Raw genomic sequence first — 144179 nt, 5'->3', positions numbered from 1 at the left:
CGTTCCAGCACTCTGGAGGCAGAGGCAGGCTGATCTCTAGGTTAAAGGCCAGCCTGGTCCATAGAGTGAGTTCCAGAACAGCCAGGACTACACAGAGAAACCCTGTCTTGAGAAACAAAGCCAAAAGTGGGTATAACTCTCGTAGGTAGAACCATTCAATTTCCCAGCACCCACATTAGGCACTTCACAACTGCTTGTAACTCCAGTTCCGGGGACCTAATGCTTCTGGCCTCGGTGAGTATGTGAACTCATGTGCACATATCCAACACACATATGTAAAATTTAAGATCTAGGAATCTAAAGCTGGTAAAATGACCAACATCTTAAGCTCTTAGCCAGTTGGCATGTACTTTAAAATTCAGTGTTATAAATTAGGTTCTCGGGGCTGGAGAGGTGGCTCAGCGAGTAAAGAGCACTGACTGCTCTTCCAGAGGTTCTGAGTTCAATACCCAGCAACCACATGGTGGCTCACAACCATCTGTAATGGGATCCGATGCCCTATTCTGGTGTGTCGGAAACAGCTACAGTGTACTCCTATAAATAAAATAAATAAATCTTGTTTTAAAAGTTATAATAAAAATGAGGTTCTCTTATGACCTAGAGCTTGCTAAAGTCTAAGTCTTTGGGCTTTCCACTTATATGAAAATAATAATGGTTTGTCTATCTGTTTAGAGAAAAATGTCTCAAAAGGCATCTTGTTAAAGAAAAGATTCCATGGTGAAACTAGATCGGGAAATGCCGAGTCAGTTAACCTGCTTCTTGGCTTCCCAAAACCTTTACCTAACCACCGTGTCCTGGGAATCTTTAGACAATTGCAGCATGCGGCGTTTCCCCTGTGTCATGTAATGAAAATCCAAAGATCCATGACACTGATGTTTGACAAGTGGTTTTGGCCTTGCTGCGTAAGTCCCTTCTCGTGCCCAGGTCAAATGACTGTTATGTGGGTCAGTAACAAGATGGAACTCTAAAGGGTCAGTGGGGCCAAGAGTTTTAATTATCAGTGGGAGAAGGAAGAGGATTTAAAACTCTGTTCCTTTTTACTGCTGCTGCTGCTGCTGCTGCTGCTGCTGCTGCTGCTGCTGCTGCTGCTGCCTATCTTTAGGTGAGAAAACTAAAGCTTTCCTTCACTTAGGAAACCAAATGCATTGAGGGTGTGGCTCGGGAGGAGAAGCACTACAGACGCTGCTGGGGCCAGCTCTAATTCTAGAAAGGACACTAACAGTTTCCATGTTTTAAGAAAGTGAAAGCAACCCAAAGGAACTTTGAGGCTGCTCTAAGGGGACTCTTGGGGGCTCTTGAAGCAGTGGTGTGAAAGCTACGGGGTTTACAGGCAAAGAGGTAAAGGGAATTCACTGGAATCAAAAGAAAAGAAAATACAAAATTAGAAACAAATGTTGCTATTCGCTAGGCATGGTAGCACCATCTGCAATTCCAACACTGTATAAAATTTCCTTTATTTATTTGTTTGTTGTTAAGGCAAATATCTTATCCCAGAGTCTAAACTGACCTCAAATTTGCAGCAACACTCCTCTTGACAGCCAGAAGTATGTGCACGAACTACCAGGCACAGCTAAGAGTTCACGTTTTAAAGAACATTTTACTTAATGAAAAAGATAATCCAGATTTTCTTTGGTGGATTTGTTTTATTATGGACAATAATCTTAAAGAATCTTCTAAGTCTTTTTATTTTAGTGCCTTTAGGTTGCTGTAACAAAATTCCTGAGGCTAGATAATGAATAAAGATTATAGACTTGTTTAGCACAGTTCTCATATCCTGGGGCGGAGCACAGACAGCATCTGCCCGGCTTCTGGTACCAGCCTCATTGCAGATGGCGGGAGTGCTTTTGAGAGTAGAGAGTGTTTGTGGAAGAGGCTGAGGCGTCAGAGGTCCCCTTGGTTTAAAATAGCCTGCTCCTGAGGAAACTGCTCCAGTCCCAAGAAGGCCACCTCACTCCCAGGCCTCCTAGTCTGGTGCTTGGCCCCCTAGTGCGGCGGATCCAAACACTCTTCCACCCACGAGGGTGCAGCCCCTTGACCTAATTCTCTCTTAACATCCTTACGTTGAGAATCCAATCTCCACGTGAGTTTCCGTGTGGATAAATCATGCACGAATCATGGCAACATCATAAGTTAATGGAAATGTCATGTAAAATTTTCCCGATTAATGTCAGACGCTGGAAACCCGTATCAGGTTTCTTTCCTTTGTCAGGTTTCAGAGCATTTTGAACACTCTTGTCAGTGACTAATGGAATCCTCGATGAGTGGATGAATGAAGACACTCCCTTAACAGTAGCTATCACTGTGCTCTTGCTGCAGCTCTGGAAGGAGTTTACCCAGAGCCCTCTACCTTCCTTCCCCGGGGCCAGATGAGTTACCACAGTGGGCAGCAGGGGTTTTCCTGAAAAAGATCCCTGCGCTTCCACGGCTGGCACTAACTCAAGTGTGCGCAGAAGTGACTGGGAGTCTCCTAAATATATCCCACCGAATTCAAACTGAATTCAGTATCCTCAGTTTAACTTCCCCATAATCCGAGTTCCCAAGTAGCCTTGCTGTTCCAATAGTGGCAGAGAAGCTTATGTGAAAAAGTGGAGCATTACTGACAGCAGCAAGAGTGTCTTCATTGTGTAAATCTGACAGGAACATATGACCGGTGAATATATTACCAGAATCTTTTCCTCACTAAGTGGAAGCTTTTTTTGGGAGGGGGGGGGGATGTCTTATGATGTAGACCTGGCAAACCTGGAGCTCTTGCTCCCTCTCCTTCCTCTCCCTCTCCACTCCCTCTCCCTCTCCCCCTTCTCCTCCCTCTCCCCCTCCTCCTTCTCCTCCCTCTCCCCCTCCTCTCTCTCCCCCTCCTCTCTCTCCCCCTCCCCTCCCCCTCTCCATGCACACATACTTGTAGCGACCCCCCGCCTCTGCCTCTCAAGTGCTGGAAGGCTGTTGTACAGTTGTACACACTGCATCTGACTTAATGGGGGCTTCCGATATATGTCTCTTTCCGGTTCGTGACTGGAACATACTTTTTTTCCCCCTCTATGTTGTTTTCTTCCTGTTTGGAATCCCTGTGCCATCCTAAAGATGAGACACCCATCTTGTGACCACAAAATGACAGTGTGAGAGTAAAAGTCACATGCTAAGACACAGCCGCAGGAAACCGGGGGTCTATGTCACTGTTTACCTTCTGACTTCTTGGGATGTGAGAAAAAAATTAAAAAAGGGGGGCACATCTGTCATTTGCTGATGAGTGCCCCTCAAATTGAACCATTTCTCATGATAGAGATTTTGGACTAAGGATCCAGGGACAGAATGTCTTTAACAACCATCCACGGAACTTCTAACATTTTTTTTTTTGGTTCTTTTTTTTTTTTCCGGAGCTGGGGACCGAACCCAGGGCCTTGCGCTTCCTAGGTAAGCGCTCTACCACTGAGCTAAATCCCCAGCCCACTTCTAACATTTAAATAAATGAGTTGGTCTATGTAATAAATAAGCATCGTCCCCATATGCCAACCTATCCCTCATTGACATTTTGCAGTTAAGAAATGTTTGAAGCCTTAAAATTGTACATCTACTAGTTGAGTTAATTTTAAATTTAATTTAAATTTCATTGCAAGTATCTGGTGGCATAGGATTGGGAGTGCCGCTCAGAGCATTTGTCCAGGGCACACAAAGCCCTTGCTTCAATTCCGAATACTAAAGGCTTTCAAGTCTGGTTATGTGGAAATTTCACTTAGGATGCAATACTGATTGACTTAAGGCCATTTTCACAGTAGTTTTTTATTTCATGTATCTTCATTTTCCTCCGTGTAAACCAGAATAAATCATTAAACACCAATGATGTAGATGAACCTGTTGCAAACTTCTTCACATGACATGAATAGCGTCTCACATTTCGTTGCAGTAAGGTATGTGGGTGGGCCTTCATGTGCATATTAGAACTTTATAAAATGAGATTTTTAAGTCTGTCCAGTCACTGCTTAAGCCACAGTGTTTTGGGACTCTCAGACGGACGCTTCAGAACTTACCTTCTGTGTCAACCTCATGGATCGGATACGTGAGTTTCGTCTGGCTTTTCCTTACTCTCTGGTACTCTCAAACTTCAATGATTTTTTTAACTTGTGTGTACTTTGTGTGTGTGTGTGTGTGTGTGTGTGTGTGTGTGTGTGTGTGATTATGAGTATGTGCATGCACCACAACACATATGCGGAAGTCAAGGCCACCTGTTCTCTCCATGTATCACATGAAATCTTTGGTCTGAGCTTGGGCTGTCGAACCATCTCTCGGGCCTTCAGTTATTTTTATTTTCTGTTTCATGGTATGCTTTTGGCTCCCTGTTCCTTGGCCCTGTCATGACTTTAATGATTCAGTCTAATGTTCATGGTGACATCCAGTCTTCCTTCCTTAACATGTAGAAACATCCTTTGATTGTAGAAAATACTATTTCATCCTAAATAATTCAATCTCACACTAGACATGGTGGCACATGCCTGTGAATCCCGCATCTGAGGAGTACAGACAGGAGGATCATTACAAATTGGAGACCAGGGGCTGGAGAGATGGCTCAGTGGTTAAGAGCACCGACTGCTCTTCCCGAGGTCCTGAGTTCAAATCCCGGCAACCACATGGTGGCTCACAAATTGGAGACCAGGCTGGTCCGCATACCAAGTTCCAGCCAGTCTGGGCTGCACAGTGAGTCCCTATCTAAACAAACAAACAGCAAAACCCTACAGAAAACCAAACCCTGAGGAGATTGCTCAGTGGTGAGAACACTTGCTGCTCTAGCAAAAGACCCATGTTTGTGTCCAAGGACTCACACGGTGGCTCATGACCATCTGTAACTCCAGTTCCAGGGGATCGCTTTGGACCTCTGAGGACACCAGGCATGCACACGCAATGTGCACACATACATTTTGGCAAATACCCAAATAAACAAAGTAAAAAAATGCCTACCTACAGTAAATACTCATTCATACACTCATTTACTCATTCATTTTTTTAACATGCACCTCTACATAGCAGGCACAGTTCTTAGTACTTAAGATAAAAAGTTTAAATAGAGCAACAGGTCTCTTGTTCTCACAGAGGTGCCATTACAGCAGAAGCCGAAACAATAAAAGATGCTATTTTGTTTTAAACCAGGAAGGGATCTAGAGACTAGCAGAGAGCTGACCTAAAATTCGTGATTCAATTAGTTCAAAAGCCAACAACTCAAAAAAAAAAGCCCCCACTTGAATGAAGTGGTCTTGGGGGCTGGAGAGACGGTTCAGGGGTTAAGAGCACCGACTGCTCTTCCAGAGGTCCTGAGTTCAATTCCAGCAACCACATGGTGGCTCACAACCATCTGTAAAGAGATCCGATGCTCTCTTCTGGTGTGTCTGAAGACAGCTATAGTGTACTTATATATAATAAATAAGTAAATCTTTTGAATGAAGTGGTCTTGGGCACTCTTCCCTAAAATATTTTTGTGCTTCAATTCATGATATTGAGATATTTGTTTGCTCTGCCCTGCCCCCACCCCACCCCAAACCTTGAAACAGTGTTAGTTTGTAGACTATGCAGTCCTTGTTCAACCGGAACTCACTATGAGGACAAGGTATAGAAATACCTCTGCCTCTGCCACCGGAGTGCTGGGATTAATATCACACACCCTACCCTTAGCCTAAGACAGTGCTTCAAAAAGATATAGCTGTGCCAGATGTAGTGTCATATGCCCTTAATCCCAGCACTCAAGGCAAGCAGAGCTCTGTGAGTTCAAGGCCAGCCTAGCATACACAGTGAGTTCCAGGACAGCTACATAGTGAGACATTGTCTCAAGAAAAATAAAAATTAAATTAAATTAAAAAACCGAAAAGCTGTAATTGCTCATAAAGGGCTTTGAGTCCTGAATATGTTTAAGACCACATGCTTTTAATGGCACAGGTTCAGGGTACTAAATGTGGAAGAAAGAAAATTTAGAAATCTTACCTAGAAGCCACCTGGATTACTGGGTCTAACATTTAAGACCTCAGCTTCCAAAAGAGTGGCCCTTTAGATGCCTAGGCAAGGACATCGGTCTCTAAGATGGACAGATGGAGGCAGGTGAGGGCTGCGGACATGAGAGTACAAAGAAAATACCCAGCAATGGGTGGGCTGAAAGAGGAGGGTGCACACAATGGCTTGTCGGCGATTTCCATTGGAATTAACCTTTCCCGCACCAACTCAACAAAGAAATATCTGGATTTAATAACTCCATTCTTTCATTATTCATAGTTCATCAATTGTTTAAGAGAGTGGCGTGGCCGTTGCGACGAAAAACGATTTCAGAGTAATTGATCCTTTAAGCCCCATGACTTACAATGACAAAGTATTCCTGCCCACACTCCCTTGCAGTTGCTTCAAAGTGACTTTTCTTTCAGTCCTGGGCTTCTCTTAGCCCAGGGGAAATCAAAGAGAAAGTAAGCCTGATTTCTAAGGAGGTCACTGTATGCATTTGGTCAGGATATTCTTGTGCTGTACTGGGTTAATCCTATACACACTAGGAGATACAGCATCTCTGGCCCCTACACAAGATCAGGATGATTCTCCCACATTGTTATGATAGTCGGAAATTTCCTGAAACACCCCTACCAGAAAAGGGGACAGAATCATTCTCTTGATAATAATCACAGGTAACGGGAGAGACAAACATCCTCCACATCCTTTCTACATGTGACATTCTGTGACAGGAGCTGTGTTTGTTGCCAGTGCTCTGGGAACACAGAGGGGTCCCTCCCTGAATCTGATGGTTCTCGAAGGTATTTGAGTGGGGTTTTCCAATAAAAATATTCCAACAGTGTCATTCCTGCTGAGAACATCTGAGCACGTTCTCCTCTGGGTTTACTTGTAAAACCTGAGTCATGCTCCTTTGAATTTGTTCAACAGAGGGAACATTCTTCCTTTGGGACAATCCTGGAGTCACTTATAGCCAAGCCTTGTGCATAAGATGAGTGGACAGGGGGGGGGGGGATGATACTATTTTTAGCTGAAAGCACTTTTACAGAACACAAACTTAGGAACTGACGCCTAGCAGTTTTGAGATTATGGGAAAACACTTGGTTCAGGTTTTAATAAGGACTATTGGTTAATTTTTCCTCATATTCTCAGTTTCACGAAGTTGTGTTTTTGCGAGGCACTGTGGATACAAAAATAAATTACGGTTCCTGGCTTTAAGGAGTCTATTATCTGGTGAGAGGTCTGGACAAGGAAACAAATTGTTGTAACAAAGACATTTAAGTGCAAGCGAAAGAATAATATCTTTTGGTTGTAGGTCCATGAGGAAGTTAGTCCACCATCCCGGACTAACAGGGGGTGGGTGGAAGCTTGCCAATGGAAGTTGAAATGTTAATCTAAGTCTTGGATGTACAGTTTGAATTGACTTTGGGAGGAGTGGATGATATTCTAGGCAGAAGCAGAGACACAGCCAGAGACGGAAAGGACTGAAAGCATGATACGCTTCATGAGTTTTTGGTTGTTTGCTGTCTGGAGCATATAGTATCTGTTGGGGAAGTGAACAGGCAGGGTCATTTGTCACAGCACTTCCTTGTGCCATATCCGGGAATTCGGAGATGAAGGATGGATGGCTACAGTGAGTTTAAGGAGTAGAAATGATACTTGCTTTTTAAGTGATTCTAGAAACAGAATGCAAAGTGGTCTGTGGGAAGATGACCAGCGTTAAGAAGCTGGGAGGGATGGGGGAGGTGGGGAGGTTCTGAGTGGAGAGTGGAAGGCTTTAACAAATGGTTAACAATTAACTATGAATCAGGAAAACAAATCCATTCTCCTCAGGATCAGCACAGAGCATTTGAAAAGCCAGCATGAGCTCACAAACTTTACACGTTGCTTGTAAGATCATATTCTAATTTAGTAGAAAATGAATGGAATGTTTAATGGAAGGCGCCATTTGGAAGTGTATGTTTGCCTTCTAACTAACAATGCTAACGACTTTGCAGTTTGGGCTATTTAAGTGTATTTATAGTTCTATAGGTCAGAAAAAGACCTGAATCTATCCAAGGAGTTAGCATCTCATTCCTTATTGGATTCTCCAGGTAAGCATCCATTTTCTCGACTTTTCTAGTTTCTGAAAGCTTTCTTCATCCCTTGGGTCCTGGCCCTTCTTCCAGCTCCAGCGCTGAGAGCATCACATTGTGCCCCATTCTTCTGTTACCACGTTTCTGTGACCAGAGTCACAGAAGGAGCTCTGCTTCTTTGGACTCCTAGTTAGATTGTCCCTCCCCAGGTAATTCTGAAAATCTCCTCATCCTAAACTCTGTGACTTTAACCATATCTGGAAAATCCCTCATGTCAAGTAAAGTACAAATTCCTAGACCTGGGGTTTGAAGCATTGATATCTTAGTAGAATATTAATTTCCCCACAAATAGATTAAAACAAGCAAGCAAGCAAGCAAGCAAACAAACAAACCAGTTTAGGGCCCTTCCTAAAGAATAAATCGATAACGAATCAAGTTTCTTTGCGTAGACACTAACTAAACTACCAAGACAAAAAAAAACAAAAAAACAAAAAAAAAAACTGAAAAACACTTTATCTAACAGGCGGTGATAATACCCATAATAGCTAAAATATCCTTAGATATAAAAAGCATCCATAAATCAATAAGACAAAAAAAACCCAGTTAGAAAAATGGGCAAAAGATGAAACAGATGATTTAGAGAAGAAATAAAAGCAACCAATAAACAGAGGGGGGAAATTAAATTTCAGCTATCATGGAATAAAATTAAGAATTCACACAGATACAGTAGATCTTTAAATAAAAACAAGAGGCTCATGAAATATATTCAGAATAATAGTTTCTTTGGCGATGAGGTAGAGAGAAACTTTAATTGGAAACATTAATATTATTGATAGATATCTTTGTTGCTTGTGGAGTGATAAACTCAGAGATGCCCATTTTCATTTTAAGTGGCATTAACGTATGACGTGGTTACTTTGTCAACCTGACACAATCTACAATCACCAGGAAAGAAGGTCTCAATGAAGAATGTCCACATCAGGTTGGACGGTAGGCAGGTCTGTGTGTGGTAGCTTATTCTGATTATGTTAATTGTGTCGGGAAGTCCTGCCCACTGTGGCAACACGATTCCGAGGGCGGAGGCTCCTGGACTGCATGGCAACAGGAGACGTAAATTCAGCTCCAGCATGCATGAACTCATTCTCTGTGCTTGACCGTGGATGTAGGGTAACTAGCTGCTTCCAGGCCCCGCCCCTTTGCTTCCCCCCCCCCCGCCCCCCGCCACGATGCGATAGCTGGTGAGCCTATTATAACTTCCTACCACCTAGGCTTCCTATATTGAACTGTTCCTTCTTCCCTTAAGCTGCTTTTGTCGGCGGATTTTATCACAGTGACAGGAAAAGGAACTAAGACAATATAAATGTTCCACTTATTTTTCTTTCTGTATTCGAAATTTCATGTTTCTGAATGGGAAAGTGGGTTTTTAAACTTCCTTTGAAACTACTCAATAGAAACAATTTAAGCATACAGAAAAGTTGCAGAAGGATGAAAAGAAATCCCATATACCGTTGGTCCAGAAATTTAACCGTATAGCGATTTTTTTGGGGGGGGGGATCCATTGCTGGTTAGTGTGTTGTAACTAGGTGGTATATTTTTCTAACCTCTTTTAAATTTCAAGCACTAGCTTTGAGTTTGTTAAGACTAAAGGGAGTTTTCTCTAGGCGCTCAGCTTACGTGAGAAGCCAGGAGCTAGCTTCATTGGACCAGAGAGCAAGCTTTCAAAGCTGTAAGGAGATGAACTGACTTGACAGGAAGGGGAGGGAGGAAACGTGGATCAGTGTGTATAAAGAAGGGAGGAAAGCCAGCAGATGCACACAGGGAAGTAGAGAGGGGGACCCAGACCGGTGATGATTCCTCCATGCTTGAGGATCAGCAGTGTGCTTGAAGATCCAGGACATCACCTCACTGTGATAAGAGTACAAGGCCTGGCTCAGTTTTCTTCATTTTAGGTTTCACAGATGCCACCAAACGCTCAGGGACTTAACATTTTCACTGCATTGCTTAATTCCGCGCTCAAGGGGATTCACGCCAATCAAAGTCACCACACACAGAACGACGCTACTTTCCCTTTCGATTCTGATCATTTCAGAATCTCGGTGGCGAAGCTTTTACATCACAGACTTTGAAGTCTTGTTTCAAGATTACGAAAGCTGTCGCCTGTCTTGCTGCCGACATTAATCCTTCCAGTTTCTGCGAAAACAGCAGAGGCAGTGGCAGGTCTTTCTTGTTTCAGTTCTAGTCCAAACAGAAAGGTCCTTGTGCCTGAGATTCCACACAGACTGAGTTGGCCCTTCCTTTAAGTCCTCACTCTCGTTATCAGAGCTAATCATGTTTGCATGGCCTGAACTCTGAACTTGCAGGTGTTTTCATTAGGCTTACAGCGTGGTACCTCAGGAATTTGTCTTCTCCAACTTTGAACTTCATGTTAAAGCCAAAATTGCTTCCTCCTACCAATGTTTCCATGCCTACACACTCCCTCTAGCATGACAAGTGACTCATTTGTAGAATTTTACATCACTAAAATTCAGTTTCAAATCTTTGTCCACATAATGGCCCCTTCTTTCTTTTCTTTTTCTCTGTCTGTAGGTTCATGTGTGTGTGTGCGTGTGCAAGTGTGTGTGAGTGTGTCTGTGTGTGAGTGTGTGAGTATGTGGGTGAGTGTGTATGTGTGAGTGTATGTGAGTGTGCGTGTCTATGTGTGAGTGTGTGTGAGTGTGTGTGAGTGTGTGTGCCTGTGTGTGTGTGAGTGTGTGTGTCTGTGTGTGTATGTGTCTGTGTGTGAGTCTGTGTATGTGTGAATGTGTGTGTGAGTGTGTGTGTGAGTGTGTGTGTGAGTGTGTGTGTCTGTGTGTGTGAGTGTGTGTGTGAGTGTGTGTGTGTATGTGTCTGTGTGTGTGTCTGTTTATGTGTGAATGTGTGTGTGTGAGTGTGTGTGAGTGTGTGTGTGAGTGTGTGTGTGAGTGTGTGTGTCTGTGTGTGTATGTGTCTGTGTGTTCTGTGTATGTGTGAATGTGTGTGTAAGTGTGTGTGAGTGTGTGTGTCTGTGTGTGTGAGTGTGTGTGAGTGTGTGTGAGTGTGTGTGTGAGTGTGTGTGTCTGTGTGTGTATGTGTCTGTGTGTGTGTCTGTGTATGTGTGAATGTGTGTGTGAGTGTGTGTGTCTGTGTGTGTGAGTGTGTGTGTGAGTGTGTGTGAGTGTGTGTGTGAGTGTGTACACATGTCCACAGGTATATAGAGGTCAGAGGACAACCTCAGGTTGATTCTCAGGAATCACCCAGCTTATCGTTTGGTTGCTTTGGTTTGTTTCTGACACTAGGTCTCTCACTGGCCTAGGGCTCTCCCACTCAGCGGGGTTGGTTAGTCACAGACAATCCCCCCACCTTACAATCTGTCAGCCCTCCCCAGCACTGGGGTTATAAGCACTTACCACATGATTTTTTATATACCTCATATCCAACAAGAAGAATTGCATGGACAAAATAACTGTGACGATCATCTCAGCATCTGAGTTTCTATGGCAAGAGCTACCTCTTCTGACACTGGCACCCAAAAGGCAGACATGTTCTCCTCCTGGGTAGAAGTTCCTCTAAGTAGTCCTGACGCGTGAGTAACAAAATTGGTGTCTAGAGCAAGTCGTGTCAGCTTGTTTGTCTAATTCTCTTTCTTGGCCTCCTTTCTTTAACAAATGAAATGAAAGTGTTAGATGCTTGCTTCTCAACCTTCCTAATGCTACCATCCTTTAATGCAGTTCCTCGTGCTATAGAGACCCCCAATCATAAAATGATTTTTTTTGCTACGTCATAACTGTAATTTTGCTACTGTTATGAATCATAATGTAAATAGCTGATATGTATCTCCAAAGGGGCCACAACTCAATGTAGGATTAGATTTTTCTCTAAACCTACTATATTTAGGGTTCTTGAATGCTTCAACCTCTAGCCCACCAACCAGAAGTAGAGGAAAAGATGGTTTCTAGGAAGAGGTGGGGTTGTGGACCTGTTGGGAAGTAGGTTTTTTTTTTTGGAGGGGGTGACTCCACTCTTTATTGTCAGGATACCAGCACGTCAGTCCAATAGCAATCACCAAACACAAATCAGCAGCGGCTCCAGCCAGCAGAAACCTGGAGGCTCCATCAATTTAGTATACAATTGATGCAAGCAGCAAGAATCAGCCATGATACCACATAAGTTCTTTGGCGAGTTTTTAATCTACAAAGTGAAGACCAGCGAAGACCAGTGAAGACCAGTGAAGACCAGTGAAGACCAGTGAAGCACCGCAGAGCAACAGTACAAGAGCAACCTCTCACTGTTTATGGGGTTCCATTTGTGCTCATTCTAAACACCAGGCACCGTCTCAAGCATCTGCTCCAACACAACATGACATGTCTTCTCATGTGTCTGCTTCACCAAAACATCCTCTCCCACAAACATCCCATGACATAACCCAGTCTCCAAAAAAAAGCCAGAAATTCCCACTTTAAGCCAGAGGTTGAGAAACACAGCAATAGAGTCTATTTGTTTTAAAGGCTTAGACAGATTGGGGGGGGGGGGAAGGGGTGTTCTCGAGGGTAGGGTGAATTTGTAGCTTCTCCATCCTTTTTTGCCTCCTCACCAAGATTCCAACTCATGCCTGTCTGATTCTCTCAACTACTAGATTATGAAAAACCAGATCTTTGAAATAACTAAAAATCTTCTTTGTTTGGGGCTAAAACAGGGGCCCATAATTTGTAATCAGAGAAAGGGATGCTTTGAGGTGGCAAAGGAAGTTATCAAAGGACAAGCTGGTTACACCCTTCACTCTGACTGTGCTTGTAATCACAGCCATGATGCCCGTTTTCCAGTCCAGTTGACAACTTCTGTCCATCCATATCTTTTTATATTGACCCTTTCATGTGTAGCAATAAATATTAGAATGGTTTTCAAATCTGCTGATGACAGGTCTGTAAAAAGCAATAACTAGGGTAGGTGCAGATGCTCCCAAAGCCCTGAAAAGATCCATTCAAAGTTACTCTACTGACAACGCACTGACTTATCCAACGTAATAAAGAAGTCTATATAAAATTTAATAGTCATCAGCATAAAAGGCCATAAGACTTGAAAAGTAAGACTGTGTTGATAATGCTAAATTAAATTGATAACCCAAGCCAGGAAAGTGGCCCAAAGCCTAAGCTCACACTTACGATTCTTCCGTTTAATAAGTCTGTAAATGTTTAACACAACGAGTAAAAGCAATAAACAGCGCAGCGGCCTTGCTTGGCTGCATTTCGGCAAACAAGAGCCCAGGTCCCTCGCCGTCTCACTACTCCACCTCTGGTTTTGTTTCCTCTTGAGCCTCTATTGCTACTGATGCCGCGGGTGGATCTTCAGCCAAGGCTTTCACTCATGCTGAAGCGGCGAAGAGGAAAGAGAGCCAGGAAGAACGTGAGAAGATAGACACGTGGTCGGCTCCTGCGGCGACAAAACTGACACCGAAAGACATATCTGTGAAAGTGGAAAGGAAAAGGCGGATGCAGAGCCTCTGAGAGCACGCACTTTGACCTTTAGAGGATTTGGATTTCACTTCTGGTGGACTTTGGATGAGCTCCCTAATCCTGCTTAGCGTAGGCTCTCTGGATTGTAAATGGAGATAACAAAGGTTACCACCCTCTAGAGTTATTACGTCACACTAGAGGATATATGCAAACACCACCGACAGCATTCGAAAAGCTAGTTGATAATAAATCATGGGTGCTATCAATATAAAAATGTGTTTGTTTAAAAAACTCAAAGTCGCTTTAGTAATGAATGCTTCCCCGTTCATTATTCAGTAACAACCTTGACCCTAAAAAAAGAGCTATATTGGCAGCAGCTCTTTTTTTTTTTTTTTTTTTTTTTTTTCCTTTTTCTTTTTTTTCGGAGCTGGGGACCGAACCCAGGGCCTTGCGCTTGCTAGGCAAGCGCTCTACCACTGAGCTAAATCCCCAACCCGGCAGCAGCTCTTGTAAGCTAAGAAGAGTCATGGTTTAGACAAAATGGTAATGTCTGTCTTTGATGACCAGAGCTGATTCAAATTTGGTCCCTCTCTGTCTCTTTGTCTCTGTCTCTCTCTCTCTCTCCACCTCTCTCTATTCCCCCCTTCTCTCTTATTTTATTTCTTTCTTCATCTCTCTCTTGCTCTCCCCTCTCTTTTCTCTTATTTATTTTTATGCGTGTATGTAATGGGGGAAACTCATTTGACACAACACACATGTAGAGGTCAGAGGACAGCTTGGCTGTCAGTGTTCATCTTCCACCTTGTTTAAGGCACTGTCTCTTGTTCACTGTTGTGTGTGCCACACCAGCTGGCCCACGAACTCCGGGAGATACTTCTCACTTTGTCTCCCATTTCACAATAAGTAAGCTGGGACAATAGGCACATGCTCCCACACTCAGTTTTACATGCGTTCTGGGGATCTGAAGCATCCTTATATGCTCCCTTTATCCACTGAGTCTCTTACAGACACTCGGGAAGCATCTTCCACTGAGCTACACATCCTAGCAGAAACATAGTTTGCGTTAGATTTAGTTTTGTGGCAGGGTCTCACTACTTTGCTGATGGTTCTCTCAAACTAGTAGGATAAAGAGATCCTCTTGCCTCAGGCTCCAAAGTAGCTGTGACTAGAAGGCACTTTCCATTACAGAAAACAGAAGATTCGCTTTCTCCATAATTCAGAAGTTTAAGATAAGAGGGTTGCCCTGGGACTAGCCTGGGCTACCTAGCAAGTTCAAGCCAGCAAGGAACATAGATAGATAGATAGATAGATAGATAGATAGATAGATAGATAGATAGATAGATAGATAGATAGAGATAGAGATAGAGATAGAGATAGAGATCCAGTCCAGACACTGTTTCAAAAGTCAAAAGACGTAACTTTATAGTTATGGAAAGCAATGGGTGTTAAGAATCAAAGACAGTTCTGGGCTGGAGAGATGGCTCAGTGGTTAAGAGCACCAACTGCTCTTCCAGAGGTCCTGAGTTCAACTCCCAGCAACCACATGGTGGCTCACAACCATCTGTAATGGGATCTGATGCCCTTGCTAGTATGTCTGAAGACACAGTGTACTCACATACATTAAATAAATACATCTTTTAAAAAAAAAAAGAATCAAAGACAGTTTCTAAGATCCTAATATAAACAGGTACTAAATGATGGGCCCACATACAAGATATGGGGAAATGCAAGTGCTGAGTTTCAGATATAGCATTCATTAGAGGAACCAAAAGAAGCCAATGAGAAGCAGGTTCTAGATATTTGTAGGATCCTACAAAGAGTTCTGGACTAGGGACAGACATCCTGAACTAATTTCTGCAGAGGTATATTCAAACCTCATTGTAATTCTCAGTTTTGTCCTCTGTGTGTGTGTGTGTGTGTGTGTGTGTGTGTGTGTGATGCTAAAGACTGAACTCAGCATAGTGCAAACCAGGTCAGTGCTCTCCACTGAACTGTATCCACAGCCCTCCTTTTACTTTTGACTTTGACACAAGGTCTGGCTAAGTTGCCAGTCTGCCTCTGAATTCATTTTGCAGCTCAGGTAGGCCTTGAACTTGTGACCCCTGAAGGAGTGGGGTTTCCAAGCCTGGAGTCACTATACCCAGCTTTGGTAGTAGTTCACTTTCAAAGCTTCTCAGGAAATTCTAATGTGCAGCCGAGGGTGAGAAACACGATAGAAGGGAAGGAAATAGTGTCGCTGTTTAAAATCCCAGAAGAGGAGGCGAGAGGACTGAGTTAGCATAGTTGATCAGGTATGAAGACCATAGAACACTAAGTTCCAGGGTCAAATACGGGCAGTGGTTTAAAAACCTGGGAGCAACCCCCACAACACTCCCTGGAGGACTTGTAAGTCAAGGACTGAGTTAACTTTTAACTAGGCTTGACAATGTATGTTAGAAAAAGCCCAAGAGAAAAGCTTCTCTGGTCTTTCCACTGTGCATCTGTGCACGCCACAAAAGAAGTTATTTTACAAGTCAAAAATCATCTAAAATAGTAAAGGTAATATAATACCACCAAAAAGGTGCATTTAAAACGCTCTTCTTTAAAAGAAGAAAAAGCAAAAAACAATACAAACACCCAACTGTCAAAGTTGGGTGTGGTAGTATGAACCTTTTTTTTTTCTTTTGAGACAAGGTTCCTCCATGTAGCCCTTAACTTTGTAGCTGTGGTAAGCAATGGATGTTGAGATTCAAAGACAGTTTCTAAGATCCTGGAACTCTGTAGACCAGGCTGTCCTCAAACTCAGAGGTTGTCTGCCTGCCTCTGCCTCCCAAGTACTGGGAATAAAACATGTGTCACAACAGCCAGGCTGGTACATGCTTTTAATCCCAGGATTTGGGAAGCAGAAGCCAGTCTACCATACATAAGGAGTTCTAGGTCATCACAACTACATAGTGAGACTCTGGCTTAAGGCGGGGAGCGGAGGGGAGAAGGGGAGAGAGAGAGAACAAAAATCTAAACAATAACCCATAAGCGCAAGATATCTGAGCAACTTAAAACAGGAAAAAGTTACCCACAATTCTATTGCACTAACACAACTGCCATTTTTCATTTTAATTTAGTGAATTTCCACGCTCTGTGCTGGATATGGAAATAAATTTAGCCAAAGACTCTTTCCTCAAGGGACTTGGGGCCAAATAGGCGAGGTGGATATATAAAAAAAACAATTACAAAATGAAGTAGTAAGTGATGTAGCAAGAGTTATAGGCAGCTGGAGCTGAGGAAACAGGGGATTTAATAACTCGTGCTAAATGATAATTATGAGAAGCACCTTTGCAAACAGGAAAATTGTTCATGCTTTAATGTGAGTGATAAAACAAGATGGAAAATTGGAGGATTATACTATGTAAGTTAAAATTTCAGCCAGGCATAGCCACACACACCTCTAATCCTAGCACTTGGGAGGCAGAGGCTAGCATATTTCTGTGAGTTTGGAGACAGCTTGGCCTGTACCAGGATAGCCAGGGCTACACAGTGAGACCCTATCTCATAAGCCAACCAACCAACAAAACAAACAAAAACAAACAAACAAGCAAACTTCCAAAAGATTCCCAAGGCAAAGAAGACTTGAAATCAATTTTCGATGATGGGTTAGCCAAGGAAGGGAAATGGAAGACAGACCGTGAGGGAACCAAAATCACATCTAACCTGTTTGGCAGCTGTGGTGATTCTGGTGTGGCGGGAGTGAAGGATTTCCAGGAGCCAAAGGTAAAACTGGAAAGACAGGTAAGGTAAGGATAAGATAAAGAAGATAAGGGGAAATCACAGAGTGCTAAAGTGTGAACTTTAGCCCTTCACATCTGAGAAGCCCCGGAAGAATTTTGAAGTGGAAAAGCATGCTCGCATCCGGTACCACGAGTGAAAGAGTTAAAGACAAAAGTTAAAAAGCTGTGGCAGTAATCTAGAAGGGAGACAGTAAAAGCTTGGACTAAGACAGTAGCAGGAGAATGGATGGCTGGGTGGGCGGGGTCAAATTCAAAAGGCTCTTCAGTAGTAGACCGGGTGAGGCACCTAGGCCGGAAAACGAGTAGTGAGAAAAACATCACTGGCTTCCGGGTCTCTGGGTTCCAATCTCCACTCCTACTTCTGGCCCTACTTCTGGCTAATCTTGGTTGTCAACCTAATGACATCTGGAATCATCTAAAATCTAAGCCTCCCTTTCTCTCTGTCTCTGGCTCTCTGGCTCCTTGTCTCTATCTCTTCCTCTCTCCCTCCCTCCACCTCTTCCTCCCTATCTCTGTCCCCGCCCTTCCTCTCGTCTTTCTTCATTTCTGGATGTGTATTTCTGGCTGGCTTGGAACTCTGCACTTCTCTTGTATTTTCTTAATCAGATCTTTGAAGCAGGAAGACACACCCTAAATCCAAGCCACACCTTCTGGCGGCCGTTCTTATTAAAGGACCAGGAAGAAGGAAGCTTTCTTTCTTGCCTGTTGGCCCTGAGTCTCCTGCTCCTGTGGCCAGTATTAAATCAGTTTCTTCAGGGTTCCAGTATAGGCTGAACCCCAAGAGCTCTCCAGGAATGCTCCCCGACTCCAGCACCAGATTGGGAGTGCAGAGAAACACCTAGCCTTGAGGACTGAACGACTGTCAGATTTTTCTATTTTTCTGTTTTCTGTTTTCAGATTTTTCTTTTCTGTATGGTATTCCTTTGTGTGACTGTTCTACAACGCGTCTGCTCTGGGGGTTGGGGGTTTAGAGTTAGTATGAGCTGTGCTGCTCATGAATGTTCTTGTATAGTCCTCTGAATAACACACGTATTTCTGTTCAGTGTCTACCTAGATAGGATTGATGGGTTACAAAAACGTTTATGTTTAGCTGTGGCCCTGACAGCCACCCATTAGGATACCGAACTCCACTCCCACCAGTGTATGAGAGCTGCCCATACTCCAAATATAACAGACAGTTCACCTTTTTCATTTTAAGCTTTCCAGTGAGTCATAATCACATTTGACCTTAATTTACATTTTTTCCTGTTAACTAAAACTGGTAACTTAATCTTAACACTTTTCCCCCCACTATTTGAGTATTCTCTTTAACAAGGAACCAAGTTTTTGTCAAGTTTTCTATTATATTACTTAATATTTCAGTTTTGATTTGTAGATTTGGTTTTTTTCCTATATTCTGAATAAAAGTCCTTTATCTAATTTATGTTTTGCAGATATCTTTTCCTACTCTTTGCTTTCACAGGTTTAGAGTGATGCTTATGGGTCTTCTGTAATTCAGTTAGGTTGTTCTCTCAGGTTTGTCAAGTCAGTACTCGGTTTAGGAAATCTTTGCCTAAATCAGGTATGGCTACTCAAGTTTGTTATCCCAGCCCTTGTGAGACCGAGACAGGAAGATTTCCTGGCCTAGGAATTCAAGGCCAGTCTGGTCTGCAAACTATGTTCTAGGCCTGACAGGACTATATAATTTGTTAGACTATCTAAAACAAAACAAAAAACACCTAAAGCTCAGTCATTTTCATGAAAAGATTTCTACTATATTTTCTTTTAAAAAAATTCATATTTATAATTATTATTAATTTTATTTACTTAATTTTTAGGCAGGGGATCTCTATGTAGCCCTGGCTGTCCTGGAACTTGCTATGTAGAGTAGGCTGGCCTTGAATTCGTAGTTTAACATTCAGAGCTGCCCACAATCCATGTGGAATATATTTTCTCATATGGCTGTCTCAAACGGCCTCCTTATTGAAATGATTATTCTCTCTCCCATCCATACGCTCTGCCACATATGAATATTTCAAGTTTTTCCAATTCATCAAACAGAACACAGAAGTTCATTGTTCATTTTCTTTTCTTGATTCTTTGGGCAGTAAGACTCAAGGTAGGATAGGCTCTATCACAGTGGCAAACGAGGGACAAAGTGTCAGGGGCTGACTGCAAAGTCAGTGCAAGTGTGCCACATTGTAGCAGGAAATGCTGTGTGTGCAGTGATGGAGAGATCCTGGCCACTTTCGTCCTTTGTGTTTAAACCTCACACGAGTATGTGAGCTCTCCTTCTAACAGAAGAAGATGATGATGGTCCTTGGCCTGAGGGACACAGCTTCATCCTCTCACATTCAGTTGTCTCTATCTGGTAGCAGGGTCCATCTCTCTCACTGAACGAACCCACACAACCACACCCTCACTCACAGCTAATTGTATTTTCCATTTTGTGAGTTGTATCAGTTGTCATTTGTTATGTGTGTGTGTGTGTGTTTATAAATGAAGATGACTTTTCAAGATTTCTTGCTTTAAATCCTCTTTTGATCTAATGGTGCTATCTTTAACTTGTTTCGAGCTTGCTTTCTTACTACATTTTTACCTAGTACCATTGCAGTCTTTCTGTGTTGTTTTATTTGGATGCAATTTTTATAAGCAGCAAAGTATTGGCTTTAATTTTTAACACAATCTGAGAGTCCTTTTCTATTAATAGGGAATCTAAATTTAATAACTAAATGTATCATGCTTGGTGTAGCTACTGCCGATTCTGTCTCTGTCTTTGCGTGTGCCTCCTGTCTCTTTTCCTGATTGCTGTTTGCTCTACGGACGTTGATTTTGTTTGTTCTTAGCTTCTACTGTGAGTTCAGAAGGTGGATTTCCTTCCTATTCAGCTCCCAAGTTCCTGAGAGCTTTCCATAGATACTTTCTTTCATTGTTTAATCATACTCAATATAAAAAACCCCAAATGATTTCTGCTTCATTGCAGAAGAGGAAACACCATGGTTTTGTTCATTTGTCCCCCCCCCCCCCCCACTAGCCTCTGTTAACCCTTCTTTTTGCTGTTCTTTATTAAGTAGTCTGGGGTTGCAAACCCAAACATTTTGGGGGGGAAACACCACTTTTTTTTCTCTTCACAAAGTAATTGCCATTCTGATTTGTAAAATGCTGAAAAAATACAAAAGCCAGCAGTAAAAAAAACCTACCATGATTGTGCCACACTGTATAAAGAACTCTGGTGAGTATGTTTCCTTTTCATCTTTTTATTATGTATATATGTTATAGATCAAAACTTGCTCCCATTGCAGAGGACCCAGGTTCCATTCCCAGAAGCCATGTGGTGGTTCACAACCACTGATAACTTCAGTTTCAGGGCATAGAGTGCTTTTTTCCTGATCTCCTTGGGTACCTGGCATGCATGTGGTACACACACACACATGCAGGTAAGCATTCATACATACAAAATAAATCTAAAAAAAAAAAAATAGAAACTACGATAGGTGATGAAAACCGCCTTCCCTACCAACACACACACACACACACACACACACACACACACACACACACACATACACACACACGAGTCTTATTTGCTATGTTGCCTAGGCCAGTCTTTAAACTCAAGCAGTTTTCAAAAAAGTTTTTTGTTTGTTTGGTTTTGGTTGTGTTGTTTGTTTATTTTTGGAGACAGAATCTCACTGTGTAGTCCTGGCTGATCTGGAACTCTCTATGTGGACTAAGCTGGTCTCCAACTCAGAGAGACTCACCTGCCTTTGCCTCCACAGTGTGAAGGCACACACCACTATGCCCAGCTTTTTTAAAGAATTCTTGTTCCACATTGCTAAATTGCTTCCAAAAAGAACCCCGCCGTTATCAATACAATCTAAGGGTCTGAAGGAACAGTGGCTCAGCCGTTCTTGTCTAGGGAACATGGGACCAAGTCTCAGCACCCACACAGTGACTTATAGCTACCTGTAACTCTCATTCAGGGGATCTGACATCCTCTTCTGGCCTCTGAGAGACCAGGCACACAAGTGGTGCACTGGCGTACGTGCAGGCAAAACAGCCATATACATAACGCATAAATAGAAAGTAAAATAAAAAAATAAATCATATACGATATAATAATAATATAATATTTAGTGTACTGTATATTGTGTAAATACTATGTTATACCCCTTCGCTATGACTGTATTATTAGCATTTTAGGCTTAACACCATCAAGTCAGTTCTCATTATTAGTGTCTTAGACACCTCCATCAACTCTCTCCAACTCCAACCTTCCAGATCACGAGTTCTTTTTCTGATTCAGTGAGTCATGCTGTTGTGACTCACCACATTATGTCAAACCCATGGGAGATTGTTCCTGATATGCTTTTTTTTAATCACTAATAAAACTAATGCTTTGTTTAACTTAATTAGAAGGTTTCTTTTCTCTATTTTGAGTAGCTCCTCGGCTTAGTTTCATGGAAAGAAACTATATCGCACCAATCCTGTTCTCGCGCTCCCCTATCTACCTCAGTTTTGGTGCATAGACAGAGGAAAGGACAGTAGGGGATTTTAAAGGTGCGTTTCTAGAGGAGATTTGAAAGTGTATTGAGGCCTCCATACAAGGTAAAAACTAAAATAAAAAAAATAAAAAAGCTAAAAGGTTGAAGGTTTCAAGACTATAGGTAACCAAAAAATGTAATAGAAAAAAAGAAAAAGGCCCTTCAGTCAGTGAATGGAATAGACCCAGCAGATCAGTAAGAAGTGTTGGATTTTGAAAGAGAAGTGATCTACATTGCACTGATATATTTTAAGGCACAGCTGAAATTGCTCCTCATTTAGGAAGCTTCAGGCGTGAACCTCTGAATTCTCTCATTTACCTATCTGCACCCCGAATCTCACATGGGCGGTTTTCTGCTTTCCCTGTCACCAACTTTAGATTCCACGTGAACCATCTCTGCATCCTCGTGGCACTAGACAAAATATTCTGCCTCTAGCAGGTGCCCGACACATGATTCCTACACTCATTTATTAGACCATAGCAGTTTGCAAAATTGCAGGCCACTGCATTCACAAAGTGCCCAAAGTGGATACAAGCTCAGTAGACACACATCAGCTCGAGGACTCTGCCATGGTGGCTCCTTTACAAAGTTCATTTTACGTCTAGTATTTTAAAGACATTGGTTTTTCCTTTCCTGTCCAGAAGAAAGCACCATTCATTTCCTCTCGTATTAACAAGATGGTTAGAACTATGGTGTCAGGTTATCTCTTCTCTTCTCTTCTCTCTCTCTCTCTCTCTCTCTCTCTCTCTCTCTCTCTCTCTCTCTCCTTTTAAATACGCCATTAGATGACTTTTCAAAACTGAACTTACACTTCTAACCTATATCAGATGCAAAAACAAAAGTATCACTTGGCAGCCCGGATACCTCTCTCTTATTCTGGCATTTGGACTGCTTTCCAGAGAGAAGGAGAATGATCAAGAAGAGGATGAGGTGGGGGGGGAGCAGGGGTAGGGGTGGGGGGAGGAGGAGGTTCTCAATATATTTGACATTTCTGCATTGTTTCAAAATTTCTAAATGTATTTATGGTTATACATATGTCTTAGTTTGGTTTCTGTTGCTGTGATGAACATCAAGACCAAAAGCATCGTGAGGAGGAAAGAATTTAGGTCCTCTTAGAGGTTAGCATTCCCTCATCAAGGGATAGCAGAGTGGAGCTCAAGTGGCCAGGACTGAAGCAGAGCCCATGGAGGAATGCTGCTTACTGGCTTGCTTTCTTAGATACTTTCCTTACACACCCCAAGACCTCCAGTCAGGGGATGGCACTGACAATAGTGAGCTGGACCCTCCCTCATCCATCAGTAGTTAAGAAAATGACCCCTCTAGACACGCCCACAGGTCAAATCTGATGGAGGCCATTATTCAATTGGGATTTTCTCTTCCCAAGTATGTCTAGGTCTATGTAAAGTTGACAGACACTGACTTTGACAGTATGTTGTTATTTTTTGCTATACATTAGGACAGATTTGTTGAAGAAGGCACTGTGGTATACAGCTGTAGTCTCAGCTAATTTAGGCTAAATCAGGAGGATTGAGTCCTGATTCAATCCTGCACAGTGCAGGTAGAATGTGCGTTCAAGGCCAGCTAGGGAAAGATAGCATTAAAAAACAAAAAGACCACTTTTTCTGGAGATTAAACTCAGGACCTTGAACAAGGATGATGAATTAGTGTAAGATCTGAGTGATTTTTGTTTTCCCCCAATGTGATACATTTGTATTTTGGTTTAATCAACAAAATTTAGGGGTGGGGGGCATGAGTAATTGTGATAACACTGGCACACAGTTGGTTTAATATATTCCTCCCTTTACTTTTCAAATTGTTAAACTGCGCCATGTCGATCTGTCGCACTTTGTATCTGCAAACATTGTATAATCCTCACGTCCTTGGAAGGCGGCTGGAGTGCACTTTATGGGAGGGGAACATACTGTTCTAAAGTTGGTTATGATCTTTTAATGTCAGACAAAATGAATCAAAAGATTTTGATCATCTTGTACTTCTAGTTCTTTGCCGTGTATGAATTTAGATTTTCTTTACCCCGGTGTTCTGACAACAGGAGAAAGCAGTTGTATTTGTATTTGTATAGCATTTGTTTTGCTAGAGAGGTCAGAGAATTGTGTGGCCCAGTACCAAATCAGGGCGTTGGGCATGCTAGGCTGCTCCCTTGCCACTGAGCCACATCTTTGCCACTAACCCAACCTATTATTCATAAACCCTGGGAGATTTTTGAAAATTTGTTTTTACTATTTCTAGGTTTGTTATTATTGTTGTTGTTGTTGTTGTTGTCACTCTCTATGTGTGGATATTTTGCCTGTATGTCTGCCTGTGTGCCATGTGTGTGCTTGGTACTTGTGGAGGCCAACAGAGGATGTCAAATCCCCTTCGATTGAAGTCATAGTTATGAGATGCCATGTGGATCTTGGGAGTCAAACTCAGGTCTTCTTGAAGAACAGCTTAAGTATGGAGCCATCTCTCCAGTCCCTTCTAGAACAATCTTTATAAAGGATGTGGACACCTGAGCCTTCGAGCAATGGCTTCGTGAAGTGCACAGTCCAGGTAGAACGAACTCCATTCATATTTGAAATGGGCGTCCTTCAGAATTCAATGCGATAGTCATTTGTCCCCTGGAGCTGGAGTTATGGGCAGCTGCAAAGTACCCAGCATGGGTTTGGGGAACTGAACTTGAATCATCTGGAACAGAGGCACATTCTCTTAACCACTGAGCCATCTCTCTAGCCCCTATTTTCCTTTCTTCAGCTGACTCCATGTTGCACGTTGCCCAGGCTGACTCCATAATACTGAACTCAAGAGACCCCTCTATGCCAGCCTTTTAAGTTGCTGTCACCTCTCCCTGGTCCTTTATAACCAGTGCTGTTTGTGAGCATTCTGACCTTCGGGTGGTGTCCTGCTGTGTTGATCCTTTCTCCTGCTGATGGACATTTGGGTGGTTTCAGTTTGGGGCCTCAGCAAACAATGCCGAACATGTTCTTATCTCCGAGTCCTCAGGAGCGAGGATTCCTGCAGTATCTCCTTGGAACAGAATTGCCAGGTCATCCTACCTTCAACTTTACTAGGTACTAACTTTTTATTTTTTTCCTTTTCTTTTTTTTTCAGAGCTGGGGACCGAACCCAGGGCCTTGCGCTTGCTAGGCAAGCGCTCTACCACTGAGCTAAATCCCTAACCCCACTAGGTACTAACTTATGAACTCAAAAGGGACGGCACTGCCAGATTTAGCCAATTAAAGCCCAGAATGCTGTTAAATTCAAACGTCAAATAATCATAATTCTCAATGTAAGGATATTTCACGCAAAATTTATATTTTATAAACACTGACTTTATTCTAGAATGGTTTCTTTTCTTTCTTTTGGTTTTTCTTTTTCTTTTCTTTTCTTTGTTTTTGTTTTTGTTTTGAGACGGGTTCTTTCTACAAAGCTCTGGCTATCCTGAAACTTACTATGTAGATCAGGGCTGGCTCCAACTCACAGAGGTTTGCCTGCCTCTGCCTTCCAAGTGCTTGGCAACCTTAAGGTCAGTGAGCTTTACCAAACCACAGACGTTAGTCAGTGAAGAGTGAGTGAGGGGGAGGGGCGTGAACGAGGTGGTTGGGGGGTGGCAAAACACTTCTCTTCCTTTCCCTGCTGGATGGTCAACCCAGATGATTTTGAGGTTAGCCCAGAGGGCTCGAGAGCATGCTGACTAGTTATGTATACAACACACTGGCTCAACAAGTATGTACCACTAAGTGCATGGCAGGCTGGTGCCAGGTTCTGGAAATATAATTGTGAACAGGACCGACCAGGGTACTTGTCCTCACTGAGCTTCCAGCACAGTGAAGGAATGGAAGTCAGGGACCCTGAAGAGTATGCTAAGGGACCAGTGGCCTGCTGGCTGATGGCTTGTGGTTTTTGCTCACTTGGCTGGTGGGAATCTCCTACTATGGCTGATTGAAGAGCTGCAGTTCTGACATCCCTAAACACTTAGAAGGGAACTGAAGGAAACAGCCAGTGCTCAGGGTGACAGGCCCTGGCTCCGGCAGCCCATTGCATGTAATACTTACAAAGGACATTGTTGTTCAATCTGGCTCAGTTGTGGGCTTGGTGAAAAGGATTCAGATGGCATAGGAATTGATCTTTTTTTTTTTTTAAATCGAATTGAGAAGAAATCAATTATTGGGAGGTATAAGATAAAGTATTATTATAATTATAATTATTGTTTTGGTTTGTCTGTGTAGCCTTGGCTGTCCTGGAACTCACTCTGTGGAACAGTGATCTCGAACTCACAGAGATCTGCCTGTCTCTGCCTCCTGGGATTAAATGCATGCATCATCACGGCCAGGCAAAATGCATTTTTTTTTTCTGGGCAAAGTGGCTTTATTAGTGTGGCAGGATCACAACAGGACTTAGGAATTAGCATTGGGGCCCTTCTTCTTTTGGGTTGGGCCCTTGACAAAGCGTCGGTTGTACTGCATTCGCCTCTTGGCTCGGACCGTCTTCTTCTTCTTTTCTTGTTTGGCCACCTTGGGAGTCCGACCTCTCACTTTTCCAGCACGAGCCAAGGAACCATGGACTTTACCTCCCAGCATGCAGCCAGCTACTTCTAGAGTGGTCAGGGCCTCTACACCACACCGGCCTAGGGTGGTCTCATCCTCCAGTGGCGAGCCTGCCAGAAGCAGGACTTGATCTTCGGGGCAATGACTTCCAGCGCGGCCACATGAGCTCTGATCTGGGCGACTGTCTCCTGGCTGGTCACCTCGAGGGTGTTTAGTTCCTGGGTGCGGACAAAGAGCTGCATGTTGGCTACTAACCTGTGGACTCCGCTGCTGCTCCCACAAAGAAGTAGTCAAGGAAGAGGAAGAAGTGGGGGGGCGCACGTCCTCACCGTCTGCTGCGTGTCACCGCAAAATGCATTTTTTACATCTATAATATTAGATTTTTTAAAAATAATTTTACTTCCAAAGACAAATGTAAAAGAGTCTAATAGCCGTAGCTGTAAATTCTAGTCCCTCTATAGATGAGGGCTCAGGTCTCTACCTGCTGTATTGACCTTGCCTCAAGAGACCTTCAGAGACTTCTGCTTTGTTCCCTCGCCTCTTTATTGAGCCTTATAAACCCATTCTTTTCACAAAATTGACAGGACACTTGGCCTGGGCCAGATACTCCTCTAGAGGCTTCAGAATGAAGAACGCGGGCACAGGACCCTTTTCTATCTCTTCCCTGCTCTTTCTAGAGGAGTTCCTGCCATCTCTTCCTTGCCACGCTGACTTCCGTGTTTAGCTTTCTTTCTAGGGATATTTCAGTCGGGAAGGTTGCCCAAAGACGCTCTCCCCGTATTGTGTCCTTGTTCTTGAGGTCCTCAGTGGCAGACTGAAGGTCCCTTTCAGTTGGAAGTTGGAGTCTTCTGATCATTTCCATATTTTTCCTACCATGCAATCTATTACTCTGTACTTATTTTAAGTGATTATACACACATAAATGCAGACACGTTTTTCCAAGACAGATTCTTTTTTTTTTTTTTTTTTTTTTTCAGAGCTGGGGACCGAACCCAGGGCCTTGCGTGTGCTAGGCAAGCGCTCTACCACTGAGCTAAATCCCCAACCCCCCAAGACAGATTCTTGATATATGTCTTAGGGTTTTACTGCTGTGAACAGACACGTGACCAAGGCAACTCTTATAAAGGACAACATTTAATTGGGGCTCGCTTACAGGTTCAGAGGTTCAGTCCATTATCATCAAGGCAGGAGCATGGCTGCATCCAGGCAGGCATGGTGCAGGAGGAGCTGAGAGTTCTACTCTTTCATTTGAAGGCTGCTAGAAGATTGGTTTTCAGGCAGCTAGGAAGAAGGTATTAAAGTCCACGCCTACAATGACACACCTATTCCCACGAGGCCACACCTCCTAATGGTGCCACGCCCTAGGCCAAGCATATTCAAACCACCACACTGTATGACCCAGTAGGCCTTGGACTCATGGTCTTCCTTCTTCAAGCTACCAAGCAGCTAGGGTATCATGTATACAGCTTATAAAATTATCTACTTACATAATTTTTGTCTAGAGACATTTTATGCTTAAATTATTTATGTTATTTAACGAACTTTTCCTGAATATAAAAAATATACATTTGCTGTGCACAATTTGGGGAAGGACAGAAGTAGAAACAATAACTGTCATCAAAACAACCTAGTCATTGTCTTTTTGTGGTACATCCTTCTAGTCATTTATTTTTGTACAATCTTACAAATGGCAATCATATCCTCGTTTTACTTACTATAGCATACTCTGAAAATTCTGTCACTACCCTTTGGCATTTTTTTTTTTTTGAAGGTGTGAGTGCAGACGATACGTGAAGTTCCATTTTTAAGCTAAGCCCGGTTTTCTGCTTAGCTCCTTATAACTGGAAGAGGCTTCTTTAGAGGGTGGTTAAGTTTTCTCTTCATCCTAAGCTACAAGAAGGCAAGATCAGAATATGTAATTGTCCTTCTCCACAGCAGCCACAAGCAAAATGTAACTGAAGCAACTCGCTTATGCATGTGCCATGCGCCTCTAGTCATCATTAAAAAGGGCAAAACAACAGGAAACTCAGACTGCAAAAAATGCTGTCAGGAAGGTGTCTGTAGTCCAGTCTAGCACTCGAAGCAATCCTCTTGCCTCAGCCAACCAAGTGATGGGATTAAAGGCTTGGGCCACCTTGCCTGTCTGCCTTGGGATTTATTTACAGTTTATGAGGAATTGAACTCTGAACTAAAGTCCTGGAAATGAGAGGAGTCTAACCTCTTTGCTATAGATGGGAAAGTTGAAATAAGGATTTTTTTTAAATAGTTGTTGACATTAATGTCAGTTCTCGTAACTTCCTTCCTGCCCTGTGCTCTTTATGATATGACTTGCAAACTGAGCTTACTCTTAAAAGAAAGAGGGGGGGGGTAGAGGGCTTGCCTAGCTCCTATGAAGCACTAGGCTTGATCTCCAGCATACAGAAGAGCAAGCAAACAGTATCCGTATATATCATATGAAGTCATACATAGGTACACAACCATGAGATGGACGATGTATATCCATCATCTAAAGGCTTGCACATGAGTGTTCATGGAACTAATATAGCAAAAGGGGGGGGAATGCAAATGTCTATCAATAGTTTAAGGGACAAGGTGTGATATATTCATACAAGAGAATGCAACCATATGGCTATTAAAATAATTATGTCCAGGGAAACCATTTTATATCCAGAATAAACACTGGACGCTTCATCTAAAATTCAGGAAAATCCAAATTACTCTGTAGCATGGAAAGCAGAAGTGTGGTTCTGAGGGGGATGGAGGTAGAGCAGGGAGGAACCTCAAAGGGGTAGGTGGACGGGAGCTGGGTGGGCAATAGATGTTTGCTACTGATTGTACAGGGGGCTTCAGAGCTGTGTACACCCTAGCGTGGGACCCAAAGCCACGCACTTTACAGTGAGCCCATTCATTGTCAATAACGTTCGTTGTTCAATGTGTGACAGTTCTTAGGTTTCAAAAGCAGAATGTGACTGAGAACAGAAGAATCTGAAGCACAGGGACACTCCAGTGACTTCTGGCATAGCTGACAACCAAGGCTCTAATGATAGTTTATCTGAAGAAAACATTACTATGAGAAATGCAAAGTCATAAAAATAAAAAATAGAAATGACATTTTTGTTCCCCTGGTAATCATGTCATTTCCTTATGCCGGCACAGTTGCTCTATAGCATAATCTTTTCAGTGTTCTATTCAATTTGGTTGTTTAAAGAGAGCAATAACCTTGCCGTATTTTTCCTGGACTACTAGACTGTTCTTTTATGAACAAGATGGCCAATCGCTGGTGTGTGTACGTGGGCGTGCAGAAAGCTACGCTCTATCTATAAATTTTAACAAATACTGTAATTTGTTTGGGGAATTCGACGTCAATACTCAACAGCGGCACCAGAAACTGGAAATTTCTAGAAACCATACCTTCAAGATGAACACTATAGTTTTTTTTGAAATGTGAATTCAGTAGTCAATATTTTCTATTTAGATTTTCCACTTCTGTGAAAACAAAGAACAGCTCTACTATACACATGGGCTACCCCACCGGTAGGATTTCTCAATTCCTTTGATAGATTGTTTTTAAGGAAAGTTTTATTTTCTTAGGGTTTTTTTTTTTTTCTTTTCTAAATTCCGTGACGACTCCTGTTCTGCAGACCTGTAAGTGCACACTGTTGTTGGTTTTTTTGTTTTTTGTTTTTTTTGGTTTTTTTTTTTTTTTTTTTTCCTTTTTCCTTCTGAGGGGCAAGAGGCAACTCTCAACTTTTCAGTTCCATTTTGAGACTCCGGAGCCGGGCGAGAGCAGAGGCGTCTCGGGCAGGCTGGGTGTGGGGCGCGCTTCGGAGCAGGCGCGCCGCGGCGAGGGGGAGGCAGGTGGCAGCGGGGGCGCGCCTCCCTCCGGCCGGCCCCGCGCACGCGACTCGTCTCCCCGCGCCTCCCTGCGCGCTCGCGCCCTCCCCGCCCTCGCCCCGCCCGGGCAGGGCCCTCCCCCTCCCCCCTGCCGGCCCCGCGGCCGCCGCCGCCGCCGCCGCCGCTACCGGAGGCGCAGGAGCCTCGCGATAGTGTTTGCATTGGCGGCGCGTGACGCCGCCGCCGCCGCCGCCCGTAACTGATGCAGAGGTTACCCCGCCGCCTCAGCCGCCACCCACCGCCCGCCGCCGCCCGGGCGACGCCGGGGCCCGACGCACTGCAGAGGTGCCGGCAGGTTCCGCCCGCGGAAGTGGCCTCGGTCGGCGCGGTCCGCGCTCCGCCCGCGCTCCGGCCCCGGCCCCGCGGCCCCGGCCACTTGCCTCCCCTCAGCGCTGCCCTCCCCGCCTGCCCTCCGCCCGGCGCGCTCCCTCGGCGGCGCGGCGCTCCCCTCCCAGCCCTCGCGCCCGCGCTCGCCCTCAGCGCGGCCCCCGCCATGACGGAGGCGGGTGCCGGTGCCGCCGCCGTCGCAGGGGGGGAGTCGGGCTCCCAGAAAGTAGCTTGATGAGTGTCCAAAGTAGCAGTGGAAGTTTGGAGGGGCCGCCATCTTGGTCCCGGCTCTCCACGTCTCCAACCCCAGGCTCGGCGGCAGCGGCCAGGTCCCTGCTGAATCACACGCCGCCATCCGGGAGGCCCAGGGAAGGTAAGCGCCACCGCGCCCTCCCGCGGGCTCCCTCGGCCCGCGCGGACCCCGGGCTGGGGTGGGGGATGGCGGTTCGCGGGCGGGAGGCCTGCCCTTGCTCCCTGAGCCTCCCGGCCTTGGGGCTCGGGTGGGATTGCCCTCGCGGTGCAGCCTTGGCGCGCGAGCCCCCTCCCCTAGTCCGCACTCCTCCCATAGAGGCGGTCCCCGCGCCGCAAGCCCGACCGCCGGGACCGGTAGGATGCCCCTCGCCCGCCGCCAGCGTGCTCCGGGCTGCCTCGGGTCCGATTCGGATCCCCAGCGCGGCCCCTAGAGCGATCCCAACGGCAGACCGACTCGTGGGCAAGGCAGCTCGTGCCACCCCTCCAGATGGTTGCAACTTTCCTTCCTTCGCCATCGACTCCTGCGTGTTTGTACGTTATGCTCGTGGGTGCAAGTAGGCTCGTGTTCCTCTCTGCCAGGGGTGGTGGGGTTTTATGGAAATTCTTGCTTGAAGGTTCCTGCAAAACACGCACCGAGATCGGTTACAATTGTTTTCTAAGTTTTCTGGCTCCTTGCATGCAAGTGTTCTGCCACCAGATGTAGCAGTCACACAGCCAGTAAGGCACCTAGTGCTTTTGACTAAAAAATGAACTTGCTGCATTTAACTTTAAGTATACTCCATAAAATGGAATGTGGGAGAATACTCGTTTACCAGGAAAGAATAAATTTGCATCGGATCTTTTCTAACTCGCTTTTGTCTGGAAAATGCGTAGCTTAATTCGTTAGCAATCGGTAAATGGGTTGTTCGCTCCCGGTTGTCTCGCACAAGGAGATTATCAGCACCTTTAAAAAGAGGAGAAGAAAACGTTTGGAAGTCCAGCAGTCTAGTAAATCTCGTAAAGAAATTTAGACCTTATATTTATGAGTCATTAGGATTATTGTAATTTGAAAATATGTCTATACTTATTATCCATAACCTTGATAATTGCTAATCAAATATTTCTTGCCCGGATCCAGTGGTTGAGACATAGCATTCTTTGTCATTTTGTTCCCGTGAGCATGTGTGAAAGTGACAATAGGCTCAAAGATTGACGTGAATATGCTCTAGAAAATTCATGGGAAGATTTGATTTATGGCATCCATTAAACATGCCGAATACATTGACAGACATTTTCCCCTTTCATCTCACCCTGACACTGATTTTTCATTAATGGAAGATAAGAGCTTATTTATTGAGTGACTTAAATTAATCCGAGTTTTCCTTCTGTGCTTGAAAATTTATGTTTGTGTACATGTATAAACTTGAAAATTTGTAAGGAAATTGTTTAAAGTGCGTTTTGTAAATAGGGCAGTTGGTGCTTGTAGCTGTTTCCACTTTGTAGTTTCATTAAGATGCCTAATGATAGTGTGAGTTTCGAAACACTATCTTGGTTTCTAGAGTCCTATACCTTTGAAAAAAATAATTCCTCATTGATTTCTCAAGTGTTTATTGAGCCATTACTATGAGCCAGGACCCGTATGTGATAATCTGCTGAGTGCATGTTGTTGGTTTAACAGTTGACTTCTGTTATCAGTCCTGAGAATTTGGCAGCCACCAAATTCAGATGGAGTTTCTAAGGAAGGTCAGCCCGTAGCTAATTTTACCATCCTAGGTGTGCTGTTCTGCACCCTCCCTGATGAGGAAAAATTCTGAGTGGTTTGAATAATTTAATTCAAACTTCCAAATAACCAGAAATCCTGCTCCCCTCCCTCAGCAGTTTTTTTTTTTTTTTAAATTGGGTTTTGTTTTTTGTTGTTAGCCTAAAATAGTGAGTCCTAGTTAGTACTTGAAACCATGGGATATGCTCTTGTGAAAGTTACACTTGACACCAAATTTTCCTTCCTTTTCTGCTTTCCTGTAGAACCTTAAAGTGGGCCAGCGTGCTGTACTACAAGGCTACACCCCAGCCCTCATAATTACAAGGTCATTTCTTTTTTACTAACCATGCAAATTAAAACTCTTAACCAACTCCCAACCCCCATTCATTTTGAGGCTTGGCACCATGTTCTTAAATTTTACCATTGTCTACAGGAATTATCTATTGGAAGTCCCCAAGGATCAAGATGAAGATGTTTATCATTGAGTGGAGTCCCAGCTTTTGTTACAGGAGTTTAGTATCTTTTGCAGCTATATGTGTTAATATGCTGCATAAACTTAAGTTTAGGAACTTTCTGACTTCAAGGGAGGACTAGTGAGGACTAAGAAATGCTGATGGAAATTGATTGGCAGCATTGAGTGACTGTGTCAAGAAGAGTCTAAGCTTTGTTTCTTGAAAACCTGAACCAAATTAACTTGCAATCACAGAAAAATGTTTAGTTCCAAAGATGTTTAGGTACATGTATGTTTATGAACTCTTTTGTCAGTTAGTTATCTTTAAAATTTAAATTTCATGTATATGAGTGTTTTGTCTGCATTTATGCATATAGCCCATATGCATGCCTCGTGCCCAGGAGCTCAGAAGAGGGTTTTGGATCCCCTGGAACAGGTCTTAGAGAGGGTTGTAAGTTGCGGTGTGAGTGCTCTGTAAGAGCAGCAAGGATGTGCACAGCCACGTCTTGAGCCCTCCGTGAACTTCTTTTAAGTGAATTAAACATTGAAAGAGGTTAAAGATACGCCATACATGTCTGTAAAAGTTATCTTGAAGATTAAAGGTGTGAGATAACCTTCAGTATTTTTAAGAGGCATGTAGATAGATTGTTTTCTTTGCTCTGAGTCCAGATTTTTTCTTGTTTTGTTTATTAATTTGGAGGATTGCTCATACGTGCTCAGCAGGGTTTCTGCTGGATCTTTTGAACCTGTAATCTCCAACCCATTTTGTCGCCTATAATACTGTTATTAAGAGGTGGAGAGTTAGGCAGTTTAAGATTTCAGTTGGGCCTTAATCCCAGCCTTAATCCCAGCACTCTGGCGGTGAGGCTGAGCTGTTAGTCTACATAGTGAGTTCCAGGACAGCCAGGGCTACACAGAGAGATCCTGTCTCAAAGGACTACAACAAAAGAAAAGTGGGTGGAGGGGCAATTTCAAGGAAAGATCTGTTAAAATCTAGTAACCTAGATGGCTAAATAAACAGACTTCAGTTTTATACTTTGTTTTTTGCATGTTAACATATGGTTACTTTTTGAATTCATTATTGCTAAAAATCAAATGATTGTTCAAAATATTCTTTTCTCCTCAGTCTTGCTAGTTATAACTACTTTTTTGTGAATAATGAAAGTATTAGTGATGGACAGTATCACAGAGCAGCTAAGTTGCTGGTTTCAGACAAATTTCTGTGTTTGAAGACTGTGGTCCTTAGAAAAATAAGTGTTATTCTTCTAGGGAGATGTTAATAAGATGTGGGCTTGCAATTCCTTGAAATCACTAGCTAGAGGAGGACAGGGTGTGTATCTTTTAGGGTCTAACTTAAGAATCAGTATACATTAGAGCAAGAGAAAAGAAAACCTAGCCTAGAGGTCTGGAAATCTGAGAGATGCTATGCTTTTATAAACTTTTTGGTCTTAGCATTCCTTTATTTAACATTACTAAGGATCTCCAAAAGATCATTTTTATGTGAGTTATTTATTAATGCTTGCCGTATTAAAACTGAGAATTTCAAAAGTTTTAATTAATTTTAAATATAATAAGCTAGTTACATGTTAAGTGAAATTTTGTAAAAAAAATTACATTCTAAAATTGAAAAATTGAAAAAAAATAGCATAGTTAGTGGTATTTTATAGTTTTACATATGATTTCTTTTTGGCTTACTGGAAGAACAGCTGGAATTTGCTCCTGCTTTGTATCTGTTGTGATACGTTGTGATTGAGATGTATGAAGTACTTAGCCTTTTCAGAATGACTGTTCCCTGATAAGACACCAAAAACTACAAGTGGCAGAATTTTTTAAAAGGTTACTGGCAATGTGGACTACTTTATACTCTAAAACTACTCCCTAGAAAGTCACTGGGCCATATATTCAGCCTAGTGAAAGCTGAAGAATGGAAGACACATGGGAGACATATATTTCAGAAACATTAATGGAAAGTAGATTCATTCTCCTAGTCTAGAAAGAGCAGAGCTAGTTCAGCAAGGTGAAAAAAGCTAGTGCAAATTTTGAACAAGAACGGAAGAACTATGTAGCTGCTAAACCGCCGAGCTTGTCCAACAGTGGGAAGAAGCATTTAACTCTGAAGAATGCAGTGCAGACTACAGAGACATTTTCGTGGGGGAATTTAGACTCTTAGATTGGGTGCTCTTGGATTTAACATGATATGGTTCCATCTACTTTAAAAATATAAACATTCTGGCATCTTTTCTTTAAGAATCCCTAATTATAGTTAAACTGTACTCATATACTCTGAATGTTTCAGATGGTCTCAAGTCAGTAATATGATACTACTGTTGGTTTTATTATTATTCTGCATTTTGTTGTGATTTTCCTCTGAGGATTTTCTGGAGTCAACAGGATCAGTCTTGTTGAAATGTTGCTAAGTTCCCTGTAAAGTATAATAAGCTTGAAGACATTTAGGGAACTGAGTACTGCTAATGGGACAACTTAGTAGAGTAGAATACAGTGAGCACTGGATTTTAGAATACTTTGGGGGGCCAGTTTTCAATTTTGAAAGAGAAATTATCAATATAGTCTAGTCTTTTGTTTGTAATAGCTTATATGGTTTTAGAAGTAATATGCTTAAGCTGTTTAATGTCAAAGATATAGTCAGAAATGAGGAAACATGGGGGAAAATGTTTAAATTGATCTCTCTTGAATTAAACAATGCATATTAAATAATGACTTGGATATAAAATAAAATCAAGAATTTTAATTTTGTATTCTGAGGGTTGTACTTGTAATACTACTTACAACGGTTCATTTTTTTAATTTTGTATGGAACATAATCTTCTGTATTTGGGGTTTTTAGGTGTTGGAAGTTAGACTTAAATTCTCTTTAACATTTTTAAAAGATTTATTTATATGTGTCATTGTCTTTGTGAATGCTTGCTCATTGGAGAGGTGGTGGGCAGACGTGCACATCTGTGCGTGCAGAAGCCAGTTTGTCAGAGTTAGAGTTACTGTCTTTCACCTAGCTTGTTATATGGGTCCTGGGAAAGTCTGGTCCCAATTGCATAGCAAGCGCTGTTAACCTATGAGCCACCTCTTCAGCCCCTCTCCTAACTTTGGTGAGGTGAATTTAGTAAATGTATCTCACCACCAGCTTGAGACTTCACTTAAAGTCCATTTTTAAAATACATGATTTATTTAATAAATACTTTAGATTTATAATATGAAAACATTTAGAGTAGTGGTATATTTCTATGTTTGTTCATTTGTGGCTTTTGGTTTGTTTTGAGACAGTCCATACTGACCCAAAGCAGCTGTGTAGATAGGGATGAGCTGCTTTTTTTTTGGTTCTTTTTTTCGGAGCTGGGGACCGAACCCAGGGCCTTGCGCTTCCTTGGTAAGCGCTCTACAGGGATGAGCTTTGAATGGGGTTACCTGCTTGTGCCTTCCCAGGCTGAAATGGTAGTGTTGAGAGGGAGAAGTAGTGTGGTATATAAGAGGTGACCGATGGTAGTCTCTTCTGTGCTGTTAATTTTACCTGTGTGACCTGGACAAGGTGCTTATCTCTGCTTCAGTTTCATAAAATGAGTGAGGACCATAGAGTTGCAAGGTACTATGCAAGCAATCTAGTACATACCTTTCATTTTTCAGTTGAGGGAATACAGATAATTTGCCTGGGCTTTCACTGTAAGAAAGTTGAGTCCAAAATTCAGATTTCTTACTTTTAGGTTTGTGGTTTTTCTTTTACACTTTGCAAACAGTATTTTAAATATAAAATATATCTGGGATTGTTCATAGTTGAGGGTAATTAGAGGCATTGGTATGTCTCTTCCAGCTAAAAAAATTCTAGTGAAGAACAAATGTAGTATACACATGCCGTCTCCCACTGGGCTACATAGTGGGTCCCTATCAACTAAAAACAAGATTCTTGAAAGGCTAAGGTAGTGGGATGAGAGTTCATGGCCTAGCCAAGCAGTGAGCCTTAGCTCGTGCACTTAGTATTGTTAACAAGTCCTTGCTATTTAAGTTGATGAGCACTGCGAGGAGTGTGTTAGATAGTCTTGTTTTTAAAAATGATTTATATATCAAAACACTTTGGAATATGCAAAAAGTTATGTAAGTAAACATAGGAAGACAATGAGTTGGTTGCTCCTCGGAAAGTATTTCTGGAGTGTATCTCAGCCTGTACCCTTGGTTTGGCTCTAGGCTAGAGGTGACACATGAATAATAATAAAATAATTAGATTTTGAGTCTGCCTATACTAGTTCACTTACTCTCATGCTACAGAGTTCTGTTCAGTTATTCTCATTTGCAGGTAAGAACACTGAAGCAGAAAGGTAAAGGCATGTGCCCAGTCTGACCTGGTAATCCATGACAGGCTGGGACAGAAGTGAGACTCTGGGTATAATCACTAATGTAGTGCCTAAAAGGTGGTTTTGAGTAATTTCATGGGTTCCTTTCCCTCCCCCATTTTTAAATACAAAGCCATCTTTTTTAAGGTTTATTCAGTTTACAAGTAAACTTTGGTTAACTTTTTGGTATGACTGTTATACGGGCATGAAGATAGAATCAGCCTCCCTCTCCCTGGTTTAGAAAGCTGGGTCAGCTGTGCTAATGGTACATGCTGCTTTTTAAAGAAGATACATTTAGAACACTCATGGAAAATGTTAGAGAGATATTAATAGAAAAATATCTTCATGTTTGATAATCTAATTTGAAGTTCAATTTATCTTAATTTTTGGCCTGATCGCCTTCTCTGGCTGTAGCAGATGAACTTGAACAAAGCATTTTCCTTGTAAAGGGGAGAGGAGGAGCAACCCCTTGTGAAGTCTGTGTTGTCCGGTGGCTGAGGCTCTGGACTAAGCTGTAGTGCTTTGTGGCACTGTGGGATTGCTACTGGCCTTAATTGAACCAACCTTGCCTTTCCAGCCTAGTGTTGAAATTATTACTACTTATATGCACATTGCTGAATAATTTTACTAGGTATTTTGTGCCTATATTCATGAAGCAGATTTGCAACTTTCCTTTTGTATACATTTCTTTGTCAGATTTTGTGTTACAGTAGCATTTCCTCCCTAAAAATGAATTGACAAATGATTTTGTGTTTACCATTATTTCTAGGAGGCTAAGAACAGTGTTACATTTTCCTTTACTTTTGATAGTTTATTGGTCAAGCTCTCTAGGTCTGGACATTTTCTGGAGACGTTTACAAAAATGGTGTCAGTTTCTGTTAATGTGTTTAGAGTTCTTTGAAGTTTTCATTTTTGTACCAGTTTTGACACACAGAAGCATATTTTTAGGGATTTATTCTCCCCTCTTTTTTTTTTTTTAAAGGAAAATTCAAGTTTTAGTTGTTCCTATGTTTTTGTCTTTAATATGGTGCTGCCTTGTCCTGAAGTGGTATGTAATTGCTGCCTGTGTCTTTTAGCAGCAATCAGTCCTCAGCAGTTAACTTTCAGCTCTGCTCATTCTTTCTCTTTGCATTTTGCTTGACTTTTGTTTTAGTTTTAGTTTCATTCTGCTCCCCCTCCCCCAAGATTGTTTTTCAAACTTATTAGCAAGTAGTTTTCAAACTGGAGCCTAGTTCTGAGAAATAAAGATACATCAGAGTCAGTCCTGTCCTTGAGGAACTTGGGTGTATCTAATGAGGAAGACTAGCTTGCAAAGGTGGGCTGGGTAATCTGTGAGTTACCAACGTTGACTTCTGTTGTAAACATGAATTAACATGGAACGATGGTATGTGTTACAGCAAGCTGTTACATTCATCGGTTATTTGGTTGCTCCAAATAAACTTAAGCAAAAAGGATGAGTAGGCTGTAGGGCTGGCTAGTGCTTAGGGTCCATAGGCTGAAGGGCTGGCTAGTGCTTAGGGTCCATAGGCTGAAGGGCTGGCTAGTGCTTAGGGTCCATAGGCTGAAGGGCTGGCTAGTGCTTAGGGTCCATAGGCTGAAGGGCTGGCTAGTGCTTAGGATCCATAGGCTGTAGTCCTGACTAGTGCTTCGGTTCCAGTTAGAACAGCTGGAGATTGAGGAGGCACAGCCCCTGTCCAGTGAGGCAAGTTCACTTCTTTAAAACAGTGGGGAGGAAGGTAATTGAACTTCTGTTGCAGAGGTCTGAACAAAATGCCCTCTAGAGAAGAGAAATTTAACTGCTGCTAAATGTTGTCTTGTTTCAGATGGTAGATCTTAATCACTATTGAAATTGGGTTTAATTGATTTTTCTATCAAAATCCTATTATCAGTTTTTCTTAACTTCTGTATCTCAGACATTAGAATAAATGGTATTGATGTCACCCCTTTCTACATCAGATAGAAGCAGTTACTTTCTCACATTTTCCCTTTACCTACTTTTATATTTCCCACCTTTATTGAATTCAGCTCCAATTCTTCTTGGTGACATTTTAAAGTGTTTAAGCCCCTAAAAATTATCAGTTTCTAAGGTTCAAATATTCTTGTTGTAATTCAGTTCATTTTGTTTTTAAAGTTGTGTAGTGTGTTACCTTTCAGCTAAAGCATTATGTACAGAGATGCTCACAAAGTAATGTTCAGTGAATCATTATAGACTCTGACCTGTGACTGCTACTCACAGAAGACATAAACGCTCACCTTCCTCTAGGTACAGCTTTCTCTGTGTTGTTCTCTGCGTTTTTCTGATATGGTTAAGTTCCTTTTTGTATCAACTTTATACAAATAAACTCACATACAGTTCACCTCTAGTTGGTTCCCACTGGTATTTGTAATGTAAATTACTGATACTAGTTCACATTCATTTCTCAAGTATTTCTATAAAAATTATGGTTTTCTATATTCTATATAGTATATAATTATGTTTATTATATAAATATATAAAAGTTATAAGATAAAAATATATTGTTTACATGGAATTTAATATATGCTAATGATTAAGAATAATTGATTGTTATTAATAATGTTCCTTTTGTGTGATACTGGTAGACAAATGCACTTGCTAAGCAAATTGTTTTTAAAGACAAGTGTTTCTCTCAGTAGCCCTGGCTGTCTTAGGACTGGCTCTGTAGACCAAACAAACTCACAAAGATCATTTGCCTTTGCTTCCTTTTGGCACCACTGCTTAGTTCTCACAGTGTTCTTTTTTTTTTTTTTTTTTTTTTTTTTTTTTTTTTGTTCTCTTTTTTGGAGCTGGGGACTGAACCCAGGGCCTTGTGCTTCCTAGGCAAGCGCTCTACCACTGAGCTAAATCACCAACCCCAAGAGTATGCTAATTTCTAAGTGATTGGGGATTCCCCAAAGTGCCTCTGTAATTGATTTCTAATTTAATTCCACTGTACTTGTAGGACATTTTTTGTATACTTTAAGTAATTTTCAATGGTTGATGTTTGTTTATAGAATATATGGTTTGTTGAGAGTGTTTGTCCTGATTGTTTTGTCAACTTGACACCAGAGTTTCCTTCTTTCTGGTCTGCCAACTTGTGAGGAGTTCCAGCCACAAACTCTTACCACTGTGAACTCCACCATGCCTTGTCTGTCATGATGAACTATCCTCAAACTGTTAGCCAAAGTAAATCATTGCCCCAGCCCCCTCTCTCTCACACACAGACAGTCTCACTATGGAGCATTTAGGGACCATGCTTTGATTTATGTCTGCCATTTTGCTTTTTCCTTCTGGTTTGGCATTAAATGAATGTGTTATTAATTTAAAAATATTCTTTAGTGATCTTACTAGGGTTTATATTGTATATTGTAGTGTATCAGAATCTTTAAATATATCCATTTTCCCCAAACTTGTTACATGTATTAACCTTAATGTGTATGGCTGCAAAAGTTCATTAAGTGCTGGCTACAGTAATTCATACAGTTTAAAGTGCTTCTTAAAGTAATTGAGATAAAAAGAATACACATATATTTACTACTATTAAACTAAGTTTATTAACATTTTTACTTATGTTCATTTCTTTTGAATATATTTATTTTGTTTCATTTCTATACTTAATTGAAGTTTGAACCTATGTTACTTTTGTTTGTTCTCATGTTTCTGCCACATAAGAGGCATGTGGTCAGGTTGTCTTGAACTCAGGGTGTAGCTAAGAAAAATTTGAGCTGAGCTACCTCTGTATCTCCTAAGTGATGGAGTTACAAGCATGTGCCAATGTGCTTGACACATGTGTGTGTGCACGAGTGTGTGCGCTACATTTGCTCTGTAATACAGATGACGAGTTATACTTCTGTAGTGGTCCATGTAATTAACCTCTTCTGACACTCCTGCTCTTTCATGGAAGTTTGTCACCCTCAGTGTTGTATCCAGCTCATTCCTCTGCCAGCTCCCCCTGACTGCCACACTTTCTTGGAAACTTTAAATTCTACTTATTTTGTAGTTAAACTTCAGAATTCTAGTTTTTAAATAATTTTTCTTCGTTGCTGTTTTTTTTATGTGAAGAAACAATGTTATAAAACCTTCCTTTAATCTTTAGAGCATGGTTTCTTCTCTTTGAATATCGTGGCTCTTTGTTTAATCCAATACTTGAGCCATCTCACCATTGAATAGGGCTGACACTTTTCTCTTCCTTTGAATGCCTCACAGTGATTTTATTGGAAATTAACCTCCACAAGTTTTGAAAATTCAGGCTCGGAACTGTTGATGCTGATCTGTTCATCTGCTGCAGGGCTTGGCTGCAGTGGTCTCAGAAACAGAGAGCCGGCTACTGTGCTGGCCCTTCTCTGCTTGAGCGTATCTTGATCTCTTCATTTGGTTTTTAGCTAGGTTACTTTGGTTGTTCAGCTGTCAGATTCTACTAATTACTCTATTTTCATCAACATCTTAGGGCTTAAATTGCTCCACAGTCTGACCCAATTAAAAGTCAGGCCTTTTGGCAGAAGCCACGCACTGCCAGGCTTTTATATTATAGCTGGGCTTACCCCAAGAGGACTCTTTACTACCTCTCTTTGCAGAGGCTTACTGCAGTTCTCTTGTTAAACTGTCAGCTGCTACTGTCATTGAATGGCCAGTTTACCTCTTCTCTTTAAAGTCCTCTAAAGATTGTTTTTCATAATTCCCTTAGGAATGAACTTCCCCAGTTGGTTTGAAACAAAGGCTGCCCACACACGGTACTTGAGTATCTTCTGGTTTTGTGCATCACCACCTCAGGCCTGTGCCTACCTTTAGCTGAGCCAGGAGTGGAAGCAGCTGAAGTAGCACCACTCATTTAGGAGAAGGGCACTGATGGGTATGGTAGCCTGTTCTCACCCCACTTCTCATAGACAAAACAAACCTCTGCCCTGTCAGAGAGTTGAACCCAGGGTTGTTGCTCTGTGCTCTGCTGCACCTGAAGTAGAATTTCTGCCTTCCTAGTGGGCAATGGTGAGAGATGCTAACAGCCTTCTCCTCCTACAGGGGAACTGTACCACTAGACAGCAGCTGGAGACCTTCCTACAGTAGGACTTCACTGAGTGAGCCAAGAGGACCGGAATAGAGGTGGCTTATAGGAAATGCGTCACAGATACCTTTTCATGTTACCTTATCAAACAGAATTTTGTCACAGTTGTATGACATTTTAGGGGACAGTTGATTTACTGAGTTTCTGAAGTCCCATCCCTGTGTTTTCAGCTATGTTGTTGGTTGATTTTTGTGTGCTGTGATGTAGTAGGTTTTAATTCCATAAGGCTCCCCTGCTGTACCAGCTTCACTTGTCCCCTGCTGTTTTTCATCGTGCTACCAGTTTTATATATGAAATGTCTGTGGACTGTCATTTGTTCTCGTGTGAGTACCATATGTCTTAATGCAGTGTCATAATAAACTTGATGGTTACCAAAACAGCCTTGCCTGCTTTTTGGTAAGGCAGAATTCTAAAGCTACTGCCGACTTTTGTTCTGATTATTCAGTTGACTATAAATCTAGATATGCAGCAGAGGGGTGTTTGTGACTTTTACAAATTATTAAACTTTTTAAAAAGTGACATGATGAAGCAGAAAAGAGAAACAGATTAAGATACACCAGAAGGGGCTGGGGATTTAGCTCAGTGGTAGAGCGCTTGCCTAGCAAGCGCAAGGCCCTGGGTTCGGTCCCCAGCTCCGGAAAAAAAAAAAAAAAGATACACCAGAAGTCAGAAAAAGCTAGCCCCTTCTTTCCGCCTTGCCCATGTTTAGTTTTGAAACAGGGCCTTCTTTTATAGTTGAGGCTGGTCTCAAACTGACTCAGGAAGATTTGATTATATGAACTAGAAATGCAGATAAACCACAGAAGATAAGTCCCACCCCCAATCAATACATGGAAATGGGGACCTTGGGCCTATAAACTGAGTCATGCCTACATTCTGAATGGATGTGGAAGCATGTTTTCCTCTATAATCATTACTTTTTGTACTGTTGTAATATTTGTCATGATACTCTTGTAATTGGGATACTAGACAGGAACAGCTTATGAAAGAGGAAACGAGTTGGTGCATAGTTTCAGAAGATTATAGTCTGTCATGGTGGTTGTGCGTGTGCTGGTAAGAGTGTGACAGCAGCTGTTCCCACCAGGTTGACTTAAAGACTCTATAGCTTTCAGCTGGAGTCTGAGCACATAAACATAAGGGGGATATTTCCGATTCACCCTTTAACATCTCTTAGAGCAACTCGACAGAGATATAGCCTAGTTACCATTGATTTCATATTTATGAGCCTCTAAACAGAGACCCTTGTGGTAATTTGTAAGTGTGCAATAGAAAATTTGTATGGACTTCTGCTTTTCTTTAGGATTGTTATTGGTTAATTTTAGCTCCTGAAAATTCTACAAAAAAGTAAAAACAAACCAAAACACCATCAACCTATTTGAGATTACACATTAAATTTATAGACCATCTAAAAAAATAATGAGTATTCCAAATCATATATGCAGTATCCCATTTCTGTTAATAATTTATAATTTCTCCATAATGATCACATAATTATTGTTAGACTTTCAGGTGTTTTATGCCTTTCAATGTGATTACAAATTATGTCTTCTTAGACATTATTTTTGTTTTATTGTTGATAATGTAGAAACAGTTAATATTTTATGTTGACTTGGTAACTAGTAACCTTGCTTATAATTCTTTTACTTCCAAGCTCATTTGCATTTCTGTCAGCGTATAGGGGCAATGAGGGCGATTGTTTCATCCTTTGCAGTTGGTAGTTTTTGTTCTAGATTTACTGCGTTGACCAATTAAGTGTTATAATGGACCTGTTATATTGTATTTTGCAGTCTTTTAGTATTTTTCAATTTGGTGTTTTGGCATTTGATCTGTCACCTTTAGTTGAAGGAAATTCCTTGGTGTTCCTAATTAATGGCTCTTGTTTAAATAATGAATAAGTGTTTTCATTAAAAGCTCTCAACAATGCCAAGCAACCAGAGCTTCCAGGGACTAAGCCACTACCTAAAGACTATACATGGACTGACCCTGGACTCTGACCCCATAGGTAGCAATGAATATCCTAGTAAGAGCACCAGTGGAAGGGGAAGCCCTGGGTCCTGCTAAGACTGAACCCCCAGTGAACTAGTCTATGGGGGGAGGGCGGCAATGGGGGGAGGGTTGGGAGGGGAACACCCATAAGGAAGGGGAGGGGGGAGGGGGATGTTTGCCCGGAAACCGGGAAAGGGAATAACACTCGAAATGTATATAAGAAATACTCAAGTTAATTTAAAAAAAAAAAAAAAAAAAAAGCTCTGTATCTATTTAGATAAGTAAAAATTTCCAAGTCTTTTAAATGAGGTCATGAGAGAGAGAGAGAGAGAGAGAGAGAGAGAGAGAGAGAGCGAGCGAGCGAGAGCGAGAGCGAGAGCGTGTGTTGGGTACTGTGACATACCTGAAAGAACAACATTCTAAAGAAGATTTATTTGGGCTCATGGAGCTCAGGTGTGATGTGTTGAGAGACTCAAGAGATATGCACTTTCCTTTTTTTCTTGTCTCTGTCTCATCCAGGCTCCAGCCTCTAGGATGATGCCATCAATATTGAGGTGGGTCTTCCTGAGTTAGTCCTCTTGGTGCTAAGTACCAGGCACTGAGTACTTTTAGGATAGGGATGTTTTCCTTAACTCAAAACACTTCTCAACCTGCTCACATGATTAACTCCTACAATGTGGGATTGCTACTGGCCTTAATTGAACCAACCTTGCCTTTCCAGCCTAGTGTTGAAATTATTACTACTTATATGCACATTGCTGAATAATTTTACTAGGTATTTTGTGCCTATATTCATGAAGCAGATTTGCAACTTTCCTTTTGTATACATTTCTTTGTCAGATTTTGTGTTACAGTAGCATTTCCTCCCTAAAAATGAATTGACAAATGATTTTGTGTTTACCATTATTTCTAGGAGGCTAAGAACAGTGTTACATTTTCCTTTACTTTTGATAGTTTATTGGTCAAGCTCTCTAGGTCTGGACATTTTCTGGAGACGTTTACAAAAATGGTGTCAGTTTCTGTTAATGTGTTTAGAGTTCTTTGAAGTTTTCATTTTTGTACCAGTTTTGACACACAGAAGCATATTTTTAGGGATTTATTCTCCCCTCTTTTTTTTTTTTAAAGGAAAATTCAAGTTTTAGTTGTTCCTATGTTTTTGTCTTTAATATGGTGCTGCCTTGTCCTGAAGTGGTATGTAATTGCTGCCTGTGTCTTTTAGCAGCAATCAGTCCTCAGCAGTTAACTTTCAGCTCTGCTCATTCTTTCTCTTTGCATTTTGCTTGACTTTTGTTTTAGTTTTAGTTTCATTCTGCTCCCCCTCCCCCAAGATTGTTTTTCTTCCATTTTTAAGAGTCTAGTTCTTGATGACCCCACAAGATGACCCATGAAGCCTAGCCACTTGAGCTTGATCCTTGACACCTAGGAAAGAACCAGTTTCTGCAAATTGTCCTGTAACTTCCACATGTGTGGTGTGGCACACATTCTTCTCCAAATAAAGAAATGTAAAAAGTTTTAGAAACAGTACTGTTCTTCACGTGGGTTTTGGCTGGGGACATGGGGCAGAACCAGTAAATACACATCAGAGTCCTCGTCCTTCCCAGTTTGTGTGTTGATTCCTGTCCTTCCTGATGTGAAGGGCAGCTTTATGCAGTAGTTCACGTTCACATGGACATACAAGCATTGGTGATGCTTCAGAAGCCTTCCTAACAGCAGCAGTCTTTGCTCTGTTCAGGTGATGAACTTGGTCATAGCTTTGACCTGCAGCACATGCTGTGTGCAGTCCATGGTTGGACCAGTGTTCCTTCTCTTCTTGGTCATCTTAGAAGCCAGGACCTAAATGAACTAGTTCTGGGTTTTGTCCTCCTCTTTCTTTGAAGCTCTTGGGTTTAATTTGTTGGTTTTTTTTTTAAAGCTGTGATAAACATTCAGCTCTGGGATTTCTGAATCCTTCCTCTCGTGTAATTAGGGTTTATGTAGTTCTTGAAGTGTTCTCGCGAGGGTTAATGCCTCCCTCAAAACACAGTTAACCTTTTAAGTTCTGTAGTTCAGCGCTGTTCTTTCTTAGATTTTGATGTTGTGCTCTCTGTGTGTGTGTATGTGTGTGTGTGTGCGTGTGTGTGTGTGTGTTGTGTGTGTTGTGTGTGTGTGTTTGTTGTGCTGAGTGGATAGGTTTTTGTTTTTTGTTTGTACGGATATTGCATTTTATTCAGTTCAAAGCATTTTGTAATTTCCGTTTATATATTTGGGAGTCGGGGGTTGGGACAGGAATTTTCTGTGTAGCATTGGCCATCCTGGAACTTGCTCTGTAGACCAGACTGGCCTTGAACTCATAGAGATCTTCCTCTGCTCCCCAAGTGCTGGAAAAATATTTCTCTTAATTTTCTTTTTCTCTTTATTTCCCTCAATCCATGCTGTCCCTTTCCACTTTTTGTGTCAGCTTTTGTTGTTGACTAAATGACTTACCAACGAATGATATGGGGCCATCCACTGAAGTGTGGTCCTTCTCCAGAAGCTGTTGAGTGTCCATAGCTACTCAGTTAGGGGCGGGGCTTCTGAGCCCCTCTCTCTTCCATGGTAGACATTGACTGGCTTGATCTTGTTCTGTTCTTGTGCAGGCAACCACAGCTGCTGTGAGTTGATGGGTGCAGTTGTCCTGTTATGTTCAGAAGCTTTGCTTGGGCATTCCCAACCTCAGGATTTTAGAGTATTACTCCTCCCTCCCTCATCAAGAGCACAATTTTGTTTCGATTTTGCTTTTTCGGATGTGTGTGTGGGGTATTGTCTCATTTGTAACTGAGCACTGCATTGACACTCTGCACTTTGCACTTTGACCAGTTGTGAGTCTCTTGCATTCCTCACTCTCCATTCCAGTGCACAAAGCAGCGTCTCTGATAAGTCTGAGAGCTGTACTGATCTGTGAGTGTAGAGATAGAGTCTAGAAGTCAACTTGTTATAGTGTCCATTTAGAGATTCACTCCTGGGGCCTGTGAGATCTCCAGGTGTGGCTCTTAGCCAGATTTACAGGACCAGGGATGTGTTTTCTCCTCCGGAGTGAGCTTTAAATCTATTCAGAGAGCTGTATTTTGGGATCTCCAGGATGCCCCTGAACAGTAGCTTGAGAGATGCTATCCTGTACTTGACCTTAGGCAAACCCTGGCTTTCTGGAAGGAATGTTATCTCCTATATAGACACCAGTTAAACTACTTTATAAAAATGGATACATGCATACACGTACCCCTACCTACCTACATTATTTATAAAATTGCTCTTCACTGCCTGTATCGGGAAGCGACTTTCATGGATCCTTAGTGAGAATTGGTCCAGTTTATGTAAAATCACTAAGGTGAGGCACTACCACTGCATTCTATTTTAATACACAAATTGGTTTTCAATTTTTGAATATTTTTTTTATTTCCCTTTTCCCTTTTATCTTTTGTTTAGATTGCCTTTAGTGATGTCAAACTGGTCAGCTTACCTGGAGTTGTACGTTTAATTTGAAGTAGTGATACTTTTAAGATTTTTGTGAACCATTTTTGGGGCAACCAAGTTATGCCAATAAAATTGATTTGTAAATAGCTCTTTCTTCATTGATTAGTTATAATGAAGCTGATTATAATGAATATAATGAAGACATGTAATGAATCATATCACCTTCTTACATATGGAGAGATTTCATTATTGTCTAAAGTCCTGACTTTTATAAGCATTTTATTTCTTTGAAAATGAATGTGATACATGACAGTCCTCATTTCCAGTCTTAACCATTTTCATCATTTAAGAAAATGAGAAAGTAATATAAGCTTTTCATAAAAGTTCTTTCTTGACATGTATGTTTGCTGGTTTTGAGATTGAGAATGAGAATGAATGAATTTAAGATACTTTAAATTTGTGTAGATCTATATAAGGTTTTAGCATTAGTGGTTAGTGTAAAGCCTATATTCAATAGGGAAAGCCTAAAGGTTTAATTACTGATGAAGTTTCTACAGGCAGCATTCTTAGTTATTAGGACTTGGTGGTAAATGTACATGGAATTCCAGCATTGTTGAGACAGTGGCAGGAAGATTGCTGCAAGTTCAAGGCCTACTTGGCCTACATAGCAAGTTCCAGGCCAGCCAGCTCCATAGCAGGACTCTGTCTCAAACAACAAGAGAAACCTTCTGTTATCTTCACCTTCACTCTAATCAGAGGAGAAATCAGCTGGGCCTAGTGGCAGAGGACTATAATCCTAGGTATTCAGTGAAGTCAAGGCCAGCCTGAGCAACTTTGAAAGACCCTGACTTAAACAGTAAAAGAGCCAGAGGCATAGTCTGGTGTGGGGCTCTTGCCCATTATTTGGGACCCTGGGTACAACCTCAGCCTATTAGAAGAAAAAAAAAAAGGAAACACATACTGGAGAATTTGAGGGAATAACCCCTTAGACACTGTGTATGGGAATCTAAATAGTTCAGCTATTGTGGAGAACTGGAGTTTCCTTAACTAGAACTGCCATACGCTCCTCCTATAGCACTTGATCACACACTTGAAGGAGTAACGGTCAGCATGTGAAAGATACCTACACACCCAGGTTATCAGTGAGTGATTGGATTCAGAACAGACAGGATGCATAGGATTGCCTAAATGTCAGCCAATGGGTAGATAAAGGTATACTGTATTCAAAGTAGACTTTAATTCTACTGTAGTGAATGCATTATATGAAGAAAAATGAGCAGAACTCAAATACCACTTTTTCTTTTATACATAAACCCCAGATTAGAACACCTACAAACACAGGTAAATAAGACACATGAACATGGAGGGCTTTGGGGAGTAGACTGGGATAGTAATAGGGTATAGAATGGTATATGAGCAAAATATATAATATACATGTATGGAAAGTTCACAGTGCAACATTTTTGGTATGCTTATACTTGTGTCTACCTTTTGGTGATTAAAGTTAAAAAAAGGCACATAAAAACTATAATTGACTTTATTTTTCAAAAATATACTGTATTGAATCAGTGTTTTTGATAGTTTATTTCTGGTCATCTTATCCCTAACTTTGGAATTAGATGTGTTGTCAGACCTTTGTGGGTGGAGAGGGTGAGAATCATAGCCATAGCCATAGTCTTGTACATGCTGAACCACTGAACTGTGCTTTGGAACCTGAAAACAGCTTTTTGTAATTTGTTTTCTTTTTTTTTTTTTTCTTTTGAGACAAGGTCTCCATTAACTCAGGCATGGTGGCCAACTTAATAAGTATCCAGGATGACCTTGAACTTCTGACCCTCCCACGTATGTACGACTCTGCCATTTATGTGGTGTTGGCGATAAAAGCCAGGGCCTCATGCACATTAGGCGAGCACTCGACCAACTGAGCACTTCCCCAACCCAAACCTTTTTTTTTGGAAAGAATCAGTACAACTGCTCTTTGTGTAGCAGTGTAGGCACAGGGGCAGATTGATGATAAATGGGTTGGCCATGTATAAAAATGAAGTACCGTCTGTGGACATGGAAATTTGATTTTTATGCATGAAACAAACTGGTTGTTCCTTTTCTAAGGATGTTAGTGGTTAGCAGGTGTTTGTCAAGAACCAAAAGTCTTACTCTCTTATTGGTGTAGCAATGCAAGTATGTTAATTGTATTAAAACATTTAATTGTGAGAAATACTTGACATGCAGTTTACTGTCTTAATCATTTCTGAGTTTAGTACTGACAAGTGTATGAGGTTTTATTGTTGAACAGCTATCTCTAGATTGTTTTTATCTTGTAAAGCCTGTGTTAAACCCATGACTGCATTCTCCCCTATCCCTAGCTCCTGGCACCACACTGGACTTTCTGTTTCTGAGTCTGACTACTCCTGTTTGAGTGAAATCATACACTATACACTAATATCCTTTTTATTATGGCTTACTTAGTGTAATGTCTTCAAAGGCTTACCGTATTTCTGCAACTGTCAGAATTTCTTCTTTGTTAGGCTTAGTGAAGTCCTACAGTGTGTTTATTCATTGTTCTACCAATGACATTTACAATGCTTCTACCTCTTACAGTAATGCTATTGTGAGGTGTACTTTAACAGAATCTTTGTATGCTTTAACTAGCATTTATTTCCTCAATCCACACCCCAACCGATCCCAGTCTGTTCTTTCTTGTGAGGTAAACTTGTTTGATTCCACGTGTACATGGTATGTCTTCCTTTGCCTGGTTTGTGGTTCTTAGCAAATGCCTTATGTGGGTTTGCTCATGCTTGCTTGTTGGGATGGATGTTTCTAAAAGGCTAAATAGTATTCCATTGTATATACATGCCAACTTTTTTTTTTTTTTTCCGGAGCTGGGGACTGAACCCAGGGCCTTGCGCTTGCTAGGCAAGCGCTCTACCACTGAGCTAAATCCCCAACCCCACATGCCAACTTTTAAAAATGTATTATCTGTTGAGTGACACAGGTTGATTCTGTGTCTTGGCTGTTATGGACAACGTTGCAGTAAATATGGGAACACAAATGGGTCTGACATTGGTTTTTCCAGTCCTCTGCATGTATGCATGTAGAATTGCTGGACCAGAATATCTTCATGCACTTTTAGCCATGTATGGCTAAGCCAAGGAAACATCTAAGATTGTGGCCTGTTTTTTAAATTATCAGCCAACTATTTTTTTAAACTTAAATTATTAGCGTGCGCTCCTGTGAGTGTAGCTGGGGAACCAATTTGTAGAATTGGTTTTTCCATCTGCTTTTATATGGATTCTGATTATTGTTGTTGGGCTTGTGAAGCGTGTACCTTTACTCACTCCCACGGTACCGTCTTGCTGGCCCAAGCCAACCGTATTTTATTAGTTTTATATTGTTGCTGTTGTTTGTTTTAGGCAGCCAGCATTTTAAACAGACACGTTTGTCTTTTCCTTTGTCAATGAGCTGACAAAGTACACTTGTTAAGAACATGAAGCAGGGTTGATTGGCTGTGAATGCCAATAGAGATGTTCAGCATCTCAAAACCTTACTATTTTTAGTTACTATTATTGTCAGTGCTGAGGATTCAGCCATCCGGGCCTTATGCATGCTGGCAAGTGCTTTATCACTAACTATCCCAGTTTCCATGGTTTTGAGACTGTCTCATTTTTAAGTCCAAGCTGACTGGGAACCTAGGATCCACCTGCTTTCCATCCCCATTCTGGGTGTTATAGGAGTGTGCTAGCAGTGAATTACACTGTAAGATAAATAACAACTTGGAATGAGGAGCTTTTCTAGGGTTACAAAAATATATTCAGGATTAATTTTTTCCCGTGTCAGAGAATTATCCAGTCATACCTTGCCTGTGTAGCATAATCAACTAGTGGTAAGTGATAAGTTTTATGATGTACCCAGACAAAATAATTTCAAGTTCTTTTTTTATTATTCATGTAGCAAGTTGAAGCAATGTTTTGTCCTTCTGGCTTATGTATAGTAGCATAAGTCAGTTAAATGGTCCCCAGGGTAGGAGGGTTCTGTATGTTGATGGCAGAGAAGCAGCAGTTTTCCATCTTCTTACTCTTGAGTTGTGCATGCTGTGCTGCATCCATGCCTTTCCTCCTCCTCATCTCATGCTCTGAGGACACGTGAGTCATTGCCTCAGTACAGAGCCCTGAGCGTCCGTCCTTACTGCTGTATTGATAAGCAAGGAAGCCCGGACAGTGAACCTCCCTTTTGTCCTTTCTTATTTATACCTCTAAAGAGAACCAAATTCAGTATCTCCAAAAAATTCCGTCTGAGGATAGGATTAGGCTAAAAAGTGCTGGCCTTACAAACTTGAGGTCTTCAGTTTGGATACCTGGTGCAGCACTATGTCGTGTAATCTGGGACCGGGGAGCTGGAGACAGGAAGATTCTGGGCAACCAGTCTGGGCCAGTCAGCTCCAGACTCAGGAGAGATCGTATTTCTTCAGCCGAAGTGAGAGCAAGGATGCTGAGTTTGTTACACAAATTCTAAGTTTATTACATTATTTGTGGCTTGCAGTTTTGGTGAACAATTAGTATTTTTTTTTCTCTAAAACGTTCAGGTTTTATTTTTCAAAAATGTATACTTGGTTTTTGTTTTTGGTGGGGGGGCATTGGGAATCGACAACTTGATGAGTTTTGAACATTTGATTGTTAGTTATGAAAAATAAACTCAAACTGAGAATTGGATTGATAAGAATTTTTATGCATGTTCTTTGATTTAGCAGTATGTTAACATACACAATCGTTGTCACACCATGAACTTTTGTTTTCACTTTGAAGTTGTAACTATTAGGAGGTACTTGTTGCAGGATATTTGATCCCACTGTGAACCCTGAGATTGTTTTTTCTGGAAAACAAAACAAAACTTTTTAGTTATGTGTGGCTCAGCCCTTAGCACACACCTTTAATCCCTCTGCCTGTAATACAGATATCCCCTTAGTAGTACACACCTTAAATCCCAAGCAATGCAGGTAAAGTTAGTTTGTAGGAGACACTTGTGTTTGAAAGTGATGTCTAATTGAGTGGCAGACAAAGCGATGAATCAGAAAGATTTGACAGTATAGGATATGCCCAACTCTCAGGGGAAAAGAGAGGGAAGAGGCAAGATAAGCGGGAGCAGCCCAGAGGGAAGAAAACAGTAGGAGGCAGTTTTACTGGGAGAGTTTTACAGAGACAGGTTGAAGAGAAAATAAACTAGACACAGGTGAAGAAAGAAATTGAAAATGAACCGGAAAATTAGAACAGATTGTCAAAGTTAGTATGAGGTCAAGCAGAGCAGTTCAGGTGAGGTCAAGAGAGAAGCCAGATGGAATCAGTCAGCTTGGAGGGAGTTTGAGGCAGAACAGCTGAGTTGAACCAGCCAGCCAGAGAGATCTGAAAGAACTAGGAAGGGTGAGCTTATTCAGCAGCAACTCTCAGAGGCTGAAAACATCCTAGGCCTAGATACGATTGCACAGAGGTTGGAAGCTTCCAGGACTAGGCCTGTGTTAGCTGATGATCAGAGACAATTACTTCAGGTAAATAAAAGTTACTTTTACAGCTATTAAGATACATAATCTTTATTAGAAAATGAAGGGGGAAAGTATCTGAGAGAAAAATAAACAGAATGTTCACTTTGGTTTTCATTGGGTGTTAGGGCTACAGGTGGGGTTTAAATTTAATTACTGTGCACTTTTGCATTTTTCATTATTGTCAGCAATTTGTGTGTGTTGTTGTTGTTGTTTTTTGTTTGTTTGTTCAAGACAGGGTTTCTCTGTATAACCACCTGGAACTCTCTTTGTAGACCAGGTAGGCCTCAAACTCTCAGAGATCCTCCTGCCTCCGCCTCCTTAGTGCTGGAATTAAAGGCGTGCTCCATCATGCCTGGCTCTGTTTTGTGTTCTTTATTAAGGTCCAAAGAGAACAAAATGAAATTGCTTCTTTTTAAAATAAAAATACATACTCTTTGCTCATGGCAAACGATTAACATTATAAAATAAATCTTGTCAGTGAATTGACAATTGAAAGAAGACATATTTTTAAATGATTATATAGGTATCCTATACCTCTGAGGAGTAGGATTGAGAAGGGGTAGTTCAGGAGAGGGAGCTTTCTATATTTCTATTGTTCTAAAAAGTAGCTGTTATTTTAAGAGTAAGGAAATGCACAAAAGCAGAAAAGATGAAGGAGCAGGGAGTAGTTGGAGGAGTGTAAGCTCAGTTTCTGACTGACTGTGTGCTGACACTGTACTGGGGAATATTCTTTCTCCCAGCCCCGTTGTACACTGACTCTACTTTCTCCACTCTCTTTCTGTAATACATACAGACGTCTCCTAGAAGTGTTCTCAATTTCCTTATTTTTAAAATGGGACTATATGTTAATATAGAAATAAGATCTAGTATAAAGTATGTATTTGTATATTCATGTATGACTGCATGAGGGAGAAAATTAAAATTGTAAGCCCAAGGCTAGAGAAAAAAGATCTTGGTTAATTATCTTACACGACATTAGAGAAATTAAGCATTAAAATCAGTTCTACCCACTAGGAATTTCAGACCCCGGGGAGAAAGTTGGAAAGAGTGTAAATCATGAGGTGTATATTATATGTGCTGGTGTACACTTATATGTTAGCATGTGAATAAGTGCATTTTATTGAAATGATGAACCCTAAGTGGCAGGTTTAGTACAACATACAAAAAATAAGCTTATTTTACTGTAACAGATGTATAAATTTTGTATCATTTTTCTATTTTATATATAAGGATGCTGAATAGGGGTGGGAAGGACTTGACCAAGTCTGCACAGTTAGAGTGTGTGTATAGTGTGTGCCATGACATGCCTGTAGGTCAGAGGAGCAGCTGCCAGTATAGGCTCTGACCTTTGTTCTTCTTTGACACGGGGTCTACTGTTGTTTCTGTTGCATATTCGAGGCTGGCTGGCTTATAGATTTCTGTCAATCCAGATTCAGGTCTTCAGACTTGTGTTGCAAATGCTGAACCATCTCCTCTAACCCAGCTTGTTTGTTTGTTTGTTTGTTTGTTTGTTTGTTTTTAATGGAAGATTAGTTATCAGACTAAACCTACTTCATTTAGGGTTCTTGAATGCTTCAACTTCTCTTCTAACCCATTGACTAGAAGAAGGGGAGAAAGAAGGTTAATAGGAAAAGAGGGTTGTAGGCCTGTTTAGAAGTAGTTCTTTAGGGTGACTAAATTCTTCATTATCAGGATACCATCAGTTCAGACCAATGGAAATACCAGACATCAATCAGTAGCCATGGCTGGATCCAGCAGAAACCACAAGGCCTTGCCAAATCAGCACGAGTCAGTGGAATCAACTGAATACCACAAGAAGTTCTCTGGCAAGTTCTCTACAAAGTGAAGACCATCGAAGAAGTGAGACAAGCAAAGTGTGTAGTAATAATGCAAGAGCGTCCTCTCATTGTCTGTGGGGTTCCATTTATACTCTCTCCAAACATCATGGACCTTCTAAAAGTGTCTGCTCTAGCAAAACATCACATGTTCTCTTGAGTGTCTGCTTCAGCAAAACATTCTCTTACAAGACAGCTTCCAGAAAAACATCATGTGACACAACTAAGATTCCAAAAGAAACCAGAAATTTTCACTTCATCAGACATTTTTTAAAATTAGTTTTTAAAAGTTTTTAAAATTTTTAGAGAAGCAGAAATCCAATGTATTGATGTTGATTCAATCTGTGCAGTTTTGTCTCAGTATATCTTAATTCTTCCCTGTGAGGACTACAAGAATAGTCTTTAAAACAATACAGCATTAGACTTGGAGTGAGTCTAGAGTAGACTGTCTTCTCACTACAGGTTTATATGGTTGAACATATACATTAGATACTGTGCCTGTTATAACTCTAATCATTTGGATAAAATACTTTGTTATTGTATATGCTTATGTAAGTGTGTGCAATATCTGTGTGTGTGTGTGTGTGTGTGTGTGTGTCTGTCTGTCTGTCTGTCTGTCTCTGTGTCTGTGTGTCTGTGTGTCTGTGTGTAGATGTAGGTAGGGGTTAGGTGTATATATATCTCAGAGATAGTTTACTTAGAACAGAATTAAGTATCCAGACTTTGCTTGTGGGAAATGTGATAGGTGACTAGAGAGGTATTTCAAATCAGTGGGAAAGGTTTCATTCATGATAAAATTGAGACCTTTTTCCTTTTGGGTAAAAACTCGATATACCAAACACTTAAAAAGAGAGTCCTAACTAAAACTATTAGAAAGTTTAGGGTATGGTTTTTTTCTTTTTTTCACTTTTTTATTGGATATTTTATGTATTTATATTTCAAATGTTATCCCCCTTTCCCCTTCCATCCCCCTTCCCCCCTCCCCCTGCTTCTATGAAGATGCTCCCACTCCCACCCAGTCACTCCCACCTCAACACCTTGGCATTCCCCTACACTGGGGAAATGAGCCTTCATAAGACCAAGGGCTTCTCCTATCGATGCCAATGCCATCCTCTGCTACAAATGTGGCTGGCCGGAACCTTGGGTCCCTCTATGTGTACTCCTTGGCTAGTGGTTTAGTCCCTGGGAGCTCTGAGAGCTCTGGAGAGAAGGGGTCATCTGGTTGGTTGATATGTTGTTCTTCCTATGGGATTGCAAACCCCTTCAGCTCCTTCAGTCTTTTCTCTAACTCCTCCTTTGGGTTCCCTGTGCTCAGTCCGATGGTTAGCTACAAGCATCCTCATCTGTGTCAGTAGGGCTCTGGCAGAGCATCTCAGGAGACATCCACATCAGGCTCCTGTCAACAAGCTCTTCTTAGCATCAGCAATAGTGACCGAGTTGGGTGGCTGCATATGGGATGGATCCCTATGTGGGGCAGTCTCTGGATGGCCTTTCTTTCCTTCAGTCAGTGCTCCACTCTTTGTCCCTAATTGCTTTGGCTAGGACTTCAAGTACTATATTGAATAGGTAGGGAGAGAGTGGGCAGCCTTGTCTAGTTCCTGACTTTGGGGCTTAAGAGTGAGAGCACTCCTTGCAGACCAGCTCTCTGTGGGCAGGTTTTGGGTCTGGAAAGCTGTGGGGTCCTTAGCTTTGTTGCTAATCAGGGTTTGTTTTTATTAGACTCAAGTGAGAGAAAGCTGTTAGAAAATGACTTTGATTGATTTTTGTGGTGCTCATTTAGCATGCTGTGGTTTAACTGCCATAAAATGAGACTATTTTATTTTAAAATAGGGAATCAAATTTCAGATTTAACGACAGAGTAAGTTATGTAAAACATTGTCTATGAAAATGGATTATGTGAAAGTGGATATTTTTAAATATTCTTGAAACTATAATTAGATAATTTTTCCTTCCCTTTCCTCTTAAACCTCCCTTTATCCCTTTTTCAAATTCATGGCCTCTTTTTCCTTTAGTTGTGTGTATATGCACTGGATATGTATTACCATTTCCAAACTGAGGAATTGGGGCATAGTGAGGAAATACTGGACCAAAGCAAGATTGAAACCCAGTAGAGAAAACTTCAAATTCTCTGGCTCTATGTCTAATGTCAGAGGGCTTAGATGGCTATGGCCTTCTAGCTTTGCTGCATACATTGTTTCTCTATTGACTGGCTCTACTCCCTGGATGTACCCTCCTTAATAGATACGCCATGCCTCTGGCACCTCATTATCTTGGGGTCGTGAGCACAACTCAAGTTTCACTTTTACAGCTTCATGCAGTGGCCTTTCTGGGCTTCTTTCAGTTTTTGGTGGGGCCTTGATGGAGGCATTGCCATGCTACATACACACTGCCCAGCCTCGGCGGCTTTCCTTAACCACAGAGGAAGATTCTACAACTTCCTTTACTCTCTCTCTCTCTCTCTCTCTCTCTCTCTCTCTCTCTCTCTCTCTCTCTGTGTGTGTGTGTGTGTGTGTGTGTATTAATACAACCTGTTTACTCTGTGTAATGCTACTTATGTGTGGTTTTAGAACTGACCATTTTTATCCAGTCCCCACGTGGCATGCACTTGTCTGAGCAGTCTATTTCTCCTGTTCTCAGCATTCCCTTCTTTGCCTGCAGTTCTTCATCTAGGGTTGAAGTCTTGCGAGATTTCCCTCTTCCATGTCAGCGTGTCTATTCATGTTTTCTTTGCTCACTTCATGTCTAGGCTGCCATGTTGGTACTGTATCATGGGTATAGCTTCTGACATTTCTAGGAGACATTTCTAGTCTCATAGCAAACCCTCTGATTTTCTGCCTCTATAATAATCTTTCCAGCCCTTCTTCAGTGTTGCCTGAATCTTAGGTGAGGGAGTTGTGTTGTAGATGTGGACTGGGCTCCATACTTGGGCATTTTGATTGGTTACCTTTTTCTGTAATGATCTGTTGCTTGTTGGAAAGTGAAGGGTTTTTTTTTTTTTTGCAATTTTTTTTTTTTTTTTTTGGTTCTTTTTTTTCGGAGCTGGGGACCGAACCCAGGGCCTTGTGCTTCCTAGGCAAGCGCTCTACCACTGAGCTAAATCCCCAACCCCGGTTTTTTTTTTTTTTTAAATGTATGTATTTATTTTTGGACAGATGAAAACCACACTTCTCTGGCGAGACCCTGGAGAATGGATGTTTTAAGACACTAGTCAGAATTAACCCTAAAGTGTTAGGAAAACACTTTGTTGTTTTCTTCATTCTTGTCCCCTGTCCTTTGAAGTGCATTAAGACAAGTAAAAAAAGATGACTTATTTAAATTGAATATCTTATTTTATTAAACTGGTTTCTTAGGTTTATCCTTCTTTTCTTTTTTAACTAAAATGTCCTCAGCCTTATTAGGCATTGTATGAAAAATATTAACAAAAGAAAATCTTAAACTGTTATGTATAAGCCATCATATCAGGTCCCTGTAACACAGAAAGTTAACAATCTTGAATGAATTTAGTTTTTGGACTTTTGGGAAGTTTCAAGTTTTTAAAAATTTTATGGTGATGTCTCCGCAGCAGTAGAATCTATTAGAGAGTTTTTAATGGACAAAGGTGGCACAGTTGTGAGCACTGCTGACTGATGGTAAGGAGCACACCTTTTATCATCACCTTTTATTGATCATAAGTAGCACATTTTTTATGCTCTTCTGGGAAGTCATGCTTTATGACAGTTGTTGGTCATTGATGAAAGACAGGCAGAGGAGTAGAGTGGGACACAGCACAGAGCTCTAATGGGTTCAAGTCGTGTGCTTCATTCTTGTTCTCTAAGGTTTTGATCATAAAGAATGCCGTTGATCTCTAATTTGGGTAGTCCCAGCTCCTATTTATTTGAAATTTGGAGTTTACAACTATAAATCTGATGATTAGGCAAGTAAAAATAATGGAATATAGGGTAGTGTAGTTAGAGGATGTTCTTTTTTGTTGATGGTGACTTTTTGAGACAGGGTCTTGCCAGATAGCTCAGCATAGCCTTGAATTTACTGTGTAGCTCTGGCTGGCCTTGGATTTGGGATTTTCTTGCCTTGACCTCTAGAATTCTAGGATTACTGTCAGGTACTGTTGTAGGATATTTCTGAAGCATGTATAATGTTTTTAGTATGTTCTATAATCTTTTACAAAATACAAACACTGTCCAATAACTTAATGAATTGTAGTGGTGTTACTTTTTCTTAGAAAGGTTCATCCCTTGTAGTTGAGTACTGAATACTTGAGGGTTAATTGGGAACTTAGATTAGATTAAAATCTTTAAAATGTGCTCTCAGATGATAGTATAACTATGTACTTTTGTATTTTAAATACGTTTTAAAGGATCAAAGGAAGAACAGTAATAGTGAAACTTCAGTGTCCACCAATATTGTTAATCTTGCCAAAATCCATGACTCTTTCTGCATTGAGTGACAGAGCTGAGTGGTTGTGACAGAGGCCGTGCAGTGTAATTTTTATCACTTTATACTGCTCTCAGAGTGTAGCGTTTAGTGATACAGGTATCATGTGGCAGTATGTTGAGTGTCATGGCTCTCGTTACTTGTTTTATTATTACTAGTTCATGTCCATCAAAACAAGAGAAAATAGACTTTGAGTGATGTATGTGCACATACATGCTGGAGCTGAAATCCAAGTATTGTACATGCCAAGTGTGCACTTTATGATGGACCTACACCCTCGGCCCTGGAGTGGAATTTGGATGACTTGGTTGATTAAATAACACACAAGCAAGCAAGCAAGATTGTTTTTATTATTGGGATAGAAGTGCTGGTACTGACATCACCAGAGTAAGCATACTGCAGCATATCCAACTTTTGGGATTATAATTAGGAATTTTGAAATTAAGTATCTCATCATGGCATAATTTTTCCCTAAATGAAAAAAATGCAGTTACTATCAAACCAAGTTTCCAGTGGTCTCATTTGCTACCTAAGCAGAGTCATTTACTGATGTTGAGTTAATTAAATTGTTCAATCATAGAACTCAAAAAAGTTATGTCCAGAGACTTGTTTAAAACTCTTAGCTTTTTGGCAAGAATTGACTTTAATACTTAAGACATCTGTGGTAGCTCTGATAGTCAATTAAAAACTGTGCTCACGGTTTATGGTGGTTCTTCTGGCTCTAGAGAAATTGGCAGATGTTATTGGTGCTACTCATTTGTTATTTATTGGAAAACTCAGACACGTTTAAAGTGGCAGAAAAATTAATCTTGTGACTATTATTTGCGGAACACTTACAAGCATTTTCAAAGTTTTGTGGGAACACCTAAGTACAAATGGAAGTGGACTCATTAAGCTGTGACACAATGGGTAGTGATAAATATGTGTGGAACACATAAAAGTTGTACAGATTCTCAAAACTGATTTTTAAAAAGTCAGCTGTTCAAAGCCTATGGTTGTTAATGTGTTATTCATCAGCAAGTCATTTGCAGAGAATATGTGAGGCGTTCTTGTGAATGCCATCCACTCTCATGGATTTCAGATGGCATTGCTCCCACAGATAATTGTTAGTAACAAAAGCTGAGTATCCTGACTGGCTTGGTGTTGGTAAAATATTTTGTTTGCTTTTACAGTTGTTTAAAGGCCAAGATTGAAATTTTATGATCAAAGAGGGCCAACTATTATCAGTTACTATTACCAAATACTATTTACTTTTGAAAATTGTTTTTTCTTCAGATTCACAGTTTTTTTTTTTTTTAAGAATATAATATAAAGCTAGAAGATAAAATAGTGAGCACATGCCAGGCATGATGGCACATCTTTTAATTCTAGCACTCAAGAGGCAGAGGCTGGTGGATCTCTGAGTTTGAGGCTAGCCTGGTATAGGACAGATAAGGCTACATAGAGAAACCCTGTCTCAAAACAAAACAAAACAAAACAACTCCAAAAATAAAATAAATTAAAAGAAAAAGAAGGGGTTGGGGATTTAGCTCAGTGGTAGAGTGCTTGCCTAGCAAGCGCAAGGCCCTGGGTTCGGTCCCCAGCTCCGAAAAAAAGAAAAAAGAAAAAAAATGCACATGTAGTGCTGTTGCCCCCTTGTGTGCACCCGAGTGCTATCAGGAAGGTGGGTGCTCCGCCTGGCACACATGCATGGGTGCAGTTCTTAACTCCACCTGCAGTTTCAGATAGTGTAGCGAGCTCAAAGGAAACGCCCACGTTTCAGAACTCCTTAGTTATACAGCTGAAGAGATTCTAATGATCTTTTGATTGATTCTGTGCTCTAGTGACACATTGCAAAGCAAACCTTCTAAAGAGCCACCCAGTAGAATGCTACACCTGTTTTCCAAGTAATGAATGTCTTCAACTAAAATCACAGGATGGGTTTGGTATCAGTAATTACCTGTGTGTATGTCAGTGAAAGTATATCAGGGTCAGGAACACCGGCTGTTCTTGCAGAGGACCTGGGTTCAGTTCCCAGAACCTACATGATAACTCACATACATCTGTAACTCTACTTCCTGAGGAGACCCTCTTCTGGCCTCCACAGTCACCTGCATACATGTGGTACACATGCATATGCTCAGTGCACACATAAAGTAAAAACAAATCCAAGAATGTAATTAATAATGAAAATGTAAAACTTTAAATGAAGTTCTTGGGCCTCAGAATGGCCATTCTAACTATAGAAACTTATTGCTGGTGTAGATAGGGACTGGATGGGTGTTTGAGCGGACTAATCTAGCTGGATCATATTTTTATTTATGAGTTCATTACAACATTATAAAGTAATTTTTACATTAAAAGTTTAAAACACAGAGAGTGGTTTTAGATATGTATTTATGAGAGTGTACACAAGAGATTTTAGAAATAGGAAACCCTAGTAAGTGATGGGTGAAATAATCTGTTTCCCAAAGAATCCATTCCTTTTATCAGCAACTTGTACTTTAAGACATCAAAGCATGAGTTTTGTCCATGAAGTTTGTGGAAACCTTTTCTCTTCTTATATAAATGTATACAAGATTTTGCCTGCTGGCCTATAGAAATTGAAATACTTAGGTCTCTCTTTCTTTAAAAAAAAAAAAAAAAAGAAGGTTGGCAAATTTTTGACAGCATAGTTTCTCAGACACAAAGTGCTTGCAGGGCCTTATGAAAATGCAGGGCTGGTCTGCGTTGCAGAGGGGCCTGAAAGTTTGTACGGATTGAATGCTCTTAACTGATAAGGTTTTGAGTTAGCTAACAGATCTCTAGGGCTATAGGTAGATTTTTTTTAGGCACTGCCAGTGTATTCTTAAATCACCTGTTCTGTGCCTGGATCTGGCCTAGGGACACTCACATGTTGCGGTAAAAATTAGAAAAAAAAAAAAAAAAAAAAAGCTGGTTCTAACGGGCCATTGGAACTGGAGCTCTCTGCTAGCTGCCAACTCTCTGGTTCCAGCTACTGGGTCAAATAATGGTTTTAGAAGTCCAGCAGTGATTGGCCTACTGCCGCTCCCTGCCTCCCTGCCACGAACTCTGCCCACACTCCCAGCAAACCGCCCCCTGGTAGTTACAAACTCACAACTACTTGGTAAAATGAAGACTTAACAAACAATACCCCAACATAGATTCTCAATCCACAATACATCCACACAATATCCTCAGATCCAATTGATAAGATTTAATTTTGCCCATCTAGACAACACAAAATCCTGTACATATCCACCCCTTAAGAATAATCATAATATCATGAAATTCATAGGCAAATGGTTGGAACTGGAAAATATCATCCTGAGTGAGGTAACCCAATCACAGAAAAACACACATGTTATGCACTCATTGATAAGTGGTTTATTAGCTCAAATGCTTGAATTACCCTAGATGCATAGAACACATGAAACTCAAGACGGATGATCAAAATGTGAATGCTTCACTCCTTCTTTAAAAGGGGAACAAGAATACCCTTGGCAGAGAATAGAGAGGCAAAGATTAAAACAGACACAGAAGGAACACCCATTCAGAGCCTGCCCCACATGTGGCCCATACATATACAGCCACCCAATTAGACAAGATGGATGAAGCAAGGAGCCGGATGTAGATCTCTCCTGAGAGACACAGCCAGAATACAGCAAATACAGAGGCGAATGCCAGCAGCAAACCACTGAACTGAGAACAGGACCCCCCGTTGAAGGAATCAGAGAAAGAACTGGAAGAGCTTGAAGGGGCTCAAGACCCCATATGAACAACAATGCCAAGCAACCAGAGCTTCCAGGGACTAAGCCACTACCTAAAGACTATACATGGACTGACCCTGGACTCTGACCTCATAGGTAGCATTGAACATCCTAGTAAGATCACCAGTGTAAGGGGAAGCCCTGGGTCCTGCTAAGACTGAACCCCCAGTGAACGTGATTGTTGGGGGGAGGGTGGCAATGGGGGGAGGATGGGGAGGGGAACACCCATAAAGAAGGGGAGGGGGAGGGGCTAGGGGGATGTTGGCCTGGAAACCGGGAAAGGGAATAACACTCGAAATGTAAATAAGAAATACTCAAGTTAATTTAAAAAAAAAAGAATAATCATAATAACAACCTGTAATATGTGCAGAGAGGAATCTTAACATCCACCGCCTTGTTCTCCCAGCTCCCTCCTTGCTCCGGCCTCCTCTGCCTCTCTAAACCTTTTCTCCCACCCATCCTTCCTTCTCATCCAATGACAGGCCTTGTTCTGTCCTGTACCTGCCCTCACCTGCATAATGACATCAACCTACATTCACGTGTATTCCTTCTTTTAAAAGTCTTTGAAAGTGTTAGAAATGTTAAAATGAGAGACATTTTTTAGTTTAATGCTCCCCCTTCAGATATATATATATATGGGAAAGTTTACATCCTAGAAGAAACTACATATGCAAGATCTGCAGGAAGTAAAGCACCTTGTTATTGCTGTCTGGTCCTGGACAAAACAGGACCTGTTGTTTTTATCTTCCTGGTGCCTGTTGCGTTAATGACACCAGTTGTTAGACCAAAAGAGAGGTATGGAAACTCAGATTGCTTTAGAAACATTTTCTCCTAGTCTTTTGCTTCTCTTTTCATTTGAAATGTCTTTTGTACTATTCTTTAAATTTTTGATGGAGTTCAATTCATTAATTTTTAAAAATTAAAATGTTTTATTGTAAGATATATAATATAAATTTCTCCCTTTTTCAAGGCACTGAGGATTGACCCTAAACCCGCATGTATGCTAGGAGGTGTTCCCTTATAGTTCACTTAGACTCACAATTCATGTGTTCTTCCCACCTCTTATTGCATTAGATTAGAGTTGACATTGCATAGGACTCTTCTTTTTTCTTATGTTTTTGAGATGAGGTATATAACTGTAGTATTCTCCAGATGTAAGTGTTTGTCTTGGAGGCTTAGTCCTGAGTAAGTCCACTCTTTCTGAGCTCTGGCTGGCTCAACTCAGCTGTTTTGGCCCAAACTCTTCTCCATGATGATTGATTCAAACTGGCTTGTCTCTGTTTCTGACTGAATTACTCTGCTTGGTCTCTAATTTGATGCAGTCTGTTCTAATCTCATTCTCTGGCTCGTTCTGTCTTTACCTACAACCTGCCTCTGTAAATGTGTGTGGTAAAATTTCCCCCTTTCCCCCAATCCCTTTCCTGCTGCTCTCTTAAGCCGCCTCTTTTTCTGTGCTGTTCTTATGAGAGTTGGGCATATCCTATCTCTGACTCATTCTGTCAAATCTTTCTCTGATTTGTCACTTTGTCTGCCCCTCAATTAGAAGTCACTCTCAAACATGCTGCTTCCTTCTACAAACTGACTTTACCTTCATTGTTTGGGAATAAAGGTGTACTAAGGGCGTGTCTATTTCAGCCAGAGGGATTAAAGGTGTGTGCTAAGGACATGTCTGTATTCCAGCTAGATCACATAGACCTAGAAGGTCTTTGCATGTGATCCCTTGCCAGAACAGCCATGTTGCTGGATTAAAATCCCTCTACATGTAAGTAACCCGTGGAGAGTTCTTTGTGTAGCCTGGGCTAGCCTTGAACTTGTGATTTTCCTGCCGTAGCCTCCTTAGTGTTAGGGTTGTAGGTATGTGCAACAACACTTGACTTGTAGGACTCTGTTAGTTCTGTAGTAGCCAAGTGTTTTGTGGAACATCTTTTAGTTATGTGTATGTGTTACTGTGCTGTCTTGCTTATGGGTATGCATACTGAAATGAGTGTACTTTGGGCTATGGTCAAAAGTATAAATCTATATAAGAAGTTTTGTTAAATGGGGTGCATATTTTAAAAAAGTTGTAGTTTCTTGGTCTGTTTAGAGTGTTCATTTGTAAATTTTGTATTATAGTCTCACTATTTAATATACATATGTGTATGTATGCATATACACATGTGTGTGTGTTTGTTTGTTTGTTTGTTTTTTCTCTTAATAGGTGCAATGGATGAACTTCACAGTCTGGATCCAAGAAGGCAAGAATTATTGGAAGCGAGATTTACTGGAGTTGCTACTGGGAGCACTGGGAGTACTGGGAGTTGCAGTGTTGGAGCGAAAGTAAGTAAAATTTGAATCTCATTTCAAGTCCTTACTTTGTGTTAAGTGGTCTAGAACATACTTGGTAGGGCTGTTGAGATGGCTTGACGATCAGAGTTCAAGCCCCAGGACTCATGTTGGAAGGAGAGAACCAGGTCTCACAGATTGTCCACACTGACCATTATAATATATGCGTCCACCCCCACAATGCAAAACACTAAAACAACAGTATCTCTTGTGCAGGAGCCCTATATGCATACTTAATGGCAAACTATTACTTTTTGTGATTTTTATATTGTGTAGAAGTTAGTATTTAGAAACCTGATTTCTTTTTATTTGCTCTGCAGAAGATCTCTGTGTTTATGCAGTTGTGTTTGGCAATTCTTGCTATTATTTCTTCACCAAAAGGTCCTTGCCTGTGCCTGTACATATGGAAGTGTGCCCTGCTTTACCTGTAGCAGTTTCTAAGTGTGAGGTCTTACGTGGAATTCTTTGCTCTATTTTGAACTGAGTTTTGAACTGAGAGAAAAGGACCTAGTTTCCCACCAAGTTTGAATAGATTGTTTTTCTCTCCAACATGAATTTTTAGCACTTTTGTTGAAGATCACTTAGCTGGACCCATGTGAGTTTCTGTATTTTCTGTTGTGTTGATCTGTGCGTGTTAGTAGCATGTTGTATCTATCTGTTACAGATCTGTGGTATATATTCCAAATCAGATACTGTGATACCTCCAGCCTTGCTCCCCCCCCCATCAGGGTTTCTTTGGCTACTTGATGTCATTAATATTTCTATGTGAGTTGAGCATTTCTTTTTCTGTTTCTGTGAAGAATGTACTTGGCTTTTGATGGAGGACTATGTTGACTCTATAGATTGTGTTTGGTAATTAAAGCATTTTTTACAATATTATACTAGTCCTTGGCTCTATCCTGTCGTGACTCCCAATTTGTCTCTATAATGTTTTAAGGTTTTCATTTCCTTGGTTAAGTATCTGTCTATAATTTATGTATCTCTCAATCTGCATGTGCACACACACTGTTTTAAATCTTACATCCTGGTATCCCATCATGAATTTCCTTTTCAGTATTTGTTGATATATAGGAAAGCTACTGATTTTTGTATGTAGAACATGTATCCTAATACTTTGCTCAAAGTCTATCAAATCTAAGAGCTTTCTGGAGGCCTTAATAGTCCCTTTAAGAATGGAAACATATTATCTCTAAAAAGTGATGATTAGAGCGAATTCCTTTCCTATCATGGCCCCTTTGTTTCTTGCTCCTGTCTTCTGACTGGCTAATAATTCAAGTACCATACTGAACGAGAGTGAAGTAGTAGAAGCCCGACTTGGTACTGATTTTAGAGGAAAGACTTCTTTCTTCGTCTTTTCTCCTTCAGTATAATGTTTGGCCATCAGCCTTTATAATGCTATGGTTTGATCCCTTTGCTGCTAGTTTCTTCAGTGTTGGTCTTGAAAGGATGTTGAACTTTGTCCAAAGACTTTTTGCACATCTGTTGAGACAGCTGTGATTTGTAATGTGTGAGTGTGTAATGGTGCTGCATTACATCTTCTGATTAGTGTGTGTTAAATCATCCTTTATCCTTCTTGGGGGTAATTTTGTGTTTCTTACTTTGAGAAACTGCCAGATTGTTTTCTAAGTGTTCTTTGTCCTCTCAGCAGTGTACAGGAAATAGAGTTTCTCCATCCTTGTCAGGATTTGGTTACTATCTCTTCTAGTATAGAATTCTGGTTAATACCAATACCAATAGTGTTCTGATTTACATTTCCCTGTTGACTAGTGATGCTGAACTTTTCCCCATATACCTAATTACCATTGATGTCTTTGATGGAGTATCTAGTCAAATCCTTTGCCTGTTTTTAAGTCTGGTTGCTTTTAAATCTTGAGTTACAAAGGTTTTCATATATGATGGATAGACCTTGTACAATGAATGATTTACAGAGGTTTCTCCCGGTTGGGGATTTAGCTCAGTGGTAGAGTGTTTGCCTAGCAAGCCCAAGGCCCTGGGTTTGGTCCCCAGGCCCGAAAAAAAAAAAAAAAAGTTATAGAAGTTTCTCCCATTCTTTGGGTATTGTATCTGAGAAACTTGCACATTATGTCACATAGTGTAGACTTTTTTTCCCCAGACATTGTTGAGGGGTGAATGTATTATATCCCTCATAGGCTCATGTGCTGAACACTTGGTCCCAGACGGTGGTGCTATTTAGGAGATTGAGGAGATGAGATTCACTTAGCTGGAGGAATGAGATACTAGAGGGCGAGCCTTTGAAAGCAGAGTTACCAGTTCCTCTGCCCCTTTCCCTCTCTGCTTTCCGCTGTCTCTTCATGTTTCCTCTGTGAGGCTATCACCAAATGCATGGGGTCATGTGATGAACCCTTAAGCCAAAACAAATAATTCTCTTTAAGATGTTTTCCCTGGTCATAAAGTAAGCCCAGAAAGAGGTTGGAGCACATGAGCACAGCGTGTGTACCTGTGCTTATCTAGCTGTTTACTCACTAGTCCTAAATGCGTGAGTTTACCTCTCTACACTTGAGTTCTCTGCTGATCTATACCTTTGTCCTCAACATAGTACCACACTTGAGTGTAGTTAGTGATACATTTTAAAACTGGAAGTGTGCTTTTGCCTACTCAATTCTTGTTTAAGATTATTTTCACTATCCTGAGTCTCTTTATTTCAGTATGACTTTTAAAACCAGAGGGTCACCTTCTAAAAGAAACAAAAACAAACAAAAAACAATTGGCGTCTTAGTAGGAGTCTCAGGTAAATGTGTAGGTTGTTGTAAGTATTGGAGCCTTAGTAAGTTGTCGACTCTACGGCACAAATATCTTTACGTCTGTTAATACTTGGTAAGTTGTCGAGTCTACGGCACACATATCTTTACATCTGTTTAGGTCTTTTTTCTTTCAATGATGCTTATGGCTTTTGGTGTATAACTCTTTCATTCATTTGAACTTCTGAGTTTTTCTTTCTCACAGTAGAATAAAGTTACTGAGTTTTGTTTTGTTTATTGTCTTTTAATGGACTTGTCCTCTTCACTCATTTTGGGTGTTCGTTGCTGTTGAATAAACAGTACAGTTGAGTTTTGCTCATGGCTCTTGTTGAACTTAGTAGCTCTGCTAGTTTTACCAAAAGCGGTCGCTCAGCGTTCCTATGTACGTAATACTGAAGGGAGAAGAGCAGTTCATGTCGGTTGTCAAATTCCTCGGGATTGACATTCTTTACCATAGGTTTGGCCAAAAGAACAGGCTCAGATTCAATTTCCTTGTCAGTTGTGAGCTGAGTCACTTTTATAGCTCAGTGTCCCTCTGCCTCTACTTTTCTTTATTAACCATTGCAACTATTGCCTCTACCTCACAGCCACCCTCTTAAGGAACGGGAAAGGAGTGAGCTATGTCACACATCATTTATTGTACTGTTGAATTATCCCCATAGGCGTAGAGAGTGTGGAATGTGTGCACTTACAATGTCATTTTCCTAGTTTGGTGGGTTTTCTGGAAGGCACATCTGATTGCATACTGTCCTTAGAAACTCTTCAATGGGGGCTGGAGAGATGTCTCAGTGGTTAAGAGCGCTCACTGCTCTTCCAGAGGTCCTGAGTTCAATTCCCAGCAACCACATGGTGGCTCACAACCATCTGTAATGGGATCTGATGCCCTCTTCTGGTGTGTCTGAAGACAGCTACAGTGTACTTATATATAATAAATAAATACATCTTTTTTTTTTTTTTTTTAATGAAACTCTTCAGTGGTCTCACATACTTCCCAAGTTTTAATGCTACCTTTCTTGTGGCCCAATTTTATGCTTCTCCCTCTATTTTCCATCACACTTAAACTTTAGTCTGTCAAGCTAGTTTCTTTTTTTTTTTTTTTTTTTTTTTTTGGTTCTTTTTTTCGGAGCTGGGGACCGAACCCAGGGCCTTGCGCTTCCTAGGTAAGTGCTCTACCACTGAGCTAAATCCCCAGCCCTGTCAAGCTAGTTTCTTAAGCAGGCAGGGTTCCTGTCTTTTCTATTAAACATGCAGTTGACCTTGTTTCATCCCATGACCCTTCTGTCATCAGACTCTGGCAATGCTGTTTTAGACAAGGCAGCATCTTGAGAGTGTTTTTCTGATTACATGATTGCCAAAATACAAATTTGGAGTACTCAAGCATCCTTTATTCCGTCACATTTTAATTATTTATTTTCTATTAGACCAATGTTGAGGACCAAAAGAATTTGCATATTTTAATTTGGGGGTTGAAATAACTTAAGAGTTCAGAACCGGGCTGGAGATGGCTCAGTGGTTAAAAGTACCAGCTGTTCTCCAGAGGGCCTAGGTTTGATTCCTAGCTCATATACATGGTGGCTCATAACAGTCTGTAATTCCAGTACTAGGGGTTTCGATGCCTTCTTCTGTGAACAGGCATGCAAGTGATACATAGACATATGTGCAGGCAAAACACACCTACATATTAAATAAAATACAAATAATTTTTTAAACTAAAAAAAAATAGAAATCAAAATAGTATGCCTGATTCTAATCTGATTTGCGGAAAAGTGGAAATTAAGTTTATTTAGGGTTTTGTAGTTAATTTGTATTTGTTTTGTAGTTAATTTTCCTTCCCTAGTGCTGGATATTAAAGCTAGGGCCTTGTACATGCTAGGCAAGCACTCTACCCTTTAACTATTTGCCCAGCCCAAAAAATTTGTTTTGAGACTTGACTTTATCCTAGAAAGTGTTAGGGAAAATATTTGAATTGCATCTGGGGTTAGCACAAAATCATACAGCCTTCTAAACCTGCTCATGTATTCTTTCTATTCCTGGTGGCCAGAGCTAGCAAGCTGTCTGGAGACAAAAGTAGTGCCAGTGTATGTTTACTAATATCCCCTTTCTCCAAGCTGATGATATTAGATGAGAATAAAAACCAAAGTTGTATATTTCATATGTGTATGTGCACAGGGAATCCAGGATCTTTCACATGGTAGTCAATTTATCTACATTTAAGCTGTCTGCCCAGCATCCTCAGCATACATTTCAAAGTACTCCATATGTAAGGTTTCATTTAATATTCCTGGTTTGCAGACAGAATGATATATCTGCCTCAGATATCTTATAGTCATTCTAATAATAGCCAGAGCAGAGTAGGCATAGCTGCTAACTTGTATATAGGTTTTACCCATTTATCATCTAGTTAATAGGGGTTGTTAGAATATTTTGTAAATTAAACCCTCATTTCAAAAAATTCTGTTAAAATATGAAATATTCTAACAAAATCCATTAGCCTGATGGATACTTTTTCTCTGCTCTTCCTCTTCCTCTTCTCCCTTCTGCCTTCCCCCTTCCTTCTTCTCTCTTCCTCCTTCCCCCTCCCCCCTTCCCCATCTCCCCTCCCCTCCCCCCTCTTCTCCTCCCCTTCTCTTCCTTTCTGTTGTTCTGTGACAGGGTTTCTCTGTGTGGCCTTGGTTGTCCTGGAACTAGCTCTATAGACCAGGCCTTGATCTTACAGAGATCCACCTGCTTCTACCTCCCTAGTGCTAGGAGCTCCCTAGAGCCTGCACCTCTGTGGGCAGCAGTTGATGGCTATTTTGAGGTAGTATGTCAGTGAACTGAAGACATCTAAGGAAATGGGAGCATATAGCAGGCTATTCTTTTTATAGGCGCAGACTGAGATCTAAGCTGCTGAGTTTCCTGTTTGGAATTAGTTGAGAACTAAGAACACAACAGTAGCTGCAGCTAGCAGGGCTGAGAATATCAGTGCCTATTGAGAGTGAGGGTGGGAACCAAAACCCAGTTCTTTTTACAATTTGTCTAGAACTAGTACTAGTGAAAAATACTAGTTAAATGCTAAGATGAACAAGTCAGCTTGTCTGAATTGGTGATTTCATTTTCTTCTTTTGTCCACTCCAGATTTCTTGCTAAACCATTTTGAAATGGTTTATATTTTATACCAGTTACTAGCTTTTATTTACAGAAAAGGAGTCCAGTTTTAGCTGTCTTACGGAAGGGAAAAGATTTTGTAGACTGTGGGACAATTCACAGAATGGTTCTGAGGCTGAGAAGATGAGACTTGGATGATGGCAGGGCAGCTGGCCACCTTGGCTGACAGAACTGTTTCCCTTCTGATTATGGTGTTCTTAATCATGAAGCAACACCTTGACCAACACCCTGTGCTTATGCCACTCTGAGAGCCTAAGCTCCAAGGCAGCAGCACTCAGTCCGTGGATCGCCCCAGTGGCAAACCTCTTTCTCCAAAATATTCTCATTCTGATCCATAACAGTAGCCAAATTACAGTTATGAAGTAATGAAAATAATTTTATGGCTGGAGGTCACCGCAGCATTAGGAACTGCACTAAAGGGTCTCCCCACTAGGAAAGGTTGACTGGGGCAAGAGTCGATTGGTTTTATGTTGCTTTTGTGGTTTCTCTTGTGTTGGACATGGGTCAGGAGTGTAGGAATGATCTTTAGAATGTCTGTAGTACATAGGCTAACTTACAGTCCCACCATTTGTAAGGCAGCACAAAACAAAATAACCTCTGATGCCTGACTACCCAGAATCAGAGTGGAGATTGAGTACCTAAGATAGGAAGTGTTAATTGTGTTTTATGTCATAAACTTAGGTTCTGAATTTAAAAAATTGAGATAGTGCTTTTTCAGGAGTCAATTTATATTCGATCAGCATGGTTAGGTGGGGGCATCTGTTGGTGAAGCACAGCACTGCGTTCAGCTCTTCCACACACACCCCTAAGTTTTCACAGGGTCTGTGTACTTGTAGTTGGATAACTTTTGTACAGGGCCGAGTAGTTAATGTTATATGAATTCTGCCATAAATGCTTTATTTAACTCTGTCGTAGCACTCAAGTAGTCATAGACCAAGTGTCATTCAGTGTGTATGGCCGGTTACATTCCAGTGAAACTCTGTTTGATGTTCCTTAGTCTCCTGCAGATATTCCCAATAGGATTTTATGGAATAGGATATGGTGGTCCTCTTTAATATTTTATGGCCTGATTTATGCTTATTAGCTCAGAAGGATTTAACAAGTAATTTCCTTTTATTTTTAAATCTTTTTTTTTTTTTTTTTTTGGTTCTTTTTTTCGGAGCTGGGGACCGAACCCAGGGCTTGCGCTTCCTAGGTAAGCGCTCTACCACTGAGCTAAATCCCCAGCCCCTTATTTTTAAATCTTAAGTGTGAGTGTGTGCATAACTGCTGTGGCGTACATGTGGGAAAGCCAGAGGACAACTTTGAGAGTTGATTTTCCCATCCAAGAGGACTTAAAATGTGAAGGCTAATACTTTAAATGAGGAAGCCAATACTTTAAAAATTTAGTTTTAGTAGTTTCAGCTTAAAAAACTGTACCTGCTAGTTATTATTCTTCAAAGTCTTGGCAGATGTGGCAGTGAAAGTTTTACAGAACTATGCATCAGTCATGGACATGCAAGTCAGAACTGTGAGGGGATCTTACCCTCATTAGAATGGCTATTGCCAAAATAGCAAAAGTAACATGCAGGCAGTGATGGGAACAAAGAGAAAGTCCTAGTCGCTGCCTATAGGGATGCAAATTAGGATGGCCATTATGTAGAATCATAGGAGATTGTGCAGAAAAACTCAGTCTACAGGATAGACCCAAAGGAAATGAAGTCAGTATATCAGAGATTAAAAAAATACAAAGAAGTATTTTTCAATAATAAACTCTTGAACTCTCAGGGCTAGAGAGATGGCTCAGTGGTTAAGAACCCTAGCTACTCTTCCAGAGGACCCAGGTTCAGTTCCTACACTTGGGCATGGCTGTTTACAATCATGTGTAATTTTACTTCAAGAAGATCTGATACCATCTTCTGGCTTCCATGGGGACTGCACACACAGTACAAAACAAAGATATGCATTCACCACTCGTCCACTTAAATGAAAATAAATGGCTCAGTGGTTAAGAGAACTAGAGGACCTGGGTTGGGTTCTGAGTACCCACATGGTGGCTCACAACTGCCTATAAGTCTAGTGTCAGAGAATCCAATGCTTTCTTCTGAACATTTAGATGTACATAACAATAAGCTGGCACACATATATAGGCATTTAAAAAGATGAACATTTGTCACTGTGTCAACTGGCAGCACTAGAGGAAGGACACTGTTCAGGTGAAATAAGCCAGATGCAGAACAGGTATCACATGCTCTCTGCTATGTGGAAACAAACTTCTCAAATATCTCTAGTAGTATTACTAAAGTAAGGACGGCAAGAGAGAAGAGGGAATGATGGGCTGGGAAGGACTTGCAGGCATCCCCTTTGTACTTTGTATGGAACTGTGAGAAAGTTGCTGGAGTAGGTGATCAAGAGCTGGAAGTGACAGCTACCCTAATTTGACTGGTATGTATTGAGTCACTGCAATGCGCCCACAAATATGTTGCATTAAGTACAAACAAATGTGTAAGTGTCTTAGTCAGGGTTTCTACTCCTGCACAAATGTCATGGCCAAGAAGGAAGTTGGGGAGGAAAGCTTACACTTCCACATTGCTTGCTGTTCATCACCACAGGAAGTCCGAACTGGAACTCAAGCAGTTCAGGAAGCAGGAGCTGAAGCAGAGGCCATGGAGGGATGTTACTTACTGGCTTGCTTTCCCTGGCTTGCTCAGTTTGCTTTCTGATAGAACCAAGGACTACCAGCCCAGGGATGGCACCACCCACAGTGAGCCCTCCCCCACTTGATCACTAATTGAGAAAATGCCTCACAGCTGGGTCTCATGGAGGCGTTGCTTAAGGGAGGTTCCTCTGTGATAACTCCAGCTTGTGTCAAGTTCACACACAGACCCAGTCAGTACAGTAAGTAATTTTTAAAAATTAAAAAGTCCCTTACAGAAAGGAGTTATATTGGGGTTAGGAAAATAACTTTTACAGTGTAACTAAGTTTGTTTTTATTAAGAACAAGTGTGGAACAATAAGGTACTTAAACTGTCATACTGTTTCAAAATATTCTGTAGAGAACTTACAGATTACTTCTATTTAGTACCAGAATATATGGTTATTTAATGTAATGTTTTAAGACCTAGCTGCAATCTTATTTTTTAAAACCAAAGAGCAAAAGTATTAATAAACCATTTCATGGCACAGGGTACTGTTAACATATGGAAAAGTATGTATTAATTCTGACACAGAAGTAAAGTTAAGAATATTTATGAAGAAACTGCTAGTTTTGCTATCCAAGGAATTTGTATTAAGACTGTTGACCCTAAATAGGAATGCCTAACACCTAAAGCCAGATGCTGTGGTTTATATCTGTAATCCAAGCACCTGAGAGGACGGGGTAACTCTCCATCATAATCAGTATAGTAGTGAGGAGCCATGAAATAAATAGCAGAGCTCAAAAGTTGTCCTCCTAGTACATAGAGAGTGACCCATTGTGCTTGCTTCCACAGCTTACTTGGTTACACGACTCAGCGTGGCCCTGTCCACGTGTATTCCACATGTATTGGAATAGATTATACTCAAGATTGTTATAGAAGGGAGTCACAAAGTATCCTCGACAAATGAGGAGGATGCCCTTGGCCATGCCTCTGTATATGCCATTCCAAAATTGGTCATGTTTTTACTTATCGACAAATGAGAGGTTTTGAAAAGATTTTCTGTACAAAAATTATAAGATACTTCAGAGTCAACCTGACAAGATACTTGACAGTTTCACCAAGGGCTGCAAAGTACAGAGAAATCCAAAAAATGCCTGAATGAATGAGAGCTGCAGTACTGAGGATTGGAAGGAAAGTCTTAGCATTACAGTCTTGTCACTTCGTCAGAAGTCCATCTGTACATTAATGCAGTACCCGCTAAAGATTACAGTATTTGAGGGAAGGTAAAAATAAACATTCAAAATTTATATCAAAATGTGAAGGTAGACATGCTGAGGTAAAGATACAAGCATGATAATATGCTTATAAACCCAAGGCCAGCTGATTCTAGGTGACTTATCAAGATGGTATTAAGGACAGTACAAAGCTGGGGGAGTCGTACTTTTAAATGCCAAGAAATAAGTTAAATTAAGACAGGCGATACCAGCACAAAAGTAGAAAGAGATTAGCAAAACAGAGTCCAACAACAGATCCATTACACACTGACTTTGTATTGTAGAAGACAAAGAGTTAACTACTAAATCATCCAGTCTAATACTTTTGCAGAAATTCATGGCCTGCCTTCGTCTAATTTTGATAATACTTAGGACTTTAATTTATGGTTAAGTTAGTATTTCAGTGCTTATATTTTTCACTATATTTTTATTTACAGCTGAACTTAATGTCTCCATTATTACATACCAGCTTTTATTTTTTCTACAACTAACAGTTATTTACTAGGTTAGTATTGTAATCCATGTACTCCTCAACAGAGGTGCAGACATCATTGTAAAATACTAATTACTCTTCCTCTCTTTTCCTTAGTTCTTTAACTCTCTCTCTTGACGTTCTTCATTCATGTGCTTTAACCGAGGCTATCTGCCTTGTTCCCCTGGGATGTGTATTTTCCTAGACTCTTTCTTTAACCCTGAGTATTCATTTTCAATTGATTTGTGTTTGAGCTCCTGTTCCCTATATCTCCTGTCTTCTGTCTCTTGGGTTATTTCCTTGATTTAGTGGGGCATATTCTCCAGGCATTTCCTATGGAAAGGAGCATGGTAAATGTTTTGAGACCTTGCATATATTCCTCCCGTTGCTGTTGCTGTTGCTGTTGCTGCTGCTGTTGCTGTTGCTGTTGCTGCTGCTGTTGCTGTTGCTGTTGCTGTTGCTGTTGCTGTTGCTGTTGCTGTTGCTGTTGCTGCTGCTGTTGCTGTTGCTGTTGCTGTTGCTGTTGCTGCTGCTGTTGCTGCTGCTGTTGCTGTTGCTGTTGCTGTTGCTGTTGCTGCTGCTGTTGCTGCTGCTGTTGCTGTTGCTGTTGCTGTTGCTGTTGTTATTGTTGTTCATTTATCTGGCTGTAGAATTCGAAGTTGGAAACCATTTGTTTCATTGTTTTTTAGTTTTCTGTTACTGCTTGTCACTCTGGTACTATTCTGGTGTCTGATCCTTGTGAATGAATTGCTTCTCCTGAAGCATTTTAGGACCTTGTCTTTATCTCTAGCATTTAATCTTCATTACATGTGCCTTGAGCCTGCATGGTTCAGTAAAAGCATCCTTCCAATTTAAAGGTTTCTTCCTTTTCTTAAAAAATATTTATTTTTGTTTTTAATTATGTGTATCATGTGGTTATGTGCACATTAATACAGGTACTTATAGAGGGCATTGGGTCCTGTGGAGCTGGAGTTGCAGGAGGTTTGACCCACCCAACATGTGTGCTGGGAAGTAAATCCTACGCTCTGCAACAGCAGTGTGTGCCTCTGAGCCATTTCTTAGCCCTTCTTTTCCTGTTCTATTGTTATCATTATTATTTTCACTTCTATTTTCATTTTATGTTTCCAGGGTAGTTTTCCATTTTCTTTTTATATTTTCTATCCTTGCATGGATGAACTATTACTGATTCTGTTTTCGAAATTTTATTTGTATATCTGTGCGTGAGACAGAGAGAGAGAGACAGAGAGAGGCAGACTGCCAGAAATACTTGTGTAGCGGTCAGAAGGTTGAACTTAGGTTGCCAGGCTTAGTGGTCAGCACCTTTGCCCACTGAGGGTTATCTCCAGCTCTCAAAACTGTTTCTGTCTTCTCGTATCGGATATTTTACTCTGATGTCCTAGGTGTATTTTTTGTTTGCTTCTTGCTTGGGGAGAAGTTTCAGAATATTCATTCTTTCTTACCCCTGCTTCTCGTGTCCTGGGACTAATTGCACGTAAGCTGGATTGCTCATTAGCTTGGAAGCCTCTCAGTCCTTCTGCACCCTGTTGTTACTCCTGTAGGATTTTCCAGTTCTGAAGTTCAAACTGTCTCTTGTCTAGTTCTTATTCCTCTGCTGAAATTCCAGTTTGATCATTTCTTTTTTTTTTTTTAAAGATTTATTTATTTATTATATATAAGTACACTGCAGCTGTCCTCAGACACACCAGAAGAGGGCACCAGATCCCATTACAGATGGTTGTGAGCCACCATGTGGTTGCTGGGATTTGAACTCAGGACCTCTGGAAGAGCAGTCAGTGCTCTTAACCGCTGAGCCATCTCTCCAGCCCCTGATCATTTCTTACAAGTGTATCAACTTGTCATTTTTGAATAGATCTGTAGCTATTTTGAGGTCTCTTACTTGTTGATTCCATTATCTCTGTCAGAATGATGGGGTGTGTTTTGGAGAGTGTTGACTTTTTTTTTTTTTTTCTTTTTTTTTTGGTCTTTTTTTCGGAGCTGGGGACCGAACCCAGGGCCTTGCGCTTCCTAGGTAAGCGCTCTACCACTGAGCTAAATCCCCAACCCCGAGTGTTGACTTTTTTAAAAAATGGTTTTATAGCAGCTAGTTGACCTATCAGGACAACATAACTATGTCATCACAGGGTGCCCAGCCACTGGCATTGCCTTTGTGGTCTTTTAGACTTACCTTAGACAACTAAGAGTTGGCTCTCAACACAGATCAGGTACTAGACAGGCATGGGCACAACTGACAAGCAAAATTCTGAATTTTTTCTTTGTGGTTCCCTATTTCAACATACTTCTCCTTACTTTATAGCTGTTGTGGAATCTAGAAACCACTTTTCTAAGCAGTAAAAAAAAATTGTAATGTGTCAGCTGCCACTCCATGCTGATAGCCTTACGGCGCTCACAAGCACTCCTGTGGGATGGACCCAAGAGGCTGATACTGCCACAAGAGTCACAAGAGGCTCAGTGTTGCGGAAGCGTACGGGAAGGAGAACAGACACCAGTCTCCTGACAGAGCTGGTGTCTGCTCATCACTGCTCAAAAGTACATTGTCCAGACACTGGCGAAACTTGAGAATAGCAGTTAAGATTGTCACAGTAGTTGAGTTTCTTAATTAAGTCAAAACTGAGCAAAAAAAAAAAAAAAGGCAGTTTGTTTTTATGAAGAAAGCAAGGCGTGTGACTCTTAGGATGGCAGAGGCACAGGGATGACGCCTGCATTGGCCGCTGGGTCTGAGCCACGCACGGAATGCGGTCATTATGACTGAGGCACATGCATGATGCTCTCCTTACGTGGCTGGGAACTTTAGTGATCTGGTTGCTCAGCCATAGCCCAGTTCTTTTGCTTTTGAATTGATATTGTAAAAAAAAAAGTCACTAATACAAGTAAGACATTTATAGCATTGAGAACATGTTACATCCTGAAGCAGCAGGATTTTGGTAGCATGACAGGTCATTGTAGACATTTGTAGCATTGAGAACATGTTACATCCTGAAGCAGCAGGGTTTTGGTAGCATGACAGGTATTGTAGACATTTGTAGCATTGAGAACATGTTACCTTGCTTGCTTAGCTTCCGTGATCAGAGAAATCATTCTTGATTTTCATATAAATAAAGATTGTTTTATACCTTGTATCACGTTTCTTTAAAATCACTCCTAATTTTCACCTTTAAAAATCTTTCCAGGCTTCAACAAATAATGAAAGTTCTAATCACAGTTTTGGAAGCTTAGGATCTCTAAGTGACAAAGAATCAGAGGTAAGTAATTTCATTTTACATGTTATGCTGGGAAAGTAAGAGCTTGAATTGTCTTTTAAATGAACATCTCTTCCCTCCCCCTTCCCAACTTTGGTACCAAAGGTTACTATTTTAAAATTTTCTTTTAGAATTTTTTATGTAGTGTTTTTTTTTTTTTGTTTGTTTGTTTTGTTTTGTTGGTTTTTTTTCTTCTTCTAGGTGGTGATGGTAGGGAGTGGGGGTGGCCTTAATGAAGCACAACATTGAGATTAAGGATTATGTTTGGCATTAGAAAGAATACATACAGGGTTTTTTTTTATTTTATATCTTAATTCACACATGAATAAAATAAAGGTGTTATCAATGGAAGACCAGCCATTCATGGTTTTATAAGATGAATGTGGGTTTTGAAGTACGTTGCATTTCATAGTTTTTAAATTATTATTTTAGTGTTCCCATCTTAGTTTGATCTTTATAAGGGTTTGTGTACTTTTCTAGTTATAAAAATACATCTTTCTTCTTTGTAGAATTTCTTGTGGAATCAAGCTGGTGGTTTTCATTTTGCATATTTTTTTAAAAATGTGATAAATTCCTCTTGCTAGCACCCATTTACTGACCTCACCAAGAAAGTAGGTGGTATTTCTAAGTGGACTTTTGGGTCCACGGTATGGTTCATTCCGTGCATGATATCCTTGATGGCGTCTTCTAAAAATGGTGAACACAAATGTATTTGGGTTTAGCATTCTTGTTTTGATAAAGTGACTTTTTGTGAGTCTAGCCTTTTCTCTCCTCGAGTTATGCAGTTCTGCCCATTAATTTTAACCAATTTATGTGTGTATGTATGCGTGCATGTATTTGTGTTTTTCCTGTCAATGTAACAAATTTGTACTGGGTTCCTTTAGTCTTTTTCTGCTAGGTGTTAACACTTAGGAATTCTTACTGCATTTGGCTTCCTTGTTCAATGGAGAGAGGAACTCAAAGGTGGCTCTTTTTAGCTGTGTGTTTCTGAGAATCTAGAAAGCTGTAGGCAGGCAGTCTTGTGCAGCTGTACAGGCACCCTACACTCCATAGGAGTGTGGCATAGGTTCTCACTCATCAGGCTTTCCCTTCCACAGAGACAACTGGCAGGCAGCTGAAAGGACTGTGCAAGTGACGGACTTTATCTGCAGTAGGTTCCCTTGAGGTAAGCGGTAGCCACCCTGTAGCATCAGTTCACAGTTGAGGTTTTCACATGAGCACCTATGTACTAAGACCTTTAAAAAGCTTAGTTCTCAACCAAGTGGAGTTAAAAGCAAAACAACTTATCAAGAATATTTTGTTTATTTCTTCTGGACTTTGGAATATTCTTGATATTTTTCATAGATGAGTATATCAGTAATTTCACATGTTCTTTCATAATCTTGTGTTATGAAGAGCAATAAAGAAACTTTAGATGTTTTTCCTTTGTTATATGTTTTTTTTTAAACAGCAAAATATAGTAAAAGTTAGGTTCCCTACATAAGATCTTCATAGGGAATAAAATGTTTTTATGTTTCCTTAGTTACCAATATTCACAACGCAGGTTATAGATCAAATATTTGGATTCTTTTAGAGGAATGAATCTGATAATAAAAATTTCCTTTAAAGAACTCCATGGCTACCAGGCAGTGGTGATGCACACCTTTAGTCTTAGCCCTTGGCCATAGGCTGGTGGAACTCAGTGAGTTCGAGGCCAGCCTGGTCTATAGAGGGAGTTCCAGGATAGCCAGGGCTACACAGAGAAACCCTGTCTCGGGGAGACGAAAAAAATAAAGCCCTGGCAATCTTTTTGGATTGATTTTAACTAGCTGCATTACTTTACATAGATTTGTTTGTGTAGACATTTTGACATTGGGGCAGTATTAGGAAATCTCGAAAAATCATTTGGCTTTTGCTGTCCTGTATTGTGTATGTGGGATTTTTCAAATTGTTAGTTAAGCCTAGTAGAACAGTATGACATTTCTTCAAATTGTACATATTCCCTAATATTCAAAGAAGTGACTTTTATTATTCTACATCTCCTTGTCAGAAGTTGCTTATCTGGAAAATGAATCTCAGGCTTTATTTCTGTAGTAGAAACCTTAATTAATGAGTTTCTTTGAGAAAATAATTTTATACATACTGAATATTAATGTTCCTAGATTGTGACTTAAGGCATTGGGAGTAGGTGTTCGTGAGGTAGACGTACTCTTTGGCACTAAGTACGATGAGTAGTGTACTCTAGGTAGTATCCTATTGTCTCCTGACATGACTTAAGTTCTTTTTTTGTAATGTTTCCTGATTGTTATTTTGGGGATGGAAACAGGGTCTTGTCTACTTGACAGATAGATACTCTACTGCTGAGTTAAAATTCAAGCACCCTAATATATTTTTAAAATAATAGTGGTTTGTTACTGAAAGGTTTGTGTATGTCTTTCAATTAGCTGCCCTCATCTAACCACACCCTTACCTCGGTCATTTTAACTTTTCCTCCTGGCATTTAGTTACAAATTAGAGTAGAAACGTGTGCACACCATCTTTGGTTCACCACCTGAGCATTATCTATGTGCTCTTTAGTTCTTAGGGTTTTAACTCACTCTCTCCCTAGTTTTCTGTCCACACACCCAGAATCATATTTTCACCTTATAATCAGTATTAGGTTGATTGAATCTAATTTATACTTTTATTTTAGTTCATCTATGTACATATGACTTATTTTGAGATGTAGGATTGCAGAATAATAACCTTTTGTGGGTGTAGGAAAATTGTTACATCAGTAAAGTGCACTGTGCAAAAACAAGGAATTTGAATTCTTAATTCTCACATAAAAAACTTGAGTGTGGTGTCGTGTTCCTTGAGCTCCAGGGAATAGAGACAGAGTTTCTTGAGCAAGCAGTCTAGCCAATCAGTGACCTCCAGGTTCAGCGAGAGACTGTATCTCAAGAATGAGGAAGACGGCTGACAGTGACTTCTGAACCATCGAGTCCTTGTGCACCCTCCTTCCCAGAGCCTTGGAGCTACTACAGTTCCTCTAGTAACGAGTCACCATCACTACTCAGGGCGTGCATCCTAGTGCTTAGGGCAGTTCTGTAGCATTTAGGTTTTGTTTTTTCAGCTCTTACATTCCACTACACTCAAAAAGAAGAATGAATAGAATTTGGTGTTACTAAGAAAAAGAAGGAACGGGAAGGAGTCTAGGATGATTTAAAGTATTACCTTTCAGCCAGGCAAGGCAGAAGGAAAGTGAGGAGATGCTAGTAAGTTGAACTCTGGGTAATCTTGAGTTTGTCTGTTGCGGGTGGACAAGTGAGATTGTACTGCAGAAGACCCAGAAGTCTCTGGCATGGGTGTTAATAAAGGCGTAAGGACATAACCACATCCTGAAGTGCAGTCTGAGGGCTCCTGCGATTCTGAAACAGGCTTCAGGGAGTCTTTGTATCTTTGCTAACACATGCCTTTCTTTTAGTTTTTGGAGAACTTCCAGACTTTATGACACATGGTGCTGTCACACTGGTGATAATATGTATTTGTATGTACTCGTGTGACAAAAATTTGAAATAATAAATACTGATATTTGTAACCCACCCAAATGGGTTTGGGTTTCATTAACTGTTTGCTTATTACTGTGGTAGAATATCTGACCAGAACAACTTAAGGGAAGAAGAGTTTTGGCTCCACATGTTAGGGTTTGACCTGTCAGAGATGCTGGGGAATGAAGAAAATGATACCGTTGGGATTGAGTGGGCTGTGTGCTTCAACGAAGATGTACCAGCATCAGCCAGGAAACTCAGTGTGTTTATTTTATACATCTGAGTGGGAGAGGCAGGTTTACTCTATATGGCCAAAGAAGAGGTAGAGTTATTGTATACACCTAAAGAGGCAAGTTTAGCTAGTCTTGGTTGAGGTCTCTGCAGCAGAGTATAGGCTCAAAGTGTATCACATTTTGTGCACACACCACCAGCATCTGCACATGGATCAGGTCATTGGGATCCTTGACATGGTTATGCTTATCTCAACAGCATACATTATTCAGAGGTGGTGCTGTAGTTGCTTATTGGTATTCATTTCCGTAAACATGGGAAGGGCATGCTCATCAGTCTCCTGGGCTGGTGCTCTTCTCCCCAAACCCTTCTCAGTTTCAGCACCCAGATTCCTCTGGAAGTATTTTTGGAAGTTCTGATTGATTCTTCACATTCTAAAAATTTGGAAGTAATTGTTTTCTAGGCATTTATTTAGCAACCAAACAATTGTTAAATACTACCTTTTATAAAAGTGTGGGGGGGGTGAGAGAGGCGGGGGAGAGAGAGAGAGAGAGAGAGAGAGAGAGAGAGAGAGAGAGAGAGAGAGAGAGAAAAGAGAGCTGGTTGGTTTACTGTTGTTCTCAGGCAGAAAAAACTACCAAGCTAATTGAATACAAAACTTAATGGAAGAAAAAAAAGTGAGGTTTTCTTTGAAAGTTCATTCTAGTATAGTGAATGATATATTCTAGTAGATGATCAGTAAGAATAAGTAAACATCCCTGCCTTCAGCAAATCCATGCCATTCATCTCAGCTGCTCATGTTACCTATTGTTTAAAATGATGCAGGTGTGTTAAGTTTATCTAAACAATTAGTTTTCAGACTTCTAGCTGTCAAGATTGAGTTCTACAGCTCTTCTGTATTGTTAAGAACCCCAACAAACTTTTGGTTCTTTTTTTCGGAGCTGGGGACCGAACCCAGGGCCTTGCGCTTCCTAGGCAAGCGCTCTACCACTGAGCCAAATCCCCAACCCCCCCAACAAACTTCTTAAATGTAGCTTACCAGTATTTACCACTTTAAGAATTTAAAATAAAATGTAGGATCATTTAAATTTAATGTAGGTTTAAATACATAACCTATAAATTATCAGTAAAAATCATCCTGTCTTTACACAGCCTATGAAGTGTTCCTTGTAAAATTAATGAGTGAGTGAAAGCTTAGTATGCCAGCTGCAAATAGTTCTTACACACTTAAACCGAGCAAGGTTTGTGAGGCTTACCCTTCACACTGGATAATTTGGGGGGAAGCAGAGGAGACTGTCTTATATAATCAGTGAGGGTATTTAATAAAGTCTCCTCAGCTCTTTTGCACTGTGGTAGCCAGAATGCCAAATGCTGTCTGATAGTGGGAGGGAAATTTCTTTTGCTAAAGATCGACCCATGAACAGAGCAAAGAAAAGTATATTAAAGCATATTAAAGTATATTAACCATGGAGGTGAATTATAACTATTAAAATTTAAATCACCAAATGTTCAAACAAGCTCACAGAGTGTCACTTGCCCATAGTCACACACATGGTAAGTTAATGGTAGAAACTGTAATTCAAAAACCTGTCTTCATTGCAAAATGATACTCTCAGCTGTAGTAGTGTGGGGAACTCTAGCTTGATAGCTAAGGTGGTGTGGAGCTTACTGGATAATCACCCTAATTAGTCTTCTGAAAACTAATTTGGAGTACAGAGTCTTTAGGTTTAAGATGATTTGTAGCAGTTGTCAGATATGCCAGCCGAGGAAGGGCTGCAGTAAGAGCACTCACAGGTGTTGATTTCACATGCTTAGATTGTAAGGGCTCTGTGCTCAAGCTGATATTTGCTGAGAATTTTGTTCTCAGTGTTTTATTCTTTAGTAGAGTTTTAAAGATACTAGAAAGAAGCATTCTATAGCAATAAAATATGGGAAATATTTTACTAATGGTCCTTTATTTCTAATTTTCTAAAATAACCAAGTAACCATGACAACCTACTGCCCAGTGAACTTGTATAGCCTAACTAGTTTTCTACTCTATGGCACAATTTTGACTTTTAACTGTACTAAAAGAGTATAAGAAGTAGTGGAATCATTTTATGTGTATGGGTGCTTTGCCTGTATGTATGTCTGTGCACCAAGGGCATGCCTGGTACTGGGAGAGGCCAGAAGAAGGAATTGGATACCATGAAACTGGAATTCCTGATGGCTGTGAGCTACTACGTAGGTACCAGGTCCTCTGCAAGAGCAGCCCATACTTTTAATTGTTAAACCATCTCTTTAGCCTAGGAATCATTCTTAATTTTAGAGACTATGAAATGCATATTACACAGGAAATTCATAATTTATTATAACTTTAGATAGATAGCTTTATCTTTGACCCAATGATACATCAAAATCACTTCTAGAGTTTTTAAGGCATTAGTAATATTTGGAAAGGAGACTGTTTAGAAATAAAAACTTTGTAAATTATTGAAAATCATTGCCAATAGATATATGGTTGAAAAATAAAACTAATCTTAACACACACACACACACAGACACACACACACAGAGAGAGAGAGAGAGAGAGAGAGAGAGAGAGAGAGAGAGAGAACTGAACTTAGAGCTTGTACCAGGCAAATTCTCTACTGCTGAGCTGTACACTTATTCTACAATAGTGCTAATTATTGTTTACAGATACTGAAATGTGGTGAGTGTTCTCATATTTTAATATTGTTAAGTATAGACTGATAGCCTTTGTAGTTAAATTTTGGAATGTGAATATTCTACATTTGGTCTTTGTCAAAGGCGGAGAAGCAATTCATATTCCCTGACACCACATTTACACTTAAAATTGTTAGAGACGGTTGGATGGTTCCCTGACTAAAAACAGTTGATGCTTTTGCAGAGGTCCCAGATTCAGTTCCCAGCACCAACATGGTGGCTCACATCATCAGTAACTCCAGTTCCTGAGGCTCCAACCCTCTCTTCTGGCCTCTATATGCACATGCATGATGCATGCAGGAAATCATCCAGAAAGTCAATGCATAAAGTAAAAAGAAAATCTTCCTAGAGAAATAATGTGTCGTGGTGTGTGTGTGTGTTTGTGTGTATGGTGTGTTTTATAGTGCATTCTACTTAGCAGTTTTAAAAGGAAAGCAAGAAAAAGGAGAATGTCAATAAACAGTTATGATGCACAACAAAAAGAAAATGGCACATTAAATTATCAAATTACTCTTCACTAATATTGGAAACTTAGTATGTTCTTTTTTTTTTTTTTTTTTTTTGCTTTTTTTCAGAGCTGGGGACCGAACCCAGGGCCTTGCGCTTCCTAGGCAAGCGCTCTACCACTGAGCTAAATCCCCAACCCCTAGTATGTTCTTTTTAACATATGGCAATTCAGTTTTAAGTGACCCAAGTAAAAACTTAAGTTAGAATGGGAGGATGGCAAGTAACATGGTTGTTAGAACTCAGAGAGAGTATACTTCAGTATTAGACTTTCTTTCAGTGGCCATTGGTGCTGGGCATGTATGATGACCGTGAGATGTGCAGGCTTTAAAAAAATGGAACTGTCTATATTCGAGGTGAGTGGCTCCCCATCTCTTCCTGCTGCTCTCCACTTTAATATGATACTGTCATGTAAAAGAAGCAGTACATCATAAATACACTCAAAGTTGCTAGTGTTTATTTCTTTAGAACAGCAAGAAGAAGCTTTTTATTTGATAAGATTTCAAGACACATATATAAACTTCTATAGTAGATTTTGGAGTTAGCAGTATAACATTTCCTGTGAGGGGTCAGAGTTTTGCAAAGATAAGTTTTTATAAAAATGTTATAAATAAAATATGAAGAAGCAAGAAAAAAAGTCACAACAGAATTCACTATATTCTAATCTAATTTTTAGAGAAAAACAGGATATTTCTTTAATTTTTTTATTATTTAACATGTATGTATAGTTTGTTTACATGTATGTCTGCACACCACATGTGAACCTGATGCCTACAAAGGTTTGAAGAGGCTGTAAGATCTCCTGGAACTGGAGTTACAGATACTTGTGAACCTCTTTGGAGATGCTAGGAATTGAATCCTTGTTCTCTGAAAGAGCAGCCAGAGCTCTTAACAACTGAGTTATTTCCAGCCCTGAAAACTGAAAACTGACTATCTTACACATTTAATATTCTGGGGAGAGGGGCATTAGTTTGCATTGACTATTTTTTTTTAAGGATCCATGTTTTGATATGTGCCTTTAAGTAACAAAGATATTTCTCAGTTATTATCCTGTCTCATTCTCAAAAATGTGGTTAATCATTGAACAGTGGGATAAGCTGGATGGCTTAGTGGTTAAGAACCCTTTTTGCTCTCATAGAGGACCATGTTTAGTTTCCATATATGTACGGTAGCTTATGATGATCTGTAATTCAGTTCTAGGGAATCTCAGTTTTGTGACCTTCCCAGGTAACAGGTATGCACATGCTACATATACATATGTGCAACCCAAACACCCATATACATAAAACTAAAATTAAAAATACTGTAGTATTTTTAGCAGCTATAGGCAAAAGTTTGTCATGACATCTGTTTACATTATAATAACCATCCTTGAATTTGGTGTGAGTGTGAAACATTCAGACATGCAGTGAATTGTACTTTTCAAGTCAATCATTGGCTTGATGAATATTTCACCAACGATGCTCAATATTAGTATAATTTTTGTGTGTTTTAAAGTGTTTAAGTCTTAAAGAATTTAGTTGGAGAGAAATTAATGTTGCCTTGTTAGCTATAGTGATTTTTGTTAAGATTTTATCTGATGTCTGTTGCCTGTTTATTAGTTAGGCTTCGTGGACCCTAGCTAATAGAAAGAGCAAACTGCACTGTCAACCTCCTTTCCATTGATGTGCTGTGTCTTCATACTTTGTAATTCTTTGTTCAGTGTATTTATGCTGGTAATTTTAAGGATCTCTCTCATCTGAGGCTTATAGAAATAAGATTCATAATGTTATATGTCCTTAATTTTGCCACAGCACTAGCATTCTTTTTTCTTAACTTAAATTTACTTGTATTGAAGAAAGCCAGTTTCACCTTTAAACCACGAAGTACATGATTAGCTATAAAACCTTTGTTGGTAAACACTAACTTAAGACTCAAATGAAAGTATAGCATTCATTAATTGTATCACCTCTAGAGTGCTTTAAAATCTGCCTTTGTTTTTCAAACAAATTTTCAAGTGCTAGAAAATACTATGTAAGTTTGCACTATATCAAGTCAAATGTCTTGTAACATTAAATGTCGGGTTGGGGATTTAGCTCAGTGGTAGTGTGCTTGCCTAGCAAGCCCAAGGCCCTGGGTTCGGTCCTCAGCTCCAAAAAAAAAAAAAAGAAAAAAGAAAAGAAAAGAAAAAAAAAACATTAAATGTCAGAGTAGTGTGTCTCAATACTGGCATTTGTAAAGCTAAACTGTTTTATGTGCACTAATCTTTCCTTCATTCTTTCCTAGCCACTGTTCTACTGTAGTTTGGAATTCTTGGGCTTTTTATAATCATGTATTCTTTTCACCTCGCTTTAAAACACATTCAACTCTACCTTCTCTGTCAATCCTTACTGAGATCAGCTACAATGGGTTAGTTGATAAAGGTAGAGAAGGAAAGAGAAATAGCAGTATGTTAAGCAAGAGCAATAATAAACTTGAAAAGTTCTATAGAAAACATTTGATCTCTGAAAAATTTACATGTTATAAAAATATAAAAATTGTGTCATTGATGTCTTTGGATTGCTTCAAGGAAACCATTGGGTATGATGAGTAGTTGTTATAGTCATAATATGCTTCTTCAAAGGAGCGCTAATAGAATTAATGTTAAAATAAGATGCTGTGTTTGCAGGTGTGGGTAAACAGTGGCAAAATGCTGTATCTGTAGGTTAGAGCCTTGGCTTAGCCATCTTCTCCTTAAATAATTTCTCCCTTCAGGCGTTTGTGGAACAGTTTGAAAGTTGCAGCTAGCATTCTGAACTTTTTGTCAGTGGTTAGCCACTTCAGTGATTAAATATTTTGTGAGTGTCTGTACATTTTCCTCCCAAATTCTAAATTCATATCCTCCAACAGGCCTGTGTACAGATGAGTGACTCAGAGAATTGGCAGTGGTAGCCTTCATTGAGGATTTTTATTTTGTTTAATATTAATGTTGCTGCGATTATTTATTCTATGTACATTTTGCATTAGGGTTGTTGGCCTAAACTGTAGGTTCTGTGGGAGGGAGTGTGTTTTAAGTGTGTCCATAAATAAACAATGTTTTGCACATCCTATAAATTACTTGTAAGCTTATGAGGGCAGAAGCTACAAATCCTTTTACATTTTGACACGTAATTAAAGTTTTGAAGCAAAGTACATGGACATATGGGGTGGTTAATAGGGTAGTTGTTGACATAAAAGAATTGACTGATGTGTATTGTGTGCTGAGTATACTGCAAGTGCTGTGTTCCAAGAGTGTTCTTTATCCAGTCCCTGCTTTCCTACAGTGCTGGCAGTAAATGGATTTCTGGTGTAACACGACAATGATTATAATTGCAGTACATAATGAATCAAGGGTTTATTATTAGTCTGTTCAGGAATTCATGGTACTTGCCTTATTAAAATATTACATTCCGTACACCTCCAACGTATGTCCACAAAGTGAAAGGTTCTCACCAAGGAGAAATGTTAGGACATCCCAGGACGGCAGGAGGTCTAATCCCGTAGCAATGTTCACTTTGCAAGCTAACCTAGTGTGTTGTGGCTTTCGCAGTCTCTGTCTTTCACTCACTCACTTTATACAGTCCTTGGACAGTACCACTAGTTTCTGATCCCCTGTACTTTATAGTTTAAAATTATTTTAGACGTGTTTTTTCCCTCCTTGACATTTCTCAAACTCACATCTCATTTGAGATAAACCTCTTGGCTTTCCTTCTTTACTGTAATCACGGCCACTATTCTACCTCCTTTAGATGAACTGGCCCTTTCCCCAAAGGTGATTTCATTTCCCCTACTGAGAAATTGTGTTGAGAGAAAGAAAAAACCTTTACTAAATACTACTTTAAGTCTTTAAAAAAAGACATTGAATATGCTAAGAGGCTTATGGAATAAACTGTGTAATGAATGTTTTCCCAAATACGTTTGCAAATTTGTACATAATATACCACAATCTCACTTCAGCCCTCTTGTGATAGCCAGAATGTTAGTTAGCATTTTAATGGTTTGTACTAAAGAAATCTGTTTTCCTCCAATGAAATGTAGCATTCTTAGCCTATCTAAATGGGTGTTCCTTGGAGTGAACCATTTAAAACATGGTATCTTCTAAATAAGAACTGCTGACTCTACTATTACTTTTATAATTAAATTTTATGGTTTTTATCATTGGTTTAGTCAAAGTAGAAAGATAGGACCTTGGTGTGCTTTAAATTTAGTGTGGTGTCAGTTTACTCTGAAAAATTGTTATTTCTTGAGTGGTAGATTTATTTGTAGTGGTAGGCTTGTTGTAAGCTTGGTGAGGTGGCACCTTTTTATCCCAACGAGACAGAGGCAGGGGGGTTCGAGGAGGCAGAGTAAGTTCAAGGTCAGCTTGGTCTACATAGCAAGTTCCAGGCTAACTAAGGTTATATTATATATTGAGCCCCTCCCAATATACATTTATTGGCATAGATTATTGGAATATGAATAAATTATTACTTGTTTTTATTTTAATACACAGTTAGGATTCTTCATAAGGATGTTATCAGAATTTTTAGTTTGTTGTAGTATTCTAAAAGTAGATTGACAGGATTTATTTTGAAAAGTCTTTGGTTTTAAAGTGAAAAACTTAACAAGTGATGTATGATGGTTAAATACACAGTAATGTTTTGAAATACCTGTATATAACTACACGATTTTGATCCAGGGTATGTAGCATTCAAATAGAATTTAAAGAACATTTGGACTTTGGGTTTGCACAAAACTAAATTTCATTTGAATCTTGCTATATAGCACTAATAGTGCAAACCATGAATTAAGTTATATTTTTGTCCAGTAATAACAACATACTAGGGGTGGGGTGGGGAGAAGATAGGATGTTTATCTATAAGGAGTTCAAAGATACAGCTGGGTATGGTGGTGCAAGTCTTTACTCTCAGCATTCAAGAGTAGAGAAACAGGTAGCTATCTACCTGGGTTACAGGGTAAAACTGTCCCCAGCCCCCAAACATAATCTATGACTTTACTAGAATTGTTTTTGAATAATAATTGCCAGGCATTCAGGTGAATGGTCTCTTAGATAGGGTTGAATATGTCAGTTTTTGCCTGTCCCTATTTTCTCATTGAAATTTACTTTTTATAGACTAAATATATATGAATAGTTTTAAAAAAAAAAGGAAAAAGTCGATTTTCCTCCCTTCTGACTTAAGAATATTAAGGTCTGATTATTCTCAGATTTCTCGTTTTTTCTTAAGCCAAGTTCTGTAAGTGTGAATTTCAGTTATGTCTTCTAAATAAACTGCATGTCAGTGATTGAATTTGCATCCTACGGGCACTATTGAATGCTTTATTTGGCCTCAAAAGTAAGATGGTTTTTTATGTTGACAGTAATAATTTTGCATATTAAGACTGTAATTTAAAATGTTGTTAACTTATTTTCCTTAGACACCAGAGAAGAAACAATCTGAGTCATCCAGGGGAAGAAAGAGAAAAGCAGAAAGTCAGAATGAAAGTAGTCAGGGTAAGCAGACACATCTTTCTTCAGAGACCGTGCATACTTAACAACTCTTTACTCTGATTTTTAACTGGGGTGGTAACTGTTGAATAAGTGGCTTTGTGGTTCAGAAGTTTTATATCTAGTATGTATTCTTTGCATTATAATAGCTTAGTACTGTACTTTGCCTAGAAATAAGAGCATGAAACCATAGGCCTTTGTACTGTGGGTCGGCAGCCCATGCTTACTGTTTGGGGGCTTTGACATTTCCGTATTGTTTATTTGGGCTTAGAATCTGGTAGGCATTTCTTTTCCTCCTTTCAGTTTTTCATTCTATCTCACTTTAAGTCTAGCAACCCATCCTCTTTTTTTCATTTAAAAAATTATAGGAATAATTAGATTCTCATTAAAGCACCTGTTTTTTGTTATGCCCATTTTTCATCCTTATATATCTACTTTTTGTGATATAAACTGAAAAGTTATTTTCATTATATTATTCTTAAAAAATTGTGTGTGTGCGTGTGTGCGTGTGTATGCGTGTATGTGTGGTGCTTGTGCATATGTGCTTGCAAATGAGTGTATCTGTTCTTGTGTACACAGACCAGAAAGAGTGTTGTGTATCAGGATTCCTCTGTCACTTTCTGCCTCTTTGAGGTAGGGTCTCTCCTTGAACCTAGGGCCCATTTTTCTTGCTCAGGCTGGAAGCCAGCAAGCCCTAGTAATCCTCCTGCCCCATCCTGCTTGGAGCTGGAGTTACAGGTGTGTTAAGATGCCCAGCTTGTTATGTGGGTGGTGGAATCCTTCAGTTCTGGGGTCTGAACTTTAATCCACATGATCACACACTAAGCACTTTTAACCACTGAGTCAGCGCTGCAGCCTAGAAGACATGATTTCTTATAACAAACTGGTATTATTTAATTTGGGCCCTGGAAAGAGGTACGGTAACCTGGGTTCCTTAGTCAGGTATACATAGGGGCTGCATGTTTTGGAGCCAGTCTTTAGGCTCATGAACTGCCTTACCACTTACATACAGCACTATATGCTGTGTGCTATAGTAGTTGTCTGGGAAACAGAACAATCTGTTCTGGTCTAGAGGCTTTTTTTTTTTTTTTTTTTTTTGGTTCTTTTTTTCAGAGCTGGGGACTGAACCCAGAGCCTTGTGCTTCCTAGGCAAGCGCTCTACCACTGAGCTAAATCCCCAACCCCGGTCTAGAGGCTTTTAAAGGTGTGTAGTGACTTTGATCTCACATTATAGTTGCTTCCTTCTGTCTTGGAGTAGGCTCTCCAACCTGTGGTTAGTGGACGTGTAAGTTCATTGTAAAGGTACATCAACTCATTTCAGCAACAGGCTCAGGAAATCTTAAAAGTAAACCCCTACAGAAGGTGGGGCTTCTAAACTGGTTTAGCTAGCTTGTCCTTAAGAACTAGGGGGATGGGGTGCTATTAAGATGGCTCAGTAGCTAAAGGCACTTACCACTGAGCCTGACAATTTAGAGTTCAATCCTTGAGCTAACGTGGCAGAACAAGGGATCTAACATCTGCAAGTTGACCGCTGACCTCCACTTGTACACTGTGCCTGCTACCCATGTACTCCCAGACACTAAATACATTTAATACAAAATGAACCCAGGTCTTTTTTCTATCTGGTCTACCACCCACAGAAATGTCTGACCTTCTGGGTGAGAATGTTTGCCTAAATTGGGATCTCCTCATTTCTTCCTCACTGAACATTTGCTTTAGAGAGGCACTAGCTTATTGTGTTTCCCATCCTGCTTTTCCTTTGACCAGAAGCAACCTCCCCCCCCCTTCGTTACTTCATGACTATTTTAAGTCATATTTTCACAGCATAACCAGTGATGTATAATAGAAGTACTATTGCTTCTAGGAAATCAGGTCTGTCTCTGAAACTAACAAACAGTGGAGTAACTTCCCTCTTAACAGTAATGGACCTTGGTGGAATGGTTCTTGGTTAAAATTCAATTTCTAATCAGGGAAAGATGAAATGGAAGTGGGGTTATATCCTGAAATTAGATATCACATATATGGGAAAGGATATAGCAGATAAAAATTTATGTTCATTTAGAGGAAAAGAATTAGGGGAAAAGCTTCTAGGTAGGGAACCCTCTGTCTTTAGTCTGGTGGTATCTCTTTACAATTCTCAGGGATGTTAACAGAGACAAAGAGAACATTCCTTTGGGATAAGTCTCTGCAATCTAGTCTGACCTAAATAAATTGATATGAAACTGTTGTTCAAAAAAATTTTGATAGCAATTGTTGTCTCCAAGTCTATATTTTTGTAAAAGAAAAATTCTTAAAAACTAAGAGAGACTGCATTTTAAGACAGAACATGTAAAGAATGGTGTGACCTGTCATATGCCTCCTTATCAATATGGTCTTAAGACTAGTTTTTAAAATGTAGACTGTTAAAACATACATCCTGTTACTTTGCAGCAAATACATTTTAGAAAACATAGTGAGACTCTAAAAGAGAAGAAAAGACAAAGAAAATCAAAACATTTTACAGAATAACATTGATCATAAGCATGTTGTTATATGCCCAGCACTTTAGATTGCAATTGTATCAATGAAAGCTGGTTTTCGTTATTATTCTTAACAAAGTGTGGTTTAGTTTGTCAGATGCAAAGTTGCCATTTGTCTTTAGTTTTGTTTTTTTTTTTTCTTTTCTGGGATTAATAGGTTATTAAGAAATATTAGTGATGTTTTAAAGACCACATTCCCTTTGCTGAGGGTGCGACCATGTAGCAGAGCTGAAGCCCGTGTTCATCCCTAGCACCCTCCAATGAAAGGCGAGGGGAGTGGGAGAGAAACGGGATACCTAATGCTATTTATTTGATTATTCAGCAATTAGTACTTCCATAAATTGGCATATTTCTATCAAAATGTGATTTAATTAGATTTTAAAAATGTTTTAAAGATTAATACTCATCATTAATGGTTTTATATGCTTTTAATTAAATAAGTTACATTTTAATTTGGCACTTTTCTCTTTTTGATGTAATAAATAGATAATCATGACTGGCCCTTAAATCTATACAATTTTTATTTTTTATATTTTAGGAAAAAGTATTGGGGGGCGTGGCCACAAGATTAGCGACTATTTTGAAGTAAGTTTATTCAGAATTATTTCTAGTTCCTAATCCAGTGTAATTCTTCTGCAAGTTGGAAATCATTTCTCTGAAGAACAATGTCACCTTTTTAGAGTAATGTTAACATTGTGTGATATTTCTTTCCTAGGAACTTGAAAAACTTTCAGAGTACTTATATTCTTGATTAAGAAACCCATATTGTAGGTAAAGTTAGCGATTAGTGTTCTTTTTGCAGATGGAGGAACTAAAGAAGTAAAGTAGCTACCTGGAGTTGGATAACGGTAGAACCTGTGTTCTTACCACTTCCTACCAACACTGAGCCCTATGGATAGAGACTAAATAAAGATAGCGATGCGACTTTTGAAGCCCTCAAAAAAATAGCCATGCTTTTAGTCATTCTTAATCTAGACTGTTTCATTGCTTCTGCATACGTTTGGTTTCCAATTTCTGTGTGAAAATATTGATTGTTTATTAAAACAACAAATATTACTTCTTCAGTAAAAAAAGATGTCTTTACTTTGAAAGAGCAGGATTGGCCGATTAAGACAAGAACTAAGTTCAGACAACCCAAAACATCTCCAAAGCTGCTTGCTTGCTTGCTTGCTTGCTTGCTTGCTTGCTTGTTTCTTTCTTTCTTTCTTTCTTTCTTTCTTTCTTTCTTTCTTTCTTTCTTTCTCTCTCTTTCTCTCTCTCTCTCTCTCTCTCTCTCTCTCTCTCTCTCTCTTTCTCCTACAAATTATCCACTGCCCTTTTAGTTAAGCCACTCAAAGTTAATATCATTAAGAATTTGTGCTCTGGGTAGGAATAAATTCAAATAATCATATTCTCTTGAACGCCTACTATGTGCTTGATGATAAACTAAGCCCTAGATAAAGTGAATAAAGAAAAATTATTGGGTTGCAGGAAGTTGTTTAGTGAACACTAGCCATTTTCCATCTCTGCAGTTCATCTCAAACTTATGTTAAAATTAATAAGTGGTGAAGTGGACAATGCACTGTGCTCCCAGAGGAACCACGTCCCAGTGAGCTGCTTTCTTCTGTTCTCGGCACAGACCCACCAGGCAGACAGAAGTCACTGTGGGGTGCACTGCTGGCTTCTCTGTGCAGTTTAAGGCATAAATTCCATAAGAAAGAATGAGATTTGTAAAGATTGTTTTGTTACATGGAAAAGATTTGTTCTATATAATTATTTTATACAATGCACTGAATATTTGGATATCATAACAGATCTTGTGAATAATGATTCTAAAATAGTTGTGTTTATGAAAATCATATGTAAATATTTAAATTCTTTTGAGATTAGAGACTAGTTTCCTAAAAAAGAAAAATTTATAGAAAAACTGCTAAACTTTGGAGGAAAAAAAAACAAATATGTTCATTTTGGGGGTGATTTTTTTTGTCTTTGAGTAAACTGCAATATAACAAATTATAGTCAGAAGATAAAGTAGGCATCATTTGTTATATGATATAGTCTTAGGTTTTATATAGCTGATCTTGTTTTTGATTTTTCTGGACTCGTTTTAATTACTGATTGATTTTTATCTGAATATATATAATTAGGTCCGGGATGTAGACCATCTGTGTGGGGCCATGGGTTCCCTCCCTTGCACTAGTAATAAAATAAGATATACTTGAATCACTTCCTTCGTGCCAAGTCTGAATAGCAATTGTGCTTTCCCGTTTCTTTTCTCAGTACCAAGGTGGAAATGGCTCCAGTCCCGTAAGAGGCATACCTCCAGCAATCCGTTCTCCGCAAAACTCACACTCTCATTCCACTCCCTCCTCATCTGTAAGCTGTTACTACTCAAGGTTTTAATGCATTGTGTCTGCCTTAGAGGTTCTACATATTGAATAACTTAAAATGTGTTGGTTTTGTTTTGTATATACTTTTATGTAGTCATGTTTATGGTTTAAAAGGGAAATCACTTCAGTGACGTAGTTGAATCTTCTTTAATGATCTGATTCTTCTGGAACTTTTATTTTTGAATATTGGCATTGAGTTGTATGCCTATAATTCCAGCACTTAAAAGAAATGGAAGCAAGAGAATTGGGAATTCAAGATCTAGCCTGGAAAAGTGCCTCAGTGTTTAAGAGAACTCTGGCTGCTCTTCCAAAAGACTCAAGTTCAGTTCCTCACACTCAAAATGATGGCTCATGAACATCTCTAACTCTAGTTCCAGGGCATTTGAAGCACTTTCTGGCCTCCACAGGTACCAGGCATGCATGTGGTACCCAGACATACATGTAGGCAAAACACCCAAACACATAAAATAAATAAAATTTATTAGAGTCATCAACTATAGAGTTGATGTCTGTTCTGAGCTCCTTAACTTTTTTTTAAGTGAGTTTTTAAACCGAAGTTTTCCTGCATTGATTGAATTTAGTGTTACTTTGCTACCAAAAAAAAAATCATAGAGTCTGTGGGCTACGATAAACACTATAGCATCTCTCTATATTCAGTTATTACTTTCTGATTTTTAACTTTGTTATTGATTAAATTTCTTAACATGGAAAAATCATGAATCATTTAGAGGAAATTAAAAAAAAAAAGATAGGCTGATCAGTACAACATAGAAAGAAGTTATTAGAATTAGCCTGTAGCATTTTTGTTTCTAACATTTTAAGACACAGTTTTTATATGATTTGTTTTGCATCTTAAGTTTTATTTTTCATTTACTTGGAAGTTGACTATTTAACCAGAAAAATAGTGTTGGCTTTCTGTAATTTGAAGATGGTAAGGAACTTTCTCTGACTTATTCAAGCACCCTTTCATTATATCCTCTTCTACTGATTGTAGACATACTTAGTCAAGTCTTACACATTTTGTTCCTGGGGATACCATACATGGCCATTTAAAGGAAGGCTTAGGACTCAAATTTGAAAGCTAATATAACTTATACAGTGTTGCCTATCCCTGTTTACAGATTTAAACCATAAAATTCATTAATAAATGTGTGATTTTTAGAGTACTTATGACCATGCTTTATTATTCTAGTACTAAAAAGTCTAGACTTTTATGATTTTTGGTTGTTTCTTTCTCCCCAACCTCCAGGGTCTCTGTATGTCTAGCCTGGGACTCACAGAGATCTACCTGCTTCTGCCTCCCAGTTAGTGGAATTAAAAACATGAGCTACCATGCTCAGTGATTTGTTCCTTTAGTAGGATAATCTTTTTAATATTTTTGTTCCAGGCCATACTTTGTTTATAAAGCATTAAGTTTTGTGGGTCTGAGTAGAAGCCTCTTTAGGTCAGGAATGAGTGTTTGTTCACACTGGGTCTCATACAGGAGGTACTCAAGAATTCTTGTTGAATGAATTAATGATGATTAAAAGTCTTTTAAAGGTATTACAAGATAAAATTTTTCAGAAATGTTAAGTAATTGTTGCTGAGTAGAAACTGTTTTTTTTTACCTGAGGTAGAAATTTTACCGTAATTTTCAGGTTCGACCGAATAGTCCTTCTCCTACTGCATTAGCTTTCGGGGACCACCCTGTTGTACAACCAAAGCAGTTATCCTTTAAGATCACTCAAGTAAGTAAGAGTTTTACATTTTGTTATGACTTTTAGGAAAATTCTGACCAATTGTATTAACAAAATGTTTTTGGTTTGTTCTGGATATAATTGTAAAGTAAAATCAAACATAAGAGCTGACTTACTAAACTAAAACATTTGCAGGGCAGGCGGAACTGAAGCATCCATCTTACCACCAGCTTGCCCTTTGTCACACACTTGAGCAAGTGTTTCAGGCACTAAAACAACCAGAGCAGTCAGTGCTGCTCACTGAATGGTTCTGAACCTGCATCCAAGTACACATGTACTTGGTATCTTCATGCAGCTGCTTTATTGGTTATAAGTGAATACTAGTGTCATTTTAGTGTCTATACCATTAGAAAAATCACTTATATCAAGTTACTTAGATATAGTAATGTCATTATTATTACTATTAATAGTCAATTTTATGAGTTTTGACCATAGATCACATGTTTTTGAAGGTTTTTTGTTTCTGCTTTGCTTTTTAGTGCCGAGGATTGTATTTGGGAATCAGTGCAAGTAGCAGGCAGATGCTCTGGCACTAAACAGTCACCTAGTTAATACCACAGTCCGTCCGTCCATCCTCCGTGTGCCAGTTTCTAGTTAATGTTTTTTTAGACTTGGATTGGAGACTTGATCTGTGATGACACCTTGGCTCCCAACAGTGTATTTTTTTTTTTTTTAGTCTTTCTGGGTTCAAGCTGTTGTGTGTGAGCTGGGTGTGGTGACACATGCTTTTAATCCCAGCACTCTGGAGGCAGAGGCAGGCAGATCGATAAGTTCAAGGTCAGCATGATCAAAACTTATCTATCACATAAATAGAAATAGTTTTTACGGGGCTGGAGCGATGGCTCAGAGGTTAAGAGCACTGACTGCTCTTCCAGAGGTCCTGAGTTCAATTCCCAGCAACCACATGGTGACTCACAACCATCTGTAATGGGATCTGAAACCTTCTTCTGGTGTGTCTGAAGACAGCTACAGTGTATTCACTCTACCGTGTACTCACATACGTAAAATAAAATAAAAATCTTTAAAGAAAAAAAAGTAGTTTTTACTTGTCAGTTATAAACAGTTTAAAAACTGGTTTTACAAAGCTAAGGATAATACTCCACAATGTACAGTGCAGACATTTGTGTATGAGCTTTAATAAATCGTATACAAGGTTTTCAGCATTAACACTTCAGACTCTTAAAACTACACTAAGGTGTCTGGGAATGTCTTTTTATATACCACAAACTATTGTTCCTGGCTGTTTGAAATTGGTAAAATCTGCCTTAATGTATGTATAATGTATATAGTAGAGATAATTAAAAAATCTTTATTTCATTTAGACTGATCTTACAATGCTGAAATTGGCAGCATTAGAAAGTACTAAAAATCAGGACCTGGAAAAGAAGGAAGGTCGGATAGATGATTTGCTCAGGGTGAGTAATATCTCATGGGGAATTGTGGGACTTAATTTGGCAGCAGTTAGACTATTGAGAAAATACTAAATATGACAGAATGTTCTGTGTTTAAAAACAATAAGCGTTGTCTAATTCTTGTATGTGATTGAAAATCCACTTTAGGGGCTTGGGATGGCCCAGCTGTTAGCCTTTGCAAACACGCACACACCTATATACAGGTATACACACTCCTAATTAAAATAAAAGACAGGTGTTGAAAATATCCACTTAAAGTTAGAATAATTGATTAGCTGTCTGAGAAATCGTTGAAGAAGTAGTAGTAGGTTTACAGTTTTTTATTTGATCATCTACTCCCAGTTATATAACCCATTTCCTGTTAGCTTATTGTTCTCTGCCTGACATCAGATACCATTAAGGATGGACTTACTATGGGATGAAATCCTGTAGGATTTTTAATGGATGCTTTATTTTTTAAATAAACTCAGGATTGGCAAGATTGCGCAGTGGTTAAGTAAGCTTGCTGCTTTTGTGCAGTATCCTGGTGGCTTTCGACCGTCTGTAGCATCAGTTACAGGGCATTTGAAGTGCTCTTCTGGCCTATTTGGCCACTTCATACATGTGGTACACAGATATATATGCCACAAAGGCACTCATATACACATAAAGTACATCTGGAAATATGTAAATAAATAAATCTAAGCTATTTGCCAAAGGCTTAGCAGATAAAGGTGTTTGCTGTGCAATCCTGGAGACCTACGTTGGATCTCCAGAACCTACATAAAGGTAGGAGAGAACTGACTTCACAAAGTTGCAGCTTGCACACAGATACCATGGCATACACATTCACATCCTCAGACATACATACATCATGCACATACACAATACATTTTAAAACATACCCAGTAGTATACTTAGAATGTGAGTGAGGCCCAAAGCAGGATTTCTTTTCCCTTGCATGTCATTAGGGTCATCTGATAGAAGTACTGGTTTTGAATTCTCCCCTGTGGAGTTCTGTTTACATTGATGTGATATAGCTTGGATGTTGATAATTTTAAAGCTTCTACTAACCATTGCAATTCATCCCGCATTGAGAACCACTAGCACCACAGCTTAATAATCAACACCTGTGATGCCATTGTAACCTTGGGACACTACTCTGTCACATCCCTTACTGCAAACCACTCGGCATCATTGACATACGAATTTATCATTTTGTTTCCTTATAGGTGTGCGTGTGTGTGTGTGTGTGTGTGTGTGTGTGTGTGTGTGTGTGTGTGTGTGTCTGTGTCTGTGTCTGTGTATCTGTCTCTGTGTGTGTGTGTGCTCATGTGCTTATTGGTGCTGGTGATCAAACCCAGGGCTGCCCATATGCTAGACAAGTGCTAATGGGCTGTACCCTTAGCCATCTTTCTCGTTGTATTAGACTGGATGTTCCTAAATTTTCAGTTTTTAGACTTTTTTTTTTTTAATGTTGGCTTCTTTCCCCTTTGTGAGATCTCTTTTCATTACATCACACTGTCTTCTTTTGATGATTGTTTTTATGTATTAATTATCTATTTATAGTTTATGCTTTGTATATACTAAATTATTAATCAAAGATACCAAAAGAGCTGATTGTAAGAGCCTAAAGAAAATGAGGCCCTGGCTCTCTTGCTCTTGCCTTCCTGCCTCCACTCTGTCTCCTCTCCTCTACCTTCTCTCTCCAGAGCTCATGGCCGGGTCCCTACTTCCCCTTCCCTATGCTCTGAATAAACTCTATTCTATACTAAAGAAAGAAAAAAAAGGAGAATGAGGCCCTGAATTTGACATAGAATAAGGAGGGATATGTGGGAGAGTGGAGGAAGGAAAGGGAAGGGGGAAATGCAATTATAAATCTAAAGAATTAAAAAAAGAGCAAAAAAGCTTTTTTGATCTTGTACAATTTCATGATCTCACTAGAATTGATTTGTAGCAAAGTGTGGGATAGGGGTTCATTTTAATTTCTTCTTATAATCAGTTATCCAGTTGAATTAAAAATTCATTTTTATACTTAAGGCTTCACCATTAAATCTTATTTCCATATACGGTCCCCCCGCTTCTCTCCCATGTCTGTGTTCTGTTGTATATTACTGAATCAGTCCTGAAACACTATTTTAGCATTTTGCAGTTATCTTTGTTAGTGACACAGTATAAACAGCAGTACTTCACATGAGATGGAAGTGTATTTTAAGAAAGAACAGAAGTGGCAGCAACCTAGATATAATTGCCTCACAGTTTGTCGAGACCTTGGTTCCTTTCTTCAGTGCATGGCTTCCATCCTGGAGGTCACCTTTGGGTCCAAAATAAAAATAGTGACAGTCACAGTGTCTGTATTCTAAGCAGAGACCAGGGAAAAGAATCACAAAAGGTAGAATTCTGTGTATATCCTTCTTGAATATTCTACTGAATTTTCTTAAATTTCTTTGTAAGAGAAGCTGGGAACTATTCTTTTGGCTAGGTACATATCTAGAAGTAAGCATTTTTTCATTTTATGCAAGAAGAGAATTAGAATGATTGTAATTACAATGGCTCTATATTGAATCTTACGGTACACATGGTACCTGCCCATAAACAAAGCACATGGGGGCAGGAGGAGAACAACAGGATCATAAGCTTAAAACTAGTCTGAGCTATACTACACACACACACACACACACACACACACACACACACACACACACACACACACACACACACACACACACGGAGAGCGAGAGGGAGCACACCCTGATGGTGCAGTTGAATAAGTACCCTTTGTTTTGGCTGTCTGGAATCCTAATGAAATTTTGAGGTTAGTTGTTCAAGTTAGACATCAGTACTGATTCTCAAACCAGGTTGAGGCTTCATTTGAACTGTTTAAAAGTGAGGATCTGTCTGCTAATCTTGTTGCTTTTGACATATTAGGTTAGCGGTTACTTTCTCCCAACATTTTAAAAGTATTACACAGTTTGGTTTCTGCATGATTGGATTAGCATGGTTTCTGCATGATTGGATTGGTCTTAGCTCTTAGTGGTAGTAGCAGCAGCATTGATGGAGAAAGGGAAATTCATAGGCTTTCCTTCAGACCTAATTCAGAATATTTGGGGAGTGGGGTATCTCAGTAGGTCACAGAAATAATTCTCTCCCTGTAGAGGTAGGCTAGTCCACCTAGAGTTAGAGAGACGTCTCCTCTTTGAGTGTATAGCTACCTGCAGAGTGAACAGAATCACTCCCTGTTCAAGGGAGGGTGGTGAGAGGAGTTAACTGGGTCAGCAGATGACAATGTTGTCTGTTCATTTAGTAGAGACAGTGTCTTATGAAGGTCTGGTAGTGTGAAAGAAGAAATCCACATTTCCTCTGAAATGTGTTACACATATGATATATAGCACACTTAACATTTAGCTGAGGTAGATTATACTTCCTCCATTTATAAATAAGGGAACTGAATTTAGATCCAGATTATATAGCCAAAAATTTATACCTTGGAATATATACATAAATATCCAGAATGTGTATATAAGTTTTCTGTACCTTCTACAATGCAGTTAATGTTTGGTAGTAAGTAGACTTTTAGTATTTATCTTATTTACTTAACTTTATTCAAAACAATCACTAAGATTTTCATACACACTGATTCTAAACCTTTTGTTTTCTACTTATGTAGGCCAACTGTGATCTCAGGCGGCAAATAGATGATCAACAGAAATTACTTGAAAAATACAAAGAACGATTAAATAAGTGCATATCTATGAGCAAGAAACTGCTTATTGAAAAGGTGAGTTATTACTAAATTTTCTTTTCCCTCAATATCTTGCTTTTCTTGGCATGCTTTTAAAATTTGAATGAATAACCTGGTGCTGATGACTCATGCCTTTGATCTCAGCACTGGGGAGGCAGAGACAGATGAATCTCTTGAGTTCAATGCCAGTCTGGTCTACAGAGTAAATTCCAGGGCAGCCAGGGCTATACAGAGAGACCGTGTCTCATAAATGAATGAACGAATTAATGAATGAATGGCTGGATTGATGGAAATTTTTGAATGAATATGATTGATGATTTTTTTTTTCTCATTTTCAGAGTACACAAGAAAAATTGTCAAGCAGAGAGAAGAGTATGCAAGATCGGTTGCGCCTTGGGCACTTTACAACAGTTAGACATGGCGCTTCTTTTACAGAACAATGGACAGATGGTTTTGCATTTCAAAATCTTGTGAAGTTAGTAATGTTTGCATTTTTTAAAATTTGTGTGTGTGTGCGTGTGTGCGTGTGTGCGTGTGTGTGTGTGCGCGCGCGCGTGCTCAGAGGAATCAGACCTGAAGCACCCGGCAACTCTGACATCAGATGTGGGTGCTAGTCCTTTGGAAGAGTAATACATGTTCTTAAACCCAGGTCCTCCTCTCCAGTCTCATTGTTGCACTTTTTTAAATTAGTAGTTTGGATTTTCATTAAAAGGATTATAAATTTGAAATTAGGTTTTCAATATCTACTTACTGTTTGAATTCCTAAAACTTAGCACATAGGAAAGGAATAGCCAAATGAATAACACAGCTCCAGTATTTAACTGAATTCTCACATAATTAGCACTCACCTGAGGAGCACAGTGTACTCTGCTGTCTGTCTGTCTGTTTGTCTATTTTTAAAATAAAGAGCTTTTTAAATACTTTGTGCGTATAGGCCAGAGGTCAACATCAGGTGTCTTCCGTAGGTGCTCTTCACCTTGTATTTGGAGTTAGGGACGCTCACTGGAACTTGTTTCTCACCAGCAAGCCCTTCAACACTGAGTAAGCTTGCTCCACCATCATTTTTTTCTAAACTTGACTTAGAATATTCTAGAAGATAAAAACTGATTCCCTAACTTTTTGTGGTGGTGTTATGTGTGTATTGACTGGAAAGAGTGTGCCCCGTCTCCTAGAATTTATCTTTAGTGGGCCTTGCTGTGTTGCTCAAGTTGGTCTTGAATTCCGGGACTTAACTGGTCTTCCTGTCTCTGTCTTCTGCTTCCTGGGACTGGAGGCACATGCCTACGTGTGTACCCTTTTACTTTTGTCTTTTTCTCCATTCCTTAACTGTTAAAATCAGCAGGACCTGACTTCTATGCCTAAGGAAAAGAATCTTTCTCTTGCCTCAGACACAGTAATAACTCACACATTCAAGATGGAAACTTGAGATAAAATATTGAGTGCCAAAGTAGAGAGCAGGAAATAGATTTGAGATGAAAACCACAGTTTTTAATATTTTGCGATCAAGAATCTCTGCTACTAAAGTCGGCCATGACTGTCCTACAGTAATGTACATAGTCTAGAGTATTGGGGACTAGAGAGGTGCCTCAGGGTTAAGAGCACTGGGTAAACTTCCAGAGGACCAGGTACAGTTCCCAGCACCTACGAGGCAGATGACAGTCATCTTTCATTCCAGTCCCAGGGCATCCAGTGTTTCCTCTTTGTCCTCAGTAGGCATCAGTGATACATTTGGTACACAGACACATATGTAGGCAGAACACATAAAATAAAAATAAAATATTATTAGCTATGATAGTAGCTATGTTTCTCTTAAAAGAACAAAGTTATTTGAATATCCTATCACTGATGAGAACTGATTGAGGACTTACTGTATGTTGTCACATGATGTTTACGTTCATTGTTATAACCCAGATTGGTTAGAAAAGGAGAAAAGAAATGAATAAATGAAGAGTTAGTAATGTTAAAGAATAATCTCTGAACCAGATTGTGATCTCTGAATAACAGATATATGTTGTATCTTGGTCCCATTTTTTATTTGCCTTTAGACTGTTTATTTGTACTTCGATCCTCTTTTTTACAAACACATTTTTAAAGATTGTATGTATGTATGTATGTATGTATGTATGTATGTATGTATGTATGTATGTATGTATGTGGGTGAGTGCTCCATCTGCATGTACACCCGCACATCAGAAGAGGGCATCAGATCCCATTACAGATGGTGGCTATAAGCTATCATGTGGTTGCTGAGGATTGAACTCAGGACCTCTGGAATAGCAGTCAGTGCTCTTCATCACTGAACCATCTCTCTAGCCCCTTTAGAATATGTCTTATTAGGGTTTTATTGCTGTGAACAGACACCATGACCAAGGCAAGTCTTATAAAGGACAACATTTAATTGGGGCTGGCTTACAGGTTCAGAGGTTCAGTCCATTATCATCAAGGTGGGAACATGACAGCATCCAGGCAGGCATGGTGCAGGAGGAGCTGAGTTCTACATCTTCATCTGAAGGCTGCTAGTGGAAGGCTGACCTTCAGGCAGCTAGGATGAGGGTCTTCAGCTCATGCCCATCCTGACACACCTATTCCAACAAGGCTATACCTCCTAATAGTGCCACTCCCTGGGCCACGCATATGCAAGCCATCACAGAATACCTTGACAATTTATTTTTTGATTGTTTTTGTGGGATTCTGGAGATCTGACCAAAGGCTCACAGATCCTGGACAAGTGCTGCACGACCATGTTACACACCCTGGCCCTCTGTTGACTTTCATTAAGTAAGAGCACGTTAGATTACTCCTACATCCATATGGAAAGAGTTAACATCTCATTCTTTCTTTGCTGTTTTTGAGATTTTTCTATCTTGGTTCTCATTTCTTTCACTCTTGTCTTAGTTCTGCTCCCTCACAAAGGCCATAGAGAAGAGGAACGAATCCTTCAGCCACAAAGTCAGAGTTCTGGGGTCCCTGTTTGAAGGGTAAAACATTGTTTGCTCTAAATCTCAGTAGTATGACCCTGTAGAGCTGTAAGATTTTCTGTCTTGACATGATAGGATACTTAAGAGGAACTACCAGAATAAACTGAATGTATTTAGGATGGGGAAGGTGGGCGCAGTTCCTTTGTTGGCTATTGGGGTTGCTCATCAGGTAAAGACACTTGCACCAAGCCTGATGAACTGAGCTATATCCCTGGGACCTAGTCTTCTGACCGCCACATCTGCACTGTACACAACCCCAACTTTAATGCAAGTTTTGCTCTGTAGCCTAAGCTTTTTCTCTCCACCCCCCATACACACACACACTCAGTTACAGGTCTACAACCAACCTATAATTGTGTAATAGACATAATAGCCACTAGTTTTAGAATCTCAACTCTTTGGAAAATTGTTTTAGATATTTCAATGGGAAGTGCTATTAAATTTGTATTTATTAATGTAACAGGTAAATTTTTCAAGTTTTTCTTTTTTTTTACATTAAGTCATCTTTTATTTCAAAATAATTTTAAGAAAGTAACACTTCATATTAAAATTTCACTTGCCTTTTATAACGTTGAATGATAAAATATATATTTAAAGTCTATCTCAAACTTTCAGTTTGAGATATGTGGGGCTTGGGTTTTGCTTTGTTTTGTTTTTAGTTCATTTATTTAACAGAATCTTAGTGTATATACTAGTATATTTTGATCACCGTGCTAGATAGTAAGAATAAAACAGAGTGTGTGTGTGTGTGTGTGTGTGCATGCGCACGCGTGCTGTGTGTACACATATGTATACTGCCTAGTTTTATGAAAAGATTAGCTAACCAAACTCATTCTGATGAAGTTTTATAGGAACAGTATTTTTTAGTAAGGATAGGATACTATGAAATTCTACATAGTCACATACATAGGATTTAAAGATTTAAAGATTGCAGGAAGTGAGACCTGTAGGATGTTTTGTTTCACCAGAGACAGACCCATGGGGCCAGAGAGGTGGTTCTACTGTTGAGAACACGTGACACTCTTCCAAAGGACCTAAAGCCCAAGTTTGCTTTCCAGCATGTAGGTAGGGGCTCACAACTTTTTGTAGCTCCAATTCTAGGTGAACTGATAGCTTCATCTGGCCTCTAGAGGCAACAGACACTTTGTGATGCATGTGAATCCATAGGTACACACAGGCAACACACTCAGTTGGTTGTGTTGGCGCACACCTTAAATCCCAGCATTCAGAGGCAGAAGCAGGTAGATGACTGAGTTCCAGGGCAGTCAAGGCTACATGGTAAGGTCTTGTCAAAGAAGAAATGGACAAACAACTTACATACACAAAGCAATTAAGTATATATTTAAAATTTTTAAAAAGAGTGGGACCAACAGAATAAAGATTTATATTATGCGATCTTTTCGATGTATTAATTGTGGAAAATAATGGGATATTAATGTGGCTTCGTTTGTTCATTTTTACACAGGCAACAAGAGTGGGTGAATCAACAAAGGGAAGATATTGAACGGCAAAGAAAACTTCTAGCCAAACGCAAACCTCCCACAGCTAATAATTCTCAGGCACCTGCAACCAATTCTGAACCGAAACAAAGAAAAAACAAGGCAGTCAACGGAGCAGAAAATGATCCTTTTGTTAGACCAAATTTACCACAACTGTAAGCTTCTTTTAAATTTTTCACTTACATTGTTAGTAGTGAGCAAGAAGCTAATGATAATGTTACTCATAATTAATATTGCAAAAACAAAATAATTGTAGCCAGAAAAGATGTTAACTGGAAATTTATCTCTGACATAAATTTCCAAACCTGAATTTTTCAGTGGAGAGTGGGATTTACCTCTCTTGTATATCTTGTATATCTGAGTCCGTTGGCTTTACCAGTCTAGTGCTCAGGGCACCTCTTAAGGTGGTGGGGTTCATTTTCTGAATGTGTAAGTGCAGCTCACAGGTAGTTTCAGACATTTGTTCCTTTTCTGTTCTGTTTTCTAAATTTTCTATATCAATTGCTCTTTGTAATTCAAAGAGCAAAGGTGGTTAATAATAGTTACATGTTTATAGATTTGGGAAGTTGTACAAGAGTTTATGTGAGTGAAGCTGTAGACACGTTTCTGTCTCCTATTGAAAAAAGATACACTGACCCTCACTCCTGCCATGTCAGGGACTCTTAAAGCAGTGAGTGAAAAGCACAGCTCTCGTTACACTACAAACTCGCCAGCTCCATTTGGCCCTCCACACACATGCGGTCAGGGCCTGTGTCTTCTGTACTGACTGTACCCCATTCTCTACATATTATCCATTACTTTGTTTTTCCTTTCTCTCTCCTCGGTTCCATTTTTATCCAGTCCTTTGCTTTCCTCTTTATCTCCCTGTTTTGCCAGGGTGATCTTTGATTTCTGGACTCAAGCAGTCCTGCCTCAGGCTTCCAAAAATCTGACAGTACATGAAAAGACCAACATGGCCACTTCTTCAAAATCTATCTCAAAATCACTTCTTCAAGTCATTCCTAATTTTGTTCTAATTCCAGTTAGAACACCCAACTATTGGTTTAAAAAGCACTAAGGTTCTATATTTAGCAACACAGTAGCTATCTTTAAAGTGTTGGGTTTTAACTCTACCCCTAATGATACCTAGTCCTACCCTGGTCCCTTAGCGCTTCTCTGTAGACACCTGGACCTTTAGTTCTGTAGCAGTATTTTATACTTCTTCACATAACAGTCTTTAACCTCTTGATTTAAATTTAATCCTTGATTTTACTCATTTGGCTTCTGTTGAGTGCTGTGGAAGTGAAAATTGTTAACTCTTTGGTTGTTTCTAGTATCTGTAAAAACAATGATTTCTATGTGTTGTTTTATGCCTTAGACCATTCCAGAATTCTTTTTTTTTTTTTTTTGGTTCTTTTTTTTCGGAGCTGGGGACCGAACCCAGGGCCTTGCGCTTCCTAGGCAAGCGCTCTATCACTGAGCTAAACCCCCAACCCCCAGAATTTTTTTTAATGGTTTTAATCTTGTGCTTTTCTTTAGGATTTTTTTTAACATAAAGAGTTATATTATCTATGAAGATACTTTTATTCTTTTTGTACAGTTAGGATACATTTTTCTGCTTTTATTTTCAGTGTAGTTCTGAGGAGGAAGGGGAGTGAAAGCTGCACCCTTGTCCTCTTCCTGATTGTAGAGAGAAATTTTTCTTTTCACGTTAAGAAGTTTTCCTTGTAATACTTGTTTGGGGCTTCTGGTTATATTGAGTAGAACTTTCTGGAACTGCAGTAGTCTGATGAGTGGTGCTGTGTGCCACTCAAGAGTCCGATATTATAACTGTGTTTGTGATCAGTGACTGGGATGCTTTAGGTTTGTCTTCCTGCGTAAACAGCGTCTTTAGATCATTGAATGTCGAGTATATTTAGACTAGCCTGAAAGCTAGTTCTATTCTTTCTGCTATGTCATTCCAATACTCTTCAGCTATTGTTAAATGCTTTTTAATCTCAGCACCTAGGAGGCAGAGGCCAGTGGTCTCTGAGACCAGCCTGGCTTATTAGGACTGTACAGTGGCCCCTGGGCTAAAACAAAGCAAGGATTCTCACTTTTGACATGACAGGAGACCTCACTGTGGAAGGCGATTGTTTACTTTCAAATCTACAGAAACCTACTGATAGCTTTACTTTGGAGCCTCAGGAGATAAACACAGATCTGTAATGGGAGCTATCTATTATCTATTGTAACAGGTGTGACTTATGGGGAGAAATGAGCTATGTGTTTCTATTAATGTGTGTATAAAAGATTTTATCTTAAGTAATAGGACAAATTAACTAGCTTAACAGGGTATATTTTTTAATCATCTTAAAGCACATAATAAGAACAATTGGTACTTACAGCTGTTTTGTTAACGTTGTCTGCTTACCTCTGTTATTCTGAGTTGAAGAGACCAGTCTCCTTGATCTAAATACATATATTTCCTTCTCTTTTAAAGATACATTTTTCTTTATGTGACTCTGTCACATGTGTGCAGGTGCTGACAAAAGTCAGAATATTGGTGCTAGAGCCGCTCATTGCGGTGTTGGGAACTGAACTCGGGTGTTCTAGAAGAGCAGTAAATATTCTCCCTATCACTGAGCTGTCTCTACAGCCCCATAGACTTCTTTAAAAACGTATTTCATTAATGCACATGGATAGTAGGAAATCTAAAAAGCTACTATGTGTTGGATGCTTCTTTTGGCAATATTAGGGCATACATTATGGTTACAAGATATGCCCTTAGACTAGGAACCTTGAAAGTGACATCTGTGGACACCTCAAACTACTTATATGCAAACTTCCCTGGAGAGAGTATTCACAGCTTTTGTCATTTTTAACACTTGTAATCATAAAATATTAAGAAAGATAGAAACCTACAAACTTAGATGGATAATAAAATATCAGTCCCTTCAGGCTGAAGGAACTCCAGCGATCTGTATGACTGACTAGCAGCTTTGGAATTTTTTGTGATAGGTTCTTGTTTCAAAACCATGCTTTATTTAACTTTGATTTTCAAATACCAGGTTTTAGCTACATTTTTTTTAAATTAAGGTTTTAAAAATCAATGCATCCCTATATATGACCAACTAAAAAAGATTTACATAGTGTTCATAGTTTGATAAAACTCTGAACCATTCTGTGATCTGTAGCCCTAAAGCCATACTTTTAAAGACTAGAAAATAGAAAACAATGTTAGTAGGAAAACTTGTGCCTGTGGCATATGTGTATACACAGAAGCTACTTGCTATGATTTAACTGATTTATTTGTTTACCTGTATCCTCGTTTTTCTTCCTGTTTCTTTCTCCCCATCCAAATGTACATTGCAGTAGCTCATTCTGTTTTATTTTGTGACAGGTTCTAACTTTTAGCCCATACCTGGTCTAGATCTCCTGATCTCCTTGCTGTGGCTGAGACCCTCATGAGTGATGGGATTATGAAGGTTTTGCAGTTTTAGGGAGTGTAGTCTCACACCTACTACAAAAATCAACTCCAGATTTACTGTATTCAGCCTCAGTAGCTGGCAACAGTTCTCAGTATAACTATGTAGTTGTGTTACTCTGAAAATAGGGAGACTTAATCAAAAGGTTTTACTAGTTTGCTCTTAAGATGATTTTAGTGGAATATTACCTAGATTCCTTGGTTTGTTTCTTTTGAGTGCTCTTGTTTTGGAAGTAGTAAACTTAAAGGAAAATAGAAATTATACTGAGTGTTGCTTAAGGAACTGAATGACCCTGAAATGGATGTGATACTCTGACGTCCCCTGGGAACCACATACACAGGCTTCAAACAAGGACTTGGGTGTGATGGGTGATGGTTGTCCTTTAGAGTTAAGCTGCAGCTTGAAAACTTTGTTCCATTTGTTTTCTCTCTTTATCTTTTTCACCTCTCCTATACCAGCAGTGTTCTAAGGATCTTAGTGCTTACTATAGCCAATGCCAAGGGTGCCCTCCTTACTCTTCTCCCCATGGCTAGTAACCAGAGTGAATTAAATAGCCATTATCACGCCACCTTTTGTTTTTTCTTCATAGCACATGCTATTTAATTTTCTCCTCATTTTTCTACCTTCATATCCTTACTGTCAGTTGTAATCTCAAATGAGTATAAAAAGAAACTTTTCATACATACGTCCTTAGATTCTGAATTCTATAACCTCACTTGATACATGACACTCATTACATAGTAGTTAATTACTCCAGCCAGAAATATTAAATTATGCTGAAGAGTATCATAAAGGGGGTTTTCAACTTCTGTATTTTAGGCTTCAAGTTACCAGAATTTTAACTTGTATTTTTAGTTGTGTTTTTTATTTATCATGTTTTGTTAGTTTTTAATTTTAAAAAAGTACTAAGCGTTAATCTCAATGTAGAATTAAAATTTTACTTTTAACAGGCTGACTCTGGCAGAATATCATGAACAAGAGGAAATTTTTAAACTTAGACTAGGACATCTCAAAAAGGTATGTTTGGCCCATGCTGGGTTTCTAGTTTGTTATCAAGAATGTGAAGAACTGCATTCATTTCTTTGGCTTGGTTCTTAATTTATTCAGTACTAATTGTTTAAATGTTTTTAATTAAAATGCATACCCAGGAAAATTTTGTAAGCTATAAACAGTTGATCCAATTGGAAGAGATACAATTGAGAAAAATAGTTGCTGTGAGTTAAGTTTTTGCTATTGTATCACTATACTTGTTTATACTTGCAACTGTAATCAGTCCTTTGTTTTTATAGGTCTATAAAATGCAACTCATTTCCAAATACAAGTAGAGATTTTTTTCCTTCTTCAAAATGAAGTTTTGAACAGACCAAAAATTTTCTTCTATTCAGCCTTTCATTCTACTTCCTGCTTATCAATTATTTGATTTGATAATAAGATGACATATAGATACAACTGAACTAAATGAAGACAGTGCCTATGGAGGCACCTCTTAAGAGTAGGGTGGGCTAGGACCCGGAGGACCATGTTCTAGATGCAGTTGCTACTGAACTACATAGCAAGCCCTGCTGGAGATGTTGCCCATAGACCATTTGGCCATAGAGCACACAGAAAACTCTAGTAAATGTCACTGTGCCACATGCCACTTGTCTTAGGGTTTTACTACTTTGAAGAGACACTGTGACCAAGGCAACTCGTATAGGGACAACATTTAATCAGGGGTGGCTTACAGGTTCAGAGGTTCAGTCCATTATCATCAAGGTGGGAGCATGGCAATGTTCAGGAAGGCATGGTGCAGGAGAGTTCACAGATCATCTGAAGGCGACTAGAAGACTCGTTCCCACATGGTTAGCAGGAGGGTCTCATTGCCCACACACATAGTGACACACTGTCTCCAATAAGGCCACACCCCCTAATAGTGCCAGTTCCTAGGCTAAGCATATTCAAACTATCACACCACTGCTTAGAAAGCATCAGGCTAACTTGCCTGAACAGTAAATTCCAAAATGATTTATTTTGGCTCTCCTTTGTTTCCCTAACAGTCCATTCTGTTCTGGTGTGATTGTTCAGTTTTCCCAAACTTTGAGATATTTAGACAATTGCAGTCCATTCTCCACAGCAGACAGATCTATAGATAGAATTGTAGCAATAATACAACCATTAATGAACTGTGAGGTAAGAGAGGATCTTTAGTACAGATGAGTCACAGGATTTGTGTGTCCCACCTAAGACATTTTGACAAAAAGGAGATAGGTTTGATGCCCCATATAAAAATTCACCAAGAGCAAGTAAAGGCGCTTGCTGCTACCTGGAACTCAGGACCTACACAGTGGAAGAAACAAAATTATTCTGGCCTCTTGTCCTTTAATGCCCACACTTGTGCTGTGGCATGTGTGGTGTATACACATTTGAACACACAAATATAAAATAAAAATCCTCAAGCATTTTAATGCTTTAGTTTGAACACAGAAAACTTTAGCATGTGGGTTCAGGGAGACCTTGATAATAAAGGAATGCTGCTGTCGTGCTTGCTTGTACTGTGGGTGAGGAAGTCTTAGTTACAGTGCTGTTGAGGCTGGGTATTCGTTACACTACTGTCGAGGGAATTCTTGGTTGCTGTGCTACTAAAGGTGTACTAAGGGCTTTGTCTGAAGGTCACCATTTGCACATGTGATAGCTAGCACATTTAAATTACTCCTGCTAATGACATTCTTATATCTACCTTATTTTGTTAGATAAAACTAAAATTTTATAGTAGTCAAAGTCAGCATTACTATGTTGTTGTTTTTTTAAATATACTTTGAAAACATTCAGGGTTTGCTTTTTGATAGCTGATAATACAGTTTAATATTTTCTTGGTATTTTGAGAATACTTGGTCTCTATGAACAATGCTTTATTTTCTCAAGTAAAGTCTTCATGTCTCATTACTACCGTAATCATTTTTCCAGTTTATATATCAAATTTTGAGTCTTAGGTTTCTAACATTTACTGGACCAATTCCCAATATAACTCTCCCTTTTTTCCCCCCTCCTCTGTTGTGGGAGACAGTGTCAGCTCTCTTCTCAGGGAGGGTTTTGGGTGAGAAGAATGAATGTGTTTATAAAGGAAGTTGCTAGAAGTGCATAGAGATAATAAAAGTGAGCGAGTAATGTCACCTTAGAGAGCAACTAAATAGGAGCTGCCTGCTTACAGCTGGGTATTTATGTTTTAGTTGTTCAATTAGAAAGTCATAAGCAGTAACTTAATTTGTATTAAAAATAGGTTCCTAAAGTCCTAAAGCACAGCTAGAAAGTAGGTCATTCTGTTTTGTTAAAGGGGGGCGGGGAGAAGGCATAAAAAGGACAGTCTTGGTTCAAAAGAAAATGTTGTCTTATCAGTTCCTAAGCTCCAGGGTTTGGTAGCTGACAGAACATACCCCAGCTGGGAGTGCGTAGTTTCTGGGTCTGTTCTGATCTGTGAATACTTGGTGCTTGTGGGACTTGCTGAGGAAGTAGCCGGTCATATAAGGGTGTAGATTGGAGCCACACATGTTAGAGTAGCAAAGATCTCTCTCTGCTCCCCTCTCCCTCTTTCCTTCTCTTCTTCCTCTCTTTCCCTGAAGTAACTGTTAACACAAAGTAAGATTATTTGTTAGGCTCATAAGCCTTAAATTACAAGCATATTCCTTGTTAAGGAACCCAATACCATGAGGATTTAGAATAGAAGATTCATCTTCTACTTAAAGTTGATGATTTGTGATTAGTTCATGGTCTATCCACATGCATTTCATAGTCAATGAAAACTTAAGAGGTGAACAGTAGAGACACTTATTTACTATTAAACGAGTCGTAATGTTCAGTTTATATCTGTGCTACTCTGTAGTCTTAGAAAACAAAGGTTTGAAGTGTGATAGAGTGAAGAAGGAATCTTCAGGACGTGGCTTAAAATAAATAAATTTGCCTCCAAAAACTTGATTGTAAATTTTACTTAAGTGCTTAGTATCATGCTCCTCTTATAGGATCAGGAAGATCACTCTGTGGTATCTCTTGGTATATCAAGAACTCTTTCAGCCAGGCTTGGCACCCTTTTTGTATCCCTAGAACATAGGCAACTAAATTCACAGCATCACCAAACACCCTTTCTACACAGTAAGACCGGTGTCTCCAAAACAAAACAAAACCCTGAAACTCCCTCCCCAAGGCCAAAAAAAGATTCCAAAGTACAGAATGCACGCCTGTGTATATGAGGCCTGGGTTGCAGCCCTAGCACTATGCACAAAAGGTCTCTGATATTTATAAAGAAAAGAACTGCCTTGTCAGGAGTTGATGCACGCACTGCTCACACATTTGTAAGTGGCATATTTCTTTATCCGGTCTGATGCAGGCTCCTTCACTCTATCGCACTTCAAACCTTTGTTTTCTAAGACTACAGAGTAGCACAGATATAAACTGAACATTATGACTCTAATAGTAAATAAGCGTCTCTACTGTTCACCTCTTCAGGTTTCATTGACTGTGAAATGCATGTGGATAGACTATGAACTAATCACATCACAGATCAATTGAAAGTGGCAGATGAGCCTTCTGTTCTGACACTAGAGTAGACCTGAGAGTTTGCCTCTCCCTTCATTCTGGGGATGTGTTGTTTGACTCCATCACAGAGAACAGCTTAGTTGCTTTTACACACATTTCTTCTCTTTCACATATTTCCTTCCTTTGAAATTATGTTGATGCTAGAATACTGTTTCTTTGTTATTAACTGATATATGGGGGTTCTTTTTTCACTCATTTTACTTTTAAAAGCCATTAGAGGAACCCCCCTTAAAGTACAGTCACTTTCAAATAAGATTGTTTTTAATTAATTTGCCTGTTTTTTTGTATTTGAGTGTTCCGCCTGTATTTTTTACCCTACATTAGAAGAGGATGTGACTCTAGGACCTGGAATTACAGACATTTGTGAGCAGCCATATGTGGGAGCTAAGATTGAGCCCAGGTCCTCTGCAAGAGATGCCAGTGCTCCGTGCTCGTAACCTGAGTTGCCTCTCCAATCCAACTTGACTTTTTTATTTTAACACCCCCTCTCATGTGTGTGTGGGGTGTGGGTGTGGGTGTGTGGGGTGTGTGTGGTTATGCTTGTGCCATGGCACATGTGAGTTGGTTTTCTCCATCTGCTGGGTAGGTTCTGAAAGCAAACTGAGGCAGACTGGTGCTTAACCTGATGAGCATCTCTCCAGTTTTCAAGTAACTTTTCAAAAAATGTTTTAAGAATTACATAGAACAGAACTGTATATAAGACTCCATTATTCCTGAAATGATTTCAAGGGGAAATATACTCATTTTTGCTACCAGTAATTATGCAACTCCCTGTAACTAGTGCTTACTAAAACTTTGTTGCAAAGAATAATTTTAGTTTTCAAAAAGGCAAAATAGAGGCTGTGGAGATAGTTCAGTTGGTAAAATGCTTTATACATAAGCACAGAGACCTGAGCTTGGATCCCTAGCACCTAAGTAAAATGTGAACTCAGTGGCATATCTGCAACCCCAGTGCTAGGAGGTAAAGACAGGTGGGTCCTGGGAGTTCCAGGCAGCCAGCATAGATAAATTGGTGAATTCTGTCTCAAAAACTTAGGTAGGGATCTAGAAAGATGGCCCAGAAGGTAAAATTGTTCACTATGCAAGCCTGATGACCTGAATTCAATCCTCTAAGCCCACAAAAAAGGTAGAAGAGATCTGACTCCACATAAATGTCCCCTCCACTCCTTCACTTAGCTTCTCTCTCTCTCTCTCTCTCCTCTCTCTCTCTCACTCTCTCTCTTTCTCTCTCTCTCTCTCTTTAGTAAACAAAGGTAGGAAGCAAAAGAAGGGGATACAGGTGTCACTCTGACTTACATAAGCATGCACAGACATTTATCTGCAACCTGCACATGTACATACACACATGGCCAAGTAACAGCGCACCGTTTAACATACTCTGCCCCTCTGCCCCGTCTGAAATGTAGGGATTTAGGAGTATCATCAAACCATAAACTTGTTGATCCTTTTTTGATAAATTCTTTGGTAAATTCTATTAATGAATAAACTTTTTTTCCCTCTGATATAACAAAGCTCTTGTAGGCTATTTGTAGAATGAGATAGTTTTTCTGGAACTGAAGACAGCTGTGTTTTCAGTGAAATAACAGGCAATGAAAGAGTTCCCTAAACTGTCTCTCTAGTCCTCGTATGTAAAGCGTGTGTTTAGTAGTTCTGCTGCCGTAGACTGATGAGGAAACAGAAATGGAAGTTTTCGGGAACAGTTACTGTGTCTTGTCACATTCAGTTTATAATGTGAACAGTGTGTAAACAGTTGTTCTTTGTTCTCTTGTTTCTGTTGTTGGGTGTTTTGAGGTTGGCCCTGGCTGGCTTGAAACTCATGGAGATTTGCCTGTCTCTGCCTCCCAAGTGTTGGGACTACAGATGTACAGTATCATGTACCTGCTGTTCTCTTGTTTTCAAATTTACATTTTAAATATGTGATTATTTTAGGAGAATGCTAGAAAGCTTGATGTATCAGATACTAAATAGGAAAGTAGGCATGGAGAGAGAGTGTGTGCGTGTGTGTGTGTGTGTGTGTGTGTGTGTGTGTGTAGACAGAGATTTATAAGATCTGGTTTAAGTGCCAGAAGTTTTATTGGGGAAACACAACCAGTTTGAAATTGAAACAGGGATAGGCAAGAACCAGCAGACACAAAGTTATCAGCCTGAAGCAATCAGCTGAGCAATTGACAGTCATCTCAGTCTCTACTGAAACAGAATCACATCCAGCATGCCACCTGACACCATTTCTTTCTCTCTTTCTCCTCTGCTCCTTGCGATGTGGCATTCATCTCTCCTTGTGCCTCGTTCTGAAGAGATAACAGTGTAGCAACAACTCTGCCACTGACCTCCTGTTCTCTGACCGATATTGGCACCTGCAAAGAGAAACAAGCAGAGACAGGCAGCAGCAGCTTCAGTACTAACCTCCATGGTGACCTCTTTACAGGCTGAGAACAAGCTCACAGCGCTTTTCTCACTCCTCACAGTGGAGCATGCAGCCAGTTGAAACGGACAAGACTGGATTGCCTACAAGCCTTTGAACAGTGGAGAATGCAGGGCATTGGTTTTAGGTGAATTGACTTCACATATTCCTGACCAACATTGGTACCGCATTCAGCCTTTTAGAATACTTAATATCATCCAACTTTTCAAATCCTTAGTCTAATCACAAAATAACTTCCATATGTGACATTTCTTGTCATTTAGTTTTGAATGAAAATATTGAGCAGTATAAATGGCTTACTCTTTAGATCTATTTATTTACTTCTGTGTTTGTGGCCATAACCAAAAGAAATCTTAAATTCTCTCACATAAGGCCATTGTGTTTCTGTACACGGTGAAGTCAGGAGTAGGAGTAGTTCTCGGGAAAACTGGTGGAAGTGCACTGTACTTGAAAAGTCACACTTAAGCCCAGGAAGAGTGTCAGGAGTGTTTGACTTCCTGCTGTGTATGGGCAAGAAAGGTGCTGAGAAGTGTGTTGGAATTCTTGAGTTGGCATGTCTTACTGTCGCTTCCTAGTCACAGATGAGTAGACTGAAGGATGGCTGCTGAGGGAGCATGGGACCAGCTACTGACGGAAGCTCTCTGTTGTTCATAGGCACCTCCCCTCCCTACCCCTGCCTACCCCTCCCTACCCCACCCCAGACTCTTGGACAGTCTGACTTCTAATCCCAGCTCTAACTTGGCAATAGATGATAGCCACCAAAATGAAAATTCGGAGGTAAAGTTTTCTTTCTTTAGTGTTCAATAGTAATGTAATTATTTAAGCAGTAGGGTTTAAACATTTTTGTAGGGTTGGGGATGTACTCACCTAGTAGTGTGTTTGCCTGGTGTGCATGAATCTAGTGTTCTAACTCCGGTGCATCTAGGGGTGATAGTGGATATTATGCAAGGAAGGTCAGGAGTTCAAGGTCATCCTCAGCTACACAGTCACAAAGCCAAGATTGATCTAGAAATTACTGTTTTAGAAGGACACCAGCTTCTTGACCACTGGCCATTTCTATTCAGAACTGTGAATCTGTGCTATTTAAATGTACGCACATAATGAGTATGTTAAAGCTAATCCTTTCCGTTGTCAGGTGGAAAGTTTAATCTTTTTATACTATGTGATCCATGAATATCCTCGAAAGTGTTCAAAGGAAGTAGAAACCTAGAGGAAAGGCTTGTGCTGGACATGCACTACTGTGATGGGCCTCCTAGACAGTGTTGGCACCCTGAGTAATGTTTAAGGGACTCTGTCCCTGTAATACAGCAGCTTAGCGGAATAATACTAAATATTATACTTTGAATTTGCCAGTCATTGGAATTCTTACATTTATTTGCAGCTGTTTAGGCAGGGTGCTTTGTTTACACAAAACGGAGAAACTTGTAGAGGAACAAACCTGTCTTGTTTAGCATTCATGCCCAGTCAAAAGTTTCAGTGTATATATGTCTATGCATTTGAAGGGAGAATGAAACACCCACCATATACCCTCACACACTTCTCTCTCAGGAGGAAATGAACACACAGTGAGGGAAGAGGAAGACATCAGTAACCACTAGCAACGAGGTTGGAGGGGTGGTGTCTAAGTTACTTAAACTCACGTAGGAAAGAAAGTGTGTGTTCCTCTCACTCATGGCGGATGTCTGGATTGGAAATGAGAATAGAAAGATAATGTATATAGGTAGAAAAGAAAGTAGACATGATTTCCAGAGCTTTGTGTCGCCTGCCTCCCTTTCCCATCTACACAGTCACACTCAAGTATGACAGTTGAAATAATTCAGACCTGTTCTGTATTGGTAATAACTGTTGGCTCGTATCTATATAATAAGGATAAAGTTGAAATAAATTGGTAGCTCTCTCTCTCTCCCTCCCTCCCTCCCTGCCCGTGTGTGTGTGTGTGTGTGTGTGTGTGTGTGAGAGAGAGAGAGAGAGAGAGAGAGAGAAGAAGGGAGAGTAAGTGGATGGACAGACAGACAGTGTTAAGAGGGCAAGAAACTGGAGTAGACACAATTTTATAAATCAAGAATCGGGATATTATGTTGTCAAAAGAGACTAACTATGAATAATGCATAAATTATTCAAGTGAAGTTATGTGGGACTTTATTGTTTATGAATTTAAAAATATTGGAAAGTAGTCTTTTAAGGGTCACTTAATCAAGTAGTATTAAGATCTGTTGCTTATATGACTTGATTTTTGTTATTATATATCAGAATAGAAAAATGTGTTTTCAGGTATGGTACATATTGTTAAATTGCCTATTGCTGCATTTTTGGACCCATTTATTTTGTGTTTGATCACCTAGCCCACCACCAATATAATCTGTTCTCACTAATGTTCCTTCTACTCTGTAACTGCCTACGGAGACCAATTCATTTCTAGAAATATCCTTGTTTCTTTAAGACTCTCTATGCTTTACATAACTAAGTAGCTAGGGGTTGAAACCAGAATTAGAACTATTATTTTTTTCAATAGGATCATACTATGTAGCTTTTGCTGACCTGGAACTTTCTCTGTAGTCCAGGCTGTCCTAGAACTCAGAAATCTGCCTGTTTCTGCCTCTGGCATGCTGGAACTAAAGTGTGCACCACTGTGCCCAGTGAGATGTAGTACTTAGTTAGACTCTACAAATTCGACCTGTTTTTTCTGTGAATTTGAAGATATGGTTCTGTTGTGATTAGTTGTGAACTCAGACCATTCTCGCTTTAAAAGATTAATGTTATTCTCAAGCAACAAGAATATAGCCTATAGAAGAGACCTTTGGAAATTATCTGATGCAAGGTGACTTAGTTGTTTAGACTCATACAGCTATATTGCAACTGGGCCACACCCATTCTTACGAGATGTTATTGGACAGTATTGCCTCTAGCATTTGCTTAGAGAGTGCTTCTCAACCTGTGGGTTACAGACTCAATCAGATACTCTGCATATCACATATTTACATTTCGATTTATAGCAGTAGATTACAAAAATTACAGTTTTGAAGTATCAATGAAGTAACTTTATGGTTGGGGTCACTACAACAGGAGGAATTGTATTTTAGGGTCACACCATTAGGAAGGTTGAGAACCACTGGCTCAAAAGAATGTGTATGCCTGAGCTGCCATAGTGAAGTATCAGACTGTTGCTTGAGCAACAAAAAATTTATTTACTTAGTTTCAGAGTCTAGATCAGGTTTTAGCAGAGATTGGTTTTAGTGGAGACTCTCTTGGTGGCTTACACATGGTCTGGGGATGTGTATTTAGTCAGGCAGGAATCTTACCTGATTAACACACTTACCTTGTCATGAAGCCTCACCTTTATAACTTTCAACAAACCCTAACTATGTCCCAAAGACCCAGAATTAAGGCCTTTGTGTATGAATTTAAGGGAAAACCTAAATATTTACTCGTTAACAATATACTTTTTTCTCTGTGAAATTTGGGAAAAATTAATTAAAGTTGCAGAATTATATCCCCCTAGAATATGTTTCAAGGTTTAACAAATACTAGGTTGCCAGATGGGAGATGCAAACATAGTTCACACTTCCTGTAGAACTTAAGATGCTTGTTACCTCTACTGTATACATCCGAAGGCTATAAAAGGTATTACCATTCAGCAGTTTGGTTGAATCTCATAATTCTATAGTTAAGACTAAATTGCTGGGGCTGGAGAGATGACTCGGTGGTAAAGAGCACTGACAGCTCTTTCAGAAAATCTGGGTTCAGTTTCTAGCACCCACATAATGGCTCACAACCATCTGCTACTCAAGTAGCAGATTCCTTTTCTAGCCCTCTCAGGTACCAGGCATGCATGTGGTGCACAGATAAACATGGAGACAACATCCATATACATAAAATGAAATCTAAAAATAAGTAAAAAGACTAAGTTTCTGGAAATACACTGTTGAAATTGTGTTCCCATGTGGTAGTTTCAAGTAAAATTTCAACAGGTGTTCATTCCAGCTGCTATTCTGATAGGCTTGGTGCATTTTACCAGACCCTTTGAACTTTTACTAGCTTACCAGTTGTGTGAAGAGAACAGTCAATCTCTTCTGGATTCTGGAGCTAAAATGTAAGCTTTATTATACTTTTTACCTTAAGGGCTAGTTTTTTCTACCTTATTAAGACAATCAGGCTAGCTGTACTCAAAATGTATGGTTCCAAAGCTTTTAAATTCATTTCCTGATTGTACAGTGAGTCTTTGATGTTGAATGATATTGCTCTTAGCACTTGGTGTTCGTGGGTTTGAGGTCAATCTGAAATACGTAATAAGAGCCTATTACATACATGCTCAAAATAGCCGACTGAAGCTATAGCATATTATGAGATACCATTTAAGAGGCTAGGAGTGTAGCTCAGTATTAAAATGCTTGCCTGTCACATAAGAGGCCCTGGGTTTCCTCCAGTACAAATAAAAAATAATGACAGAAAAATCTTTGCAGAACTCTAGATAGCTCTTTATTTAAATTTATCTTGATAGTTTAAATTTATCATCTAATAATCTTCATCATCTATCTCTGTAAAAAGTAGTAGTTCAATTACATTGAAGAATAACAAATTTTCCAGGTGTAGTCAGGTTTCTGTCCTGTTAAATCCAGCATTTCAGAGGTCCATCCAAGAAAGGATGCTAATTCAGACTATGGAGCCTAGTGTGTATGGCTTCACACACATACACACACACACACACACACACACACACACACACACACTCTCTCTGTCTCTCTCTCTCACACACGCACACACACACACGATGATAAAGATGTAACTTTCAGAATCACATGGAGTTTAAACATATTTAGATTCTTTTTTTTTTTTTTAATGTATGGCATTTGGTGATGGCAGGGGATTGGGTGAGCTGGTATAAGTCAGAAGACATGTGACAGCCCCCAGGATGACAAGGTCATGAGGATAAAGACCCTGGATTTAGTTTTTTGATCTTTGAAGATTTACTTTTGCTCACAAGAATTTAAGGGTGCCCTCTATCTCTGATTATATAAGTCAGTCAGTCAGTCTGTCTGTCTGTCTCCCCTCTCCTCCTTTTCTCTGACTATGCTCAAATTGGTAGCCTTCATTGCCATGGTCTCCCATGTGCTAGAATTATAGGTACATACCATCACTTCCTATTCAGATACTATTAATGCCAAGTAAAGGAGCTAATGGGATAGAGGCTGTAATATTAATATACAACTATAATATTAAGAAATAACATCTAGTCTATACTTCTACAGTAGATTAATAATATAGTACATACATAATAGTCCACCATAATTTGGGTTTATTTACTCAACAAATACTTTTATTCAAAATATTTTAAAAATTGGATATTTCTAGAAAATGCCACCAGATCTGGTATGAATATCCATCTGTAAATAGTTCTTAAATTAACACTGATAAAGGCATATGTATATGAGGAGGGAGAGAATATGTTTGCTTAATATACTTTGGTATCTTTGATTTTTTTTTAAATGCATATATGACATATACTGAATACTTTTGAAGTACATCTTTATCTCCTCCACTAACTGAGCATCTGCCATTGCTGTTCAAAAGTTTGCTCAAATGTGTCTTTAAGGTTATAGGGGTTTATCCAAAGAGTGTATTTGTATTCCAGATTTTATTAGGACTACTCCCTTTCTCCCCTTTACTGATTATAAAAACAAAACAAAACAAAACAAAACCTTCATTTATTTTGTGCTAGTAATTTGGTCCTCTTAAGTTAAGATTGGGGAACCATTTTGTGTGATGGGTCAGCTTTCTCTTGCCCTGAAGTCAGTCACTCAGTGTAGAGCGTATCAAATAGGTTCCTCAGAGGACAGGAAAATGTGAGCACTCATGTATAGTTCTTAGGTAGAGGATGGGTGCCACAGTGGGCCTTTGCTCATGTCTGCCTCTGATGTGTGAGAGAGCACTCCGGTCTTCTAACGCAGTGGCACTTTGTAATACACTATTGTTCTTGTCACTGTGAAAATGGATGCATGGGTAAAATATCCTTTTATATTGTAAATAAACAGAGCTTGTTATAGTTTCCTCTCTTCATCTTCAGGAAGAGGCTGAAATCCAGGCGGAACTAGAGCGTTTGGAAAGGGTCAGGAATCTTCACATCCGAGAGCTGAAGAGAATAAACAATGAGGATAATTCACAGTAAGTTGTGCAGTTGCACGTGACGGAAAGCCCAAGGGAGAACAGAGATGTTTTCCTCCTCAGCCTTCTCTGTGCACAAGGAAAACTTCATAATGTTTACTGGCTTGGATGCCTGTGTGATCTGCTCCCCCCACCCTTGTACCTCCCTGTCCCATCTCTTATTCCCCCACCTGAAATACTCCCTTCTGGATATGGGAAGTGGCTTTCTCTTTATTTCACACCAAGTGCTCACCAGACAGATGAACTGTCTAAGAACCAGCTCTGCTTCCCCTCATTGAAAGGGGAACCTTTCAGTATCCTTTTCGTTAATTTTCCATGGTGATTCATGCTATCTGGAGTTAGTTTATTTGTCTCCTCCCCCTGACCTATAAGCTTTTTGAGCAAAATCATTATTTTAATCTTGTATCAAAATACATACCAGTAAAATTGTACTAATGTGGTGTGCTTACACCTGGTATTTTAAAGCCATTGCTGTCATAAGAGTGTAAATTTTGGAAACTTTTTCCATAGAGCCCTTCCATGTATTACTGTCAAACTTGTACAGTCTACCTAGTCTGGCCTTTCTATGTAGCTGCAGAAAGAGATATACCTAGTAGCAGGTTTTGTTTCATAGGATTGGTGAAAACTAAAATAATGAACTTATGTAAATACTTAATGTATCGCTGGTATGATACACATCAATTAGTCACGAGAGCGTGTATGACTGACTTAATGTATCACAGGTTCAGTAAACATTAACTAATGGTATTACTTGAGAGTGATTTTATGTTTTTTTAAATTTTTACTTTCAAATTGATGAATAGAAGTCAAAGATACTAAGATATAACCATGAACAAAGACCAGTTGATAATGTTTTTTCAAATATATATATATCAGTACTATAAAATCTTGATCACTTGTAACTCATTATAAAATATTTTTGTAATAGAAGTGGTTTATGAGGAATGAGGGTTTCCTATCAAGCATAATCGATGGTTTTTGGAATACTGTTAGAGGCTAGCTCTTATAGTTTGTAAGTGCTAAAGTGTAACACAGGTGACATGTAAAAGACTGGGAGGATAGAAGTAGCTACTGTCTGGTGTTTTAAATTAACAGCCGAGGAACTGAAACAGACATAGCTAGAGTAGTTAGGAGTGGGCATTAATGTACTCAGAACTCCTTGTATTCTTTTAATGTGCCTTAATAGTTTTTTTTTTCCTCCTGTCCTTTTAAGGTTCAAAGATCATCCAACATTAAATGAAAGATATTTATTACTCCATCTGCTTGGAAGAGGTGGCTTTAGTGAGGTGTATAAGGTAGTGTTTTCTGTTCTTTATGCTGATGTGGGGGGAGGTGGTTAAATACCTGGCTTTTGTTTCCTGGTTTTAGATGGACTTTTATCCTCAGTCTCATTACACAGAAAAGCTTAGTGTGGGTTTTGTTTTTGTATCTCTAGGGTCTAAGCTCTGTTACTGTGCCTGCGCAGTCATAATCTGTTCTCTCAGCCATTCAACTGTGCATAAGACTGAGGCTCCAGGAGAGTGCTGACACTTGCACTAAGTCTCGCTGCTCTCAACTGCTTAGTCCTTCTGCTGTGTTGATCATTAAGTCGCTTTACTCTTTGTTCTAGTTTGCCTCTCACTGTGATAGACACCTAGACAAAACAAGCTGGGGAGGGAACAGTCACTTCACCCTAAGAGTTTGTGGTCCTACACTGAGGGGAAAGCATTGCAGGAGCTCAAGGGAGGTGCTGGGAGCAGGAGCTGTGAAGCAGCACTGCTTACTGGCTTGGTTCTCTGGTTCCTGTGGGTTTTTCACAGTCCAGGACCACATGCTCAGTGCCACTGATTGCTGGCCAGTAAGTCGGTCTTCAACACAGAGTCCCTCAGATAACTTAGGGCTATGTTGAATTGACAGCTAGGCTAAGGTTTTGTTTTGTTCTTTGCTTAAGCTAATAAGGCTCTGGAGATCTTTTAACAACTCTATAAGTTACTAAGTGCTTTTTAAAGGACATCTTTGCATATAGGTCACCATGAAACTTAAACTATTTTCTTTAAAAGCATTTGGTTTTTAAAACATTTATGGGGGGTGGGGGATGTCACAGTAAGGGCATGTACTGCTTTCTCAAAGGACCCGAGTTCAGTTTCAAACACCTTTGTTGGAAGGCTAACATCTGCCTGTAACTAACTCCAGCTCAGGGTGATCTGATGCATCTGGCCTCTGGAGGCATCTGCATTTGTATACATATAAATACAATTTTAATATTTATATATTCTTAGTTCAGGTCATAGGGTGAAAATACAAAGTTTAAAACACTTATAAATTATGTGAAACTTAAATACCAAGCAAATTCTTGTTCTTCATGAAGTGGGCTGGTAATTGGAGCAGTTTTTGTGATAGGATTTTTTAAGCCTTATCTCTTAGAGATAAATACTGAAGAATTACCAAGATTTATTTTTTAAACATTATAGGGGGGATAATTCAGGTGTCTGGACGTAGTGTTTAATGGTAGAGCACTTGCTTAAGCTGCACAACACTCTGGGTTTAGAGTCACATATTGGCTCACCCTAAAGGGTGACAACAAGGAAGAAGGAATAGATTAATTTTTTTAACTGGATGGTAAGTGCGTGAACATGCATTATGTTATTACTTCTCGAGTATAGATTAATTAATTTCATAATAAAAGGGGTTTTAGTAATTGGAAAATTATTAAGAGCCTATTAATTGAGGCTGGAGAGAGAGCCTAGTAGTTAAAGAGTAGTGGTTGTTCTTTCAGAGAAAGATGTTGAATTCCCAACACCTAGGTGGGCAGCTCACAGCCATCTGTAGCTTCTGTTTCAGAGGACCCAATACCATCTTCTGTCTTCTGCAGACACGACATGCCCAAGTGCACAGATAACAGAGGCGAACCACCCATACAGATAAAATAAACATAACTTTAAAATTAAAAGAACCTTATTAATTTTCAAAAAAGTAAAAAGCAGGGGATTGTAAGAAAAGATAAAAATACTTTGTTTTCTCTGACACAGAAAACCATCATAGTTGTTTGTGTTGCTGGTTGCTCCCTACAAAATTGCACACGGACGGGAGTTGGTCCATATTTAAAAGAATGCTAGTTTCATTGTTTATTCTGATTCAAAATTTTAGCATTTAATGAAATTGAATGTGAAAAGTTATGTTGACTTTTACTTTAATTTTCATTGCCATGACATTTTTGTCTTATTTCTTTAAGTAGAAAGGATCACTGGTTATTTCAAAAATGATACTCAAAATTCATTAAAGTCTGTGTAGGTGTTTGATTGGTGTACAGTGTGATTGTTTTCTGCCTTGAATTTTGTAGGCTTTTGACTTGTATGAGCAAAGATATGCTGCTGTGAAGATCCACCAGCTTAATAAAAGCTGGAGAGATGAGAAAAAAGAAAACTACCATAAACACGCTTGCAGAGAGTATCGAATACACAAAGAGCTGGACCACCCCAGAATAGTTAAACTCTATGATTACTTCTCCTTGGACACAGATACGTAAGTAAACAAAATGTGCACATGTAAAGCTTATTCTTATTATTCTTAAGAATACTGGTTTTGTTTCTGATCCTTCGATGATGGTGTAGGCTATGGTCTCATCTCTCTGTTAGCATTCTTAGTTACTGGAGAATGATTTTTCCTTTCCCAGTGTACCTTTTCTATTGACTACTCCCTTCCCGGTGTAGGTTTTGTACAGTGCTAGAGTACTGTGAAGGCAATGACTTGGACTTCTACCTGAAACAACACAAGTTGATGTCTGAGAAAGAAGCACGGTCCATTGTGATGCAGATTGTGAATGCCTTACGATATCTTAATGAAATCAAACCTCCTATTATACATTATGACCTTAAGCCAGGTATTTCTTTTTTTGGTTCTTTTTTTTTCTGGAGCTGGGGACCGAACCCAGGGCCTTGCGCTTCCTAGGCAAGCGCTCTACCACTGAGCTAAATCCCCAACCCCTTAAGCCAGGTATTTCAGGAAGTGTATCTTACAGGGTTGGTATGGGGTGGGGTAGTGGGAGGTGGGGGTTATGTTTGCATTTCTGCTTGTATTTTATAACAGGGTTTCATTGTGTAGCCTAGGCAGAGGAACTCAGGGAGAGCCACCTTCCTCTGCCTCCTGAATGTTGGAACTAAAGGCATCTATCACCATAATCAGTCCCCAAATACACATTTATTTACCAAACATTTCTCTTAGTTGTAAAAATCATCCTTTCATTCATAAATATGGTGTGTGTGTGAATGCGCACATGCACATTACTAAAAATGTTGTACTTTGTTTTTTAGGAAATATCCTTCTAGTAGATGGAACGGCGTGTGGAGAAATCAAAATCACTGATTTTGGTCTGTCTAAGATTATGGACGATGACAGTTATGGTGTTGATGGGATGGATCTGACTTCCCAGGGGGCAGGCACTTACTGGTAAATGTATTATTAGTAAACATAGGGAGACTGCTTAGAGTAGTCCCCAGTGGTTTAAGAATGTTCAGTTTCGGGGCTGGGGATTTAGCTCAGTGGTAGAGCGCTTACCTAGGAAGCGCAAGGCCCTGGGTTCGGTCCCCAGCTCCAGGGGGGGAAAAAAAAAGAAAAAAAAAAAAAAAGAATGTTCAGTTTCATTTTCAAATATTCTTTGAGATTGCTGTATTGAAGGCTGATACTAAGACTTGGAAGTGAGAGGGAGAGTCTCGTGGCTAGTATTCTCTTCTTACATTCTTAGCTACAAAGATCGAAAATTGCAAAAAGGGTGTCTTGGCATCTGCGTATGACTTTAATATGTAGCAGCCAGGAACTTCTAGTGTGAATCAGAGATCGTGAGTTTTCTTAGGGTGTTGAGTGATGTTTATGATCTGAATACGTACTTTTGCTGATGTAATGTCCTGACTGTTTCAAATAAGAACACCCATGAACCTCAGGCCTTCTCTGTAAAGATTTGTGATGTGTGTATGTATGTATATGTGTATGTGTGTGTATATATGAATGGTATCGAGTTTGTTAATTGTAGATAATTCAGCATATTCATAGTCGTTAGACCTGACTCAAATTTCTTTATGTAGCTATAAATCTAGATAGAACTGATTCTTACATGTAAAAGTCATCCTGAACATACCTAGGTGTCTCAGGGTTACTGTTGGTGTGACGAAACACTACAGCCAACAAACAGGAGGAAAGGGTTTAGTGGACCGACACTTCCACAGCACTGTTCCACATGGAAAGAAGTCAGGGCAGGATCCCAAACTCTGTGTGACTCAAGAGCTTTTGTCAAGTCATGGAACTCACCAGGACCCTGCTCATTTACAAAGCCCATGACGGTGTGAATTTGCAAACTTACTCAAGTTTGCTAGAGTAGAGAACATAGACTAACATTTTCAAAACTAACCTAGTTCTCAAAATAAGTGAGATTAGCAAGAAGGGAGATTTGGCAGGGAAGAGAGCTGCACACAACTTCATTGAACAGGATTGCAAGTCCACCGAGTGTTGAGGGCCTGGGGCAGCCCACACGGAGTGTGCTTGAGCCCGTGTCTCCTGACGTGTGCTGACCACTCTCCTGACGTGTGCTGACTTTGCTGGAGAGGAGTTAGTCATATTTGTGGATTATTTGTAAGCCACATGAAAGTCGTGTCCTCAGCCTGTGGTGCTTCCTAAATAGTGACTGCATTCACAGTGCAGAGCACAGTCTGTCAGCCTTGTAACCTCCGGAAAGTTAGTATATTTTTACCTTTGTATGTCAAATAGGAATTTATGAATAGCAGTTTTGGATTTTAAAAGTTAATGTTTGAATGCTTGGTATATTTCACACACTGACTGGTAGTGTTTGCAGCTGCACAGTAAACCAAAGCTCCTTGCACTTCTTGAAGTATAGTGCAAGGAGTGCTGCTGCTTCTGTAGGTGCACCACACCTCCTTCCCCTGGCATGGGGAAGGAAGCCATGTTCTGTGTGGCAGGCAAAGAGAAAGCTCATGCCCAGAAGAGGGTGAGTGACCTGACTAACCAGTTTAGGGTAAGAGCGGGGATAAAGGTGATTGTAGATTTGGCATTTATATTGCGAATTAGGATAGGTTATATTACAGGGAGAAATATGAGATCCTGTCTCACTGGAATAAGTAAGGGCTTTGGGTAACTTAAAGGAGAGACTCAGTGGTCTGGTGTGTATTTTAAGAGAACTATCTGCGGGGCTGGAGAGATGGCTCAGCGGTTAAGAGCACCCGACTGCTCTTCCAGAGGTCCTGAGTTCAATTCCCAGCAACCACATGGTGGCTCACAGCCATCTGTAAAGAGATCTGATGCCCTCTTCTGGTGTGTCTGAAGACAGCTACAGTGTACTTATATATAATAAATGAATAAATCTTTTAAAAAAAAAAAAGAGAACTATCTGCAATTTAGACAGTGGGCGAGGTGGGTGGGAGAGTCTTTCTTCCATTATTAGAAGCTTAGATTATACTATCACAATCTCCAATGATCATGTTTTCTTTAGGATAAATATATTTTTTACAAAGTCGAATTTTGGTTTAAATGAATTAAAACTTTGATTCATGGAAAACAGTTTATGTGTGAGTAAATAAAATAAGCACTCTAGGGGGCTGGAGAGATGGCTCAGGGGTTAAGAGCACTGACTGCTCTTTCAGAGGTCCTGAGTTCAAACCCCAGCAACCACATGGTGGCTCACGACCATCTGTAATGGAATCTGATGCCCTCTTCTGGTGTGTCTGAAGACAGCGACAGTGTACTTATATATAATAAATTAATCTTTAAAAAAAACAAAGCATTCTAAGGTTAGAAGGTTTTAAACTAAGCATCGTGTCCTTTCTTTTCCCTCCTATTACTCACAGGTATTTACCTCCCGAGTGCTTTGTAGTTGGAAAAGAGCCACCGAAGATCTCCAACAAGGTTGACGTGTGGTCAGTTGGGGTCATCTTCTTCCAGTGCCTCTATGGTAGAAAAGTAAGTTGTAAAACCAACTTCAATTGTATAGAGATAAGTTAATCTGTTTGTTATTTTAAAAAATGTGTAATTTTTTATTAACTTAGAATCAGTTTAGATCCTTCCAAGGAAAGGCACGTTTCTTGATTATTTCCTTGGGTCAGCGTTATTCAGCAGTTGATGTGGCGCTCTCTCCTTACCCTCTCTTTCCCAAACATTGTCTGTTAGCAGCTGTAGAGTGCAGCACTTTGCAGTGTCTGTCACTCCTTACTTCTCTCAGCTCCTCCCCTCCCCTGCAGACATCTGGCCTCGGCAACATTTCCTCCCAAACTCCCCAGAGAATTGCCATCAAACTTACTTTTTCCCAAACCTCTGCTGATATTAGAGTCAGAAATGCAAGCTGTCATGATAGAGTCTAGTTTGCCTGTTGCCCAGTGTCCGTCACTGTGAGAAGAGAGGTAGAGAGCCCTGTCTAGATGTACAGCATATAAGAGGCTATCTTTGTTTGCTTTCTGTTGCTAACAATATCATCATGACCTAAAGCAACTTGTCCAGGTCAGAATTTCCAGATTGGTACAAATTACAGTCCACCATCAAAGGAGGCCAGGGCAGGAACTTAGAGCAGGAAGCAGAGCGAGAGACCACAGAGGACTGCTTCTGACTGATCTGTTTAGATTTTCCCAGCTTGCTATGGTTTGTCTAAGGACCACCTAGCCAGGAGTGGCCCTCTCACTCAGTAGTCAGGCAGTGAAGTGCTCCCGCAGAGCTGCCCACAGGCCAGGACGATAGTGGCAGGGCCTCTCAGCTCAAGCTCTCAGCTCACTCACCCGTGTGCTGAGTTGGTAAGAACTGACTCCAAACCCAGGCGTCCCGGGTCTCGACCCTTTCCTCTTTTCCTCACTTGAGTGACAGCCACAGTGCTCTCCGGCACACACGGTTCATCTTCTGCAGGCTGACTGGGTTTTCCTGCTCTTGGCTATAATCTTCGTTTCTGTGAGACCACATCCAACTTTGAAGTAGCTTAGGACAAGATGTTAAAGTACAAATCATTTTTGTGGTAGGCTCCGGTGATTCTTTGTTTTAAATATTTTATTTCATATTTTGTTCTTTTTTTTTTTAAGCCCTTTGGTCACAATCAATCTCAACAAGACATTCTACAGGAAAACACAATACTAAAAGCCACAGAAGTCCAGTTCCCTGTAAAACCAGTTGTAAGCAGTGAAGCCAAGGTATTAATCTCATAATGTTCTATGATGTGTCTGGGCTGTGGTTCCAGTGTGGTCAGTGCTTCAGTAACCACACTGGCAGGCATGGCTGCCACAGCAGGCTGCTGCTGTGCTCTGGGAACAGGCGACCTCGGCCATGGGTGGGTGGCTGGGCTGGTTTTCATCTCTAAGCACTCAGTATGCTTCCCTAGTCTATGTGCACAGCAACTTGCTTTTCTTTGAAAATTAGGAGAAACCACAACATTTGGACCCTCTATTACTTTTAGATCTTGTTCAGTCTGCCTGTTGTAATGATGAGATACTTGAGTACATAAAAAGAGGGTCTGGAGAGATGGCTCAGTGGTTAAGGGCACTGGCTGCTGTATCAGAATCAATTCTCAGCATCCACACACTTTACCACCTCCTGTAACTCCAGTCCCTTGGATCTGACACCCTCATCTCCACCAGGACACACATACTTCACTGACATTCATGCAAATAAAATAAAACAGTAATAAAATAAAAAGTAAAAGTAAGTATAAGGAAGAGTAGGTGTAATGATAGCTACTATTTCTATAGTGCTTTTATATACACTGTATGTTATTATTTTTGTACAGCAAGAAAACAACCACAGCACACAAAAACACTTTGCTTAGTCTTGTGCCAAACACAGCAGTCTCTGCTGGCATCACACCTTGTTCTCTGTGCTGTGGTGCATTGGGTCAGAGGTTAACACAGTGAGTCCATTCCAGAAACCTATTCCTAATATGCATGTGTAAATGTTCTTGGTAAAATAATGAGAACTAGAGCTTCTGTAGAGTAAGCCTTTCCTAACCTTAACTGCCGGAGCTTCCAGGGCCCATCCCGTCAGTGTACACACCCGCAGAGATTATTTTCTTATACCTGTTAGGAATCCTATGATAAATAACATCAAATCCATCCGTAAGACAAAACCACAGAATTGCTATATTTTCTTATGTAAGTACTCTAGGCCATAAGAAAAATTGACCTTTAATCCAATATTTAAGAAGCTGAGGCAGAGGCAGATAGATCTCTATGAATTTGAGACCAGCGTGATCTACATTGCAAGTTCCAGTCCGGCCTACATAGTGAGGTTCTGTCTCAGATAGTTAGGGTAACAATAACAACTACAGTAATAATAACTACAGTGACTGAAAGGGGTTTGCAGTCAGAGCTGCCTTTATGATCAAAGAATGCTGGCTTTGTGAGCTCTCATTTATTAGAAATTATCCGTAAATCTTTATTGGATTGGTTTTGTATTGTGTTTTTTAGTTTGGTTTTTTGTTTTTGTTTCTTTTATTTTTGTTTCTAGTTTTATTTCTTTTTTTTTTTTATTTTGGTTTTATTTGATTTTTTTCAAGGCAAGGTTTCTCTTTGAAGAACAGACTGGCTTCAAACTGTCTACTTCTGTCCCCTGAGTGCTGGGAGTAAGGGTGTGTGTCACCATGAATGATTTTGTTTTGTTTTTTAAGACAGGGACTCACTCTAGTCCAAGGTAGCCTTGAATATTTAACATAGGCTGTCTCCCTCACAGTAACCCTCCTGCTTCAGGCTCCAAAGGGCTAGTAATTCAGATGTGAGGCATAGTTCTTGATGGTTATAATAATTTAGCAATAAATTAACAATGTACATATATTATATAATTTATATATTTCTTTAACATAAAGGTTTTTGGTTTAGGGTCAGGGTTGTTTTTGGGGGTTTTGTTGTTTGTTGGTTTTGAAACAAGATCTTACTATGTAGTCCTGGCTGGCCTAGAACTCACTTTGTAGACTTGCTTTAAAAGAGAAAAAGAACCAAAACCAAAATCTAAAGAAACAGAGTTGACCTAGGAAACAAAAACCCTAATGGCACTTCTGTGCCAACATGATCTTCATCTAAAGACAGTCATGCTGAATACCAGGAAGAAAGTAAGGCTAAAATGGCTTCTTACAATTTAGCCAAACAAAATTGATAACAATGTGATTATTATTCTTCCAGAGGGCTTGGGTCCAACTCCCAGCACCCATGTGGCAGCTCACAACTGTCACTCCAGTTCCAGTGGATCCAACACCCTTACGCAGACAGACTTGCAGACAAAATACCAATGCACATGAAATAAAAATAAATTGAAAATAAAGAATTTTTTAAGTAGAAATAAAACTTTGCAGCCAAGGAAAGCAGTGAGGCTATGTGTCAAGGGTGCTGCTGGAGGGTTTAACTGGAGTCAGAATGTCAGTTACCCCAGAAGTTCTGAAGATGTGCACTTCTATAAAAGTTGGTCTGCTTATAGTCTTAACTGTGCCCTTGCTTCTGGAGTTGGTGGGTTGGTATTTAGAAGGTAGAAGATCATTCGTGTTGCTGTCTCTCTTTCGAAGGCCTTCATAAGACGCTGTTTGGCTTACCGAAAAGAAGATCGATTTGATGTGCACCAGCTGGCAAATGACCCATACCTTCTGCCACACATGAGAAGATCAAATTCTTCAGGCAACCTACATATGTCTGGGCTGACAGCAACTCCCACGCCTCCTTCTTCAAGCATAATTACTTACTGACTCCTCCAAGATGGGCATGATCTCTTCTCTTTGATTGGCTTCCAGATGCATACTTGAATTTGAGTGCATTTGAGTGTTTGTGATTTTTTTTTTTACATGGGACATGGTTAAGAAGTGTTTGTGAACTAAAGCTCTCCATGGAGTCCTTTGTGTGAGAGTGGATCATGGACAGTGACTAAGTACACACTCCTCACTGCCCTGGAGCAGCACAAAACAGGAACACCATGTTACAGTAGAACAAGGGGACTCTGTAAATAACGTTTATAATGCTTAAATATATTTGATTGTTACCAGAGAGTTCTAATAAGAAGGGTAGTTTTTCATTATTTAAGAACACATGGAAAAATGATGGGACATTTGTGACACGGGAGCTACAGTGCCTGGTACAGCGTCAGCACTCGGCAGCTGATCTACAGAAACCAAAGCAAGAGCCGAGTGGCAGCCGCTGTGTTTGCAGCAGAACGTGAGAGCTGGGGTCTTTGGACAGTTGTGGACTTTGTCATTTGCCGATTCTGGCTTTTACCAAGTTGTACCTCGAAATCACATGTCAGTGGTCCACCACCCTACCCCCAACCCCTCTTAACTGGTTTTGTTAAAGGCGAGCTGTCATTTCTGGATACTTTATACTTTTAACACAAAGAGCTGCCTATTTCAAATCAGTTGAAGTTACTAAATCATAGTATTTCCAGGGCTTTCAGTGTTTTAGAATTAACAGGCATTTTTCTTTTGTTTCTAGGCCTCGTTCATTAAAACAGGAGACAGTGTGTAACCAAAAGCAGGCCAGTCGTGTGCAAGATAATGATGAATCCCCTTCTGGCTCTATTGTAAACTACTGTACAGATGTCGATTACAATTACTGAGTTTCAGCAGCTTATTCTTGTACAAATGTTTAAAAATACTGCTTTTCTAATTGGATATTGTATTTTTTTTAAGTCTTCTTGAAGGCGCTTTAATTGCTGCTAAATGATACTGCTTTTTTGCTATAAAAATTTGAATGACCTTGAAGGCACAAGTTGACTGTACATCATAGAGAGATATTAAAAGCAGGCATTCATTAACAATCAAGGCATGTAAATGATCTACATCGGGCATATTGAGTTCTTCAAATCAGTTTTTAGGTTCTAGAGCTGTGGAACAATAGAAACTAGATTTATAAATTGTTCATGGTTATTCTACATTTCTAGAAAGTTCTTAGCATCGAGATGGGATGATAGTCCCATAGAATGTTTCTTGTGGTTTGTACAGATTTGTTAAAATGTGAACATTTTCTAACTGCCTTGTGTGGTAGAAACCAATATTTTTGGGGGATGCTATATTTCATTCTTGTAAGGATTTTTTTTTATTGTCACACTCATAATGCTGAGACTTACATGTAAGTTGTCCATGGTGCAGAAAACAGACTATCCCTGCCAGATGCCCCATACCATGTACAGTTAAACTGTGGCTCTTAGCTGGTGTTGCAAGCCATTTTGTTTGTTTGTTTTCATTGTACATAGACACACTGTCTGTTTAAGAAGCTGCTGGAATTATAGAGAATGTAGCCAAACAGTAATAAACAACGACAGCAAAATGTAAAGATGTGGAAGATTACGTTCAAAGAGCCCGAAGGTTTAGGTTACTAACTGAGCTTCATAAAGGCAGATGAAGATGTCCTTAAGACAAGCATGAAGTGTTTCAGGCTTAAAAGCAGTGTTTGGAAAAAAATATAAATAAGAGTATCAGAAACAACTTACCCATGTTTTCCACAGTTTTTCCAAATGTAGATTTAAATAGCCTACTAGTGCTTGGGCTCAGTGAACCAGTATCAGCTTCGTGTAGAACTGGTGCTTGTTGCTGAATAATTTCCATGTTTCCACCCATCTGTTTTGAGTATTAGTTGTTTTCTTGTCTTGTGGAGTCTGCACTGACTGCAGGTAAAGTGCACAGTTCTCATCCTTGAAAGCAGCTGTACCGATGGGTTGTAGTCCATTGGGAGGGGAGAGTGCTGCACTGAGCTCGTGGAAGTTCAGTCCCCAGCACACTGCTCCCCCAAAACCAGTAAGTACAGGCACTTTGGTAAACACGCGGATGTTGAAAGGATGCAGAAGCTGCCGTGGTGATGGGGCGGGGGGCGGGAGACATGCGGTTGGCTTTCCTTGTGGCCACCCACTTTCCCTACTTGAGTTTAAATGTGAACAAACTCACCAGGTCCTTCTCTAGTTTGACTGTAAATTTCCATGTTTTTAAAGAAGTTTTTCCTCTGAGTACATGAAATTTCAGTGTTTTGAATATTTAGACTAATTCTAAAACTGCTTTGGCCGCTAGTTCCTAAGTTGAATTTTTGGATGTTGACTCATTCTATAGTGGTTTTGAGTGTGTATAGCCTGTCCATTTGTATCTGAATTGGCTTTCCCAGCCAAAATACATCTCCAGTTATCTTACTTCCTTTTCCCCATTAATTAATTTATCTAGAGCCTGGTTATGTTGTCCAAGCTGGCCTCAAAGTTGATAGCAATCCTCCTGCCTCAGCCTCCAGAATGCTGGGATTGTATGTGTGGTCTACTCCACTCCCTCTAGTGGTTTGAATAAGTTTGGTCCCCATTGATTAATGTGTTTGAGTGGTTGGCACATAGGAAGTGGCACTATTAAGAGGTAGGTATGACCTTGTTGAAGGAAACGTGTCACTATGGAGGTGGGCTTTGAGGTCATATGTGTGCTTAAGCTCCACCCAGTCTGGACCAGTCTATTTGGATGCTTTCGGATCACGACGAAGAACTCTCAGCTATTTCTCCAACACCATGTCTGCCTGCATGCCACCATGATAATAATACTGGACTGAAACTGTAAGCCAGCCCCAGCTGAGGGATTTTCTTTGTAAGAGTCACCTTGTTCACAGTGTCTCCTAAGATGTGGGTCTCCCTGCCCTCACGGATCATAGGCCGACTTGGTCCACAGGGGCAAAGATAGCAGAGATGTTGAAAGGGTTGGAGTTTGGAAGCCCTGGGAGTATGTACAGTGGATGACCACACGACTACTGCTTGTCAGTAGGTAGATTATCTTTACTTAGGGTGACTGGAGGCTTATAAAGTTTTCAGGGACTGAAGGTAGGGACATCTAAGATGAGCAAAGATCATTGGCTGGGGGCTTTAAGGAACCTGGAATGCCTCGTTAGCATGGGGAATCATTTCTGTAATCTCAGATGCCGGCTGAATGAATGTTTTCTCTGGAGAAAGGAGTTTGATCCTATAAACTAATTAAGGCTATATGACATTCCTCAGGTAGAGGCGGCGGTGGGGGGGGGTTAGAATACCCCAGACAAGACCACAGAAAGAGAGGCCCTGCTACAGAAAGGAGTCTCACAGTTGTGCCCTGCCCAGAGGCTATCCCGTTGCAGTAGACTTGGGCCTTGTTAAGCAGAGCTTTCCCATGCTAAGACACCCTGAAAATTTTTTCTTCAATAGGTAAGATTTGAGTGTGTAACCTGAATTCAGAATTTGTTTCCATAAAACCGAACCAAAATGGTAGAAAGTTTCAAGTGAATAGCAGGGTGTGTGGCTTGTACCTGAGGCCTCAGCTCGGATCCCTCAGGCGGAGCCCCAGCCTTCAGCTTGGGCGGGTGTGGATCACCTGCCCAGGCAGCACACTGAGGGCACAGAAACAGCATCACAGTGTGGAAACAGGACGCTGACAGCTCTCAAAATGAGGATCCAAGTTTCTAACATCGCTGTGTGGAGTAAAGGTCACTGTACTCTGAACTATGCCCAGCACTTAGTAAATGCCAGCATCCGCTGCTTTTTTTAAAAACTCCAAGATCATCGCTTTTGCCTTATGCACAAAGAGAAGTCTATTGTGATAATTTAAATTCCTGCAAGAAAAAAGTAATTTCTCAATGTTTGAATCAAGTTTCAAGGAAGAGATGATTGGATTCCCAGAAAAGGGAAGGCAAGCAAATGGAGTGACTAGGAACCGAGTTTGCAGGGGAAAGGCCCAGGAACTGTGTAGAACCAGCCAGAAGCTGCTTTGGCCAGTATGCTGTTTGCTCAGAAGCTCTTCTGTGCTTTTCTGTCATCTCTCTGTAACAGCCATTTGGAGTAAGATGGAGGGAGGGAGGGTCTGTTCTTCCACAGAGGAAGCCGATGTGACAGAGCCTCATGGTCACTGATGCATCCGAAGGGGAGGAGGGAAGCTAAGCATAGTGAAAAGTACCTGCAACCTCAGTATCGGGATGTGTCGAGGTGGGAGCATTAGTTGAAGCCCAGGGCCAGCCTGGCAGGGCCTATAAAAGGTAGGTAGGTAGACAGACAGACAAAGCCCAACCTATCTATCTTTGGAAGCCTGAAATGTCACTTTTCAGTAGTGACAAAAATCAAAGAGCATATGTGACTTTTTTTTTTATCATCATAAAAGAGCAAACCCAAAGAAAAGTATTGGAACGATGTCAGCACACACAGTTAGAGGCAGTGAGTCACCGGAGAGCACCCTCATGTTGGAACGATGTCAGTGCACACAGAGGCAGTGAGTCACTGGAGAGCACCTTCGTGTCTAAGCTCACTTCAGGTAACATGAAAGTGAGGTGCAAACCAGTGCTCCCTGCTGTGTTCCCTTGCCTTCTGCAGTCAGATGAGACTACCCACAAATTGGACATGCATGCCCTCCCTGAAAGGCCTCTAGGGTGTTGACGCCTCTCATGGAAAAGCAGAAAGCAGCTCCAAGCTTCTCCCTGCCCACTGCTGTTCTCTTCCTGTTGAAAGCTTTTGAACTGACTCAGTCAGTAGCTCACTCAAAGTTCTGGAAGTATGGAAAAGTTTCAATGCATCCCTCCCAAGTCTTGGAATTGAAAAGTATATGCTCCTGTCCCTTCGTGCATGTCACTGTGGGTTGTTCAGCACGGCCTTCCACAAAGAATCCTGACCACGAAGTGACTCCATTCCAAATTTTCATGTAAGCTTCAAGGCTCTTAGGCTGTTGGGAAAGCCCTGGGCCAAACACCATGACCCCACCGTCCAATCTGAGTTAATTGCCTGCTGTATATGTGTTCATTCATCCACTTAGCAGGAAGTCTTCTGTAAGACAGGGTAGTCATCAAACGTAGACACCGAAGTTGCCAAAAAAAAAAAAAAAAAAAGGAATATAATATTTGGCAGTGTGTTTAGGTGTTTCAGTTTTCAATTATTTTGTCTACTAATGACCAAATTACTAGTTTCTTTTTAAATATGCAGAAGGGTAATGTGGAGATGTGGGGTCTGGTTTGGAAGTCAGTTCTGGCTTTGTCTAGTCACTAACTCCTATGGGAGGCTTCTACGTCTGCAAACTGTTTATTGACTCCCCTGCCTGGCAGGACCTAGCACAGGAAGTGAGTTAGCACAGCAACCCACACCTGAGTGCCTAAGAGAGGGTTAGGCATGCCATCCCCACACCCTTGGAAGCATTCGGAGGCCCTAAGGAGATGGATGACTGGGCAGCAGCCAGCCCCTGGGTTTGGTATGCTTTTGAACCCCTATCTGGGCAATGGGAGGCCTGCCTGTGCCTCTCAGGAGTCCCTCACCTGCCCTAGCACACTCAGTTTTGGGAGGCCTAGAGCACATTCCTGGGGGTGCAACTGGGTAGGTTGGATCCTCTTTCCCAGGCTAATGCTGCTGCCCACCTTGTACTCTGTGAATCTGAAGCCACTGTGGACCCTAACACTGGTGGCTTCTGGACTAAGCTATCCCAGGGCTTGTTAACATTTTTTTTTTCTCCTGACAATTTTAACTCTCCAGTAGGAATGGGCTTTTTCCTTCCATTTGTAAAGCTTTTTCAGAAGCATAGGCTATCGGGCAGACACATAGTTTCAATTCTGAAACATAGTTTCAAGTCTTTAAAAGAAACCTCTTTGAAGAGAGCTCCCCTCACTCCCCATTATCAGATCATACACATCAAGATTCAGAATTCCCTAGTAGTAGTGGCCATATTAAGGAATGGGAACAGCATGGGCAGGATTATCTTGTGTGTACATTGAATCAATAGCATATTTACCTTCAAATGTACTCATCTTTGCCTCTGGCCAGCAATGTCTTTTTTTTTTTTTTTTTTGCTTTGTCTTTTGGGAGAAAGAACTATGCTAAAGTATAGTTTATTTTTTATTTTGTTGGCTTTTTAATTCTAAAAGAAGGTCTTGACCTTTAGTATTAAGTAGGCTGATTTGTAAGAAGAAAATAATTGACTTTCTAGTGGCGCTAATGTTAAATGACCACAAAATGGCTTGTCAGCTTCTTGTTCCATGGAGTTCATTGTCTACATTTAATTCCCACATTTCTAGAAGCCATACTTGGAGATGAAATCTGGAAAATATAAAGTTCTTGGTTCTACGTTGGTTAGAGGGGATAAGCGTGCCTGCATTTGTTTAGTGGTCTGGCACAGAAGGCATGAGTGGCAATGGGGTAGCTTACTTTGAACAGTAACATGAGACCTCGAAGGGCTTTCTTGCCTGTTTCTCAGGCCAGCCATGTTGGCGCTACAATTTTCCCTTCTGGTTTGGAGAGTTTGGGTGAGATCACGATGGGAACACTGTTCTGCTCCTTTGCCGTCACCACATGCTGTTACCACAGGACTAAGAGTTAAAGCCAAGCAGGGTTTGGTCTCTGTAAGAAACACTGTTCTTTGTGTGCATTTACTCCTTCTTGGCTAACATGCAGGGTACACTTCAATAAAAACAGTAGCAACTGGAGCCATCAGCTTGTAGCACCAAGTGTTGGCGTCCATTCCCCTCCCCACCCCACCCTGCCACCACCAAGCTTTAAGTTTTTATGATGTGGTTATTCTTTCCATTGAATCAAAATGGCAGAATTGGATAGGGTAAGCTAGAGTTACGAGTCCCCCACCATGCCAGAAAGAGAAGCTTGGTACTCATTTCATGCAAGAGTCTACTCAAGCTTGGTAGGTCTCCTTGGCAACTCTCCAAGCCACCTGTCCTTGGCCTGGGGTCTTGACTGGTGGAAGGGTACTTGTGTTTATCACACATGAGCATATTTGATCATTTGTGCACTTACAGCCACTGCAGAGGGAGAAGCAAGGGAGAGCGCCTGGTTCTCATGCCCTCAAACCGTGAGTATCGTTCTTGGCTACAGTTGAGTCATGAGGCCTCAAACAACTTCATAGTACTGTTAATGTCAGGAACTTGACAAATGACCTGTTTCTGTGTGTAATCTGTACTTTCTAGAAAGGCAGCCTTAAATGTATGCATGTTCTCATGCATATAGGATGGGATCATGGCTCCCCAAATGCAGCAGGTGTCTTAAGAGCTCAGCTGTAAACATCTGACCCAAGGGACCCTGGTATCATCATTAACAGTAATACTAGGAGGGTGCAGGGGGATAGCTCGACATGACAGCCCAACTGCATTTCCTTCCCTTTGCCATTTATGTTTGTAAACACATAGTGGGCCGTCAGGAGCTCAGACCCCTTCCCGCTGTGACCATGACATTGCTCTTCTGATGTCCAGCCACCGCCTGTCTCCAAGGTAACGCACCACTTAGCCTTTAGTGATCGCAGATTCAGGTGCACTTTGTCTTTCAGCTTCCACACGGTCGTGCCTGGCGTGTTTCCTAATGTTTCCCATCTGTCAAGGACCCAACAAATCCAACTCCAGATGGAAACTCCTGGAGACCCGAGCCTAAGAGCAGGGGGACAAGCTGAGACTGCCACCCAGGTCCATGTTCTGTCCTTAAAGGATTCATGGGGACAAGACACTATATCTGAGGTTCTGGACTCAACCACAGTAACATAGAGTCATGCCCACTTTGTAGGCTTAGTTGGGGAGGGATGCAGGTCTAGTCTGCTCATAGTATGGCAGCAGGAGCTGGTCTGAGCTGGCCCCAGGGCTCCCAAAGCTTAATTGGATTAAATGACAACCAGCTCCAGTCACTGTGGGCATCTTTTTTCAATACAAAAGTAATTATTTTCTCAGAAGTAGTCAAATATCAGCCTTAATGTTTTTTGTCTTGTGTTAGAGCAACCTTGTGGCCCTACTGTTTAGAAACCTTTGAAGTGGGCTGGGGATTTAGCTCAGTGGTAGAGCGCTTACCTAGGAAGCGCAAGGCCCTGGGTTCGGTCCCCAGCTCGGGGGGGGGGGGGGGGGGGGGGAGAAACCTTTGAAGTGATACAAGTACCTCTGGCTAAGACTTCATTCACAGTTGATTCAACAGGGAGAGAGATCGCATCTGACTTTCGCAGAAAATCGATTCTATTGGAAATTGTAAAGGATCCATTTCTATGTCTTGACCATTTTTGTGTCCCCCCCCGCCCCCAACCCTCCATTGGGAAATGAACTCAAACTGAGGTAGGCTGTGGGAGACAGGATACCTCTAATCTATCAGCCTCTCGGTTACCTGGACAGCCACTCCCACCAGGAGGACAGATGTGGCTGAAGCATCACCTCATCCTCCCTTGCCCCTTTATGCCCCTACTTGGTCTAGAGCCTGTCCACCTGAATTTGCATGGCCCCGTAATGGCTGAGATGCCACAGATTCCGGCCCTCTCTGTCCCCTTACCACTTGGAGCTGCACTCACAGCAGTTAACTAACAGATACCAACAAAGCCAGATGTGACTCCTGTCAGATGTCACACAGCAGCCACTCAGTGTCTACTGCTGCCTCATTGCCATCAGCCTACTGGCTAGAGACTGTAAGCTCTCTAGCTTACATATTTCCACATATTTCATTGCCCAAGTCAGAAAAGACTTCTTGCCAATGAGGTTTTTCAAACCTTCCTTGAACTCTGCAAAAGGCAAGGTCCTCAGGATTGGAATGATATAAGGAGCTTAGCCCCTACGCCCAAGGTCTTGCAGGACAGTACTCTGCCCCATTCTACCCCCAAAGCTACCCAGCCAGGCTCCCTCTTCAGTCTGCGAAGGGTGTGTCGCCCCAAACAGCATGTGTCACCCAACTGCACATGCTACTTCCCTGCCAGTCTTGAAGGATGAACTTACTTCTTTCTGCACCCTAGAGAACTGTCTGCACCATCTGCCCCTTCCCCATCACCTGGACCCAGATTGCTAATTGTCTAGGCACAGGGTGC

The 144179-nt window shown here is 40.2% G+C and overlaps 1 protein-coding gene, 1 long non-coding RNA gene and 1 pseudogene across 10 annotated transcripts; 1 reads left to right on the top strand and 2 right to left on the bottom strand.

Annotated features, from left to right (window-relative positions):
* Positions 1-13209: 13209 nt before the first annotated feature.
* Positions 13210-13661, bottom strand: LOC134486287 (uncharacterized). Its single transcript, XR_015684947.1, has 2 exons — positions 13572-13661; positions 13210-13424 (listed from the first exon to the last, which is right to left on the bottom strand). It is a non-coding gene; the product is annotated as an uncharacterized LOC134486287 (long non-coding RNA).
* A 12459-nt stretch (positions 13662-26120) lies between these two features.
* Positions 26121-26666, bottom strand: LOC147995498 (ubiquitin-like protein FUBI pseudogene; annotated as a pseudogene).
* Positions 26667-29465: 2799 nt separating this feature from the next.
* Positions 29466-137399, top strand: Tlk1 (tousled-like kinase 1). Of its 9 annotated transcripts, none has more exons than XR_015682856.1 (21): positions 30337-30935; positions 65555-65673; positions 79138-79209; positions 91569-91644; positions 94696-94742; positions 96417-96512; positions 98164-98253; positions 99585-99677; positions 103321-103431; positions 103734-103870; positions 107839-108027; positions 112269-112335; positions 118179-118433; positions 124368-124465; positions 125679-125760; positions 127785-127966; positions 128155-128324; positions 128755-128890; positions 131296-131407; positions 132508-132615; positions 134970-136722. XR_015682856.1 is itself a non-coding variant. In XM_087651704.1 (21 exons), exons 9-21 carry the CDS (start codon positions 99597-99599, stop codon positions 135144-135146), a joined length of 1650 nt encoding a protein of 549 aa, XP_087507830.1. In that variant the 5' UTR covers positions 30337-30935; positions 65555-65673; positions 79138-79209; positions 80304-80371; positions 91569-91644; positions 94696-94742; positions 96417-96512; positions 98164-98253; positions 99585-99596; the 3' UTR covers positions 135147-136722.
* Positions 137400-144179: the final 6780 nt, after the last annotated feature.

The sequence above is a fragment of the Rattus norvegicus genome, chromosome 3, assembly GCF_021556685.1.
Source record: "Rattus norvegicus strain SHRSP/BbbUtx chromosome 3, alternate assembly SHRSP_T2T, whole genome shotgun sequence".
In the NCBI taxonomy this organism is placed as follows: domain Eukaryota; kingdom Metazoa; phylum Chordata; class Mammalia; order Rodentia; family Muridae; genus Rattus; species Rattus norvegicus.
Note: the sequence above shows the minus strand (reverse complement) of the source record. Positions and strands in the feature narration are given on the sequence as shown.

Bases quoted from the DNA above. Each gene is read 5' to 3' on its own strand.
- Tlk1 (XM_087651701.1), top strand. The intron at 79,210-91,568 runs GTAAGTAATTTC...TATTTTCCTTAG, and splicing joins TAAGTGACAAAGAATCAGAG to ACACCAGAGAAGAAACAATC. The intron at 103,432-103,733 runs GTGAGTTATTAC...TCTCATTTTCAG, and splicing joins AGAAACTGCTTATTGAAAAG to AGTACACAAGAAAAATTGTC.